At 42.7% G+C, this 144,179-nt stretch overlaps 5 protein-coding genes across 10 annotated transcripts in view; 4 read left to right on the top strand and 1 right to left on the bottom strand.

Moving 5' to 3' along the window:
• The window catches only part of aamp (angio-associated, migratory cell protein), a 4,176-nt gene extending 3,888 nt beyond the window's left edge, over positions 1–288 (top strand). For both annotated transcript variants that reach the window (XM_028954898.1, XM_028954899.1), the window contains exon 11: positions 12–288. In XM_028954898.1, coding sequence (XP_028810731.1) covers positions 12–87 — 76 coding nt within the window. In that variant the 3' untranslated portion in view covers positions 88–288. The remainder of the gene's footprint in view (positions 1–11) is intronic.
• Positions 289–1,370: 1,082 nt separating this feature from the next.
• LOC114765202 (G-protein coupled bile acid receptor 1) lies at positions 1,371–4,413 on the top strand. The gene is made up of 2 exons (XM_028955281.1): positions 1,371–1,486; positions 3,188–4,413. The coding sequence occupies exon 2, from the start codon at positions 3,197–3,199 to the stop codon at positions 4,319–4,321; it is 1,125 nt and encodes a 374-aa protein (XP_028811114.1). The 5' UTR covers positions 1,371–1,486; positions 3,188–3,196; the 3' UTR covers positions 4,322–4,413.
• Positions 4,414–5,390: 977 nt separating this feature from the next.
• LOC114764804 (intermediate filament protein ON3-like) lies at positions 5,391–10,500 on the bottom strand. Its single transcript, XM_028954742.1, has 9 exons — positions 10,309–10,500; positions 9,953–10,161; positions 7,159–7,219; positions 6,908–7,003; positions 6,644–6,808; positions 6,398–6,523; positions 5,929–6,149; positions 5,816–5,844; positions 5,391–5,685 (listed from the first exon to the last, which is right to left on the bottom strand). Exons 1-9 carry the CDS (start codon positions 10,489–10,491, stop codon positions 5,678–5,680), a joined length of 1,098 nt encoding a protein of 365 aa, XP_028810575.1. The 5' UTR covers positions 10,492–10,500; the 3' UTR covers positions 5,391–5,677.
• Positions 10,501–10,585: 85 nt separating this feature from the next.
• LOC114764803 (keratin, type I cytoskeletal 18-like) lies at positions 10,586–13,241 on the top strand. Of its 2 annotated transcripts, XM_028954741.1 has the most exons (8): positions 10,586–10,941; positions 11,019–11,101; positions 11,183–11,339; positions 11,426–11,587; positions 11,848–11,973; positions 12,057–12,277; positions 12,360–12,394; positions 13,057–13,241. In XM_028954741.1, exons 1-8 carry the CDS (start codon positions 10,618–10,620, stop codon positions 13,068–13,070), a joined length of 1,122 nt encoding a protein of 373 aa, XP_028810574.1. In that variant the 5' UTR covers positions 10,586–10,617; the 3' UTR covers positions 13,071–13,241. The 2 variants fall into 2 exon arrangements, with proteins under 2 accessions (XP_028810574.1, XP_028810573.1); XM_028954740.1 differs by lacking the exon at positions 13,057–13,241 and having other exon boundaries at positions 12,360–13,031.
• A 29,625-nt stretch (positions 13,242–42,866) lies between these two features.
• On the top strand, positions 42,867–120,402 carry tns1a (tensin 1a). 4 transcript variants are annotated; one of them, XM_028953841.1, is made up of 35 exons: positions 42,867–43,661; positions 63,207–63,321; positions 71,299–71,336; positions 80,588–80,626; positions 81,250–81,294; positions 83,332–83,381; positions 83,631–83,799; positions 85,121–85,171; positions 85,255–85,377; positions 85,469–85,533; positions 85,644–85,727; positions 86,978–87,090; positions 87,399–87,459; positions 87,650–87,725; positions 87,832–87,961; positions 88,046–88,111; positions 88,570–88,686; positions 95,642–97,243; positions 98,278–98,358; positions 98,623–98,798; positions 99,039–99,114; positions 103,817–103,906; positions 104,099–104,125; positions 110,784–110,904; positions 110,990–111,660; positions 111,927–112,016; positions 112,103–112,231; positions 113,578–113,670; positions 113,847–113,924; positions 114,079–114,150; positions 114,300–114,326; positions 115,651–115,819; positions 117,089–117,157; positions 117,235–117,264; positions 117,820–120,402. In XM_028953841.1, the coding sequence occupies exons 1-35, from the start codon at positions 43,566–43,568 to the stop codon at positions 117,959–117,961; spliced, it is 5,181 nt and encodes a 1,726-aa protein (XP_028809674.1). In that variant the 5' UTR covers positions 42,867–43,565; the 3' UTR covers positions 117,962–120,402. The 4 variants fall into 4 exon arrangements, with proteins under 4 accessions (XP_028809674.1, XP_028809672.1, XP_028809673.1 ...); XM_028953839.1 differs by having other exon boundaries at positions 42,869–43,661; positions 99,039–99,189; XM_028953840.1 differs by lacking the exon at positions 114,300–114,326 and having other exon boundaries at positions 42,870–43,661; positions 99,039–99,189.
• Positions 120,403–144,179: the final 23,777 nt, after the last annotated feature.

The following is a 144,179-nucleotide window of genomic DNA, read 5'->3' as shown; positions in this document are numbered from 1 at the left end:
CTGTCTTACAGAGAAGCTTCTCTGGCAGTAACTGCGGGGGGAGACCACAAGGCCAAAGTGTTCTGCCTGCAGAGACCTGACCGGTAGTCCATGGATTTGGAATTTCAGAAGGACTTTTCTACACTAGCCCACATTATACACTGTCAAATCAGAGTAAGGGTCAGAGATGTTTGGTGTCGGATGTAGCCAGCCTTCCCTCTATATGCCTGTTGGATCCATGAACCAAGATCACATCTCAGACAGATAAGGTTTGGCTTTGAGGTTAATAAAAGTCTTTTATGTGATTGACTGGTTGTCGTGTCTGTCCTATAATCACAATTCATTTCTTTCTTTTCTTCATTTTACAACTGAGAAGTCACAGCAGCTCTGCAAAAATAGGGGTATACATCTGTTCTACATATACACAATGCATCTGTTTCTCAAACTCAACTGTTCAGAGCAGCCCAGGGTTCATAATTTCATAATTTACATTTACAGCATTTACCAGACGCCCTTATCCAGAGCGACTTACAATCAGTAGTTACAGGGACAGTCCCCCTGGAGCCACTCAGGGTTAAGTGTCTTGCTCAGGGACACGATGGGAGTAAGTGAGATTTGAACCTGGGTCTTCTGGTTCATAGGCAAGTGTGTTAACCACTAGGCTACTACCACCCATAATTATTCATGAATTTGGTTAACATTTTCAGCAGCGGTATTGGTCCTTACCAGATGCCCCTCACTACCGTGGACCATCTGTCTCAGAGCTGCAGCAAAACCATAACAGACGGACGGCTGTTTATCCAGCATCCAAGAAGAAGCTACTAAACTTACTCCTTCTCCCTGTTTTAACCAATCACAGTAATACACTGTTCTGCCTTACTCAAATCCTCCGAGTTCTAAACATCTTCCTGACACTTGTAGTGTTATTTTTGGACGGGGATGTGTTTTGCTTTCAGACGGCAGCTCCCTGATCTGCGAACGATGAATTCAAGGGCGAGAATGTGAGGAATGTTGAAGTGTAAGGTTTGTATTGAAGGTCTGAGGTGGTTTGCACCCAGAACGTCTAGAGACTGGCCTCTGAAAAGACCTGCAACCACGATTTTTGAAATACAGCTGTCAAAATTCTCCAAGTATCATCTTAACATGCCAGTGTCATCAATACACTGAAAAATGGCTTGATGAATTTGTCTGCATCTCTTAAAAGATAGTTGAAGATAAGACCTTAAGCATCATACTGAGTTGGATTGAAGATTCCTGAACTTCCTGTTTGAGCTGGAGTCCAGCAGAAGGCGCTTTCCCTTTAAAGTGTACAAACTCCGTGCGGGGAGCGGAGGAGAGCGGAGAGCAGTGCTGCCCTTGCACGCCTTCATTCAATCTGGTTCATCGCAGCGGCCTGGAATGGGCTCCTGCACCAGGGGGAGGTTTCAGGAGTCTCCTGAGTTGAGGAATAAACACTGGCTGTAGGGATGTTGGGACTTCTTGTTGATGGGTCCCTCGGCTAAATAAGGTGAGCATGATTCTTCATATTCACTGTTATCCATTAAACCACGGCGGGAATGTGGTGGTTAAACCCTTTAGATCTGGTCTTCTGGTGCTTTGATGTAAGCACTAAACTATGTGGAAATGTAAAATTATGGGAAGATTTTTTGCAGCTCTCAAACTTAACAACTATTTTTGCAAGATTTTACATCAGTACTTCTCTTTAGAAGATACATTCACACAAAGAGCAATGAAATGGTCTTCCAATAAAAACATAAAGCCATGCGAATCGGCGGTAGAAAAGAAAATTAGCAGCTGATTGGTTTCATCATTGGTTGTTTGCCCACTCTGTACACAGAGCTGATATTAAATTAGTTTACAGTGTTGCAGTCAAGAGCTCATAAACTTATTTTATATATATTTACTGTGTTGATTTCTTATACATATTTTTGGAGTTTGTGTACAGTATACACAGTTCATACAGAGAAAATTCTCAGCAACATTTGCAAGATTTAAACGAACACTTAATGTATATGTTACTAATGCAATCAGGAAAAAAATGATATACTGATTGCGTGCATTAGTAAATTCTTAACTATAAATTTAGAAATAAAAGCATCATCAGATGAAGAGTACTCCAGTACTGGTTAAAGCAGGATACATGTGGGGGACTTTTTCCATGACAGTGGCGTCTTGCTCTTCATGTAAGTTTTTGGGTGCATGTTCAGATGGGGCCAGGATATGGCATTTAACACTGTATAGTGCCATTTTCACAGAATGAACAATAAAGTGTTAGATTTAACTGTGACCACCCAAATAAGAGTTGGTCACTATATAATTTTAAAATTTGCATAATTATTGATTTATGTTACATTTGTTATTCTACAAATGGACCATATTTAGCTTTTTAATACACATTTGCCAGTATAAGTACCTTCAAGCAGTGCTACACCTTTGCCTGAAGTGGGCCAGATCTACAAGCCATATAACTTTTTAGGTATGTAAAATGTGACCCATATCTGTTTTATGAAGTCTGTTTGTTAGTGCCAGAATCTAGGCCAGTAGAATGATATCTGGGTTTGGAACAGTACTTCTTAGTTCAGGCCCTGGAAGTCCACTAACCAGGTGCTTTTCATAATAGTCTCATAATGAATGCAGCAGGAATGGGTTCAAGGGTTCCTCTGGTCATGTCCTGTTGGTCATGTTCACAGTCTCCAAATCTCTGCTCTCAGACACTCCTTCTAGCCCCTTAATGGAGGTCTCAGAAAAGAGACAAGCCAGTGTCCTTTGGTGTGTGTGTATGTGGTGTCTACTGTAGGGGTCCTCCAGGACAATGACTGGAATCGTGGCTTTTTAGGCACACACAGTGATGCAGCTTGAATATTTGATTTGGAAGGATCCAGCTTCCTTGTGCTCATGGACGAGTGGATTGAATAGATGAGCTGTAAATTTGGTTTATGGGGATAAAAGTGAATTAGCACAGAACAATTGGCTTTGTGACTACAATATGAAAGTGAAGTAATTTTGAAGAACAGCACACAGTGACACAGGGAAATAAGTCCTCTCTTTTTAACCACCACCCTTAGTGTGCAGCGGGCAGCCATGAAAGGTGCCTGGGGAGCAGTGGGGATGGTATTTTGATCAAAGCGACCTCAGGCCACCACCGCCACATGCTCCGGTCACCAGTTAACAACCATGTAAACAATGCTGTTCTGTCTTCTGATTTCAGTGTGGTTGAATGAATCTTAACCCAAGTCATGATTGTTTGGCTGTAACAACACATGACTCCAAGATGGCACTCAATGCTACAGAGAGCGCGGTCAGTCAGCGGGAGGCCAGATTAATCTATGCCATCACCATGCCCATGTCCAGCGCCATCATCCTCATCAACCTCCTCATCATCCTGGCCATTGCCAGCAATCGACAGCTGCATAACACACCAAACTACTTCTTTCTCAGCCTACTGGTAGCTGACCTCTGCACCGGGGTCGCCCTCCCTTTCATCCCCTGGATGGGCCTTAATCGACCACTCAGCTTTGGAACCTGTCTCCTGGTCCACATCCTCCCCAACTTCCTCTTCCTGGCCTTCCTCTTCAACCTGGTGATGGTACACTACGAGCGGTACCTGAGCATCGTGAGTCCACTCCACTACAGAACACTCTGGCTCCACCGCCACTTTCTGTTAGCACTGTTTGGACTGTGGGTGCCACCATTGATCTTCGCCCTGCTGCCCGCCTTTGGCTGGAACAATCGGGGACATGGTAAGATGTGGAATGGATGTTGTCTGGCACCCAATATAACCACAGAAGCGAACTGCTCTGGGCCATCGTCCGGGGAGCGCTGCTGTACTTACCAGCACGTTTTCCCAAATGTCTTCATCTACCTGGAGGTGTACGGGATCCTGGCGCCCTCAATAGTTGCTATTGTGGGCATGACTGGGCGGGTGCTGTGGATCACTCGTGCCCAACTCCGAGATATCCAACGTCTGGAGCGCTCTGTTTCCCAGGTAGGAAAGCGCCGGAGACGTGGCCTGGCTCTGAACCTTCGCTACGCCCGCTGCGTTGCTGCAGTATCGCTCACTTTTCTGGCCTGTTGGGTGCCCTATATCATTTATACACATGTGGGCATGGCCTTCCTTCAGCGCCCTGGTGCCCAACCCAACCCAACATCCCACCTGGTGTTGTCGTGTGCAGGTGTGGGGGGCATGGCTGTGGTGCCACTTGTCCTGGGTCTTGCAAACCGTGAATACACCGATCCTGTTCGGAAACTGGTACGCACATTGCGGGACCGCTGGAAGAGGAGGTGGGATTCTGATCTGATTCATTCGGATCCCTCTAGATCTAACAGACTGTGTATAATGTAAAAAAGAAACCTTTAGACTTGTATCAAAACTGCCAAATTTTGCACTAACTTTGTTTTTACGCAGTGGATGTACACTGTCCTGGCGTGCCACATTTCTACTCTTCGGAAGTTGCCCTGCTTAACCGCAGGTGCTGTTACTGTGAAATGAGGCTGTCTACGGGCAGACTGGGAACTTTCCTACAATGGCAAATGTCAGCTGGAGCTGATATTATCACCGCAGCAGTCATGTAGCAATACAGGTTGTGCAGCTTAATCCGTTTGTTGCGATGGAGACCAAACTTTTAACGGACGGTGCACCATGTAAATTCACTTGGGCCATTTATTATCCATAAAGTCTAGAATGGCAAATAAACTATTTATTAAGTATTTTTCTGTTGATATACATTTGCTATGCTTTATTTTCTAAAATAAGCCCGCAAATGAATCATGGGAAGACGAAGAGCAGGGAGAAGAGTCTGGTCTGTCACAAGATCCATTTGTAACACTTATCTGTGCACCAGAACACAATAAATGAACATGTTTGGAGAATACAGACAGACCAAAGATTAAACAGTGTCGTTTTTTTGGTGTTTTCTTGCAACTAGAATCTAGAAGATTTTACAGGGATCCATAAGCAGTGGATCCCTTTACATTGTAAGCTGCATGTAGTAGTAGTATTACTACTAGGATTGTAATATATGCAAAAAGTAATATATACATTTTAAAAACAAAATCGATAGGTCTTTGCAAATTGACCTATTGAAAATAATTTTCTGAGGACATTTCTTTCGGATAGTTCTGGAATTCAGTTTTTTGCTGATGCACATCTGGTCATAATGGACTCTGCACAGAATGACAGAAAGAGAGGATTTCTTCGAAACAGAGGGACACGAAGAGGCAGAAAGAATGTGATGGAGAGTAAACTGTACACAGAGATGTGCTGGAGGACTGGAGAGCATCCCAGATATGTTCTGCAGAGGATCATGTTATCGTCTCCATCAGCTGGAGACTCTGCAGGGTAACTGCTGTCTACCGGCTCTGATGACTTTGACACGCAACAAATATGCCTACATGAATAATCAACAGCTTCACACATTATTGTAAGCATTTATTCCAAGAAATCCAGATCACAAAAACACAAATCTGTGAGCAGAGAGGACATCATCACATTGTTGGGGGTTCCTTGCATTTCCAGCAGTGCTCTCAGGCTTCGGTAACTTCGGAAGAGCTCTCTGAGATCACTCTGCCATCTTTCACCTCAATTTTGATGAGCACGCCTTTTCTGCGAGTGGAGGGAGGGGAAACCTGTGTGGGTTGCTGACATGAGCTCTTCTGGACCTTAACGTCTGCATAAGCAAGGATTTGTTTGGGTTTGTATTTAGAAATCTGAGCAAAAGATGAGACAAGTTTACTTTAGAGGGACAGTGACAAGACAGGAACAGCACGTTACAGTTATATGGAATTCAATTAGTTTTGTTAGTTCTGAAAGACAAATGTAGACATCAAGATCTCTGACCTCGCAGTTGACGTGGGTAACCGTTCAACCTGAGAGAACACAGACAACATAAACTGCATGAGCAAAACTCGCCACCGCGCTACGGGAAAAAAAGCTCTGCGTGTCTGTGCTACCTCTTCTCCTCTCCGTCCAGGAGCTTCTGGTAGGTGGCGATCTCGATATCCAGCGCAAGCTTAAGGTTCATCAGCTCCTGGTAGTCACACACTTGCTGGGCAATCAGCTGTTTGGTGGCGCGCAGGGCCTTCTCCAGCTCGACTATCTGCTCGCGGGTTTGTACCAGCGCTGTCTGGCCATCTTCCTCTCTCTGCAGACCCTCCAGCTCCAAATTCTCTTTCTGTCACAGACGTGGAGAGAGAGACAAGGTGCAGGACATGCATCCTGCTCCGTCAAATATTCCAAGTTCCAACACAAAAAACCATTAGGAATGTTTTATTGGAATTCGCAATGTTAATGTGGCTGTTATTTGTTCAAATGTTATTAATGTACACTTGTTTTATCTATTCACTTCATTTCTTTATCTGCCATTATATCATCCCAATACATGCTGGAATATACGGTGACATTAGGTGAAACATGGCCCACCTTCTTCTTCAGCGCCTCCAGCTCCATCCTGAGCCTCTGGATGTGTCGATTGACATCAGCTATCTCCTTTTTGATGTCACGCACCTCCTGCTCATGCTGTCCAGCCTTCAGAACCATGTTGTCCATCTGAAGGAGCAGAGAGGACATATTTCACATTCAAACAGTCACTGCTGATGGAGTCTCTGCCTGAACTTAAATCAAAAGAAGACATTTCATCGCTTAAATGCATCCTAAAAACATTCAAACCTTCTTCCTGTTCCACTGTTCGGCCTCCTCTCGGCTGCGCTGTGCCATGGATTCATACTGGGCCTTCACTGTTTCCACCATCTCACTCATGTCTAGGTCACTCTTGGTGGTTGGCTTCATCACCACCTTCTCATTGTAGATAAGGGACTGCAGTTCTTTAATCTCCTGTTTTATCCCCAGAAGGTAATGGTGAAAATAAATAGGAGTTACTGCACAGAGAGTTGGAGAACATTAGAGGTGGACACTACTGAAACAAGGACAGACCTCTTGGTATCCATGCTTCAAAAACTCCAGCTCTTCATTCAGGTTCTCCAGTTCCAGCTCGAGCGCCACCTTGTGCAGATAGCCATCATCTACATCCTTTTCATCATAATAATAAAGAAATAGTTTCAGTGGCAGCATACGAAACATCACAGTATCATGTGTACTATTGTAAGGGCACCTTATAAGAAATCATGTCACATGTTCCCTGTCGACGCTACCTGACACACACACACACACACACACACACATACCTTCTTGGCCACCACAAAGTCATTTTCTGCTTCTGCTTTCTTCTGCAGCTCGTCTTCATACCTTTAGAAACACATAGAGCGCATGTGGCAGAGTTACAGCTTGCATGTTTGTGGACGTGACCAAGCATCAGTTTAAGGAAAAAGGCCAGCCGCGAGTATGGAATGGAAACAAGCTCCGAGAGGATGGATGACTGCTCTGTCCTGCTCTGGTTCACTGATGGATACTCTGCCCTGGGCTTCTGCTCTTCAACAGGGGCAGCTGGTGTGTGTAAAGCTCTCTGGACCTTTCCGGCTCTCCTTACTTGGTGGATTATCCGAAAACATCCTACATACTAGACACTGCTAATACCGTACATGGTATACACAGTAACGCTCCAAAATGTTGCCGTACTTCACTGTATAAAACATGGATTTTAGATGGAAAAATACAAAACGAACATTAATCATAAAGGTATCACCATTTCAGGTTGAAATTAAAATAGATTTGAGCATTACACATAATTTGTTTTAAATGAATTAGCCCCATAATGATCTGTGGCAAAAATAGGACAATTCCCTCGTATTCTTCGCTAGTTCCACGTATCTATGCCCAGACATTTTCCAGCGTCTGTGTCTTCCAAATTGGGAAAAAATGGATGTTGGGGAGGTGAAATGGAAGCTAGTCTGTGGCAGTTGTTGAAATTTTCTAGCACTCTGTTCCGCGTTTCATGTATGAAGACCCAGTGTGCTGAGTTTCCCCACCAGACATTTATCCCATCTTATAATTCAAAATGCTTTCAATCAAAGAGAACACACAGAATGACATGTCTTTTTAAAATGCTGAATCTGGTTATCAAAAACAGGTTCTTATCATTATGTGTAAATATTTTTATAGTGTTGCATGTAGTACTTGCCAAGTGTCATCATATCTACCCCAGTACTATAACGTCCAGGACATTACCAGGCTGGGGAGTGACGTCATCTCATTCGGTCATTATCAGATCGTATCCGCGGCCATTACGCGTCTGACGCAAACCAAGCAGCCAATCCGGAGACGCGTAACAAATTTCTCCTACCAATCAGACGCCAGACGTCTCCGCGGCATTTCTGCAATCTGGCGCCAATCCTGCCTTTATTTGCGACGCGATTTTGGTCGATCAGTTTAATTCATCACGATATAACATTCCTGTATCTCCCGATATCATATTTAATGATCGATTATTAGGCTTTTCATCCGTTTTCTCCCATGGATTCTCCTGCAAGAAAACTTTTAACAATAAACGTTTTTTCCTAAAATATCGCCAAGTTGCCAAATGATCTTTATATTGGATCGTTCTGATTTGCGTTTTTACCAAACCGTTATTTAATAAAGAGTTAAAGAGGTGTCTTTCAAACTTATCCATAGAGTTTACCCTGTTAAATGTATGGTAAAAGATTTAAAAAGAGATCTTGAATGGTATTGTCCCCTGACACTTCTGTTCGTTTATTCTGGCACCGTCCGGTTATATTTTGGTCTGATTTTTGTTCAAAACGAATATTGAACCTAATATTACTATTGGCTAAATTTCATATTCATAAATGTACAGTACAGGCCAGTACAGTACAGTGCAGTTCACCTTCTCATTCAACATATTTTCTTTATCTTCATGACCATTTACGTTGGTAGATTCTCACTGAAGGCATCAAAACTATGAATGAACACATGTGGAGTTCTGTACTTAACAAAAAAAGGTGAAATAAGTGAAAACATGTTTTATATTCTAGTTTCTTTGCTCTGATTACTGCTTTACACACTCTTGGCATTCTCTCGATGAGCTTCAAGAGGTCGTCACCTGAAATGCTTCTCCAACAGTCTTGAAGGAGTTCCCAGAGGTGTTTAGCACTTGTTGGTCCAGCTCACCCCAAACCATCTGGATTGGGTTCAGGTCCGGTGACTGTGGAGGTCAGGTCTCCACTTTTTGTTAAGTCCAGAACTCCACATGTGTTCAGTCATAGTTTTGATGCCTTCAGTGAGAATCTACCAACGTAAATGGTCATGAAGATAAAGAAAACACATTGAATGAGAAGGTGTCCAAACTTTTGGCCTGTACTGTAGATTTAGTGGCAGGAAACCGCATTTAAAAAAGGAGGCTGAAATGTACTATTTCTCAATATTTTGTTCTGATAATTCGTAGACTAAAAAAACCTTACTTATTTTTATTTATTTAACATTATTGTATGAATCGTGTTCCTATTTGTATGTTTATTTCTTTATATTTTCTTTACATTTATTTAACATGTTTTTTTCAAACGGATCAACTGGATTCAGACATTTTCCCTTAAAACCAAAGTTGAGCTAAATGTAAATTATTTAAAGTGTATTGGTAATAATTTGCGTTATGAATTGGGATATTAACGTCTGTGATATGTCACCTCTGGCCGCTCTGCTCCACGTCGCTCTGGCCGTTTTGATGAATGTATATTATTGGTAATAATTTGCGTTATGAATTGGGATATTAATGTCAGTGATGGGTCACCTCTGGCGACTCTGGTCGCGCTTCGCGTTTTGATGAATGTATATTATTGGTAATAATTTGCGTTATGAATTGGGATATTAATGTCAGTGATGGGTCACCTCTGGCGACTCTGGTCGCGCTTCGCGTTTTGATGAATGTATATTATTGGTAATAATTTGCGTTATGAATTGGGATATTAATGTCAGTGATGGGTCACCTCTGGCGACTCTGCTCCATGTCGCGCTTCGCGTTTTGATGAATGCATATTATTGGTAATAATTTGCGTTATGAATTGGATATTAATGTCACTGATATGTCACCTCTGGCGACTCTGCTCCACGTCGCTCTGGCCGTGCTGCAGCTCCGTCTCCAGCTTCTGTCTGTCGCGGTCCAGGCCGTCTATCTGCTGCAGCAGCCCGCGTCCCAGCTTGGACACCTCGTCCTCGATGTTGCCTCTGTAACTCTCCTGCTCCTGGAGGATCTTCAGCTTGGTGGTCAGCTTTCTATTTTCCAGCTCGAGGTTTTGCACCTGAGAATGGTGGACAGGTACTGCGTTCAAACCTGCTTCTTACACGATGTCCACTGGCCAGTCAATAAAGTCTGAAGAGCTTTAAATGTCCAATACATCAAATACAAAATGTAATACGTAAAATAAAAAGGCATCTGTGCGCCTCACCTTAGTTATATAGGACACGAACTTGTCATTGAGTCCCACCATCTGGTCCTTCTCATCGTTCTTGGCCTTCTGGTCATGGGGGTCCAGCTTGGCGCTGGCCTGTCCCCTGGGGCTGTACGACTGGCTGCTGAAGCCACCTGCTTTGTGCGCCATGTCGCCGGTGGAGGAAGAGCTGAGATGCATCAGGGCAGCATCAGCTCCTTATGAAGGCGGCCAGCGCTCCTCCCCCTCAAGCCCGTCCACCAATCACAGAGCAGCTCGCGGCATATAAACAGGACTCACCTGGCCGGACAGGTACCAGCGTCCATCATGCAACGCGGCAGCGCCTCCAGCATGTTCGGCGGGGCCGGAGGACGCGATTCCCGCGCCTCGGTGTCCAGCCTACAGGGTCTCCGCAGCGCCATGCAGCGGGACCGCGTCCCCGCGACCAGCGCGTCCCCGGCCAGTGATGACAAGACGACCATGAAGGGGCTGAACGAGCGGCTGAAGAACTACCTGGGCACGGTGGCCCAGCTGGAGAAGAGCAACCAGGACCTGGAGGAGAAGATCAAGGACCTTCTGAAGAAGCGGGAGCTCCTCGGAGAACACAACTGGAAGGAGATCGAGAAGCCGCTGGCTCAACTGAGGCAGCAGGTGACGTCACAAATATATAGCACTGTATATAATAAAAGTTATAGACACAGATATGTCATTATTTGCCTGCTTTCCAGGTCCGGGATAAGACTATGGAGAACGCGCGTCTCCTGCTGTTGATTGACACCTGCAAGCTGACCAACGAAGACCTCAAAAATAAGTAAGAGGTGCTGCCGTTGCATTGACAGCATTGATCCCGGTTTAAAACCAGTCTAACGTGTCCACCTCCTGATGGCTGCAGGATGGAGATCGAGCAGACGTTGCGTCAGAATGTGGAGCATGACCTGAACGATCTGCGCAAGGTCACCGACGACACCTCCCTGGCCAAGCTGCACCTGGAGGGCCAGATCGAGTCAGTAAAAGAAGAGCTTGCCTTTCTCAGGAAGGACCACCGTGAGGTGAGTACCCGTCGCCTCCCCCTTTTTCAACTGCTTCCTGTTCATCTGATCGCCATCATCTCCTCATCTCTCTGATCTCATGTAAGGATGTGGCAACTCTGCGTAAGAGGGTCAAGGAGTCTGATGTGATTGTGGAGATGGACTCTGCAGAATCCGACCTGAAGAATTCGGTCAACAAAATCCGTGTGCAGTATGAGAAGGTCGCCCAGAAAAACCTTGAGGATACTGAGGCCTGGTATAACGATAAGGTATGGTGATGGGTGCGAATGAAAAGTCTAAAACTGATCCTCAGGAAGTCCAGCTAAGAAGAGCTGAGTAATCACAACCAGAATTCTGTGAAGTACCGATGCTGCCATCCTGTAATCATCCTCCATTCAGCAGAACAAATATTTGTGGAATGCTAGGACTTCGTGTAGGAGTGCTACTTACACCACGGTTGATCTAAAATATCTACACAATGACAGAACATGTTCCTGTGTGGACCTTCTCTTATTATCTCTTTCAACAGTTTGACAACATCAAGGTGGAGGTGGCCAAAAACACAGAAACCCTTCAGAGTGGCAGGCTGGAGCTTTCTGAACTACGCAGAACCAAGCAACTCCTGGAAATCGACGTGGAGACCATGAACAAAACGGTAGAGTACAGACAGCTGCCAATTTTTCAAGCCCAAAAATGTAGGCCTGAGTGTCCAACCCCCCAAAAATCCAAATCACACAGATTCAGTCTCTGGAGAAGTCTCTGAAAGACTTAGGCGGCCGCTACGGCCAAGAACTTGCTCGCCTGGCCCAGCTCGTCCATCGGCTTGAATCTGAACTGGCAAACGTACGTGACCAGGTGGAGCACCAGGCTGACGAGTACCAGGCTCTCCTCAACATCAAGATGAAGCTGGAGGCTGAGATTGAAAGCTATCGCACACTCCTTCAGAGCATCGATGACAGGTTTGATACTCTGACGTTTAATTGGGTATTTAGGAATTGGAGCCTTTGTCAGAATCGAAAATCTGAATTTTTGTCTTTGCAGTATGGAGGTTTCCTTAGAACAGGCTGTGGCAAAAGGTAAATGTGACACATTTACATTTACAGCATTTATCAGACACCCTTATCCAGAGCGACCTACAATCAGTATTTACAGGGACAGTCTCCCCATGGAGACACTCAGGGTTAAGTGTCTTGTTCAGGGACACAATGGTAGTAAGTGGGGTTGGAACCTGGGTCTTCTGGTTTATAGGCGAGTGTGGTACCCACTAGGCTACTACTACCCTACTCACACCTATTTAAGTCTTATGGGATTATTTTATGTGTTTCCCTTCAATTTGTGGCCATTTCTCTGAAGGCCAGTCAACTCTCTGCAAGATCATTATTTGCAAGGATTCTTTGACTTAATACACAAAACCCAGAACTGTGTCACTGGGGCAGTGGTGGCCTAGTGGTTAAGGAAGCGGCCCCATAATCAGAAGGTTGCCGGTTCGAATCCCGATCCGTCAAGTTGCCACTGAGGTGCCACTGAGCAAAGCACCGTCCCCACACACTGCTCCCCAGGCACCGGTCATGGCTGCCCACTGCTCACCAAGGGTGATGGTTAAAAGCAGAGGACACATTTCGTTGTGTCACTGTGTGCTGCGCTGCAGTGTTTCATGATGACAGTCACAGCTTTTTCAATTTCACAAATCTATTCAACCACTCTCTGACATTATTCAGATTTTTTTTTTACTTTGCAGCACAGCCAAAATAGCAATCAAACCTTGAAGAGGGCAAGTGGGCGGAGATCCACATTCACAGCAGAGCTGAGCCCAGTGCCTCCCAATATCATGTTTATTTGCATTGCTATTTTTTATTACAGATTAATATAAAAAAACTGTAATTCTGGCAAACAAACCAATAAATAAAAACTATGCAAATTGAATGTGTTTTTTGAATGTTTATTTGACACCAAATACACTCTGACCCTTTCTGCACACAAGGAAAAAGTATTCAGTAGCAAATAATATTACTATTAATCGTAGTATTGTTATAATAAGTAACATTGAGGTCGGGACCAGAGTACCAAGACTGCAAAATCTGATAAGCAGTTGTCATTGTCCTTCAGCTGCTCCAGTATCATTACATTTACATCTACTTGTGGCAGTGGTGGAGACACTCAGAGTAGTAAGTGGGGTTTGAACCTTTTACTTGGTGGTCGTCTGGTTCATAGGCAGGTGTGTTGCCCACTAGGCTTCTACCACCCAGCTAGGGGTCGCCCCTATACACTGATACACATTGTGTGATTAAAATGATCACCGGAACGCTGGTGTAGTCTGATGTAGAAATGAAGAGATGCTGTGCCTGAATTCTGACTGATGGCATTTCATTTAGACATTGTTTCATTTTGTAATTTGTGAAATGATAATCTATGAAACAATACATATGGTATCAATAGGATAATATTGTCTGCCACACTGCAAACATGGTTATAGATTGGTTTGAGCAACACAGGAACGAGTTTAATGTGTTGACTTGACCAAACTCTCCAGATCTCAATGCAAGTGTTGGTAGGATGTGTAGTTGTACAGTTGTGTGAGATGGTGGACATCCCATCATTGATGCCAGGTAGGCTCTTCCATCTCATGAACTTTACTGAAATACTGAAAAAAAAACTCCATGTGACATATTGAACAATTAAGAGGTCTGTATTATAAAACTAGAGAGTATCATATTTCAATAAATTGCAGACATATAAAAAACACCAATGTGGTGAGGATAAATCAAACACAGAAAAGAATGTGTGATGGTTATGTAGTTCAGTGGAACTTCTGTGGAAAGTATTCATTTAAAGACACCTGACACCTTTGTTTGTGAAATACTTTCCTTAGAATGAGATCATATCATTAAAAAACACAAAGACTTTCTTCTGAAAACCAGTCCGTGCATCTGGTTGCAGCAGGGATGGCAGGTTCTGCCCAAGGCACGCCACCTTGTTGCCTGGGTGGCCAATACCATAAGGACGGTGTCCTTTGCTCTGTCCAATTTCACCTACTTACATCTACTTACATCTGGATTTGATATTTGCAGTACTTCATATTTTATCATGAGTTAAAGAGACTGCAAATAATTAACACTTTGTTGAATGGAAGAGGTGGGGCCACAAAATATGGATTTAAAAAAAAGTGTTCAATGTTGGAGGATATCAGAGATGTACTGAAATATCAGGAGGAAAAATATATTTCTATTTAGAGATGCACATGGGCCAATCTGTTGTGCAATTTTGACCACTTCATCGATGCTAACTTGAAAGCATTTTGTAAGTCGCTCTGGATAAGGGCGTCTGCCAAATGCCTTAAATGTAAATGTAAATATACATTTGGTATCATTTTAAATATGCAGTCGTACAATCAGTCCAAATGTACCAGGTGAGAAACAATGCATGAATGATATCAGGGTAAGACACCATGAAGCATGGGTAGAAACGTCACAATGATGCAGATCCTTTAGATAATAGACTTCATAATGGAAAAATGTAAAAAGCACTATGAACTATGAACTACAAATACAATACAAAGTCCCAAAGTGTAGGGTCAGTAGGTTGTAATACTGCTGCAAATGCAAGGGATAAGGAGAATGAAGAGTATGACATTTGCTGTCAAGTAATAGATGACAGGATATGCAGCGTTAGCATCCTGTTCCAAAGAATTAGTTCAGGAAAGATAGAAAGAACAGTAAAGAGGAATACTGGAGGCAACGAGGCAGGGAATCAGATAATAACAGAGTGGACTCTGGTGGCACCTTCACTAAATCCGAGGCCTTGCCTTCACGCGGATAACAAAAATATGTTGATCAGGCATGAATCCTCCCTCATCTCCTCACACACACAGTGTGTGGCTAAACTGGCATCCAATCTTGACTGATAAACATGCAATCCTTTCAAAATGCATCACAGTCATGGAATGAACACAAACACATACCACACCTCTAAATATGTCGACATGCATAACTAAGCCAGCTTGCACACAAACAGTTTTCCGAATAAGAAACGTGAAACCAGAAAAATAATGACTGTTAAGAGGAACTAACAGTCATTAATTATCGGGAACTGCCACTTAAATACCCAACTTCAAAGCACAATTGAAGTGTGTGGTGGAAGGGGAGGGGGATCTGGTTCACCTCATCACCTTATCTGTTCTGTTGTTTCATCACCAGAGTTAAACCCTAAACATATTCCAGATAATGCCAGATGTAAAACAATGTCCATAACCAAAGATGTTGATTAGTTATTCTGTACAATTACAACTGTCTACTGCCGACAAACAGGCCATTTTCAACATGGCAAATATTTCAGAGTGTCATTGTCATCAAAATGACAGGGTACTCCAGTCTACATTTCTTTTAGCTTCTGATGTGCTTTTCGAACAGAGGGACGGTCTGGATTCCAGGATTCTCTGTATAATTAAGTTGAAAGAAGCGACCAGAGTGCAGCCCGCTGTCATTAGCTGTTGGGGGAACAATTGGGGGAAAAAAACCTCCTGATGTACAGCATTTGGCATGAGGTAAATGCTACTGATGAACTGATAGGCGTTGCCAGAAGCTTCACTTAGAAATTGGCCATTGTATTGCATGCATTTTTACTGTACCAGCCACAGTCAGAAAATTATAAAAGAATGTACATTTAAAAGAACTAATAAGTACTGAGTGCAAGTGGGTGGCACTTCTGTCCCCTGACCCCACCACCTCATCAGTACATGTCCTGTCCTGAGGTGCGGCACACACAAAACTGTCATGCTGACTGAGTTCTGTGCATGTTTGTGAGATTTATGACATATTTCAACTATGGAATTTTTTGCATTTACAGAACCCTTTTCAGATTTCAGCTTCACAGAACACAAGGAGAAAAAAGGAGTGAATGAGTGAGTGAGAGAGGGTAGAGTTAGTCCAACATGGTGAATTTTGGAAGGTACTGGACAATGCAGTTGGTTTAAACTAATCCAGTACAATGGTCCACAGTGTATATCTATTATGATGATACTGGTCTAGCTCCAGCTGTGATGGTGTTGGTGCCTGTGGTGGCCCTTTGATACGTCTCGGCCGCAGCTCAGTGAACAGGGATTAAACTCGGGTGGCTGGGACTGGTTCAGGCATGAACAAGACTGAAATTCACATGAATTCCAAATGACTGCTTGTTGACAGAGACTGTATTCCAGTGAAGTGAACACCTGCCTGCCATCTCCAGTAGATCCTGTATTAACAGTAGAACAACAGACACATAGCTGAACAAAACTGCGTTTCTCCAGGCATACAAACCTTGGCCCTCATAAGACAGCACAAACACAGCACAGTGCAAACAATGAATATATAGTGAAACCAAAAGTATAATATGAAATTAAACACTGCTCATCGTTTCAAGGTGATTTGTGGTAATAAAGTGCACAGTGGGTAAGTTTTCACGGAAACTGTCAGTATTAATTAAAGTACACACATTCTTTACTCAAGTAAAGCATAGATACCTGTCATTAAAAGACTCTACTAAAGTATTGACTGAGCTGTTTTACTCAAGTTAAAAGTACAAGTTCTAAAACATACTTAAAGTATAAAGTAACCTTGCGAAGGACATAACCACCATTCTTGGGGAAAAGATAACTGGGCTCCATATCTAAGTGCAAGCAGTAAAAAATAAAGTGAAACTGGCCAATCTTTTCAAAATTTGTTCAAAAAATAAATCTGCTTTATAACATTGAGTGTTCAAAGACTTTAGAGGTATGCAAATAGATATTACACATAAACATTATTAGGCAGCCTAGATAGTAACAGTAAATGCATAACCTTTGACTAACTTCTATTTATCAGCAAGTGTAGGACTTTCAAGAGCTATGTGTCTGTATGTCTGTATGAGTCTTTCTTCCTGCCAGTGATTCCAACATTACTCTGAAGTAAGGCCAGGGGTGTGGGCTGTGTTGCTGGTCTTGACTCGGCTCTCCATCACCCAAGGAATCATCAATAACATTCTCACCAGTTTTATCAGTCATTTCTCTTTGCTATGGTTTTATCACAAATAATATAATTTCCCACCAAATTTTATTTTTTTATTCTCTTACTTGCTTAACATTCATCATACATTCATCATGCAGCAGTAGCTGTGTTTCAGTCGTGTGGCTGTGATGATGTGCAGCGTGTGGGCAGCGTGTGAAAAACGGAGTATCAGTACACGTCTATGGAGCAGGAGCATCAGATTACGTCTACTGAAAATGTAGGGAGTACAAAGTATGGATACTAATGCTAAATGTACAAATTAAATGTCAAAAGCTATTTATGGCTGAAAATTCTACTTAAAGGTCACCAATTATATTTTTACTTTTTATAGGTGTTACTGGTCACCTCCTACCTTATCTGAAGTTGAAATTCAGCCTTGGTGCAGAACACACTGGTTCTTCAGAGTCTTGCATGACGGTTGGTGAAGTTCCATTTGTACCATATGTTGACCATATAAGAAACACCATGCTCTAATGCCACAGTGGGTTGGGAAGGTCATACACCCAACGTTTGATGCTAAAGGTGAGTTTTGATGAAAGACAGCCAGAAGAAGGACTATGCACGGCAACTATGCATAAGGAAACTATGCAGGGCAACATATATGTCCTGCTGGTGCACTCTTGAAAGGAGCCTAATGAGCGATGCCTGTGAGGGACCAGGACCCAACACATGACCCAATGGGTGCCACCTGGGTGAGCCCAGAGGCACTTTCAATGATTACATTCTTGAGGTGATTTGTCACATGGTTTTTGTTTAATGCAAATTTGCCAAAAAAGAAAAGAGAAACGCTGAGAAAAGGTTTAAGAACAAAGCTCATGAGCTCACTACCCAAGTTACAGAGGTATTAATTACAACTCACCCACATCTCAGAGCAGGTCTCAGTGTATACGGCTTCATAATGTTAATGTAAAACTGCTGCACTAATTAGTGTTAAATTCCATCTGTGAAACGTACACTCTACCTCATTAAACACTGTGCAGTAAGAATTTAACTCTGGCATATTTGACATACTTGATAGCAATCCCCATACACTATACACTATAGGACACAACAGGGTTCCAGAGAAAGAAATAAAGCTTACCCTTAGGCAGTGGAACCAGATGTGATGTTGCTCAGGTTTAGGCTGTTTGTTCTCCATCACAGTATAAAACACCACTGCCTCGGGCTCACTCCTGACATTCAGGTCAGTTGAGAATAAACAGTCCTTCAGTTAGAACATTTTCCAAAGAACCATTGCATGTTCTTCCAGCTGGTTTTTCAAGGCAGACCAGGTGAGTAGGAAATGTACCAGAACCAGTTTCAATTTCAATAACTTTTCTCTTTTTCTGATATGAAGTGCACATAGAACACAGCAAATATAACAATGATAAAGCCAATAACATTTACATAAAATGATTACGAGAATGACTGACATTTGTAAATACTATACGGAAAAACTGAAGCAATCATTTTGGAACTTGAAAGAGCCCAGGGCCTGGCACTGAATTCAGTATTAGCTGTGACTGTACTACAGTAGAGCTGGAATTCACAAATCATCACCTCATCCACTGACTCAGTATTGTGTTACGTGCCTGTACAGGCCGGAGCGGATAGTAAACCCTGACAGAGACAGGATGCAGGCATTATCGTCATTGTTGTTGGCTGTCCCCAGGATGAACACAGTACTCACACTCAGGCCACTACAAAGCAACACCACACCACTACATACGAAGGCCAACCATTGGGATTAAGATGAGTCTTGCATTTTAACAGGTGTAAAAACATGCTGCAAACTAAACATTTTTAACAATTTGCTTTATTTGCTCATAAGCAAATAAAATGTATATAAAATTAGCACGGGAGTTGTTTGCTATTATTTTATGTTAACTGCATTGCTGCAATATTTTTAGACCAAATTGCATTTTTGCTATTTTGGGGGATGGGTCATGTTAGTCAATATTTCTATTGCATCCCTCGCAATAACTTTTTTTTTCCATTATTTGGGCCTGTCGGTATGCCTCCAAGCATGCTCCAAGCTTTTCAGCTCCCTGTGACCAGCCGTAAAAGCTAGTGACACAGGAGTTAATCTGACATTTTGGATGTGTCGCTACCCCAAACAGGGGTCAGGAAAATCTCGAAAATGAGGAAAAAAGCAAAAAAGGCCATGTCTTGCATTTTTGGCTGCCACACTAAGACCTTGAAACCCCCAAAAAACGGGCCTTCGGCCTGACACCTCCGCACAAAATTTTGGTTGCTTTGTTGGGGACTACGGGACACCCACAATTCTTGACCAAACTATTAAAAGTCTGAAAAAATTGTTTCTTAGAATTTGTGATGACGCTGTTTAGCACACACACACGATTTTCATGTTAGGTCGTGCAGCTTTTTGTTCTGCACGGTTTGACATATGGCTTGGCTCAGTGGGATTTTCGCTCTGCGCGCATTTCCCAAAAAAGCATTTTCGGAACGTGTTTATTATCCTAGTCCAAAATGTGATATTTTTTTTGACTTTGTGTTCAGATGCTTTGACATACAAAACTGTTTTTGATGTTGTCTCATAGATCTTGCCAAGACCAACGTTTTGACATTTGGTTTGTCTCTCTCTTGTTTGATTTACGGATCACGCACAATTTTGGAAAAACATAAAAGTGTCAATTATTTATTTTTTTTAACCTTTTTTTTATTTCAGACTTTTTTTCAGCACTTAATGCGGGTCGTACTGAAGCAGCAGCAGCGCCAGCACTGTAATTCAATGGAATCTTAAACCAGGAACTTCATTAGGATGCCTCTCGATCAGCCACATTATTAAGACCGCCCAGTCCTTCGGCCACTTTATTAGGGACGCCCGGTCCTTCGGCCACTTTATTAATCTGTCCCTTCCACTTGGTTATAAGTCACAACATGCAAGTCACACTCGAGACTCATCTTGGAACCTAATGGCAGTCAGGCTACCTCTGTCCTGCTGCTGAGTTGTTGCTCTCCTATGGCCTCCTCCAGATCTCTTGATGGTACTGGCCTGTCTCCTAGTAGAGCCTCCATGCTCTGGACAGACACAGTAACAGCTCCCATTGATGTGCCATCCTGTATGAGCTGCACTAACTGAGTCACTTGTGTGTGTTGTAGACTTCGTGTCATGCTACTACTAGAGTGAAAGCACAGCCAGCATTCAAAAGTGACAGAAAAATCATCCAGAAAGCATTGAATTGAGAAGTGTCTTGCTAATTGCCAATAACTTCCACCTGTTGTCTATTCTATTTGCACATCAGCATGTGAATTGTCAGTCAGTGATTTCACAGAAATATAATTGACTTGACAATTCCCTTTATTTTTTCAGCAGTGTATATGTGTCAAAAAGGAAGAGTCACAATTACAAGTGGTTTTGAAGACCATACCAGGTATTGTTCCAGCACTGGACATATATTGTCCCGAGACAATAAAAGCAAAAACCTCACTTAGTCAGATGTTTAACTTGATAGTTGCTGTGTGTGACCAGATCCTCATCCCTACATCCAGTGTTGTCAATGGTACACAATGAATATGTGAGACCGTCTCCACTCAACCAACACCAGACATCCCCTCCCACCAAGAAAAAATCCTGGACCACCTGCAGCATCCCCAACATTCCACAGCAGCACCAAGGCACCATGTTTACAAAAAAAAGGCATTTGATATAAATTGCAACACCACTTCCTTTTTTGTGTGTGCGCGTTATTAGTAATGGATTTAGTCTTCCTAATAACACAACAACGTTAGCATCAGTTCACCTGACCCATCCCATATCCAATCTGGACATTAAGCTCCAAACATTAAGGTGAATGACCCAAACAAGACCTTGAGGCCTTCTCGACTGGAAGATCACAGACAGCCAGGATGGGAACAGCACTTCTAGCACCATTCGGCTGGCTGCTTAGTCCTCTACTGTTCAGAGTGCTGACCCACGACTGTGCAGCAATACATTTACATTTACAGCATTTATCAGACGCCCTTATCCAGAGCGACTTACAAACAGTAGTGACAGGGACAGTCCCCCTGGAGCAACTTAGGGTTAAGTCTCTTGCTCAGGGACACAATGGTAGTACGTGGTTCATAGGTGAGTTAACCACTAGGCTACTACCACTCAATAAACAACTCCAATTATGTCATCAAGATTGCTGATCACTCTAGTATTAATCAGATAATAAGATATTAAGAATATTTAATCAATTGATATCTTCACAGGTCATGTAAAACAATTTGCATTATTATATATTACAGTCTTTTACTGTGGTAACATTTTGTGTTGTGTTTCATTTCAGTATGTACGAGGCAATAAATCCTCCTTGACTTAGATACTCCTTGGCCTAGATACTACATATTGACAACATGCTGAAAACGGTGAAGGGTTGCCAACTCTCCCATATTAGCTAAGATGGCCTGGGTTTGTCACTAAATTGGTTTGTCCCATGTGACTTTTCCCATATATAGACTATAGCTACTTTTCATTAATATGTTTACTTGCAAATAAGGGCAGTATTACAGTCATGAAATATATATTATGGGGCAGTGGTAGCCTAGAGGTTCGATTCCCGATCCGCCAAGGTGCACCTGAGCAAAGCACCGTCCCCACACACTGGCTGCCCACTGCTCACTCAGGGTGATGGGTTAAATGCAGAGGACAAATTTCACTGTGTGCACCGTGTGCTGTGCTTCTGTGTATCACAAGTTTCGAATAAAAAAGAAATGATACTAATAGACAATTCATTTGTGAAGATATTCTCTGATTAATTATGGGTATCTCCATAAAAAAGGGCCCAGGGCTGAACAGGTTAAAACATAATTTTGACAGCAAACTGATCATTTCAAAAAGTTGCTCTTAGTGGAGTTACTAGAGATGAAGCATGGCCAGAAAATGGAACAGAAAACAATTAAAACAAACCCAAAACCACGTGTCTATAACAACTATAGGAAACAATGCACACATAAAGGGAAGTAAAGTCTCTCCATGTAAAAAGCAGCAGGACTGCCTGGGTGCCATCTGACTGCTCTGATATCATACATCTACCCTGGTGTCAATGCACCTGTTTGTGGAGTCCTGATCAATCTAAGTTGAAACCAATTACGCTGGATTGATCAGGACTCCAGAAAACAGGTGCATTGACACCAGGGTAGATGTATGATACAGAAAAAGGCTGATTACATTTTCATTTAGAAAGTAGTGTGACTAAATAATGTATAGATTTTGGGATTTGGAAGATGCTCTAAACCAGACAGACTTACATAAGTGCTTTGAAGCCTCTGTCAGTGACTGCATTTAGAAACTGGTTCACATGAACATGTGTTGGAAGCAGAAAAAAATAGTAAATGTACGGAGCTACTTTGACAAGGACCAAAAAGGGATGGGTAGATGGCTTGGTCATAGAAACTCCAAAAAAAAAATTGTGGTCCTGATGGCCATGCCCTCTATCAACAGGATAATGCACTGTATCACATTGGAAAATGTAATGAATAATCTAATTGCGCATATGGAATGCTCTGAATAAGCAAGTGTGATCAATGGAGTAACCAATTTACAGGATTTAAAGTATGAAATAAAAAATACAATACTAATTCAAGTTCTTCCAAAAAAATAGGTCTCTATTTGTCATTTGAAACACCCAGTGACTGGTTGGATATATAGGAGAAGACCACTCTGCCTTCTAAGAGCCAGACATAGACAAGCCTAGATCTCCCTTGTACTTTGAACCAGTACTTGAGTGAACTGTATTGAGATTAGGGACAAAGTTTAGCAATATGAGACTAATGGTTAGTCCAAAGTTGTACGCTGTAAAATCAGAGAGTTTTTCAGAGAGAGATCAAATTGCAGTAAACAGCAAACAGAGAGGAATGAGAACAATGTCTAGCAATGAGAAGAATCTATTTCATAAGCAGTTCGTTCCAGGAAGAGTGAGTGAGTGAGTGCAGTCAGTCAATCAGTTGACACTCGGAAAGTCTGTAATTGAGACTGAAGGCATCTGTGCAGGCCTGCGGCTTTAGAAATATAATCACTGGTCTCGCAAGGCCTATCCTTTCATTTTTAGAAGCTGAACTGTACACATACCAGAAGGGGCAGATTTCTATCTGGGCAGGATGGCAGGTGTTGAGCATTCTTTTTAATTCTGTAACTAACCGATGAGTGATTAACATCTTGTGCAAACATGCACCATCATTGCAATAATAAAACAAAGTTTGGCTCTCTGTTTCCGTGTATTACTGCTTACATAATATAAGTACAAGCTGAAATAGAGAATTATGACAATACCGATGTTGACTAATTAATATTTATTTATTACTGATAATCTTTATATGACTTTTTGTGATGACAAAATTGATCCAAAATTGATCCAACAAGCAATATTTTTCAGTAGCCACTGGTTAAATGAGGAATTATTAAATTATAGAACTGCATCAAACAAAAAATAACATGATATACTAATAGTGCCCCCATAAAGAAAATAGATTCAAACATCTTGAGAGTTTTGTTCACCATTGTCATCATCAAAATTCGCTTCATGAGATGCTAATCAACATGAGACAAGGGGAGGACCCAGGCAGAGGGATACGCCACTGTGATAAGAAAATGTTCAGTATATACCTTCAGGATTGTTGGACACAAATCTTCAACTTTTTGCCATGTTTTTGTGCATTACTTAACCTCACATGTGTTATTTCTTAATCCTGTGTTCTTTAATGTAAAAAAATGCAAGAATCATGAATGAGTGTGTGCATCCGGACTTTTGACTGGTAGTGTTAATCTTTTCAGGATACTTTCTGCTGGATATTCTAAATTCTTATAATTATCAACTTTCACAATTCCACCCTTAGTAGTAAATTGATACAACTCTGCACCCCTCATATTCTTTGCAAGGAACGTGGCAGGCTGAGAGGTCTCCATAGGACACACCAATGAAGGCAAAGGTACTGACACTTGCTGTCACACAGGTGTGACATTTACTGAACTGCTGCTTCAATCCTGTCTCTTCTTCATTAAAAACAACAATAAAAATGTATATATGGAATATAGAATGAGAAAACAACATACTATAAAATGTATTGTGTGTCCTCCAGCAATTATTCATTCACTTGCTCCCACCTAGTGGTTATGTTGGGGTAGATGACAATGCGCCTTTTGCCATTTGCAGATTGCTGGCAGGAATAGAGCAGCAGCTTCATAATCCCATCATAATACTAATATGGATGCGTTTCTCCTGGTGGGCGTACAGGGTCAGAAGCCCTACTGCTTAGCAGGGAAAACTCTGCCTGAGTGGTCTTTAAGTTGATGGCAAGAAGCACAGGCCACCAACGCAATAAAGCAACCTTACCTAAGGTCACTTAATGGCATTTAATGGATCCATGCTACCACTTCTGCAAGAAAGGTCACCTCAAAAAAAGTCAACATGTTATTATTTTTTCTGAGTGTCCAAAGCCAGTTCAACATTTTTATAGCACATCAGATATATTGTTATGTTATACATGTTCTTTTTTGAAAAGTAATTGTATTCTGAATACTGCAGGAAAACAAGCGTAAGGAACACAAACACGCTAGAATCTAGCCCATCTTTGACAGATTTTTTAATTACCTGTCATATTCCCAGAGTCACATGTACTCCTGATCATGTCTTGTGCTCCCTGGTTGTTTTCATCTGTGATCCCACCCTTGTTCTGTTTTTTTTTTAAACATATGCACTGTTAAAATTGATTAAATTGAATCTTCTCATTAAAGCTGGTTATGCAATGATTGGAATTACATGGGAAGTGAAACTGAAGTGATTGTCATTGTGAAACACTGCAGTACAGCACACGGTGCACACAACGAAAAGTATCCTCTGCATTTAACCATCACCTTTGGTGAGCAGTGGGCAGCCATGACAGGCACCCGGGGAGCAGTGTGTGTTATTTGATTCTCTATGTTAAAACATGAGAACAATAGTATTCATAAGCTTTGAAACAGTACAGTGGTTAAGATGCAGGTCTGTCTGAAATGGAGAACAAATTTTGAATTGCTCCAAGAAGACAACGATGGGCCTGTGACTTGATGCTGGCATTGGTATATGCATATCAATATGCAGGATGAGTTATTTATGCTCAAAAGCCATCTCTTAGTGTTCTGCTCACGTCTTGCAAGTCTGGACTAATTCATTAGCTGGAGTAGCTGCCTGTATGACCTACTTCTGATGAAACACTGCCTCACATTGAACTTTAAAGTATACATGACTGATTTTTTCTTATATAGAATAATCAGTTAGGTTATGTTTAATAATTTATGTGTTATATTGATTAGCTGCTAGGATTGGTATAAATTGGTATTTTTAAACAATGTGCGATTAGTCTTCCTTTTGCTGGTTATATTTGGAAAGTACAGTGTCTTTGCACTTTGAATAAATGAATAAAAACTTGCTACTGTAAAACTGGAGAATAAAAAAAAACTCTCTCTCTACAAAACACGGTGATTCAAACCACTTCAACTTGATGTTACCTCTCAGAAAGAGACATGGCACAATAGAGGTTAAAAGGATGAACAGTTTCTAATTAATTAACACCAGTAAATTATTATTGCAGTTACATGTGGTAGTAGCCTAGTGGGTAACACACTCGCCTATGAACCAGAAGACCCAGGTTCAAATCCCACTTACTACCATTTTGTCCCTGAGCAAGACACTTGTCCCTGAGCAAGACACTAAGTTGCTCCAGGGGGGACTGTCCCTGTCACTACTGATTGTAAGGCGCACTGGATAAGGGCGTCTGATAAATGCCACAAATGTAAATGTATGTGAATATTGTATGTAAAAAGGTACCAATGTTACAGAAAAAAAAATCTAGCACAAGTGAACTTTCTTTATACATTTGACTCACAGGAAGTTGCTACAAACCAATCAGAATTTGTTGTTTCTGTCGTCACGCCCTCAGAGTCTCCCGTCTGGGGCAGACAAAGAGAGCAGGCGATCTCAAAAATCATGGCTGGTGCCTCACACCTATTATTTACCAAATGGTCGCAAGAACAAAGAACAGGAGACCGACCCCCACAGACCATCACCACCAAATGGCCACGAGAACAAAGAGGTGTTTGCCTCTCCACAAAGCAAAGTTGCAGAAGTATCGTGGTCCTGCTGAATGCCCCATCTTACACAAGTCTCTGCGTAAGTTCTGACAATGTAATACTTTTCACATCCTACACAACAGCAGCAGAAAGCAATGAGGCTTGTGCCAGAGAGTGCCAGCTGCAAATAGGGCCCTGTTTTATTTTAATGGGATGTGTCACGAAGGAGGACGCTGTGCATTTATCATCCCTTCCCCTGGCGAGGGAGCAGTTGGCATGCTGCTCTGACTCTGAACCTCAAGCTGCAACCCTTTCCAAGGCCGGCTGTGAGCCACCAGGTGCGAATGTTTCCCCCTACAGCCATTGGTGTACCAACAAGATCCTGTGGTTTTGGGCAAATGAAGTGATAAACATTCACATGGTTTACTGATATCATGGTCAGCTCAGGAAGCAGCAGTAGCCGACTCGTGTTCAGTACTCTCAGGAGATTTGCAGGATTCTCATTGCTGGCCTGAATAAACAGTTTATTTTATAATCGTCTACCTTATTTTTCTACCTCGATTACCCTTTTACATCATTTACTTCTCACAATCATCCAAGAACAATTTGTTGAGGAACAATGCCTTTTCCAGCATGTTTGAACACAGTTCCATAAGGCAAAAGTGACTAAGTGGCTTGAGGGAAAAAAAAGGCCAACACTGCAAATATTGACTCTTTACATAAATTTGATGTAATCGTCAATAAAAGTATTTGAAACTTATAAAATGCTCGTAATTATACTTCAATACACCACAGAAATGATTATACTTCAACACACCACAGAAACAACTGACTAAAAACACTGAATCTAAAATCATGACTGTAAGTAGGTGACAAATGTATTAATAAAATTTTAGGTGTGACCATGATCAGCATTGACTTTAGTTTTTTATTATCTCTATCAATACTATGAATAATTACACTGTACACTCGTGTTGTTTTAATTTGTTGTGTATTGTGAACAAGCAAAGCATTTTTGAGACGTTTTTTCTGACCACTAGATGGGAGTATTGCAGATAGATAGGGCCATAAATACACACTGAGCATGCTTTACCAGAAGGATAGAATCAGCTCAAAGGGGTGACAACTGCTACAACACTCTTCCACAACTGACCACACTGTGCACACCTCACTACAATGCCACCCCTAAAAACATTAAGGATATCAGACGTGGTGCTTCCATCTATTCTCTAGATATGAAAATAAATACACAAATCCTCACTGATGCTGTTTTTCTGACAATCAAGTGAATGTTTGAATGTTTGAAATAATGCCTTAAAATGAAACAGTATGAGTTTCTGTATTTTCTCATTATAAGTTCCTTGTCCAGGCAAAGACAAATGAAGGTTTGAGGGGAGCAACAGGAAACTTGTCAGTGAAAACATCAAACACAGTAATTACATGCTGAAACTAAGTAGCTTTCATCTAATGATCTAATTATGATTTAATAACCATCTGAAGCAATTATTCAACAATGATTAATAAGGATTTGTGGGTTGTTGTCTCTGTAACATCACACTGTTAGTGTGTCTGTGTGTAAAAAGTGAGAAAGCACAAACACAAAAATTCAAACGTACACAGTCATACAATGTATTATTTGCAGTGAAATGCTTTTGCGACTGCTATTGACCTCAATAAAAAAAGGGTTGCTGAAACTTAACTCAAAGAGACAACAACAACACAAACAAGGTCAGAGTAATCGCAATGGCAGCCGACGAGCCGGAGTTGCTCATCAGGTAGGGAGTTGCTGTGTAGATGGTGAAGAGGAACTGCACCAGAACTGCAGATGACCCTGTCTGACACACAGCCCTGAGTTCAACATCCTCAGCAGGAAACTTTTGGAAATCATTTTGATGGCACACCATAAGGGTTCTGAGGGTTTTTAATGCAGAATGATTCAGATTCTGCATTCAACCCAGATTCCGATGTGGCTAAAGTGACCCCAAGAAAATTAAAATTAGGCAGAAAGCAGAATTAGTCAAAAATCTCAGTGCTCTCTGAGTAATGTGTAATGGCATCAATAACTAACATAGTCTGTTTTACTGTATTTTCTGGCTTTAGAGGCCATTCTTCACAGACCAACAATACAAAAAATAAAAACCACACACATCTGTGCCATGTGGCTTCATACAAAAACTACTTTTAAACACAAAAGAATGTCAGGGTTATGCGCTGACCTTTGGTCAAAGTTTACAAAAACCTTGGAAACTACTGAAGTGCTGAAATAAATAAATAATACTTTAAATGCATAGTTTGTAGAATCTTGTTTTTTTTTCAGAGAGCAACATATTCATGAGTACTATAGCAAATTATTGACTTATATAACCACAAATGGTGACGTAATATGGTCAATATGGTCAGACAGTTCACCCTGCAGAGAATAATGAATGGAGTCAGATGCCCAGTGATCAAACTTATTGCTGGAATGTCCAAGCATCAGATAGTGGTGGTGTGGTGGTGGTCAAGGGATGGATGAAGGTCATGAATAAAAACTCCTAAAGACAGTTTATTAAAATGAATAAGAAGGAACCACTTTTTCTGAATGATTTAGACTTCTTGAACTTAGTCTCGAATGGACAGATTGCTTTTAATATTGTTGTCACGTCATCAAATTTGCAGATGATACAACTGTGCTGGCACTGATAAGCAGGGATGACGAGTCGGCGTACACTGTGCGCTGTGCCACAACGACAATCTGTCTCTGAATGTCAATAAGACAAAGGAGACCATTGTGAACTTCAGGAAATCACATCCTGCCCACAGCCCACTCATCATAAATTCAGCGGTGGAGATTGTAAAGAGCACCAAGTTCCTGGGTGTGCACATCACTGAGGAACCTATGTGGACAGTCAATACCACTTCATTGATCAAAATAGCTCAACAGAGAATAAAATGAACGATCCTCATCTGCCTGGTTTGTCTAGTTTGTCTTGACCTGCACTATTTTATGGGTCAGTGAACAATGTCCTTTGTCATGTTTTTGTGTTGTGTGTTATTCCATTTGTCTTTTTTGCATACTGTGAAACTCCAAAACCTCACAATCTCGTCACTCTGTGTACTTGTATATAGTGAGATGACAATAAAGTGGACTTTGACTTTGATGTCCGCTCCGGCTTGGCCCCACATGACACGCTCTCCCTCTCGAGAGTGGACAGCTCACAGTCCCAAGAGGGGAGACTGCAGGTGGCATGCAGAAGCCGGAGGCAGCCCGTCAGACGCAGAGATTGTGTAAATAATAAATTTATATATAAATAAATACATTATTTTTCTTTCTCAACCATCTGCATCCATCCACCCTCACTCCACTCCACTCGTGACAATTATGTAGTAATTGGAAAGATGTCTGCAGGGAGTCCTCTGGGCAATTTTTTTTTTTTTACCAAAATACAGTCGAATATGTCTCAGATCATGACACAATACAATATTATAAATACAAAGAATTACAATTGCATTGTGGCCCCAAGACAATGAATGTATCTTCCCATCCCAGGTGGTTAAATCCATTAAAGTCGTGTGTTCTGCAGTGGCGGGTGATCAGGTGTATATTTTCAGGAGGTTGTGTTTGAGAGCAGAGTGTGTTCAGTAACCAAACAGACTGAGGCTCACATGTTCAGGAGGTCGGTGTCAACACAGCTTCATTAATCTCCCCTGCTCCTCTGAGACTGAGCTAAACGAGGGCATGGAGGACAAGTTCTCCCACGGGATCCCTGCCACTTACCTTGCACAACGGACAGTTGAAAGTCAAACACCGCTTGTACCTGTGCATGTGGGTGTGTTGGAGGACATGGGGTGAAGAATGATTCCACTTACTTTACTGTAATAGTGTGTGTCTCATAAAACACTGTTCCTCTAAGACTGATTGTGTTGGTGTAAATCATTTGTGTTATGGATTAGAACAGGACTGGGCAAACTACAGCCCAATGGTCTTTTTAATTAAAGATTGGTACAGAATTGTCCAAATTAAACCCTAATTTTGATAGCTTTCATTTGACCTTGTCCTGTAATGCCAGGCGTTGTATTAGATGCAGATAGAGCTGAAGATATTCACCCAAACCCATCGAGTTTTTACACGTGCTTGTGTGGTAAATGAGCGGTCAGGTGATGTGTATCAATTAGCGTAAAAATATGAAAAAATGTTGAAGAAGTGTGGATTTTAAATGGACACTAGCCGCTGGCGATTACGTTTTAGTTGCACCGACAAAAAAAGCAACGTCTGGGGTGTGGGACAACTTTGACCATGATGTAAGTAAGTAAATGTATATGTTTGTGTATGACCCATTCTTGACATAAAGCTAAAAAATGAATGAATAATTGGTGGGAATACGAAACGCTCCGCACTCATTCTGGCTGGAATAAAAGCTTCTTATTTGTACAAGCTGGTAGGCGAGTCAGGAGTACAACGCCAACTTTTTGAAAGTGAAGTGATTGTCATTGTGAAACACAGCTCAACACACGGTGAAATGTGTCCTCTGCTCTTAACCCATCACCCTTGGTGTGCAGTGGGCAGCCATGACAGTCGACTGGGGAGCAGCGTGTGGGGACAGCACTTTGTTCAGTGGTACCTTGGCGGATCGGCATTCGAACATCCGGCAACCTTCTGATTACAAGTCCGGTCCACTTTGCTTAGTGACTAACGAGAAGATGTTTGTTCTTATTCTCCATGGTGCCTAACCTCCCACCAAGACTTTACTGTGTTTAGCTACCATCTCAACTTGCCACATTCAACAGTTTACCCCCAACACACTCAGTTTAAATGTCAATGTGGTCCTGAGCCCACCCCTGGATTAGCATGTGCTCCTGTCTTTACATGTATTACGGAGGAATATTTAATGGGCAATGGTGACTTTTACCAATACTGGACTCCTTGTCCCAAAATGGCAAAAAACTGGTAAACTGGAGTATGAACTGGAGTATGTGGAAGGAGTGAAAAGCTTACACTTCCCAAATACTTTAGTAACGTGTTGATGATGCTTTACTAAAATAATTCAGTGAGAGGACTCAGAGAGAGCTCTTTCAGTGAGAAAAATCTGTTCAATTTCTGTGTTGGTGTTTTAGTCGGAAAAGCCTCTGCATTCTGCTGCTGAAAACAAAGAAGCTGTGTCTTAGACAGATCTACATCTCAACCTTTACTGAGATCCAGAGTGCCAACGCCAGGCGAGAAAAACTGCAAAACAGCACCACAGCCACCAGACACCATGATATGCCTGCCCCGTTTGGCACAGGCCCTAGATTAAGCTCACAGAGGTGTGTTTGTGTGTCTCATGTCCTCAGGGCAATGATTCCAGCCGGTTCTGAGCTAGCGGGAGAGCATTTATGTCTGTCTGACATAATCTCTGCGTACACCTGAAGGAGCTCTGGATTTAGGACACACCCAGGACTCGGTCATGTTGCCTCACTTGGTAAGTGGCTGACATCTTACTGGGCTCTCTGTATGTTCTGTAATGGAATTATAATTACAGAGTGACAGATTATTTGTTTGCTAACTGTGATGTGTGCTGATGTCCATCTTCTGTCTGTTCTGCTGCAACCGTGCAGCTCCTCACAATGACGATCAGATGATTTACACAATATACACTGACCTGGTTTGGGATTTATACTTTACCTCTCAAAGAATCAGAGAATTAGGATCAATATATGAATTGCTTTGGACCTATTTGTACTATTTTTGTTACATGACTTATCACAGAACATCCCGCAGTACACACAAAGCTTAATTTTAACATTTTCTTGATGCTTGTTGGTCTTGGGCGTGTTGATGTGTCTTATCATATATTTATAATATCTATAACAATAGAATCTTAATAATTGTGTAGAAGTGATTTTCAGATAGAAAAAATGAATTGAAAGAGCCCTGTTTTAGTGATCAAATGAGTTTTTTTTGTTCCGCACTTTGCCCTAGTGCTTTTGTGTTGCTCATTTTTGCCATACACTCATAGCAATGGTGTTATTTCAATTGAGTCTGTGACATGATGATCAGCCATGACGGCATGTGCTTTTTGTTAACAAAAAAAAAAACACGTGATACACCCAAAAACACAGCTCTAAATATTAGAAGAAACTTTTTAAAACTTTAGCTAGTCTTTTTCAGCTGGTCCAAAATTACTAAATGGATTTGGGACACACTCATAAATGTGTGATGCCCAGGGCACATTGGGCAATCACAGCAGGTGCTCCTACACCTGATTATGGAGTCCTGGTCCATCTCAGCTGAAACCAAATGGGCTTGATAGAACAGGACTCCATAAGAACCGTTAGGCAGCTGTTACCCAGTAGGTGCGCCACATTGATGTGGACCTTAGCTTACCTGATGAGTTCCTGGCCTTATGCCACATGACTTCAGGTGTCTTTAAGTTCTTTACTTTCTGTTCCTTTTGGGCCTCATGCTGTTTTGTTTGTTTAATAATCCTTTTTATTTAATCCAAAAATTTCCTGCCTCCTTCACAGCCCTGAAACGTGACAAAATGGCAGTTACATTAGATTCACTTAGTTGTGAAGATGGTAGTTCAGTGTACCCACTAGGCTACTACCACCCAACATGAATATTAGTTCAACATTAATCTGAAAATAATTTATATCTATTAATATCTTACATCAAGAAAAGCTCGCACATACACTACCTTTCCTCATGCATCTACATAAAAACCTCGCACATACACCACATATTCCTCACAAATCCACATACAAACCTCACGCATACACCATATGTTCCTCCGTCATTTACATATAAACCTTGCACATACACCATATATTCCTCACGCATCTACATACAAACCTCACACATACACCATATATTCCTCACGCATCTACATACAAACCTCAAACATACACCATATATTCCTCACGCATCTACATACAAACCTCACACATACACCATATATTCCTCACATATCTACATACAAACCTCACACATACACCATATATTCCTCACACCTCTACATACAAACCTCACACATACACCATATATTCCTCACACATCTACATACAAACTTCACACATACACCATATATTCCTCACTCATCTACATACATACTCACACATACACCATATATTCCTCACACATCTACATACAAACCTCACACATACACCATATATTCCTCACGCATCTACATACAAACCTCAAACATACACCATATATTCCTCACACCTCTACATACAAACTTCACACATACACCATATATTCCTCACTCATCTACATACATACTCACACATACACTATATTTTCCTCACGCATCTACATACAAAACTCGCACATACACCATACATTCCTCACTCAATTACATATAAACCTTGCACATGCACTTTTTTCCCTCACAAATCTACATACAAACCTCGCACATACACCATATATTCCTCACAAATCAACATATAAAGTTCGCACATACACCATATTTTGCTCACACATCTACATACAAACCTCACACATACACCATATATTCCTCCTTCATTTACATACAAACCTCGCACATGCACTTTTTTTCCTCACAAATGTACATACAAACCTCGCACATACACCATATATTCCTCACAAATCAACATATAAAGTTCGCACATACACCATATTTTCCTCACACATCTACATACAAACCTCACACATACACCATATATTCCTCCTTCATTTACATACAAACCTCGCACATACACCATATATTCTTCTCGCATCTACATACAAACCCCGCACATACACCATATATTCCTCCCTCATTTACATACAAACACCATATATTCTTCAAAAATGTCATGTGTGATGTGCACGAAAAACTGTATGAATGCATGTGTGCCAGAAGTAGTATGTGTGCGAGGAAAAAGTGGTGAATTGAATGTAGATGCGTGAGCAATAGTGTGTATGTGTGAGGTTTGGTATGTAGACGCAGGAGGAATGTATAGTGTACACGTGAGGTTTGTGTGATATATGGCCAAAGTGGCACTTCTGCATGTTGTTAAGGTTGATGTTTGAAATCTAGCAACAAATTAAGCTCAGAGGAAAATTGTTTTCAATCACCATCTCTTAATCAGCAAATCTCAGCATATGGTTGGCTTGTCCTTGGGTGTGAGTTAATAATACACAGCCATGCAATAAGGTAATATTTTGCTTTGATCAGATTTAGTTTTGACGACAGTATGCTTTCACAGAAAATATATTCAACCCTTCAATTCAAACTCTGATGCACTAATTTTTTGATTACTCCAATCTATGACTGGAGAACTGTGAACTTTGCCAATTTTGCAATGAATAAATGAACAAACAAACAAACAAACAAATAAATATTTATGATGGGTTAAAAGAAGAGGACACATTTAATTGTGTGCACAATGTGCTCTGCTTGCTTTACAATGACAATCACTTCATTTTCACTTCACTTTATGCTCTCATTAGAATAGAAAAATGTGTGTAGCCATGTTTATGTAGTCAGCCTACACAGTCCTGCTCTGCCTTTTCTATTGTTGTTGCTGAAATTAGCAAACAGCTTTAAATTAATAGCTTGAGCCATTGGGCCATGTCGTCTTTAGCCTAGACAGATCAACCATTTTTATGTGACACCCATTCTCATTGTTATATGTGTAAGGGCTGTTAATGTGCTGTTGAGCTGGTAGGGTGGGGTTGACCTTGTGAGAGACTGCAGAGCGCAAAGATTCAGAGCCAGAAGAAAGTAATAACGCAAATGGAAGGTAATGGTGGTGTGTGTGTGTGTGTGTGTGTGTGTGTGTGCGCGTGCAAATAAAGCACTTACAAATATTTTTATATTTTTTTCATTTTTGCCCTTCGCTATTCAGTCTCGGACTGACACAGATTCCATAGAGATCTGATCAGCATTTGGCCTCTTGACCTTCAATACAGATAGGAACAAAAAATTCTCAAAGACATAACTGAATAACAGACAGATGTGTGTATATGGTAAGTGCCTGCACACACACACTGCTTTTTTTGTCTGTCCATGTCTGTCCTCATTTAATGGATACCATAATGGGTGTTAATAAAGGTAATGGGACTGGCCATATCTTGCTCAAACTGCACTTTACTCTACTCTAACTGTTTTTGTCCTTGAAGAGGACAAGTGTTGGACACTGAAAATAAACACAGAGAAAAAAAGTTAAAAGTATAGTAAGTAAGAAATTAATTAACTTCTGGGTTTCTGTTGTAAGAATGTTACACTTCCCCCTGCAGACTGCATAACAGATGTCTGCAGGGGGAAGTGTAACATTCTTACACTGTGATTTCGGTATTTGTGTTGCTTGTGTGGTGTGGGGCTGAAACTGACTGCCTTTAGAGTGAGGCGTAGGTGTCTGCAGACATAGGCCCATAATAAAGATGTATTACACATACTCACTATTGCTAAAGGCATGGGAACATGCAGTTGCCTATGAAAAATACAAATATATTTTCATGAGGGACATGGACAATGCCATTTTACAGCTATAGTTTGCTCTATGGCAGTATTTTATCTGCTCTCACACAAACACCATAAATATCTGACTGGATCGAGAAAATGTAAACTATGACATGTACATTTTACGTTCAATAGCACATTTTCTCATTATGTGTTGCTATGGATAAATCATGGAATCAAAGACTCCACTGCATTTTTGCAATTATTTATTAACTTTAACAAATGAACCTATTTAATTTCCATTCTACACACGGTCAGATCCTCCTCCTTGATCAGAGTACCCACCCTTTTTGGAGTCCCTGGGACGAGTGCTAGATAGTGCTCCGACTGGGGCAATGACAGCATGACATAGAGGGGTGTGACTGGGAGGAATCTGAACTCGAATCAGATCTGAACTCGAGTGGTTTCATTATTGGACTTCTGTGCAAGATGCAATTTGGCCATAACGAACACCATGTTCGAACATAAGGATGCCCATTGGTACACTTGGTACCAGGGCCGTCTAGGTAGCAGGTCGATCATTGACTATGTAGTGGTAACATCTGACCTGCGGCCATATGTATTGAACACTTGTGTGAAGAGAGGAGTGGAGCTTTCAACTGATCACCACCTGGTGGTGAGTTGGATGAGATTGCAGAGGAACCTGTCAAGATGGTCTTCAATTTCCACCTCCGGCACAGCTTTGACCGTGGAACTGTGGACCAGCTCTTTACCCTTCCTAGGGTGATGGAGGGGGCATGGGAGTTTTCCCAACCAATCCACATGTGTTTTGTTCACAAGTGAGGGAAAAAGGAAGCAGGAGATCGACAGGCGGATTGGGGCAGTGATGAGGATGCTGAACCGATCTGTCATGGTGAAGAGGGAGCTGAGCCAGAAAGCAAGGCTCTCAATTTACCAGTCTATCTACGTCCCAATCCTCACCTGTAGTCATGAGCTTTGGGTAGCCTGAAAGGGCCTCCCTGGGGAGATGTTTCAGGCATGTCGACCTGGGTCGACTCAGTCGACATGCTGGAGAAATTATATCTCCAATTTCTTCTGGGAACGCCTTGGGAGCTGTTGGAGGTGGCTTGGGAGAGGGCTACTTGGGATGCTGCCCCCGCGACCCGGACCCAAATTAGCGGAGGAAGACCAAGAAGACAAAGACCCTGTCAGATCATTCTGAAGCACAGGAGTATGGGGTAGTGCAGCATATCGTATCGGTGTAGGGTCAGGTTGGCGAAGTGATTTTCTGGTGGCGGTATAAAAATTCTTATTAAAAAGTAGTGCTGGTAGTGACTGGCTGCCTGATGTGAGAACAACGCCACTCCGGGTAGGAGTTTGGAGTTGCACAATGTGTCACTTGGCGGCCCTTGGCATGCACATCTCATTTATTCACTAATTTGTTTGACCACTGTGCACCTTGATGTATTGTTGCGCAACCAATAGCATTGAAGCGGTCTGCCCCTTTGAAACACACACACACGCTTATTTTTGCACTGAGCCCCACAAGCGTGACACATTAAGAACATTTTTTTAAAAACAAAAAGCACAAAAAAAGAGTGCAGTGCATGCAGCTGTTGGTCTGAACCAAGCTTTTTTCTGGCATTTGTGGTGTCATTGGAGCATATCAAGGTGACCACATAAGTGAATGAGACCTTAATTTGAACATGACATGGATTTCAGAACATTATGTGAAGAAATCAATTCCATGATAATCAAGGAATTAATAATCGTAATCAAATCCTGAGACCAGTGAATATTATTGTCCAGGTGGGTGAGGGTCAGATGCAAAGTGGTGGCATTGGAATCGTCCGTGGAGCGGTTCAATGTTTCATATGTTTCATGACCAGCCTCTCAAAGCAGTTCAACATGATGGGTGTAAGTGCAACGGGACAGTAGTCATTGAGACATGACACTGAAGACGTCTTCAGCACAGGCACAATGGTGGTGGCTTTGGAAGACATTGGAACAACAGCGGTGATCAGTGAGATGTTAAAAATGTCGGTGAGAACATCTGCCAGTTTGTCTGAACATCTTCCAAGGATTTTCTCTGGTCCAGCAGCCTTTCCTCACGTCCGCTGTGGTTAGACACAGTTTCTGATCACTGGAGGAGGGTTGGATTTCCTTGCAGTCACATTGTTCTGTGTGTTGAATCATGCATAGAAGTCATCCAGTAGTGTGGTAGGGAGGGGTAACTGTCACAGACTGTCACAGAGGTTTTAGTAGTTTGTGACTGCGTCGATCGCCTGCCACATTAGCTGTGTGTCATCGCTGTCCAGGAAGTGGCTTTGGATTACAGTTACATTTAAATTAAGTCATTTGGCAGACGCCCTTATCCAGAGGGACGTGCTTCCATGTTACAATCAATGAAGTGATCAATGCTGGTTCACTAGGACCCCCAAATATGAATACAATCTTTTAGTGACTATGTTGTACATTCAACACAGAAGTCAGACAATGAGAAGGTTACGAGTTAATCTAAATATTCTCTAAAGAGGAAGGTCTGCCGTGTGCTCAGTGACTGTGCTGTTCTGACCTCAAGGGGAAATTCATTCCACCACCGAGGGGCCAAGACTAGATGAGCGTCTTCCTTTTACCTTCAGAGATGGAGGGACCAGGTGAGCAGTACTGGAGGCTCGGAGTATACAAGGTGATGTGCGAGGTGTAATAAGGGCTGTGAGGTAGGACGGTGCTACTCCATGTTTGGCTTTGTAGACCAGCATCAGTATTTTGAATCTAATGCCTGCAGCTACTGGGAGCCAGTGGAGGGAACGTAGTAGAGGGGCGGTGTGGGAGAATTTGGGAAGGTTGAAGATCAGTTGTGCTGCTGCATTTTCTATTAGTTGTAGAGGTCAGATGGTACATAGTGGTCGACCAGCTAGAAGGGAGTTACAGTAGTCCAGTCGTCAGATTACTTAGGACTGAACCAGTAGTTGGGTGACCTGTGTTGACAGATAAGGGCGGATTCGTCTGATATTGTAGAGAAGGAATCTACATGAGCGGGAAAGATTGCTGATGTGAGTCAAGAGCTGTGGGCTGTTGTAGGAGAAGAGAGCTGTGAGTTGTCCAGGTAAATAGCAAGACCCTGATGTGGTGAAGAACCTGCTGTAATGAATGTTTGTTCAGTTTTGGTGGGATTGAGTTTGAGGTAATGGGCTGCCTTCCAAGATGAGATGTCGGTTTGGCAGGCAGAGATTTTGGAAGCATGTAGATCTGAGGGAGGGCAAGAGAAGACAAGTTTTGTGTTGTTGGTATAGCAGTGATAGGATAATCCATGTGAGGAAATGACCTCACCAAATGATCTCGTGTAGAAGGAGAAAAGGAGAGGACCTAGTTCTGAGCCTTGAGGGACACCATTGGAGAGTCCACGTGAGGCAGAGGTGGATCCTTTCCAAGTCACTTGGAAAGGATCATCAAGGTAGGAAGCAAACCACTGCCATGATGAGTCCTGAATTCCAAGCCTCTTCAGGATAGACAAGAGAGTCTTGTGGTTAACTGTGTCTAATGCTGCAGAGAGGTTAAGTGCAATATATACAGATGACAGTTTTGCCAATCTGGCCACATGCAGCTTCTCAGAAGAATGAGTTGTTCTGAAGCCAGACTAGTTAGGATCCAGGAGGTTGTTCTGTGACAGATGAATTGATAGCTGATTGTAGACACAAGGATTTTAGAAAGAAATGAGAGGAGAGAAACTGGTCAGTAATTGTTGATATCTGTAGAATCAGTGGTGGGTTTCTTTAGGTTTGGAAGAACCCTGGTTTTAAAGGCAGATGGTACATGGCCAGATGTAATTGAGCTGTTTATGATATAAGAAATGAAAGGGATGAGGTAAGAAGAGATGGTTTGGAGCATTGCGGAAGGGATTGGATCTAGTGGACAGGTGTTTTATTTGATGTGATCTTAGAAAACTGATTTAGAGCAGTAGTAGAATCTACCATGGATGGTAGAGTAGAATTTGGGGTGGAGAATGTCTTACAGATTTGTTCAATCTTCCTGGTGAAGAAGAAGAAAATCAGCAGTTAGGGAAGATGGGGCAGGGGGAGTCGGAGGGTTGAGTAGGGATAAGAATATGTTGTGGAGTTTTTGAGTGTTGTGGGCAGAGGCTTCCTTTGCCTTGTAAAAAGCAGTTTTAGCAGCAGTGAGGTTAGTGGAAAATTTGCGCAGAAGATTCTGGTGATACAGTAGGTCTCAGTTGTGATTTCTTGTATTTTCTCTCCGTTGCTCTAAGTACTCTTCAATTGCTGTGCAATGTATCTGAGACCCAGGGCGCAGGGCGGGAAGTCCATTGAGGACAGAGTTGATCCATAGAAAGGGAAAGTGAGGTGAGGAAAGAGTTAGTGGCTGTCTCTAGTGGTAAGGAGTAAAATGAGTCAGAGGTTGGGAGATGTGAAAGAATGCAGGAAGATACAGATGAAAGTGAGACAGTGTGACGGTTGTGTCGAATGAAGGATGGATGGGGGATAGTCCTGGATCCTGTAGGTAAAGTGAGTGTGAAGGTCAGGAAGTGGTCAGAGATGTGAAGTGGAGCGGAAGATAGGTCGGAAGTTGGAGAAGGACGACTGAAGATCAGGTCCAGGACATTCCTTTGTGTGTGGGAACGATGTTGCTGTTGGTCAAGGAAAAAGAGTGCAGAAGGGGAAGAATGCAAGATGATTGGAGTTTGGCTAGTGGAAGGTTGAAGTCACAGAGGAGAGTTAGGGTAGTGTCTAAGGAGAAAATGCTGAGCAGAGTGTCCAATTCATAAATAAAGGTCCCAAGTGACCCTGGAGGGCAATATATGACAATGAGAAGGACTTTCACAGGAGAAGAAACTGAGACTGCGTGGAATTCAAAGGAAGAGATGTTAAGATGTGGGAGAAGCAGTGGTGTGAAGGACCAAATTTGCGATATTAAAAGGCCAATACCCCCTTCTCTCCCAGTTTTTCTAGAAATGTGGGAGAAAGTGTAGGCAGAAGTGAGGGCAGCAGGTCTAGCTGTATTCTGAGGGGATATCCAGGTCTCTGTTAGTGCCAGGAAGTCTAGGGAGTGGAGAGTAGTGAGATGAAGTCAGCTTTTTTAACAGCAGGTTGACAGTTTCAGAGACCACCTACCACACTTGTTTGAGAAGTAGATGACAGGGAGGGCCTCTGCAGCGTGAGTATATTGTCTTAAGCCTGTAAGAGATTGATCAGCAACAGAATTATCTGCCTGTGTGCAGGCTTTGCTGCTCTAATTGCTCGAGACAGTTTGGTCCTGACTGATCTTAGGGCCACCTTGTCACCCTTCCTGAAGGCAGAGTTTCGAGCTTTGAGCAGCTCACATACCTCTGCAGTTATCCACAGCTTCTTGCTTGATCATGCGGTAATGGACTTGAAGACTATTATGTCATCAATGCATTTGCTGCTGTAGCTGTTGACTAATGTCGTGTACTCCTCCAAGTTGATGGTCTTCTAGAGCAGAAATGGCTCCTGTTGGCCACGTTCTCACCTGCTTCAGAACCGGTTTCAGAGCCGGGCGACTAGGATTAGCCCTTAGCCTAGCATGCACCCATCTTCCTGCGCTTCCAGTTTTTCGTGCACTGCTTGCACCAGCATTTCCCATGGGCACTGGCATCAAGCGACACCGTGGCCTGGACGCCTGCAGTCCACAAGAGTCTGAGTGCATGCAGATGTTCTCGTAAATGAGCAGGATTACAAAGCTGTTTTTGTCTGATTTTGTAGGCACTATTTTCACTGTGTTAAATAGAATTGCATTTCTTAAAAAAGAGACTAAAATACAATTTTCATTTATTTAAACTAGGCTAGAAGGTCATTGATGTGAAAAGGTACAGGTGCACACGCACGAAATCTATCAATCCAAGATGAGTTTTAATAAACTAAACAAAAAGGCACGATGGCAAGCTTCCAAAGACCCCATCGTAGCACGTAGACAACTTCTAAAAAAAAAAAAACTTATAAAGGGTTCTAATCAGCCATGCCAAATAAGCATCAGTCAGTGGGGATTAGAACCCTTGTTTACGTTTAAGTGTATTGATTGTCATTGTGAAACACTTCAGCAAAGCGCACGGTGCACACTGTTTTTTTTTGTGTGCTCTGTTTTTAACCATAACCCTTGGTGAGCAGTGGGCAGCCATGACAGTATGTGGAGACCACCATTCACCATTCTCCATGATTCTCAGATTCACATATAGTAACTTGCCACGCCCATGACATTAACTTCTGCTTCCTCGCTCAACTCTCCCAGTACTTTCCAACTGACTATAGAAATTCAAATACATACAAATTAAAAAATCTCTATGCTGGCAGATGGTCATCAAGACGCACCCATACAGTCAGTAACTAGGACACGTACTGAATCAAGTTCAACCTGCTCTATATATTTTTGACATGGAAATATTCTAGAATGCTCAGTCTTTGTTTGGTTTTAACCTTCTTGTAAGTTAAAGTATGGCACCTGCATTCTGTCCCTTAGCCTGAAATAATGCCAAAAGCAGTTAGATATTTTATCACTGATCACACATTGACCCCCATGAACATGTTGTCCCATTTTTTCTGATCACCTGCTGTGCATGTTTATCAACTTGCATAACTGTAAAATATTTACGCCGCTGGATCAATACCATGGTATACCATGGTACCAGCGGCTGCTCATTTACATTCCAGAAGTGTGCAGCTTTCTCGCTAAGAGCTATTTTCTCTATCAACGCACAGCCAGAGATTTACTGCTTTGGCACACATGTTTGGTAGGTCTTGCAATGGTGCAACACACAATGTGTGTAACACACACACACGCAGCCAGTAAGTGTCGATATGTGTCTGCAGTGATTATCGGAGTGTGTTGCTGGTTAATGCAGCCGTCAGTGGCGGGCTGAGATCACCCAGCTAATTTATTCACTTCATCGTGCTGATTTGCTGAATGTGGATTTTGGAGAAACGATGACTGCCGGTTTTAGCCTTGCACCGTATTTGCATGCGTGGACTAAAATCCATGCAGTAACACAAACATGGCTTCTATCCGTATGCTCGGGAGAGTGGGCAGCGGCTGGCTGGTGGCGTGGCGATGATGCGGATTGAGGGGGTGTTTCAGCACCAGAGAGGTGTAGTCATTATGCAGTCTCTTCCCTTCCCTTCCTCTCCTCTCCTCTCCTCCCTCGTTCTCCATGTTCTCAGTGAAGCGTGGAGACTCTGCAGTGGTGAGACGCACCTGCGCTTGGCGGCGTTTCCCTCGTCTCGCTCCCTCTCTCCCGCCTTTTCACTCAGTCACATTGTCTCTTTTCATCCTTGCAGCAACCCACTTTACACACACACACACACACACACACACACAAACCTCACTCCCAGCATAAGCTCATAATCCATTCCTTTTCTCACTCTGATTGTGTTCTCTTGCTTTTTTCCTGCCTCTCCCTCCCTCCTGCCGTTCACTGCTCGTTTCTCTCATTGCCTACATCCTCATCTCTCACTTCATCTCTTTTCTTCTCCTTCATCTCTGCATCACTGGTGCTGTGAATGGCTCACTACTGTTCTGTTTCTCACCCCCGAGCCTCTCTCTCGCTCTCTCTCTCTCGCTCTCCTCTTCCTCCGCTTTCTGTCCTCGGGTTGAGCAAGTGCTGCAGCATCCTCGTAACGCGGTGTGGAGCGCCGGGCTGCTCTGAGTGAGACGTTGAGGGTCCTGCTCCCTCCCTCAGCAGCGTGGATGAACAGCGAGACGGCGGCGCAGGCGGCTGTCCTGTGCGCAGGGGGACAGCTGTGGGATTTGTCACCTGGATTTTTCGGAGGGGAGGAAATTGTGCAGTAACGGACGGAGAGGGGGGGTCATGGCTCGTCTGAACTGGTGTCTGGCTGCGGTGATCAGCTGGGGGAAGTTCCTCTTCTCCTGCTTATTCCCTCTCCGAACAGCCAGGAAAGACAAGGTAAGCCGGCATCCTGCCAACCTTCACCAACCTGCAGCCACACTGTTACCTGTGCACCCGAGTGCCATCGGGGGTCACCTTGTGCCGTCTTGGACAGAGAGTGAGACACGAGCTTCAATCGTTTCATTCATTTGTGTATTAATTACCGAATACGGCAGTTCCAACCTGAAATGCTCACAGAATCATCTCACTACGGGTTGTTCATGCCGCCACCGCGTCGCTTCCACTACTTGTTCTTTCGTATGAATAAACGTTGTTCCAACGAAGCAGTGGCGTGTGTGAAGAGCGAAGCCGCTGGCATACACTGAGGGCTGTAATCAATCATTCTCACCCGAAAAGCACCCGCTCTCCCTTGACAGAGCACAGCCTTTATACGACCGGAGCTGCAGGACTGTGATAAAGGCTGATGGACAGCTACCGTATAACCAAGACGACTTCCTCCCCTTGACATTGTCTTTGTCACTCTGTGAATGTAGGTTTGCTGGATGTATGAGTGTGTGTGTGTGTGTGTGTGTAATTCATAATTCTCTCCTTGGTACCATGCTGCAGAACTGTACCCCTCATCCCCCCCTCCCCCAACATGCCGCAGAAGCCCCCCCCAAACACCTAGCTATCTCTCCTCACTCACGTATTTCCTTATACTTCGCCCACCCTCTCACTGCAGCTCTGATCTTACACGCTCCTCTCGCTTCTCCATGTTCTAAAGACGTCTTCATGCCTGTATCACAAACACACACACACACACACACACACACGCGGTAGAGCCAGCAGCTCTCTGCATACTGTGAGATTTTAACAGCCATATAAAATCACCCTGTGTGACATGGATCTGCTTGGATGTGACAGGTATGTAGACTTTACAATGATGACAAGTCAAGCAGCTATTAAACAACAAAACGTCATCAGCATATGCTAGTGGTAAATGTCACTAGCATGAAAAAAAAAAAATATATATATATATATATAAATCTTGCTCGGACACATAATTTTTTTATGTTAACAAAGATAAATGCAAAGTAGAGGTGCCAAAACTCCACAAGCATTTCTAAACAAATTAATGTCATTTTCAATTTGATATTCAGAAAAAGTAGGACATAGCGGCACGCATCCTGTAGTACTTAATATTCAAACAGTCAGAAAAATAAGACTAACAACAATGTCACCATTGCTTTTCTTTTCTCTGGGACTGTTCAAATTACAACAACCTGGCTGAGGGTGGAGACAACGTGGATGGGGAGACCACACTGAAGTATTCAAGTATAAGTGCCAAAGATTTTTTTTAAATGCTAATCAACCTTTAACAAACAGGGCAAAGAGGAAATTGGGGGGTGCTACAGCTGTGAAAGCAGAGAGCTGAGAATTTCAGCTACAGGCTGCTTCTATACAGTCCCCTTCATTGGAAACACCTGGCAACCGCTGCCCATGGATCCTCGCCCTCTGCTGGCCATCTAGGGAACTGCCAGAAAAAAAACAGGGCAGACCACAGACGCCCCAACAGGGAATGTAATAATAATAATAATAAAGTGAAGTGATTGTCACATGTGATACACAGCAGCACAGCACACGGTGCACACAGTGAAATTTGTCCTCTGCATTTAACCCATCACCCTGATTGAACATTGGGCAGCCATGACAAGCGCCGGGGAGCAGTGTGTGGGGACGGTGCTTTGCTCAGTGGCACCTCAGTGGCACCTTGGCGGATCGGGATTCCTTCTGATTACGGGGCCGTTTCCTTAACCGCTAGGCCACCACTGCCCCATGCATATTTGTATGGGGCAGAATACATATTTCTCAGACACCTTTACTATTTCCATTGGCAGCCTAAACCCCTCACTGAAAAGCTTAATTAGAAAGCTTGCTGCCTGTATACGTGTGTTTGAGAGAGATCGCAGTAGCCGTTTAACCCTGGAATTAATCTCCCCCCGTTGGCACAGTGATGTCTCCCAGCATGCGGATCTCCTTGGCAGCAGCTCTGCTAGAGGACCGACCTTCGTCCTCTCATTTAACTAATGTCCTCACAGCTCGTAAATTAGCCGCGAGGCCTGCAGGCCGCCAAGGAGAGATGCACGATTTTACCACGTATATGGTCATGTGTCACCTCAGTACACTTTTTTTGAGTCTGGAAATGCCAACATGTGATAAATGCATGCATATCCATAGCAAGTTGTGGATATGCATGCATTTCTGCTCCATGCTGCTGTAGAGTGATAAAATGAACTGTTGTGATTACATTAATGCTGAAATCTGATTTATTCTCCCCTGATGGACTCTTTAAAAAGATGGATTTGATGGTCCTGCAGTCAAAGAAAATTGAGTCATAAGACAGACTTTCTTTAAAATCGATCCTTTAATGTTTCACATGATAATTTGGAATCAGGTAAAAAAAAAGAATGTTAAAGATATGATAGTTAATGCTTTTTTTTAAACAAAATAAAATCCTAATTAATCAACCATCCATTCATCCTCCCATCTACCCACAATTGTAGGGTCACAAGGCAGGAACATCTCCCAAATAGGGAGGAATCAGGGCACAAGTTTGTTATGAGTGCAGATCTTAGGGTGGCAGATGGGCCACTGGGTGGCAACGCAGAGGCTGCCAAGCATGAGCAGATGATCAATGTGGGGAAAAGCAGAAACATCTAAAGAATTTTAATTCAGCACCTAGTAGGCTTGTTGTGACACATACCGCATACATACACACACTCACACACTATTTATAATGCCTGCGGCTCATTTTGCTGTAGGTCTCATGTGTAAATGACACAAACCAACACACACACATACACAAAGCTTTTATGTGTGTAATATATGCTGTACTTTTTGCTGGTGTGTTATATTAATTCAATACACACAATTCATTGAGGTCACAACTCAACTTGATCCCAGCACCTCTACATGTGCTCTTATGACCTGTGTGACCTCTAACCTCCTCTCTGCTAGTGTGCTTTGTCCCTTCTGATGTATTTCACGCTCAAAGATGGTTTGAAAGGAAGTTTCCAGATCTCTGTTCCTGTGTCTTGACTGAATCATGCAGGGTGTGTATTCTTACACTTATAAAAAAATAGGTCATGTTATGTCTGCATTCAGTAGGATGCACCATGCAAATGATCCTTAGTGGAGTGATGATCAGAGTAACACACCGTTTGTCAGAAGTTTACTACAGTCTGAAATGACACAACACAACACTGCAAATGAGACTGAATATTTTACAATCTCTCACAGCTGCTTTAAGCGCAGCCAACATTCTTTCCCCTGCTTCCTGATGATGGGAGGAACATAAATGACATTTTAGAGCACCTTGTCTTCACTTTTAATCTTTAACTCTACAGATGCTACAAATAAAAAATGGAAGCGAATTGTTTGCCTCATTTGAATGAGGGTGCAGAAGTAGCGCACTGTATTTGGAGCAAACCTCTATATTGTCAAGCACAGAGAGGAAGAAAAAGGCTAGAGCAATATGATGAAAAATTTAAGCAATGTTAGCACAGACATGAACGAGCAGAGAGGGAGAGAGGCGAGGTCTGGAAAAAGGATGAGGGGGTGTGGTGAGGAAGGAAGGGAGGGTGTTGACTGGCCTGGGAGAGTCCTGCTGCTCTGGAGAAACGGCTAGATGCTGTGCTGAGTGGCTGTGCAGATTATGGGCATGCCTGTGGACACGTTTTCATATGAATTTTGCAAATGAATAATAGGTAATGTTAATGAATGAACCTTGGATGACTAAACATGATCATCATTATCATCATGGGCCAAAATAATAGTGGGAATTATTTTGGCAGGATTATGCAGTCTCTGTTTTTGTAAAGGTTGTGTGTGTGTGTGTGTGTGTGTGTGTGTGTGTGCGTGTGTGTGTGTGTGACTCACTGCTCCCTGTGCTGCCTGGCTGGTCCATCTCAAAGCGACTCAGAGCTCTCTTGGTCTCTCTATTTCCGTCTCTCTTGTATAATTAAATCACCATCGTTGCTTTTGCATGACACACAGTGATCCCAGCCTGAAAATCATGACCTCCATGGGCTGTACAAGGTCAGAGGTCAGACACATATGACTCTCATAACTATGTGCTTTTACGGAGCCAATTAGCACGTCAAGATTGCAGCTCATCTGGGAGCAGATGTAAATGAAGACACTAGCTCCTTACTAGACAGATAAATGGCAGGGATTCTGTTGGTCTGGTTATTAGTAGGGTGGTAGTGGTGGTAGTAGCCTAGTGGGTAACACAGATAACACAGATATGGGGTATTTTCTGAGCAGGAACATAAGACAGGAAGGTTAAACTTTTCACTCTTTGTTATATTGGAGCCATTTGCTAAAATATTTTATTTCCTCATTAATGTACACACAACACCCCATATTGACAGAAAAACACAGAATCGTTCACATTTTTGCAGAAGAGGGAATGGCAGAAGATCCAAAAATCCAGGTGTTTGTTGCAAAAAGACTCATGGCTGTATTAGATCAAAAAGGTCTTCTACTAAATACTGTGCAAAGGGTGTGAATACTTAGGACCATTTGATATTTCAGTGTTTCTTTGTTAATAAAGCTGCACAAATGTGAAGTTAAGTTTCAATGCCTTTGGATACTTGATACTTTGGATACTTTTTCTTTCGATAGCTGAAATAAAAAAATGCCATTGGACTATTCAGCCGCTCAGCAACTACAAAGATGATGAAGGTCATGGTATTGGCGACAATAATGAAATTATCCTGATTCTCCAGTTATACTAAGATGTCAGACATCCCACAAGATGTCTTGCCCTGTAACTTTCAATACTGGCCTGTTTATCGCACATATCACTCTTTCTATCCACTTTCTCCACGAGTGCCACTTGTGTGTTTTCCCTTGAGATGCTGCAGCTTTGAAGTGCCTCAAGGCTGGGGAGGGGTGGCCGTGAAGTGACAGGTGAAAAGAGCTCTCCTGAGGGAGCTGAGACACTAAGTAAAAAAAACAGTGAATGGGTGCCCCCCATGTCTGTCCTCCTCAATCATTTGAGAGCATGTCTTGTCCTATTTTTTCTAGAAGCCAATTATGGTAAATACCAGATTTCTCATAGAGGACAAACGTACATACCTTAATAAATAAGAGAAATGCAATTTCCCATTTGTGGCACTAATAAAGGTTGATCTTATCTTATCTTATCTTATCTTATCTTATCTTATCTTATCTTATCTAAATAAATGTCTGATCAAGACCATGACCGAACACAGACTAAGGCAAGAATCAACATCACGTTACTCAGATCAACTCTAAAGAAAAAAGGCGTTGCAGTGAAAGTGAAGTGAGTGTCTTTGTGAAGCACTGCAGTAGAGCACACGGTGCACACGGTGCACACAACGAAATGTGTCCTCTGCTTTTAACCCATCACCTTTGGTGAGCAGTGGGCACCATGACAGGCGCCCAGGGAGCAGTGTGTGAGGACGGTGCTTTGCTCAGTGGCACTTCAGTGGCACCTTGGCGACTCTGGATCCGAACCGGCAACCTTCTGATTACGGGGCCGATTCTGCCCCATCAGTGTAATACTTGTTAAATCAAAATCATGTTATCGTTTCAATTAAATTGTTCATATATCTCTCATTAAAAACCTCCCAGATTTGTCATAGTTACAAGGCCAGATGGAAAGTAATCCTCTACCATAACCATTTTATCAGACCTTGTCAAGGGAAAGCGATGGGATGCACCAGAAAGATGTTCATATCAAGTCTCTTATACCCAACAGAGGTAAGATATGAATATGGCTATGTAATGATCCCTTGCTTTGAATTGAAGACCATAAACGCTTGGCTCTCAAATGTTCACTGACTCCCTTAAATACATTTTCGTCTAGCAAATTTGTCAAACATTAGCAATAACAGGGATGAGTCTAACTACAGAAGCGAGGTGAGCCGCCTGGCCAAGTGGTGCGGAGACAACAATCTCTCCCTGAATGTGGAGAAGATGAAAGGGATTGTTGTTGACTTCAGGAGAGGAAACACTCAGCATGCTCCTCTGACCATCAACGGTGCATCTGTGGAGAGAGTGAGCAGCACCAAGTTCCTGGGTGTGCACATTACCGAGGATCTCTCCTGGACAAAAAACACCACTGCACTGGCCAAGAAAGCACAGCAGCGTCTTTACTTCCTCCGCAAACTAAGAAGAGCAAGAGCACCAGCCCCCATCATGCACACATTCTACCGAGGAACCATCGAGAGCATCCTGTCCAGCTGCATCACTGTGTGGTTTGGAGCCTGCAATGCGTCCTGTCAAAAAACTCTCCAACGCATAGTCAGAGCAGCTGAGAGAATCATCGGTGTCCCTCTCCCCTCCCTCCAAGACATCTACAGTACACGCCTCACCAAGAAAGCCCTCTGCATAGCAGCTGATCCCACCCACCCAATGCAAACCTTCTTCAGCCTGCTGCCATCAGGGAGGAGACTGCGGAGTCTCCAGGCCAGGACCAGCAGACTGAAGGACAGCTTCACCCATCAGGCGGTCAGGAAACTCAACTCTCTCCCGGCTCTGCCCCCACTCCCCTCACTCCCCTCTTCTGCTCCACAAACTTTCTGAACTCTAAATCACACAAACTGACCATGCACCAGTCACTCTGTGCAGCTCTGGTCTGCCATCTACCTCACTTTCACTTCGTCACTTTAAACTAAAAACTCTGTTGCACTATTGGTTTTTGCACTCTCCTGATGTTGCACTCTCCACCATGTGCCCTTATTTGTACATGGTGTTTTTAAAATTGTATATTGTGCCTTTCTTTTTAAATTGTATTTATACTCTGTATTCGTTACTGTTACTGTTTTTGTATTTAATGTTATTCTTATGGGTCAGAGAGTAACGTAATTTCAATTCTCTGCATGTCCTGTACATGTGGCAGAATTGACAATAAAGTTGACTTGACTTGACTTGACTTGACTTGAAGACAGTGCTGGTTCACTGATCTATGGAGTATGTATGGAACCCCTAAAGTACCAAAAATATTTACTGTAAATTCATTAACTTCATGATGGAGAGGACTCAGCTAATCAAGTTTTCATACAATGAAATACTTGCTGCTCTGGCACATAGACAATGCACATTTTTTGTGCATACTGAAAGGTAACAGTCTCAGCCGATGAAATGAATTATGTTGCGTTATTGACTTCATCCAGGAACAATTACAAGGTCCAGGGAAAATGCATGGTTATAGATGTGTGGAGAAAATGGCCTTAAAGCAAAGAAAAAAAAAGATCATATTAGCCGAGTAAAATTCTGAAGGGTCAGCATTCAGGCGTAAACGGAGACTTCAGAAGGGACAGACCATGGTACAAAAACACAGGGGCTCCGTAGTAGGGAGCTAGCTGCTTGCAAAAAAACTAAATTTCTCCCCCTGAACAAATGACTCTACTATGTAAACATCAAGACAAGCCCGAGACCAAATAGGCTCAAGACAAGACTGAGACCACAAAAACTCGAGACAGGAACCCTTCTGGAGAGCTATAGCACTACCACCAACTGCTGAAGCCCTTAATGCTAGTCATGATAATAGGTGTGAAACTTGTACTGTACAGCATTTTTGATGCACAACTTTTTTAGCTACATGAATTTATTATTACAGCCACAGGCACAACAACACTAACCAGTCTCAGTCTCGAGACTTGGCATGGATATGGCCCTCAAAGAGTTGAGACTGGACCTAGAAAACTCACTTGTATATTGACATATTCACATCCCTCAAAATTGGATCAAAATGGATTTTAACTGTGATACACTGGATAGCAGATCACTCAACAAGTGTTACGTAGCTCCGCTCAGGCGACCTGGGAAACATGGAAGCGAGTGACGCATCCCGACATTTAATGAGCTAAACTCCTGCCATCACTGATCAGTCATTGTTTGGATGCGTACCTCTAATCCAAGTAAGACCAATCCTTTTCCCACTCATCTCATCCTAATTCCGCTTCCCTGTGTGTTTCATTGCGCGACTGTGGTTGCTGCGGCTTCGGACAGTTATCGCTCATAGAATAGACAGGTGGTGATTCACTTGCCCTTTTTGCATCACTCCACAATTGGGTTTTTCGTCTGTCCTTCCCTCATTCGTGCCAATAAGCACATCACACAAGTTCTCCCACCCAACTCCTGCCTCATGTCATGGTTTTACAAAAGGAGTAAATGCTGCTCTATAGAAATACTGTTTATTTCTATAAATTCATGAAATGTCATTGAATCAGGTGTCTCAACCACAGCATGTCAAAACTAAAAAAGCTATTTCAAATTGCTTTAAGCAAGGTATCAAATAAAAAAATAATAATCCTCATGCATCCCTTATGATTCTCTAAATTATTCAAATTTACTGCTCCCATGCTTCCTCGGTCGCATGTTACTTATCATGTGTACATAGTCCAGGTATGTATGTTAATTGCTATTCCCAATCAGAAAAGACCTCGCCTGAGGTCATTCAGCAAACCAAAATGTGTTGTTTTTCCTGTCCCTGTGTTTGGCCCTTTCATTCATTTCTGACTCAAAAAATGTATATTATACAAGACTTTTCGCTTCAATTCGTGATTTGCCAGCAGGATCTCTCCTTTCTTTGTTGAAGGACAGCAATTTTGCAGGTGGAGGCAACAGACAATTTTCCATCATCGTCTTTCTTGACTTTCATTTTGTTACTTATAGCCCACCATCGCATCAGTTTTTCAGCAAAATATTTTCAGTTTAAAACTGAACATTTATCAAAACATCTGATTGATTTGATATAACTGTAATTACTGTGTTTAATATATTTAAATAACTCAATTAAAAGTCAAGGGCTTATTTTAAATGAATTTGTCATAAATCCTTCCCCCCAAAAATCACAAATAAGTAATTGAGTAATATGTGTGCAATATTTTATGAATAATTAATATTTTCTTATGCTATGATTAATAATAATAATTAAACACATTGATATTTTTTGTTTGCTGAATTTATGAAACAATATGATCATCATTGTATGAGTTTAAATCAGCTGTCACACTTGAGGTCGGAGGGACAGGAACGATGGACGCTCAATTGATCCACTCCTCCTTGTGCTGAAAAAAGGGAAGGGTCTTTCGCTGTCTTGGTGTGAAAAAGTGCAGTCACCTGCAGTTAAACGGTCCTTAGGTCCAATACATCGGGAAGTCCATGTGACTATGCACGGTCCTGTATGACAGCACAGCACATCTAGGACACTCATACCTGAAGCTTGTTACATCAATGCTGATCCCTATTTCTGCCCTGGTTTTGCAAGAAAAGTAACGCAAGTGCACATGACTGGATTGGGACTTACCAGGGAGTCCGCGGCTGCAAACGACATGACACACAGACACTGTTCCTAATATTCAGGGAGGAGGAGCGTGTTGTGGGGGGCGAAGCCGGTGTGGACATGACATGCTGTCAGAAGGCAACGCTGTCTGATCTCTGCCAGCTTCAGGATCCAAAGCAATGCCAAAGCGATCCAACAGTAATCACCAATCCTGACTGTTTCCCTGGGCAGGAATTAAGTGGAAGTGAGCTGTAACACAGCAAAATTAGATTAATTTAGCCCAGCTCCTCATTTCTACACTGACAGAACGGGACAGACAGGGACTACTGTAAGACTGACTGTCAGAGAGTACAATTATTTGTCATAAACGTCAACCATTCTACACTTCTCTGTCGATTCCTATTGTTCATAAATATTAAACAAGGTTTATCACATGTTCTCCAGGTGAGTTGGGAGTCTGTTCATCTGCTGAACATTCCACAAACAACTTTAATGGTCTATAAGAATGTTTCTGTGTGTGTGTGTGTGTGTTCACATTGATTCCTGATGGTTCCTGGATGATGATGATTCAGGTAGAGTCAGCAAGAAATTTGCAGCCATTTGCTATAATATTTTAAGTTCATTTTTTCTCATTAATGTACACACAGCACCCCATATTGACAGAAAAACACAGAACTGAAATATCACATGGTCCTAAGTATTGACACCCTTTGCTCAGTATTTAGTAGACTCACCCTTTTGATCTAATACAGCCATGAGTCTTTTGGGGGAAAAGGCAGTTTGGATGCTAAATGTTGGTGGACAGGCATTTTTTGGGTCTCCTCAGCGATGCTCAATTGGGTTTATGTCATGGCTCTGGCTGGGCCATTCAAGAACAGTAAAGCCACTCCTTCATGATTTTAGCTGTGTGCATAGGTCATTATCTTGTTGTAAGGTAAACGACCCAGTCTGCTATCCTGAGAAGGTTTTCATCTAGGATATCCCTGTACTTGTCCACATTCACATTTCTCTAAATTGCAACCAGTCATCCTGTCCCTGCAGCTCCAAAATACCCCCACAGCATGATGCTGCCACCACCATGCTTCACCGTTGTGACTGTATTGGACAGGTGATGAACCGTGATTGGTTTTCTCCATACATATCGCTTACTATTAAGGCCAAAATGTTCTATGGTGGTCTCATCAGACCAGAGAGTCTTTTTTTCAGGCTTTCATGTGTCTTGCACTACCTTGTATCATTTTGACAGGATATATATTTTTATGGAGAGTAAAATATATAGATTTATTTAAAGTTTAAGTTTATTTATTTTTAAATTGTCTTGTCTCTTTTTACTAATATTTATGTTCAAATAACATTTAGTTTCACTGTGTTCAATAAATGTTTATCCTGTTCTTTGAGATTTGGCCTCTAGTTTGACATGTACAGTACAGGACAAATGTTTGGACACACCTTCTCATTCAATGCGTTTTCTTTATTTTCATGACCATTTACGTTGGTAGATTCTCACTGAAGGCATCAAAACTATGAAGGAACACATGTGGAGTTATGGACTTAACAAAAAGTGGAGACCTGACCTCCACAGTCACCGGACCTGAACCCAGTCCAGATGGTTTGGGGTGAGCTGGACCGCAGAGTGAAGGCAAAGGAGCCAACAAGTGCTGAACACCTCTGGGAACTCCTTTAAGACTGTTGGAGAAGCATTTCAGGTGACAACCTCTTGAAGCTCATCGAGAGAATGCCAAGAGTGTGCAAAGCAGTAATCAGAGCAAATAAACTAGAATAGATAACATTTACATTTACGGCATTTGGCAGACGCCCTTATCCAGGATGAAGAGATCAATTCCGGTTCACTAGGACCCCAACTATGAATACATCTATTTTATTCACTCTGTTGTAGATTCTGTACACAAGTTCGACAACAAGAAAATTACAATTTAATCTAAATATTCTTTAAAGAGGAAGGTCTTGAGGTGTCGTTTGAAGGTGCTCAGTGACTGAGCTGTTCTGACCTCGAGGGGAAGTTCATTCCACCACCGAGGGGCCAAGACGGAGAAGAGTCTAGATGAGCGTCTTCCTTTTACCTTCAGAGATGGAGGGACCAGGCGAGCAGTACTGGAGGCTCGGAGTATACCAGGTGCAGTGCGAGGTGTAATGAGGGCTGTGAGGTAGGATGGTGCTGCTCCATGTTTGGCTTTGTAGGCCAGCATCAGTATTTTGAACCTGATGCGTGCAGCTACTGGGAGCCAGTGAAGGGAACGTAGCAGTGGTGTGGTGTGGGAGAATTTGGGAAGGTTGAAGATCAGTCGTAAAAGTAATATATAACATGTTTTCAGTTATTTCACCTTTTTTTGTTAAGTACATAACTCCACATGTGTTCATTCATAGTTTTGATGTCTTCAGTGAGAATCTAGAAGGTGTGAGAAGGTGTGTCCAAACTTTTGCCCTGTACTGTCTGACCTGGAGACCACTGTTAATGACTTAATACAGCTCACTTCAATGCTCTGTCTTCATCCCTGTGTATGCATATATATGTGTTTGTTGCACGTTGTGAAGTTGAGTAACTGTGACAGTGCATCCCAGTGGAGGACACCTTCACCTCAGATTATGGCAACTCTAATGCTGGAGACCATGTCACTCATACTCTAGCAGCTGGCAGCAGGACAACAGACACCACTGGAGTTGAACCTGCTCCACTCAATGATTATTGACTGGATCAAAATAACTGCAGCACTACAGCAGTTCAATAAACCAGATTTGAATTTCAGATCTGAATGCTAAAATGCTAGATTGATACAGAGAGAGACAAGAACATTCTTATGTGACAGCTGATCTTCTATAATGCCGTACAAGGGATTTATAATCGCAATGCTCAGAGCTGACAAAAACTTTATACTTCAAAAAAGATAAGAAGATAAGAATGACAACAAGAAAACATCAACACAACACCTCATGTTTATGCTGACCATGCACCTTAAGTAGACAAACCTTGAAATGACCTTATGTAGTCATAAAAATATTACATGTAGATCTGAAAAACTTTAGTGCAAATAATATTTGTGGTATGGATGTGTTGTGTGGCACTACGTCTGGCACAGTAAAACATCTGCATCCTTGTTCAGAAATCGTCTGTGGTTTGGAGCCCTAGTTACAGGCTGTATTTTTCTGCCATTTGGTGCAAAGCCAGACTGCATGAGTTGTTTTTTCTGTGCTGCAGCAATTTTACTAATAAATGGGGCACAGGCAAACATGTGAATGATGCTATGGGCAATGTTTCCATGGCAACTGTGTTACTGGACACACTCCAGTGGTAGCGCTACACACTTGTGATGGCCTTGTGAGAATGTTGCGTTAAAGGTTTGATGACTGTTCCATTCCTGATGCACCACTGTGCACTGTGTTTCTGGTTTTTTACCCCAACATAAACATTAAGCTATCACTGCAAGGTATTCAAGGCATCCCTGATTTCAGAACCGCAGCTCACTTTCTGCATTGTATTAGAGTTTCTAGTTGCTAACATACATTTTTTATACCATTAGCACATTTCATGTAGTATTCACACAATATGCAATCAGTGAATGCCTATATTTTCTTAACATAGCCAAATTATGGATTGGTTTAGCTTGATTTACAGAATACACAACGAGTATACCAGACATGTTACATCCAACATTTGGTTTTGTCTTATTTACCTACATAGAAAACCCAGTATACAAAACCATCTACTTCAGCAATATCAGCTCAAAAACAATACTAAAACAATTTATAATAAACTGATCACTGAATAAAGTGAGATTGACGTGACAAGCAAAAGGAAACCTTGGCTGAGAGAAAGTAAGGGTTCTGGGGAGTGGACAAAGATGAGGTGTAAGAATGCATGATGGTTGTATTCAAAAGTTTATTATGAAATCCATGTCACTAACAGATGAGAGAGCCCAGTCCAATCTCTGGTGTTCGACTGTTACCTCCACTACACATATGTTTTATCAATTCAACAGGTAAGTAATGTATTTTCTATGGTCTGTTTCCATTCTCAGTTGCCATCTTACAAATAACTTGCCGTTAACTCTTATATAACATGTAAGTATCCCTCAGTGTTCCTTCAGAAGGGCTTATTTTTAAAAATCCCAATTTTATTCCTCTTCAAGATCTTAATGAGGTTGAGTGTTCTGATACATGTGATGATTGGTCTATTTCATCTTTTCCTCTGCATCTGACTCCGTCCCTCTGTCCCTACACCCACTTCTTACTCATGTGCCACATCCAGTTCAATTTCTGTGTTGAAAAGCGAACACTGCATTTTCCTGTCTACTATCTCCCTAAATCTTAATGGCTTTTGTCACTCTTTGACAACCCAGTTAAGCTGGGGGGAGATGTGTGAACCGACGTGTGACCTTGGCAGAGCACAGATCGGCATGATGGGGCAACCATTGTGAGTGGAACACTGCAGTGCCTTCATCGCACCAGACATTGCAGACACAAAAATTGAGAATTGTATGTGATTGTGGGTTGGAAGTAAGGTCAACACTTACTGCAGAAAATCTGGTTAATGCTCGGTTGAGAGAGATCTTCTAAGAAGACTTGGTTGGTGATGGTTGCTTCAGCTTACTTTTTATATTATTCAGATATGTACTATGTTGTGGTATGGCAGTTATTATGTCCTGTCTATTGTGGAGTGTTTCTGTCTATGGGGCTGTCATGTGCTATAATGTGTCCTTTCTGGATTGACCTATGGCATCCAGACAGGGTAAATGACATGAGGTTAGCTGTCAAAACTCCCTGCCTGCATGGGGCCAGCTGCCCAGCCATGTCATCATAAGGGAAAGGTTACTTCCTGTTTCTCATGCTTTTTCTACGCAGATATAAAACAATATCTCCAATGACGGTCATGGCTTCCAAAGATACGAAGCTTTGCAGTAGCTTGGTGATTGGATGTAAAAATTAGCACAAATGTATTTTTTAGTTCAGTCACGTGAGACTCTGAAGAACCAATGGGTATTTTTTTTTTTTTTGGAAAAACACAGACACGATTTCCTGTCTGCACTAAACATTGTGGTCAGTGAATGGTGTTGATGACGTTGTTGATGACGTTTACGTTGATGTTTTTTTGCCCCTCAACTTCTATAGGCCGCTCTCCTCCTCATTAGCATTTAAAGCTACAGACACCAAAAACATCTCATCCTGGAGAAATCTTACAGTGGGACTGGATCAAAGTGGCTGTAATTCTGCACCAAACCTGAATTTCAGCCATCATATATAGTCTTAGGGGACCACCAAGAAAAAATATAATGTCAAAATTCAAACATTGAAATAAACTAGAGTACTCTTTCATATTAGTTGACTTTTGTTGATGATGTCTATCATAATAGTGTACAGTAGACTAAAGTAGCCTAGTTAATGCACTCCACTCTAACTGCTAACTACACTGTAAAAAGTGAACATTTGCTAAACTTAAAAAATTTAAGTAATCTGTAAGAATTGTAAGAATGGTGGATTTCTTACACATTTGTACAAAAGAATTTCAAAGACTTTCATTATACCAAGACAAATTTTCATGACTATATATTCCCTGAAATTTCTGTGCAAATATGAAAAAAAAATCAAGTTTATTGGTCTTTTGTTGCTGGTCTCTGGCCCTCGTGCCATTTTTGTTGTCTTTTGTAATAAAACCTTTATCCCAGATGTCCCATTCATGCGCTTCCTTCCCCCGTCAGCTGTCAATTGTGACAAATTTACTGACCATAAGAACCCTGATTATCACATCCCTTTACGTTTTTGAAGTAAAATTTAGTGAACATTCTGAGAGCTCTGTTTGGCGGGTCAGGCATTGCATAATGACGTTGTTGCCGTGTATGCAACAAGAATATAAAGTGTTCTCTGAGTCAAGGATTTGCTTCGGATTACGATCCATCTGTATCTTGGTAATTCAATGTAATTCTTCTTGGTTCTTTGCAATTGTCAACCTCCTCCATCACCTCTACCTCCTGCTTGGCACTATCTTCCAGGAAGAAAACATGGGAATGCTACGAGTGAATGCATCCCCAACTTTCTTTTCACTTCAGGTGGATTTTTTTTCCCTTCTGTATTTAATTTTTTCACTCAGTAACAAGGGGGCTTTCCAATGTAGTGAAGTAAAATACTTGGGTAGAAATGTATTTGAGAAAGTAAAATCATTTGTAAAATGTTTGAGTAAAATTATTGGACCAGTGCTTTTATATAGTATTTTTAAAGTAATTGAAAGTAAGTAACTAACTTATTAACTTTTTCTTTTTTTGTTGTAACTGCATTTATGTTAAGGATTGTGGCAGAAACAAATGACAGCAACAGACGTTTTTATCTAACGTCTGTTCCCTGGACAATAAACTGGACTACATCAAACTTCAGCAGACTATCCTGTGGGAATATAGAGACTGCTTTGTTTTTGCTAAGAAGTGTCTCAGCATCAGAATTCCAGAGTTTACTGCTTTTTGTACCGACAGGAATGCAGTGCTGTGCGGTAAGACCTGTGTGACCAGTCTCACCTGTGTGTTTACATCACCATGGAATGGTGCCAGAACTCTATGATAGTCTCTAGCTACCATTCATCACTGGTTGAGTTTGTGACTGGGAGAATTCTGCGAGCATTTCCGTTATTGGTGTGTAGATCCCACCCAGTGCTAATGCGAAAGAGGCGTTCTGTGTGCTGTACGGAGCTATTAGCAATCTGCAGAATGTACACTGTTCATTGTCACCGGAGACTTCAGTCATGCAAATCTCAAGACAGTTTTCCCTAAATTCAATCAGCATGTGAACTTTGTAATGAGAGGTGATAACGCACTGGATTTTATTTACTGTGCATAGCCCCGTCCCCATCTCGGCCAATCAGACCTAGCCAGCAGGCACATTTTAGTGAGGCTGCAACCAACAACGATAACACCATCAACTTGGTGGAGTACACGACATCAGTGAACTGCTACATCAGCAAATGCACTGATGATGTTACAGTCTTCAAGTCCATCACTACACGATCAAATAAGAGGTTGTGGATGACTGCAGAGGTACATGAGCTGCTCAGACATCCAGACTCTACCTTCAGGAAGGGTGACAAGGTGGCCCTAAGATCAGCGAGGGCCAAACTGTCTCGAGCCATTGGAACAGCAAAGGCCTGCGCACAGGCAGATAATCCACAGCCACTTCCAGGACTGAGGTGATACATGGAGCATGTGGCGGGTCATTCAGGCCGTCACAAACTACAGGACTTAAACCTCTGCCTGTGACAGTGACCCCTCCCTACCAGATGCACTGAATGACTTCTACGCACGATTCAACACACAGAACAATGTGACTGTAAGGAAATTCAACCCTCCTTCTAGTAATCAGGTGCTGTGTCTAACCACGGTCGGATGTGAGGAAAACTCTTTGCAGAGTTAACTCACTAAAGGCTGCTGGACCAGACAACATCCCTGGAAGATGCTCAGAGAATGTGCAGACCAGCTGGCAGATGTTCTCACCGACATCTTTATCATCTCACTGAGCAATGCCACCACCTTCAGTGTCATGTCTCAATGACTACCGTGCCATTGCACTTACACCCATCATGATGAAGTGCTTCGAGAGGCTGGTCATGAAGCATATGAAGACCCTGCTGTGCTCCACCCTGGACCCAGTGCAATTTGCCTGAACCGCTCCATAGACAATGCCATCGCCACCACCCTGCATCTTACCCTCACCCACCTGGACAATAAGGACACATACGCACGAATGCTGTTCATAGACTTCACTTCAGCATTCAACACCATCATTCCTCAGAACCTGGTCAAGACGCTAAGCTGCTGGACCTGAACACCTCCCTCTGCAACTGGATCTAGGACTTCCTGACTGAGAGACCTCATTCTGTCCGGATCAGAAAGAATGATGAGTCAGCGTACAGAGAGGAGGCGCAACGACTGAAAGTTAACAATCTATTACTGAATGTGGACAACTGAAGAGATGATTGTTGAGTTCAGAAGACAACAGAGGGACCACTCACCACTGAACATCGACAGATCTTGTGTGAAGATAGTCAAGAACAGAAGGTTCCTCTGTGTTCATCTAGAACACAAGAACCTGTCCTGGACTCTTAACACCGGCTCGACAGCCAAGAAAGCTCAGCAGTGTCCGGCGGAGGTTGAGGAAAGCCCATCTCCCAGTTTGCCTGTCAGTCGTGCACTTTATGTCAGTATGTAACTTTGTTTAAATGTTGGAGAAACGTTGTTTCGTTTCACAATGTACTGTCTAACATGTATGTAGCTGAAATGACAACTTCATCTTCAATGACAACATCTCAACTTCAACTATAGCTGTGTACAAAGATTATTTATTATTTCATTTATACATTTTCCTAACTGCAATAAATAAACTTTAAATAATTAGTTTGTGTCATTTATATGTTAATACAATTGTGAAATCAATTTACGTAAGATAATCTAGATAATTGTGAACCAGGATTATTTCCCTGACTACAAGCGTAGCATAATTTGTCATGAAGTAGACAAGGGGCGTATTACCACTTATATTTCCACGCTGGCACCCGACTTTACTATTATGTATTTCAGTGTTGTTGCTGTCACTTGATCAGCATTTACAATGCATCGACTTTCCATCATGTCATAAAAATTTGTTGATGAAAACAACACTAAATACACACACAATGAAAGTGATGAAAGTGAAGTGATTGTCACACGTGATACACAGCAGCGCAGCACACAGTGCACACAGTGAAATTTGTCCTCTGCATTTAACCCATCACCCTGAGTGAGCAGTGGGCAGCCATGACAGGCGCCCGGGGAGCAGTGTGTGGGGACGGTGCTTTGCTCAGTGGCACCTCAGTGGCACCTTGGCAGATTGGGATTCGAACCAGCAACCTTCTGATTATGGGGCCGCTTCCTTAACCGCTAGGCCACCACTGCCCGCAATGGAATTAACTGCAATGCTAGGGGGCGCCACCTAAACTCTTGCCTAGGTTTCCAAATTTGTTAGGACTGGGCCTAGCTGAGCAAGTTTCAGCTTGCCCTTTGGAAAAAAAAAAAAAAAAAAAAAAAAAAAAAATATATATATATATATATATTCCATTGTGTGTGTATTTAGTGTTGTTTTCATCAACAAATTTTTATCTCTCTCTCACTAAAGTGGTTGGTTTTAACATCACTGTTTTATCAGCAGTGTTGCCGACTTAGTGAATGGGCTATTTGTAAATGATTTTCAGACCCCTTAACAACTTTTTTTGAAAAGCACCTACCAACAATTCTAGCAACATTTTTGACTTTATGGTCAATATTTTCTGCAGATTTCCTGCAGATTTGCTGTTTACACAGCCTGCAAGATATCAGGAGTGGTTTCAGGACAAGGGTGGTAGTAGCCTAGTGGTTAACACACTCGCCTATGAACCAGAAGACCCAGGTTCAAATCCCACTTACTACCATTGTGTCCCTGAGCAAGGCACTTAACCCTAAGTTGCTCCATGGGGGACTGTCCCTGTAACCACTGATTGTAAGTCGCTCTGGATAAGGGCGTCTGATAAATGCTGTAAATGTAAATGTAAATGTAAATGTAAACTCCTGAATATCCTTGAGTGGTCCAGCCAAACATCTCTGGAGATCTTAAAACGCTTCCAATCCAACCTGGTGGAGCTTGAGATGTTCTGCACAGAGGAATGAGTGAACCTGGCCAGGGATAGGTGTGTCAAGCTTGTGGCATGTGCGTGAAAGGATTGAGACAAATAAATAAATGTGATCTCAGTTTTATAGTTTTTAATACATTTGCCAAAACCTCAAGTAAATGAGGTGTTGTGTGTAGGATGTTGTGTGTAAGAAAAAAAATATATTCATTTTGGAATAGAACTATAGCATTAAAAATGTAAAAGTGATGTACCGTGAATACTTGTACGGATGCACTGTATCTAGACTTAGCTCCCTGTCCAATCCACAAACACACACACACACAGAGGATGAGCTTTTCTGCAGGCACCTCTAATCAGACTTAATTAGCAATTTAACGAGGAGTCTTCTAGGTGGTGGCATCCTCTGGAGTATGTGATCTCACAACAGTGTCACTGATCACCTTGCATATTATTGCTCTCCTACATGATGCAGACCTGTGGCTGTGTGTATCCCCAAGATTTATTCTACTTCCTGCTAATTATTCTAATGGGCAAACCATGCACAATTACACAGGTGTAATCATGCCAGACTTTGACTAATCTCAAAACCTTTATTCCTGTGGATTTAAAATGGCTCGCCCCATGTTTCGCTTGGCATGAGAACTGAATTCTCTCTCTGTGTTTCTCCCAGCCAGAGGAGTTTGAGGCTGTCCACTCTCACACCTTCCGTGTGAAGACATTCAAAAAGGCAAAGAGCTGTGGGGTGTGTAAACAGGCCGTCACTAAAGAAGGGCTTGTCTGCAAAGGTGAGTTTTACATCTTCTAGCACTGTCATAATTTCCATCACGTTCTCCCACATTAGCATCATAGCTTAATATAACTTTATATATATTAAAATAATATTATAATAATAAAAAAGTACTACGTGATCCAGCACTTATTTATTGATCTATAGTAAAATATGGTAGACATTTGGGGATGATTAATTAAAGTGATAAAATTAATGTAGCCCACATTTGCTGATGCAGCAGATACTCAGCTAGCCTGAAGAAGGCAAGTTTTGTTGCTTCTTTAACTGTATCTACAACAATAATTAAAAGGGGTTTTCCAATATATAAATAAATCTTTTAAAGTAGAATTATTCTTATTCTTATAATTCTTATAATAACATAATAAGTGACAGACTTGCATTGTTCAGCACAACATTCCACTGGAACTTTCTGATAATGGGCAGATATTCCATTCCATTCATTGAGAGCCATCTCCAGTTTGTCATAGCCATTTACAATATTAACAATGTCTGCACAGCATAGTGAGACTAAGTGAAATTAATTGATTGACATTGTGATACACAACAAGCACAGCACACAATGAAATGTGTCCTCTGTACTTAACCCTGCATCAACCGTAGTGAGCAGTGGGCAGCCATGACAGGCTCCTGGGGAGCAGTGTGTGGGTACGGTACTTTGCTCAGTGGCACCTTGGGATTCGAACGGCAAGAAGTATTTGCCTTCAAATGTACCTAAGTATCAAAAGTAAAAGTACTTTGATTTATAGGGGGTCTAATGTCTAATTTTAATTTAGTGGTTAAATAAATTATTTTTAGGTACATTTTTACATCATTATGTTACATCATTACTCTGCTGCTGATAACTATTAAAATTAGTCTATGTGCACTTTTTACAACAATTACGACATTACCAGAACAACTTACAGTGACATGGACAATCATCCTGGAGACACGCAGGGTTAAGTGTCTTGCTCAGAGACCGTGGCTTCAGATCACTTTTATATTTTTAGACTGTAGTGGAGACCATAGTAGTGGAGTAATGATTTTTGAGATTAAAATGTACTGGAGTAAAAGTAAAAAGTCTCCACAAATGTAAATACTTCAGTAAAGTACAGATACACTAGTAACAAGTACAGTAACAAATTAGATTTACTTCATTACTACCCACCACTGCATGCAGAGAGGCAAAACTGTCCAGATACAAAGTAACTGATATAAAGGGTCGTTTTAAGATCGGTTTGTCATCAGAATCCTTCTTTGAAAAAAGTTGCCTAACATTTGAAGGGCCATGATAAACAGTCTGTGCAAGAATACTTAACTTCTAATCATTCCCACCACACACACCGCATTTCTGATGAATGGATGTTGGTTTCAGCACACACATTATACTAAAGGCTCTAATATACTAAAAGTGTATAGGTTCCCACTCAGACATACTCACACACATGGCCTGGGCGACATGTACTGCCAAAATTAGATATATTAGCCCAGATATCTCTGCCCCAAACAAATAAGAGCAAAGTAGGGCAACAGACCAGACCCAAGAGACCCTGCTGGACACAAGCCTTTCTTTCTTTCTGTTTCTCTCACTCTCTCACATTACTCTTGACTCATATCTCTGTTCTCAGGTTGGTAGGGTGCACAGCGCTGTCTTGGCTCATTATCTTGAGTGGATCAGTGCTTCAAAAGCAGTGGTGTAAGAATCTGTGGGCCATATTTCACACAGTTTCCCTTTGGAAATTCGAGGTATCCTGCTAGTCTGAAATACCGTAATCAGAAGGTTGCTGGTTTGAATCCTGATCCGCCAAGGTGCCACTGAGGTGCCACTGAGCAAAGCACCGTCCCCACACACTGCTCCCCGGGTGCCTGTCATGGCTGCCCACTGCTCACTCAGGGTGATGGGTTAAATGCAGAGGACAAATTTCACTGTGTGCACCGTGTGCTGTGCTGCTGTGTATCACAAGTGACAATCACTTCACTTCAGCTTCAACTTGTTTGCACAACCCGTCATTGCTGTCATTACAGCGCACTCTGCTGGTTATAAGAGGGTATCACTTGTTTCAGAGTGAGGTCATCCTGAAGAATAAATCTGGAATGTGGAATGTCTTTTTTGCTAATGTTTATGGTTGGCATAATAGGTAAGGAAAGGTTGCTGGTTCGAATCTCACACCGCCAAGGTGCCACTGAGCAAAGCACCGTCCCCACACACTGCTCCCTGGACACCTTTCATGGCTGCACACCGCTTACTCAGGGTGATGATTAAATGCAGAAGACACATTTTGTTGAGTCACTATTTTCTGTGCTGCAGTCACAATATGCTCCAGTCACTTCACTTTCATCTAAAAGTTTTATTTTACTTACATATGGGCTATTTGATAAATGGAAATCCTTATTAAAGTCTTTCAATCATTCCTGAATTTAGTTTGATACACCAACATGTACTCTGTAACTCTGTAACAGAAAGTGCTGTTACACACTTCACTTCAATTAATCTAGAAACTGCAATTTTTGCCCTTCTTTAGCCAAACAGCTACAGTTGGGAGAAAAGCATCGGCAAACATTTTTACCAATTTTACCTTCTGCCACGTGATATATTTTCTTGCCTTTCTTTTAAGAATGGCTTTAAACAAATGATTCTTTCATCCATAAAAAGTCATTTTTTTGGAGGATGACTGTGAACAGATTGTCCCACTTGAGCCAAGGATCTGACAAGGTCCACCAGAGTTTCCATGGGCATGTTTGCTGCTTCTCTGAACACTCTTTACTTTTTAAATGGATTCCATGATGTGGTAGGTTTGCTGCAGGTTTGCTGCCCTGCTTTAAACTTCACAAATCTTCTGGTGTGTCCTTAGACCTTCATGAATCTATCACAGAATAGACATATTTTAGGACAATGCAACACACAAGCTATTAGCACTATCTCATCTAACATGAAACATGTCCAGGACAAACCAGCACAAAAGGTTAAAACATTTTTGGGTGTATTTGGCATAAGTTGATTCTCACAAAAAGACTGTATTTTCACTAATAGGACAATGAATACAAAGAAAAAAAAATCCTCGTCTCAAAACATGTAAAAAAAAAGGACACAAATATTGTCAAATGAGAAAACTTTTACACTCTTCCCGATCAGGATTAAATAGAATCACCTCTGTTGATACATTTACATAGATTTAGCTGACACAAATATAACATTTACATTTACATTTATCAGACGTCCTTATCCAGAGCAACTTACAATCAGTAGTTACAGGGACAGTCCCCCCTGGAGCAACTTAGGGTTAAGTGTCTTGCTCAAGGACACAATGGTAGTAAGTGGGATTTGAACCTGGGTCTTCTGGTTCATAGGCGAGTGTGTTACCCACTAGACTACTACCACCCTTATATAACTCCCATGATTCTCACTACACCACAATGTTAAGATGTAACTAAAATTGTTATCATGAATCTTTTAATAAGTAACTATAATCTAATTTGTCGTGTGCATGGCCCTGGTGGTGGAGTGGCAGCCGTGACAGGACACCCCCTATGAGGTTGATATGCCATCGGACCCAGAATGGACCAATGTAGCGAGGCCCCAGGTTCTTGTGTTCAGAGGGCAGGGGCAGCCCCCTGATCGAGATCCAGACCTGGTTCTCCAGATGGTCGAGCCGGGCTGACGGGCGCCAGGGTTCTGACAGTTTCATGGACCCTGCAGTGCATTTTAGGGCACGATGGACCAGGTTCCAGGTGTCTCGCAGTTGTTTCACTTGCAGGTTGACTACTGGCATGGCTCCCTTGGCCTTGTCTGTGGGGAATCACGTGGGCTGGTGACAGCCCTTGGGATGGGGGCAGCATTGTGACAAAGTTGAGCGACACATGGGATAATGGCCTATGCAGTCTTTTGACCAGTGCAGTCTTTCAGTCTTATGACCAGCACAGGTGTGGCAGGCCGCTACATACTCAGTAACATCTCTGGGAAGGCCTGGCCACCAAAAAGTGTGCTGGATTAGCTCCTGCATGCAATGTCATCCGGACTCTGAGGGCCTTGGAAAACTATGTTTGGTCGGGAGGGAGTTGGGAGAAGGCGGCTCTTTGGTACCTGCTGGAGGAGAGTCCATTGGATTGTGGCCAGGATGTAGGTTGCAGGGACAATGGGGTCGGAAACATGGTACTCCTCGTCTCAGGTATACTGCGAGACAGGGCGTCTGTCTTGGTGTTGTGGAAGCCCGGTCGATATAACAGTGTGTAATCAAACTGGCCTAAAAACTGGCTGGGAGGAGGTTCAGCCAAGAGGTCTCAGGAATGTAATCCAGGTTCTTGTGATTGATGATGACTAGGAACGGGTCTGCAGCTCCCTCTAGTCAGTGGTGCCATTCCTCCAGCACCAGCTTGACTGCTAGCAGTTCGCTACTACCCACGTTGTAGTTCTTCACAGATGGGCTGAGACACCCCGAGAAGACAGCAAACAGATGCATTTTCTGGTTTGCAGGGATCTATTGGGACAGGATGGCTCCCATCCCCTGATCGGAGATGTCGACCTCCACAATGAATAGCAGGTGATGATTGGGGTGGAGGAGTACTGGAGCTGTGGTGAGGCCGTCAAAAGTGTGGTGGGTTTAGGACTCCATTACACTGTTATAATCCCTGCTCTTGGTTTCTCGCGTTGGGTGACAGGGAGCTGCGGCCAAGTGCTAGATCAATGTCAATCAGATTCATGGCCGTCCCTGAATCCACCAGGGATTAGCCAGGGGATGATGTTGTCCAGTTGATGGCGACAGGTAATGTGGACCGGGTGGTGAAGCACAAGGGGGTGTTTCTTTCCTTGGGCATAGACTCCTCAGGGGCTTGAGGAGGTGTGGCTTTTGGGGTCTTGTACACACGCGGTGGATCTGGCCTGTGGAACGGAGTGTGCTGCCAGCATTCTTGGTATAGTGAAATGTGAAAGTGAAGTGATTGTCACTTGTGATACACAGCAGCACATCACACGGTGAACACAGTGAAATTCGTCCTCTGCATTTAACCCATCAACCTGAGTGAGCAGTGGGCAGCCATGACAGGTGCCCGGGGAGCAGTGTGTGGAGATGTTGCTTTGCTCAATGGCACCTCAGTGGCACCTTGGCAGATCGGGATTCGAACCGGCAACCTTCTGATTTTGGGGCGCTTCCTTAACCGCTAGGCCACCACTGCCCCCAGTGCGGTGACACTGTCCAGTGTGGGTCCCTAATCCCGGTTCACCAGTTCGTCCTTCATGGAATCTCATAGCCCTTGGTAAATGTTGGTGGTGAGAGCAGAGTTGTTAAACTGGCTGTCATTCGCGATAATCCGCCATGCTTCATGTCCCCTGTGGTGATTGGTTTGTTGTAAAGCAGCAGCAATGGAAGGGGAGCGTGAGCAGACGCACGGTTTAGGTTAGAGGTTTCCTCAGCAATGGGAAGAAGAGAAACAGGATCTACCATGGCGTAATTGTGGAGAATCGACAGTCCGAAGCGGTTGATACTAGAAGGGCTCGGCGTGTCAGAGGCAGAAGAGTAGACATTTCACGTGAGCATGAAAAAGCTGTTAGGAGGCCACAATGGTCTGTGATTTAAAATAAGTATGCACATAGCACAATTGGTTGAACTGGATTTCATTGTTATCAGCAATATGGGTCGAATACAAAACTTTTCGGATTTAAAGTATTTTGAACATGATTTTTGTTCTGCTTCACAATATACCCTTTTTGTGTTGGTCTATCACATACAGTCCCAATAAAATACATTAAAGTTAGTGGTTCTCACCTGGCAAAGAAGGAAAAAGAGGTTTGTACTTATTACTGTACCTACACTCACATGCACGATGTCTATTGTCTAAAAAATTATGTCTAAAAAATTATGAAGTGTGTCACTAATTGTTTTGTAGGAATTCAGACAAATAATGTTTTATGAGAAGTCATTGATAAACCCATTAATACACACGACAAAATGTTTTAACTTGTCATATGAATCAATGTGCCAAATATAATTAGGTCCCTTTGGGAAGTGCTGTCTCTGTTTACACCTGTATGCTGATCCTTCAGAATAATATGGTTATTTTTATGCTTTAAGGCTATATTCTCTGCACTTTGTCAGCATCCATCTATAACCATGCATTTACCTGGATGAAGTCAATAACACAACCTAAGTCTAACCTGTAGTCCATTGGCTCCGCCTGTTATCTTTCAGTATGCACAGAAAATGAGTCCGGCAGATTACAAACCACAAGAGCGGCAATAATGTCATAGTATGAAATTCCAAAATGAAAATTCAACTTAATTAGCTGAGTCCTATCCATCATGAGCATAAAATTTTTAAGTGAACATTTGAGAGACAAATGTCCAATTCATAATTTCAGTTAAAATATCTTACCCAAGGCCTCTGTCTCTGGTAAAACAGACTAAATATGAACGTCTTTCTGGTACATCCCATCTCTTTCCCTTGACAAGGTCTGATAAAATGGTTAGGAGAGGATTGCTGAGAATTATTTTTCTCATAACTATGACAAAATTGAGAAATTTTAAATGGAGGCCTTATGGGCACAGCAGCCACCAGGGGGAGCCAACAGACGGAGACATGGTCAACAGTCTTTTTTCAGTCTTGGTCTCAACCAGCTTAGGTCTCTGTTTTTTATTAGTGTGTCTTGGTCAAGTCTTGGCAGTGTCTTGGTCTTGGTCTTGACTACAAAACTACTAATTAGGGACTAAATAGTGATATTGTTCCACCTGTTGGGACAGGGGCACCATGAAGATGGTAGATATGATTCAATTGTGCTTTAAGTTGCATCGCTGCTATCCTTCACTGTTGTAATTATTGACTATTGTAGTTTGTTGCTGTTACGTCCTGGTCCTGGTCAAGAACAATCAGAAAGACGGAGGGAAATGGCACAAACGTTAAGCGGGGTCATTTTAATAAATCGAAACAGTCACGCCTTGAAACAAACTACAGTCAGGCCACGACAAAGCACCGGGTAGACTACTGTGGACAGGGCATATGTCTGGAGTATTGCCCCCCTTCTCCCTTTCCTCTTGTCGCAGCAGACCCACGGCAAATCAGACTCAGGTAAATTACAGGCTCCTCCTCCAAAATGACCACGGGACGTAACACTAGTGGTTAAGGAAGCGGCCCCGTAATCAGAAGTTTGCCGGTTCGAATCCCGATCCGCCAAGGTACCACTGAGCAAAGCATCGTCTCCACACACTGCTCCCCGGGCGCCTGTCATGGCTGCCCACTGCTCACTAAGGGTGATGGGTTAAATGCAGAAGACAAATTTCACTGTGTGCACCATGTGCTGTGCTGCTGTGTATCACATGTGACAATCACTTCACTTCAATTCACTTAACTTGCACTCTTTGTTGTCCTGTTCTTACTGTAGTTTGTGTTGTTTTTTTGGGATGCAGAATAGTCCTGAAAGAATTGCTTTGACTTATTTTGATCTTTACAAATTTGGTGAAGAGTTCAGTGGAAAAAGCTTTACTCCATCCCGCAAACTGCTGTAGAGTCTGTATAAACTCTTGTAGCCTGACAGCAGTGGGTCTACAGTGCAACTGCAGGTGGGAGATGCTGGGAAGGATATTGATTGCTGTCCTGGTGAACGATGGGACTGTAAACTACTGTGCTGTGGGAGATGGTGTCAGGGAAGCACCAGCAAGTGTATGTGTGTGTGGGTGTGTGTGGGGGGGGGCACTTTGTTTGAACCTCTTACATCTCTGTCTCGCTCTGGTGAAAACTGAACAATGGTTTTCATTTATCAAACCTCTGAAAACCCTGCTGGCCTTAAAGCTGTCAGGAAAACATAAGGTGTATGTGTGTGAACAGTGCCTGCATCTGAACAGCATCTGAACAGATATTTAGACAATTGTTCTCTTACTGGTCAATAAGTACATCCGTCCATCCATCTCACCGGTCAGTTTTCCTGTCAAACATCCTAATGAAATTCCTCTCCAGTGTGTGTGTTACAAAGCTGAAGTAATAATATCTGTTGTGCTTATTTTCTCTAGTATGCCGGCTATCATGCCACAAGAAGTGTGAAGTGAAGGTAAGGACTTTTCTGTGTACCATTCCTTACTTGTGTAACTGGGAGCTAGATACCTGACCTCCATACTGAACAGCCCAGTTACATAATCTATCTTTCTCACTGTCACACTCTCTGTTTCCTTAGACCTGTGTGGCGTGTTCACTAGTTTTAGGTCAAAGGCACACTCATGATTTACATCAATAAAAGACAAAATCAACATGATTTTTAATGATGTCTGTGCATGTGACATTGATGGGTATGAATAAAGGGCATTAGCAGGAAAAACAGCTTTTGCTGCAGGAGAGATGCAGCAGGCAGGGAGTGCAGGGTGTGCATATGGGTGCTCGCGGGTGCTCTTGATGCAGTTCGGCAGAAAGCTCCGCAGCGGGAGGTGCAGCATGTGAGGAGACAGAAGGAGACTATTTGTAGAGACATAGAGCCACTTGTGTTGTAAAATGAGACATTTCTCTTATTTCCTGTCTGCCATGGGGACCAGGCCAGCATGGACTATTTCGCTGAAATTTTATGGTATAAGATTTTTGTTATTTACCCGGGTTGTGAGGTTTCAGTTCTCTGTGTGTAGGAACTCGCTAATAAAACTGACATGTAGCCAACCTACTACTGGTGTGTGTGGAGATGGATTAAAAGCAGAGGATACATTTCATTGTATGCACAGTGTGCTGTGCTACAGTGTTTCACAATGACAATCACTTCACTTTTCCCCCTTCAACATCATTCAGAAGATTCAGAAAATGCCTTTTGTATATTTGCTTTTTGACACATTAAAGGCTGAACCAACTCCCAGCATAATCCAACTTTAATATCCTTAAAACAATACAAAATGAGTCTCAGTTGTGTGTGCTGTAGAGTCTGTACGTGCCTGTATGACCTCCCTACAACACCTGGGCATGCTCCTGAAGCGGTGGTGGATGGTGTCCTGAGGGATCTCCTCCCAGACCTGGATCAAAGCATCCGCCAACTCCTGGACAGTATATGATACAATGTGGCATTGGTGGATGGAGCGAGACATGTCCCAGATCGGATTCAATTAGATTCAGGTCTAGGGAACGGGTGGGCCAGTCCAAAGCATCAATGCCTTCCTCTTGCAGGAACTGCTGACTCTCCAGCCACATGAGGTCTAGCATTGTCTTGCATTAGGAGGAACCCAGGACCAATTGCACCATCATACGGTCTCATTAGGCGTCTGAGGACGTCATCTCGGTACCCTAATGGTAGTCAGGCTACCTCTGGCAAGCACATAGAGGGCTGTGCAGCCCCCAAATGAAAGGTTGCAGACTCCGTTTCATGCGATCACAAGAGCGAAAGCACTGGCAACATTAAAAGCGACCAAAACATCAGCCTGAAAACCTAGAAACTGAGAAGTGGTCTGTGATCACCACTGCAGGACCACGCCTTTATTGGAGACGTCTTGCTAATTGCCTATAAATTCCACCTGTTGTCTATTCCATTTGCACAACAGCATGTGAAATTGCTTGACAATCAGTGTTGCTTCAGTAATGGACTTGTGTTGTTACATTGTGTTGTTATGGTTCAAACTACCCAGGTTCAAACTCCACTTACTACCATTGTTTCCCTGAGCAAGACATTTAACCCTGAGGGACTGACTCCGGGAGTGGGAACTCCTGTTACTCTGAATGTCTGCAGCTGTTCTAGTCTGTATATATAGCCTGTCCTCGTCGGGCCCTTAACATGTCTGATGTTTATTGCTGTGTGCTCCTGTTACTTGTAATAAGCCCCTGTTTGCTGTATGGCTTGTAAATGAGTTTATCTATTCGCTATGATGCCATGACAAAAGGACCCGACTGTACCATGGACACAGCCGACTTGACCCCATCAACGGCTGATATCCTGGCTTCTTGGCTCACCAGGAGGCACTGCCAGTCCCTTAGCCAAGGAATGGCTTCATGTCCAACAGGGTCCCAATGGGCTATCATGTTCGCTAGGCAGTCAAGGCGGTCTAGGCGGTCACCGTGTCCCCTTCATGGCAGTGTCCAAAGGTGAGGAGAAGCAGCTCATCTTGGCGGTTTTCTGGACAAGAACGAGAGTGGGGCAGACTGTGGAGGATCAATGCCAAAGGGTTCAGTCAGCCATGGGGCGCAGAATCTGCATGGACCTGTGGCCACTGGCCTATGAGCCGCCCAGGTGCCTAATGGGAGGGACACCAGGAGTCGTGCCAAGGACCGGGAGATCTTTCAGGGACCTGAATCCAGAGGGGGTACTCCGGCTGCACGATTCAGGCTGGAGTTTTGTTGTGTTCCCTAATATCCTCATTGTCTTCTAGCCTGTTTAAATGTTTACCTTTTGTGCTTTGTCCTTGTGGGTTCCTTGAAAGACGCTCTGGTTAAGGGCTTCTCTGATAAGGGCTGTCTGCCTGTCTATAGACCAGTGGTTCTCAACCTGCGGCCCGCATGCGGCCCGTCACAAATGCAAATGCGGCCCGCGATGCAGACCACGTAAAAATAAATAAATAAATAAATTAAATATACATAGAATAATAATAAATGGTTTTACAATTCATTTTTAAAAATGTATTAAAAAAATGAATGTATTAAACAAACTTTGAACAATATTTTTGTCACATAAATTCATTTTGGTCATCATGTTTTCATATATGCACTTTCCCTGTGGAAAAAATCAAGGACTTGACTGCAAGTTTCGGTTTGCCTCATCGCGTGCTCGAAGATGAACTGATGGATGTTCAGGCAAGAGGACACAGCCAAACCGCGCAGCAGTCATCCTCAGTTGCAGAAATGTGGCGAAACATCTCTGGACAAAACCTCAGATTATTAAATTCAAAAGTGCTTTCCAAATTTGGATCCACATACATTTGCAAATGCACATTTTCTGCAATGACGCGCATCAAGTCACGTTTCCGTGCGCGTCTTACAGACTACAACTTACAGTCACAACTTCATTGTGCTGTTACTCCTTTTGAGCCGAATTTCACCAAATTGGTCGGCTCCCGACAACATCAGGTGTCCCATTAATGGTAAGTAGAATTATACTATTTAATGATAATAATACATCAAATTATAATAATTTTAGATGCGTTGAGGACGTCAAATGTAAATAATATGCGGCCCGTGAGACTTGAACTTGGACATAGTGCGGCCCACTGCAAAAAAAGGTTGAGAACCGCTGCTATAGACCCAGCTGTTGTTAGGTCACCTAGAGTGCCTCAGAAGTGTTGGAGGAACTCTTTAATCGCTTGATGTGGGGACTGGACCCTTTTTCATATGTAGATTGCAGCTTTAGAGTGTATTGCAGCTGACCTGCAGACAGAGTCAAAGCTTTAAACAACTTGGACACCTAATTATTCATTAACTGTTTCATAAACTCAGAGTTAAAACCGATACTCAGGGTTGAGTAACCATGAGCTGTCCAACTCTGAGTATTTGCTTTCAGAATGACTAATACCAATTAGTTCAATCAACGCGGAGTTGCTTTAACCCCAACTTCCATTTACAGCATTCATCAGACGCCCTTATCCAGAGCAACTTACAATAAGTAGTTACTGGGACAGTCCCTACGGAGCAGCTTTGATTGTCTTGCTTAGGAACACAATGGTAGTAAGTGGGATTTGAACCTTGAACCTAGATGAAGGGAAAGAGTGCTTGATTTCTATCTAGGTTAGAAATTATAATGGCAGCATTTGCCAATTACAAGCACATTTTGAAAAGAAAAAAAGCATGTTCAGCGTCATTAATATTATATAGAAAATGCAACGCAAAATAATCTGTACAGAACTGAGAGCATGTCCGTGATATATCACATGAGCAACATAAGAGCTGAGGTATGACATTCACAAATTTTTTTTAGATAATCTAAAAAAATTTACATTAAAACAGAAATCACCACGAATTATAAAATGTCCAAACGTGATCTAATCACTCTCTCCCGCTCTGCAGAGAGCTCAGGCTTTAATGTATACTGGCTCTTCAAGAATGCCATGCCTGACACTTCCTACTGTCAGGTTTCCAATAAAAGAAGCGAAAGTGAAAGTGAAGTGATTGTAATGCAGAGAAAGAGTTAGTTAAAGGGTTAGTTATTAGTTCATTTAAACTGACTTTATGAAACCGATGACCCAGAATTTACGTTAACGCAGGGTATACTGACTTTTCACAAAATCTGCTTTCTGGAACATGATCTTGTGAAATCATGCCAACGTGTCCATGCCCATTCACTGCACTATGACAGAAGGGCATTTAGTAGGGCAAATGCATGTAGCACAGGGATCACTCTGTCTGGCTGATACCAACACAAGCACTTCAAAGACACTGTTGCAGCTTGTCTCCATGAAAACATGTAGAACGTTGACAGAGAACGCTTGCATGGGCATCACATGACTATTTGAGTGGTGTGTGTTGAGCTCACCACAGCATCTTCCAGCAGACTCAATATAACTGTTTCTGCAGGGTCATGGAGAATTTTTCTTCTTGGAAGGTTCTTATTCCAGTTTCTTTCTTACTGCCCTGCTCTTGCCTGAATCTTTCTTGGATCCTTAATACATTGCTTATAGTTCATTGATTCACTCATTTTGTGTGTTGCCAAGTCGATTCCCTTCCTTTACAATCCTGGTTTTCTTTGTCTGAACAGCTGTATGATTACACATCATCAGAAATCCTCTTTTATGTTTGTTCTGTATTGTATCTCATTCCCTGAGGCTGTGTGATTTAAGATCAGCCCGGACACTGCAGTCCAGCAGGTCCTTCTCCACTTAATTTCCAATTTCTGGCTGCTGAATTGATATGTTGGGGGAAATCTGTGACTTCTACTTCTTTCCAAATCCTCTTGAGCAGTCTGAATCAGCCTGTCCGACATGATTATTGTCAACATCTTATGTTACAGTAGGGCACCTCAGGTTTTAACAAACTGTGGATTTAAACCATACTCGCCTCATCAGTGGCAGAATCTTCAATTAGTAATTTAGCAAATCAGAATCTCTAATCAGGTGACTTCCCGTCATCGTTTTATCCCAGCTCTCTCTGACAGTAGCTGGTTTTGGATCAGAAATGTCTGTTTATATTTAGATTTTTAATAAACGAAGTAATGTATATTCTCTGTCAAGTCTGAAATGAAATTTGAGCAGATAGTACATAGAGGCAAGGAATGGAGAAAACAAGGGAGCATATATAAGTGGAAATTCTTAGAGTTGAGACAACGAGGATGTGGTGCCACTTGGTGGGTCAGACGTACAAGGACATTACTTTACCTGAATTTTTTTTAACCTTGTCATACTGTTGAATGTACAGAGCCCCTAAAGCACCATTAACTGAAAAAAAAAGATTTATTTTTATTTAAAATAATTTATTCTAATTTAATTTTCAAAATTTTTTTTTTCCAATTCATGGTACATTTGGGGTTTTGTAGTTTTGTAGTAAGCAAGGACTGCAGTAGTAAAATATAGAATGAGAGGGACGTCATGTTAGTACTCTTATTGTTGAAAATCTGATTTAAAATTTCAGCTTTAACAGTCAAATTAGGACTCATGTGACTTTAACGTCCCTTAAATTCACTTTTTGGCACTGGAATTAGCCTCTCTGTGAAAAAAAATTTAGATGAAACCTTGTATAGGGAAGCCAAAACTGACATTGTTAGGTCTGGCTCCTCATCCACATAAGCCCCTGTAGAAATCACAGCCAGCTCTCCGTAACAAAGATCGTGATTATAATTTGCTTATGAAATTCATTGCACATTAAAATGTCAATTTCCCTAAATTGAATCTGATAAAGGTCATGTCCGGCCCCCCTTTTTTTCCTGCAGTGCTGGGGCAGTGGTGGCATAGCGGGTAAGGAAGTTTTGCTGGTTTGAATCCCAATGATGGGTTAAATGTAGAAAACACATTTAGTTGTGTGCACCGTGTACTGTGCTGCATTCTTTCACAATGACAATCACTTCACTTTCACTTTCAATGGCTTCGGTCGCAGCACTGTTGTGCATCATGTGTTCAACTAGGGCCCAAGCTGAAGTTCTGTTCTTTTTGGCAATGGAAGACTTTGTCTCCTCCACAGTAGCTGTCTGGAACATTAGTAGCCTGGTACACGCACTCTCTTGACAAACTCTTTAAAGTTTTCTGGGCAGGCTAGTCCCTGTAAAAGGAAACTTGCTGCATGGAGCTGATATGGCAGCTAATATTAATTTGCAACAAAATCCTTTTTCTATGTCTGAGAAAAAGCTACAGCTTTTTAAACGAGACCCTGAAATGAAACCACCACCTGGTGAATCATTTGATCTTTAACAGAACAGATATAAAACCAAATAAATGACTAAGCTGAGGAATATACAGTGCATCCGGAAATTCCAAAATATAATGAATAAAGATTTTTCCTCAGAATTCTACACACAGCACCCCATAAGGTCCCATAACTAACAGTTCATGCCAAGCATAAAGTCAAAGGGAATGTCTGCAGACCTCCGAGACAGGATTGCCTCAAGGCACCAATCTGGGGAAGGTTACAGAAAAATTTCTGCTGCTTTGTAGGTCCCAATGAGCAACGAAGTTCAAAAGAAGAAGTTCAAAACCATCAGGATTCTTCCTAGAGCTGGCCAGCCACCTAAACTGAAGTGCTCAGGGGAGAAGGGCCTTAGTCAGGGAGGTGTCCAAGAACCTAATGGTTACTCTGTCAGCGCTTTGGAGGTCCTTTATGGACAGAGGAGAACCTTCTAGAAGGACAACCATCTCTAAAGCAATCCACCTATCACGCCTGCTTGCGTCCGTTGGGACAAGCAGGCCCTCTTCCTGCCTGTCCCAGCTGGAGGCGGACGTAGGCCCATTCCTGGCCCGCCCTCCGTACCGGCTACCGGAGGATCCAGCTATGTCGCTTCTACACCTACCCTGGACCTCCTCAGGGGGCACAGCCAGGATCTCGGGAGGAGCGACCTTCTCGTCACCTGCCAGTGCTGGGTCTTCTTGCCCCGGATCCTGACTGGCGCTGGATGTGGTGGAGGGGCAGAGTTCGATCCCTGGCTCAGGCTCTGGCCGATCAATCTCCACCCTCAGTCTCAGCAGGAAGTCCCAAAAACTCCTGTCTGTCTCTCCCTGCTGCCAGAGGGCTGCGCCCCAGCCCCATGCTGACCCAGACAGACACACAAGGATGGTGGTGATCTCATCCGTGTTTGCTGCCCCACTGAAGGGTCCCGGGGCCATTAGGCTGTCCCACATGGGACTGGGCTCGTCATTGGAGATGGTGGTGGGTGTGTGGTGTGGAGGGTGGTGGACGTCTTCTCCAGCAGGCGGGGGCGCTGGTGCTGCCGTTCAGCTGGGGCACGTCCGGGCAGAGGGAAGGCGGGTCAGCGACCGGAGCTGGGAAGGCGTACTCCCCGCGAGGCAGTCCCGGCAGTGCAGCTGCTGTTCAACCAGCTGTCCTCACACTGCTGGGAGGGACGTGGGTCTCCACGGACCTTGTGACGATCTGGGACGGGCACACTGCCTTCGTCACTCTCGTCATCGTCCGTGTCTCCCTCATCTTCCTCATACCCCCGGAAGTCACGTGGGTCATCACGGATGTGATAAATAAATAATGGCCTGGTGGCTGAAAAGGGAAATAAAGGGTATCAAATTAAACTTGCTCGCAATGTTATGGGAAACTCCTGTCTCTGTCTTCCCATTCCCATCATGTGACATTGATGCAGAGCGTCATGTGACACCATGGCAGCATCATGATATGGGGATGTTTTTCAGCTACAAGTACTAGAAGACTAGTCAAAATAGAGTGAAAGATGACTGCAGCAATGTACAGAGACATCCTGGATGAAAATATGCTCAAGAGAGCTCTTGAACACAGACTGAGGTGACAGTTCATCTTTCAGCCAGTCACTATCAAAGGAGTGACTTCAGGACAACTCAGTGAATGTCCTTGAGTGGCCCAGCCGGAGCCCAGACTTGAATATCTCTAGAGAGATCTTAAAATGTCTGTACACCGACTCTTCCCATCCATCCTGGTGGAGCTTGAGAGGTGCTGCAAAGAGGACTGGCCGAAACTGGCCAAGGATAGGTGCACTAAGCTTGTGGCATCATATTCAAAAAGCTGGAAGTGCTGCCAAAGGGGCATTGCCCAAAGTACTGAGTAAAACTCTGAATACTTATGTTTATGTGATTTTTCCAAAACCTCAAGTTTCACAATTTCATGATGGGGTGTTGAGTGTAGAATTCTGAGAAAAAAACACATGATTTCTCATACTATTTTCATTAGTATTACATTTATAGCACATCTTAATTTATTCAAATACTAGTTCATATTATAGTAAATCTGACTTTGCCAATTTTATGTTTATGCAAAGAGACATGCAGATGCAATGATTTTAAACTAAAAGTTTGCCTGTTCAAGAACCCTGTAGTTGCATAGTCATTCTCCTAACGGAAACTGTAGCTTAAATTTGACCTTGTCTGTCTCAAATTCTGTCACATTTCCATTTTTCTTTTGCATTTTAAAAATGTACAGCTGCAAAAATTATATCAGTTTGAGCACTCCTTGGCTTTTTTTTAACTTTCACCGTGTTATATCACTTGCTTTTATCACTGTTTACTCTGCCATTCAGCTACTAATCTCTTTCTGCCAGTGTGCTGTGCATTTTATTCACTTGGTTGTCAGTCTGCATATTTAAAAGATTCTGAGCCTGAGACCATGGTTGCATTAACTTCCTTTTAAAATACTAAATGTAGCAAAATGTAATTCTTTATTTTGTTCAGAATTTAATAGTTTCTGACAACAGGTTTACAATTCATACAGAGAAAAGAAAGTGATAAAATATGTGCACTTTATGATTTTAATGAAAACAAAAAGAAAAACATTGTGTACCAATAGTAAAGTCCAGGATGTTCTATACCAAACAATATTTTAATATCTTTTTAAAGCTACTAACACAGGCACTTTTGTATCAGTATATGTATAAAATACAGGGCAGCAATATATACTTATTAAGTCATTATTTCTTATACTGAATAATCAAGAAATCCAGGAGTATCTTATGGACACTTGTATCCTAATTTTCTCTCTGAACTCTCCCTTCACAGAGGTTTACTGGGCAGAGACTGCTTTTATGATGATGTTTCATATAAAGACTTTTTAAAGACTTCAGTTCCAGTCTGTTCCTCTTATCTCTCCATCCTTCCTTTCAGTTTATTTCTACATGTCTTTATTGATGTTTTTTATCCCTGTTCTCTCTACACCTGATCAGCAGGAAATGTGTGTGAGAGCAGATGTAGGTTAATGGGGCAATGTAGATCTGATTTCTCTTCTCTGTGTATGCAGGTCCCTACTGCTTGCGCCACCTCAGCCAACTACCAGTTGGTAAGATACTCCTCTCAGCCCACATCCTGTTCTTCTCCTTTCCCCTCCTATCCTCTAATCTGTACATGCCCCATAAGGCCTAGTTTGACCTTAAATCAAGTGATTTGATTTAAAATCTACAGATAGTAAGGCACTCAGGCATATTCTCAGGGTCAGATGCATAATGAAACATAAAACTGTGGTTGCAATCCATGTTGAAGCAAACTGAATAAACATGAATTGACTTTCAAGTTATGTTAATAAGACAAAAAAAATAAAACCCCTACTGTAGCACCAGCGTTCTTTCTAATTACGAATTAAATTTGTTTCTGATAGCACAATTATAAATAAACATTTGTTTCATTTGTCTTAGAATTCCTTTTTATGCAGTCTGATTTAATTAATTTCTGGCCTGCATCAAATCATGTGTAAAGTGGGATAGGCGGTGCTGAAAAATAGGTCTTGTTGAGCCTGCAATAGCTGCAATTACTATGATCTGCCATTCATACTTTATTATGTACTGTCTTCCTGAATGTGGCCTGCATGGTATCAGAATTAGTTGTAATGAAGAGAACATCTGGAATATCTGGAATATGGAACTGGGGATCCAGAAAGGTCAGCTAAAAATGCTTTTTCTATTCCAGCCTCATCCCATAACTGAGCTTCCCCTGAAACATGTAGAGACGCCGGTAAGTGTCTCCTTTATTACTTCACCATAAAATATAGATATTGTTTGTTCCTCACTTTTTTTCTTATGACCCAAGTCGCTTGATTCAGGAAAGGGGATATACATTGTGTGCTGCTGTAATGTCATGACGTGGCACTCCAATACATTAAAACAAGCACTAATACAATATTCTACCTTTATATTCCGTCTGAAACAACATTTAACGTTGTTTTTTTGTTATATTTTATTAATCCTGTCGGAAATTAACCATCACCCTTGGTGAGCAGTGGCCAGACAGGCAGCCGGGGAGCAGTGTGTGGGGACTGTGCTTTGCTCAGTGGTACCTCAGTGGCATCTTGCCGGATCGGGATTTGAATCGGCAACATTCTGATTACGGGGCCGCTTCCACCGCCAAGGTGCCACTGAGCACACATTGCTTCCCTTTCATGGCTGCTCACCGACGGAATTCGTTAAATGCAGAGGACTCATTCCATGCGTTGACTATTGTAGCATCTCTTCCGAATGATGCTCAAGACATCAAATGATGGTTTTCTTGTTTTATTAAAATTCACGTCACCAACGTAACAGCTTGTGCTGCTTCGGAGGGTACAACTAATTAAATTCCGTCTTATATTAAAACAACAATCTTTTCCCTTTCTGTTTTACTTCACTTCCCTTCTACCATGAGACTCAAAATAAAAACAAAGCAAATTAAAGTCACCACAAGTCCACAAACGTAAATGTAAACTCAACAGCCCATACCCATTTAACAATGGAATATCCTCGCCATAAAAACAAAGCTAGAAACTGGGTCCTTTAAAACAATCACTTCACTTTCAATTACATGTGTGTCTATTAGCTTGGGGAAGGTTATGAGGGCCGTTTAGGAAATATTTCGGATTTTTGTTAAAACACACACACACATTCACATAAGAAACGGACAAGCATGCATTTATAGTATTGAATACTCGCACACACATGTGAAATGGACATGGACACAAACACACACACACACACACACACACACATATGAAACGCTCACACAGATACAGGTGAAATAGACTTATGTAACAAACAAAAATGAAATTAAATGGTGTGTTAACTTTTCACTATAACCGGAAGGCGGTTTTATGGATTCTTGTGTGGCACGCTAGCCACAGCACGCTATTGTGAATCTAATTTTTTTTCATTTGTTTTTTACTTCGCTTATTACTGTGAGTTTGGGCCAATGAAGACATAATACAGTTCTTCAGGATACACTGCAATGTATTGAGATGATACAGAGAGAAAGAGAAGGGAGAGCGGTGTCGCTACCCGGTTAGAACTGTGGATGCGCAAAATACGTTACCGCTTTGAATCGGGTATACTGAAAAGCTTCAATAATGCTATATGTGCATCTAACACATTTTTGATACATTTTTGTTTGTTACATAAGAGTCTATTTCACCCGTATCTGTGTGAGCATTTCATATGTGTGTGTGTGTATGTGTGTGTGTGTGTGTGTGTGTGTGTTTGTGTCCATGTCAATTTCACTTGGATCTGTGTGAGCGTTTCATATGTGTGTGAGCTTTTTCAGTTGTATAAATGTATGCTTGTCAGTTTCATATGTGAATGTGTATGTGTTTCACATGTTTTTGTGTAACAAAAGTCTGAAATATTTCCTAAACGGCCACACACTGGTCCCCGGGCTCCTGTCATGGCTGCCCACTGCACACTAAGGGTGATGGGTTAAATACAGAGGACAAATTTCACTGTGTGCTATGCTGCTGTGTATCACAAGTGATAATCACTTCACTTTCACTCTAATTACTTAAAAAAAGTGAGTGAATTACAGTAAATATATTGTAGCATAAGTTATTATTATCCTGCCCCAGCTAGCAAGCGCAGATAACAAGCCAACAGCTTGCTGTAAGATTCAAATCCTAATCCTAGTGTATATATTAAAACATGAGGAAATAAGAACAAAATAGATTTCCATTTTATTACACTTTTAACACCTACTGTCACTTTTTTAAAGTTATCATAGTTCATTTATTAAAGCTTTGACGTCATCTTCCAGGGCTCCACAAAGTCATCCAAGAGCATGGACTCTCGCCGAAGAGCATCCCGGTGAGCCTTTTTATGTCTGTTTGGCATTAATTTGACACACTACAACACAAGATCTCCTCTTTTAGTTTGAACCTGTTCATGTTCAACAGTAACACCAACAGCATTACCTCTCAAGGCTTTGACTGAATGCATTAGTGATGACAGAATCCAAAGCGAGAGAGAGGCAGAGAGAATAGCATGAAGACTAACTGAGCAGTCCGAGTGATGGGAAAACAGCCAAAGCTGCAGTGGTGTTTCATGTTCCTCCAGGAGTTTAAGTCTGATCCAGGCCCTGGACGATAGTGAGGTGGACCTGGTCTACATCACTGAACGGATCATCTCCTTGTCCTTCACTGGCTGCTCTGACGACCACAGCTACACGTCTCACCTGAAGGATGTAGTCAGCATGTTGAGGAACAAACATGGGGAGCACTACCTGGTGAGAGCTCCTCAAGCATTCTGCACCTTGCACCCAACAATTGAAGCAAGAGTACTGATGTGTCGTTGGTCTCTGCAGCAATTGCCATTTTACTTGAATTCTTCATCTTTTTTTATACTTGAAGGCAGATAACTTTACACATTTAATTTGGGAAGAAAACCTTGTCAGTTCCTAAGTGGTTATTTAGTTATGAGCCTCAGAAAGGAATGACAAAGAGGATGGACATGCAAATAATCATTTATTAAATAAAGAGAATTAAGAGGGGTCTAGGGCGAGTAAGAAAGCGGCCCCGTAATCATAAGGTTGCGGTTTGAATCCCGAGCCGCCAAGGTGGCATTGAAATGCCACTGAGCAAAAAACCTTCCCCATACACTGCTCCACTGTCATGCACACTGCACACTGTCATGGCTGCCCACTGCTCACCAAGGGTGATGGTTAAATACAGAGGACACATTTCGTTGTGTGCACCATGTGCTTTGATGTGTTTCACAATGACAATCACTTCACTTTCAGAATTTCACATGAACAAGCAGACAGAAGACTGGCGATGTTAGCCACTTGTCTCAACCATGGCACAAATACCCCAAACTCTCATGTCTTAGGCACCTGTCTGTCCACCTGTCTGCAGGCTCCACTCCGTGCATCAGTCCCCTAACAAGAACAAACACACACGCACACAAAAATGGTATATTATCATTTATGGCATTTTACCAGACAATCTTTTCCAGAGCTCCTTAAAATCAGTAGTGACAGGGACAGTCCCCCTTGAGACACTCACTTGTCTTGCTCAGGGACACAATGGTTGTACGTGCAGAGATGTTGCAAACGTGGAAATCAGTGCTGTTGGAATCCTGAGCTTTTTATGTGCGTAGCAAAAAATTTTAATTGAATTCTAAGAACTGAATTTATATTGGGAGAAGCAAATTTGCATTACATTTTTAGGGATGTAAAATGCAGTTTTAATTTCCTTGCAATTCAGATGCATTTAGATTCAGTTTGTAAAATTCAATTTCAGTTTGTACAATTCAGATTAAAAGATATTCAATTCAATTTCAGTTTACACTGACCCAAATTTCTGCCTATACAATCTCTTGTTCCACTTAAACACACAGTCACACACAGAAAAACACTTAATATTTCAGGCCAAAAGTTGTGTCATTTAGAACATGTCCAGAAAGTTAAGGTTGATGGCTCCTCCATCAGAGGGTACAAATGCTGGCACACATAAAAATGAGCACAATGGGGGAATGAGGAAGCAACATGTGTCAACCAGGCTCTTTAACCTCTATTTTAATTCCACACAATGTTGTTCATATTTCAGCTGCTAAACCTGAGTGAACGGAGGAATGACCTCACTAAGCTCAACCCAAAGGTGAGACAAAGACAGTTAGAATCATACATCGTAACAAGTTCTTCTTTGAGTTTAATTAACTCCTCCCTCTTGTTTTTACACAGGTGCTGGACTTTGGCTGGTCTGACCACCATGCGCCTGCACTGGACAAAATCTGTGCAATCTGTAAGGCCATGGACACCTGGCTGAACACTGAGCCACACAATGTGGTGGTATTACACAACAAGGTAAGACACCCGCCATTCACATTCACAGACACCTTCTCTGTGACCTTCTCTTCATCACTTCTCTTCCCTCTCCTTATGCTTCTGTCTGTAGGGGAATCGTGGCCGGACAGGTGTAGTGGTTGCGTCCTATATGCATTACAGCAACATATCTGGCAGGTAACAGAATGGTGTCCCCACATTCTGAAACTACAACAGCATTTTTAAGGTGAAAAAGAATATTATTTGAATTATTTGCATTGGCTGCTGTGTGCTTGTTTGGTTTGTAGTGCTGATCAGGCCCTGGACCGTTTCGCCATGAGACGCTTTTATGAAGACAAAGCCCTTCCAATGAGTCAGCCTTCACAGAGGAGGTGAGAGAACAGGAGGATGAGGAAATGTGTGTGTTTGTTTAAAGTATTTACGTGTTTTGATTGGTAAAAATTAGTGATTATGTATTTATTAATGAATAAAACAGACAAAGAAATGGACTTCCGAACCAGAGGCCACGTTGTAAAATACTCATTATGGGACATCCTAATGAACTGTCTCCTTGAGAATTTTTTTGTGGTTCCTCTATACACCTGCAGAGGTCACTGTAGGTCAGACATAGAAAAAAAAGGCTTATATAGATTTATATATAATTGTATGAAGGGATAAACAGTGGTGAACTGTGTGTGCTCTTGATGCAAACGCCCACCCCAAAGTGGAGGTTTGATGTGACGTTGTGAACAATTAACTCAAATAAACCAGCTATTGGACAGCCTTGCGGCTTTTTCCATGGAAAGGGGTACCAGGATATTTGGTCTGAACTGAACAAGAATTCTGCTGTTGCCATCGTCTTCTGGTTGTTATTAAAGTTATTTTTTTTTTAGTTTCTCTGATGAATTTATTTTGCAGTTAGTTGGTTTGGCTGGCTGTAAACCATTTTTGCCTTAATCTGTGAAACTGGTTTGCACAATTTGTTCAAGAGCCAAATAAAGATTTAAACTTTGGTTGTTGTTGTCATACAGGGTGAAAGTGAAGTGATTGTCATTGTGAAACACAGCACAGCACACAATGAAATGTGTCCCCCAGCGTGTGGGCATGGTGCTTTGCTCAGTGGCACCTCAGTGGCACCTTGGCAGTTCAGGATTCTAACTGGCAACCTTCTGGTTACAGGTCTGCTTCCTTTCCCGCTAGGCCCAAAGTTAATAAAGGGACAGCCTTTACCCACATCTAACCCTGAAAAGTCAGTCTCATTGCACAGCAGTCTCTCTGACATTTTGTGCAATGCAGTTCTACGCTAACTACTAAATGTGACATTTTTGGGGTCTGTGTGTTTGGAGTGAGGAGTGGAAAAGTGGTTTGGCTTTGCGCTTGGTGAGGTTTCACCTCAATCATACAGTCTGTCAGTGTTCAGATTTGGCCGCACTTCTTGCATGCGCACTGGGAGCCAGCTTGGACTAGTTTCAGTTGCTGCGTAGTAAATGCACGTATTGCATTTACTGTATTCACCAAAAGAAAACCTCCACTCAGTTCTTTCATAATTTTATACAGTATTTAAAAATGTGTGAATTTTAGGTGCCATGCCTTGGAAAGTTCACATAAAAGCTGAATGTTATTCTGGTTGTCTTTTCTTAAGGTATGTTCAATACTTTAGTGGCCTCCTGTCAGGTCAGATCAAAATCAACAATAAGCCACTATTTCTTCACCACGTCATCATGTACGGCATCCCCAACTTTGAGGCCAAAGGAGGTATGGCTATAGGCATGTTTATACACACTGCTACACACCGCTCACACTCTGCTTCCTCTTCTCCACACATTTGCGCTATCTTTACACGAACTATGCCCTCCTGATGTGCCCTCATGCCTTGTTAAGTCAAACTAGATTTAATTTTTCCTCTTTGGAAAAACTGTCTGAATAGGTTGTTTGTCCTGTTTGTATGTTCTGTAACACCCATTTGGTCCAGGAGTACATTTTGTCTTTAGTGTGTGTTTTAATGCATATGGCTGAAATGACGCTAATTACTTGACCAATAACACTGATTTTCTTTGCTGTAGGTTGCAGGCCATTTCTGAAGATCTACCAGGCAATGCAGCCAGTTTACACTTCTGGTATCTAGTAAGTGAACTACATTCTCTGTGTTTGTGCCTGAATGCATGAGCTTGACTGTGTATGTTAGTGTGTGTGTGTCTGTGAATCCTTGAGAACATGAGTGACATGGCAGAACAGCAATAGTTTACAGAAAAACTCACCCCCCTGGAATCCAATGAGGTTGCCCCAGACTTACTACCATTGCTCTTCTCCACAGCAATGTCCAGGGTGACAGCTCCACAAGTATCTGTATCACCATAGAGCCAGGCCTGCTTTTGAAGGGAGACATACTGGTGAGTCAACTTCTCACTCACATGCAGCCCACTACAGAATAGTGCAGTGGTATCAGCACAGAAATACCAAATATGGGCACAACTCCTGTCTTGTCCTCTCCATCAGTTGAAGTGTTACCACAAGCGTTTTCGGAACCCCAGCAGGGATGTGATCTTCAGGGTACAGTTCCACACATGTGCTGTACATGACCTGGGTGTAGTCTTCACCAAGAGCCAGCTGGATGAGACATTTAAAGGTGATCAGACAGCCTGTAATGGTCAGTGTATACATTTAATGTATGCTAAGGTGGACTCATGGTACCTTCTGTGTTCTTTTACAGATGATAGATTTCCAGAGTATGGGAAAGTAGAGTTTATTTTTTCCTTTGGACCAGAGAAGATTCGAGGTAAGATTTTTAATCTCTTACTTTCAGTTTCAGCATCCAGGCTGCATAGACGACAAACAGGCTTGCATCTTTCATGTCATTGTTACTGTGACCTACCTAAAATATCTAAAATATGTTGTAAAAACCCAGTCCTTCATGGTAATGATATTCACCTGAGCACCCAGAGTTGGTGCACTTTTTACAATTAAAAAAATTTGCATTGTCACACAATAGCACTTAATAATGAATATCATGCTATTGTCTCAGTTATAGTCAGTCTCCTGTTCCAGACCATCATGATTGTATCTCTACTGCCACTTGTTTTGTTTAAGTATATTCTGGAACTCCAGCTTTCAGGTTGCTTGAGCCCATGGGATTAAAGTCATCAGTCTGTTACTAAGACGTGTAAAGGATGAGCTCTTAACCATGCTCTGCTGAAGTTCAGGGCAGAACTCCTGAGCTTTCTGTGTTCCCCTCAGGCCTGGACCACCTGGAGAATGGCCCCAGTGTGTCTGTAGACTACAACACCCAGGACCCTCTGATCCGCTGGGACTCATATGAGAACTTTAACAAGCGCTGCGAGGATGCCACGGACGGTCAGTAGCTCCATCTAATTTAAAGTCTGTGGGATTAGTCTCATAATCTTTGGATTTGGATTGTTCAATTAACCAACTAATCACTTAGTATAATGTCATTTCGAAGGCTTTTGAGTAAACACACACAGAGGTTAGCAGAGGTAGTCTTGAACAGTGTTCTGCGTTGATGTTGTGTGATGTGTTCCATGGGTGTTTGGGGAAGTCGACAATGGCAGACTGGGGCCACGACTTCAGCACTGTAGGATGAGTTGTCTCCAGAAAATTAAGGTCTCTAGGAGGACATTATTGTTTCACAAAAGCAACTGTCTGGTCAGATCTAAAGTTTGTTGAACATGTTTAGAATATACAATTAAAATATACATGTTTAGAATAGTCAATTCTGAGAGACATTAAATTTTTGTCCTATGTTATCTAACCACAGACTGTTTATCTGTAAGCGTTTATATTGTTTAGGGATTGGCTGCCATGCTGTTCTATCTGCTACTAAGAAGACAAAATGTAGGAGCTAGAAGCTCCATCTGGAGCATCAGCTAACTGATGATGATAATGTCAACTTCTATGTGCTAGTGCATTTAAACCCAAAGACTTAACGAAGATTTAAAAGTTTATGACCATAATAAATATGGAAAATTGGGGGCAGGTGGCATATTCAGCATGCACATCAAGAGGTTCCTTGGTGTACTTAGGGCAGATTAGATGCACAGTGAAGTAAAAAGAGCAGATGAAGACAAGATGAACTGCATGGGGAGCATTCTCAGATTCACTAATTTGATAATAATCTGTTTTGACAATATCATGTTTTGAGGCCTGCAGATGCTCCCATGCAAGGAGTGTAGGGAACAAAGGGAAACATGGGAGAATGAGAGGAGATGGATACATTTTGGTTTCAGGAATAATTACACGCCAGTTAAAGGTCAGTGTGGCTCGTCTCCTCAGCAGGGTAAAGATAAAAAGCAAGCAGTTCCTTTTTGATTATAACTGTTAATTTCTGTAAATACACAAAACATGCTGGATTAGCATTAGTAAAAACTTAGCATCCTGAGAAAAGACACACACACATGCAATTTTGTCGAATATGCTACTGTTCTGACAAAGAACATGACTGAATTAGCAGAATTCAACTATGACCATTTTGATCCAAGTCAGAGCTCTATAGTGCCACGGTGGTGAAATGTTGGGCACATAGTAACCCTCTCAGAACACCCCAGCCTCCCCCCAAAGCGGGTATGTCCTATAAACAGAATGGCCTCCTGCCAATCACGATTTAAATAGCAGGGGCAGAAATAGGTGGGCGTCAGGGTGCGTCGTCCGAAAACTGATCCTTCTCTCCAGTGTCCTGCAGCAGGGGGAGTTGGAGCCTGCTCATACACAAATACACACACACACACACAACACAAACATTCTGTTAGGAAACAATGTTTCATCAGAATTGACCGAGCTCAAAATATACACATTAATCATTATCTGATAAATAATGATAAATAATGTAAATGAATATTGTGTTAAAAATGACATGACTATAACTGGCCACCTGGATTTAAATGAGCAAATGTCTATCCATCTATCTTGCCTTGGAAAACAATATCATTCTTTCTCAGATGGGTCAAATTGTTCACCAGCATCAAGCTGATAAAACAAATAAGGATATCACTTAAATGACCAGACATGGCTGATTTTTGTCCTATGATTTCATCTTGAAAGTGAAGTGATTTTGAAACACAAACACGGTTCACACAATGAAATGTGTCCTCTGCATTTAATCCATCACCCCCGCAGACCTTCCAATTATGGGTCAGTTTCCTTACCCACTAGGCAACCTCTGCCCGGTTGGAAGGATGGTGGAGAAACATTATTTAAACAGACAAAATGTGCTCAGAAAACAATCATGAATGTTCAAAGACTGTCACGACTGAGGGTCAGTGAGGGAAGCAAGCACAGAGGCGGGACATCAGAATAACAAAAAGGGGATTTATTAAACAGAAACAAAACCAGGCACGATGGCCAAAAACAGGGAATAAGCCCAAAGTGACCCGAAGGCATGTAGTTTAAAGCAGGACGGAAACAAAGCAAGCATAAGGTAAGGCTGTGTGCCAAGCAGTGACCAGCTGTGACAGAGATTCAAACTAGAAATTAGAAATAGTAAAAAGTCAAACAAACTTGATTAACCACTCTAACATTAACGTGGTTAATCAAGAAAAATGCTTCAGTTTGATGTGATCATATGGTCCAGATTTATTTAACAAGGGTTTCCCGGTACAAAAATGGGTGTTTATATACCAAAAGTGGCCCAAAAACGTATATGGTCATGGGCAGTAGGCTAGTGACCATGCTGACCCATGGAAAAATGGATCAAGGAACAAGCACCAGGCTGCATAGAAAACAAAGAGGCAAAAAGCTCGGATCATGTCACTGTTACTCTGACCTAGCTCAAATATCTAACATATGTTGTAAAAGCACAATCCTTCATAGTAAAGCTATTCCCCGATCTCAATTCTATCAAGGATATGTTGGAAAAGGAGGTGGGATCCTCGTAGGCCTACTAACATCTTGGAAGTATTGGTTTTAGTAGCCTGTTTCACACTGTAGCCTGTTTCACACTGAAACAGACAACCACAAAGTTACAGGTTGAAACCCCACTTACTACCATTGTGTCCCTGAGCAAGACACTGAGTGTCTCCAAGGGGACTGTCCCTCTAACTACTGATTGTAAGGTGCTCTGGAGAAGGCTCACTGGTAACTACATTTCACAGGACGCCTTCAGAGGTCTAATGGAGTAAATATGTTAACAAGTGGCGTGCCATTATTAGGTAGGTGGTGTTCTGCTCTGACTGATTAGTGTACACGAGGAAGCAATTTCTAGGTCTATATGAAGTGTCAGGGCTGTAACAGGGCTTTGTACAGAGTGCTGTGGAATGAGCCTCTGTATGAAGATGTTAATTCTAGCAGTGTGGTTCCTCCAGCACTTCCAGTCCAACCACCTACCCAGAGCTGCAGCCGGAGATATTTGGGATTGTGGTGGCAGAGAATTAGAGAGCGAGAGGCAAGAACTGCTGCTGCATGCAGTCTCTGCATAATTAGACCTGCTTGCTAGTGGCTCCAGCACACGTGTCAGCAAAAATGTCTCACCAGTTCTCACAATTAATTACAAAGTCAGCATCCAACATGAGAGAGAGGCCTGAGGCATTTGAAGTGTCCACCATGACCCTGGCCTCAGGGGTGAGAGTGCAGGAGAAGGTTGTGGTGAGGGATTAGGCTAATGTTATGGATGGGTGACGTAATGTGTGTGGGATTAGACACGGCGCTGGATGGGATCCCGATTGGACTGACACACGCACAAGTACAAAAACCCTGATGTAGCCTAAGTGGCTTTAGTGGTGTCAGTTTCACGCATGCACACTATGTGAAATGATTGTGAATAACTGTATGTCTGTTATAAATGTGTGTGTGTGTGTGTGTGTGTGTGTGCATATAAGTATGTGTGTGTGCATATAAGTGTGTGTCAGTGTGTGTGCACAGAGGGGCTTGTTTACCACTGGTCTCCCATATTTGGTTGCTGCATGGCATGGGCATTTCTGGAATAGTCAGGAGGGGAAGCGTGGTAGAGGGAGGGAGGGAAAGAGACATTCAACAAGCTGAGAGAGAGCGAGCGAGAGACACTTAGAGAAACGGGAGGAAGTGGGAGCACACAGAACATACACACACACACACACACACACAGTATGACAGAGACGTATTAGCACAGAGCAGCTTGGACCTACTCACATACAGAGTCTGCATTCTAGAGAGGACAGCAGGAGTCTAAGCAGGCAAAGATACAACTCATCTACCCTAGTTGGTGAGTGCATGTGTATTTATTAGCTACACCAGTTTGTGATTGTAGGAGTACCTGCAATTTCAGTTTCTTTGTATTTGATTTGTAATTAAAACTTTTTGGAGCTGATCTGGTGTACAAAAAACATGTCCACTTGAAGATGTTTGGTTTCCATGGTGACACTCTGCAGTTATTAGCAGTGATACGCTGAACCCATCATCTTTGAAGCAATTTATTGTCTTTATGAGCTGGCTGGTGTCTCTCTGTGCAGTTGGCAGCCAGTGGGTGAGAAGGGTTTCTTTCTAGATTGTCATGTGTGCTTCATAAGGCTAGGCGGCTGTTGCTAGTTGTATATTGTGTGTTTTTTACCGCATAGTCTGTGTGTGTGCCTGTGTGACCAGCTTTTAAAAGAGTAGTAGAATGAAACCAGTTTGTACGGCAGGATGGTTGTGTGAGTGCTGATGATCTGGTTGGAGCTCCTCTGAGAACATGCAGAAGAAAAATATCTCCAGCCCATTCAGGCCACTGTCCCTCTTGACCAAAGCTGCTTTTTCTTTTTTGTCCCTTTCTCCATATGCTGTCTGGAGTGGTATTGTACTAAACTGTGTTGCGTGTGTGAGTGTCAGTTTGTACTGAGGTGTGTGTTTGTGCATCTACATTTCCCTCCTGGAACGTTTCTCTCCTGCCTCTGGCATCCTCCTGCATGACATCATGGCCTGGCACTGGGATGGTGCCAGAGCTGTTGCTGGTCAGACTGGGTCAGTGTTGACTATCATACTCTTGCCAACTGCACTGTAGCATCCACTTTGAGGTCAGATGAAATTTCACAGGTCAAATTTGAATTCTGTTTGAGGTTGACTGAAGTAAGTGTAGACAGGGATCAACTGACATGCAGACAGCCAGCTTCAAGAATAATCTTCTGCTTGCTTATTCACAAAATTCCAAAATGTGACAGTCAGAACACAATCCGTCCTTCTTAGCATCTCTTGTTCTCTGTCTTTTTGCATGTCCCATTTTTGGAGCAGCGACAGACCAGCTAGACAGTTCTGTCCCGCTGCTGGAGTGGTGTGTCTAGCTAGAACATGTGATATGGCTGCATGTCTGGCTCACTTCACAGTAAGGGGATGAGATAATCTCCATCTAGCAGTGGGTTGTAAAGCAGAAATAATCAAAATACACCAGCAGGCTCAAATTAAGGCCACCATATCTGACAGTTGGACTGAACCATTGATCAAGGTACTTTAATGGGAGGGAGCTGGAGGTCTACTCAGAGTCATACTGTTGAAAGTAAATGAGTCTATAAATGGCCGTTTGAATCTAATGTTCCTTGGTTGCATTGCATGATTGCATTGCACTATTTGAACTAATATTTAGAGCTGAACAGTTGAATATATATGGTCTCATAATGTCTCAGTTAGTATTTAGTAAAGGTTCTTGCAGTCTAACTTTAAAATGTATTTACATTGTTTCTGTCTTTTTGCCGAACACAGGGCCATTCTTCAAGACACTGTACACCTAATGTTTATTCAGTGGAGCAGAACAACTGTTAATGACTGAGAGGCAAAGCCATAAGGCGTGGGTCACCTTGACGGATGTGTCCTTATGTACAGCTTGTTTTGGATTTCCTAAATAGATCTCCTGGGTCATTAAAAGATTCTTTCTTCATCATTAGCATAGTGCACCCACAACTGCTGTTGTTAGGGATACAGAAGGGTCTGAATCTTTTGGAATTAAGAATTCTTTTTAATAGCTGATTTGACTCCATCCACTCATGTGAATATGGAAAGATGATGATGACATGAAGCTCAACCTTCTTCCTCTCTCATTTCTCCATCTGCATGGCATGATGTAAGAGCCAGGTGGCCGGTTTTCAAACGACAGCAGCAGCCATTACAGACACCATGGCTCTGCAGTGAGGTGTTTATGGGCTGAGGAGCAAAGACGCTTTCTCAGTGCTTTCACACCCCAACACCAGATGCTTGCTGACTTCCATACACACACTGCTGTTTCTGAATGAGCGTACTGCATCTCTGATCATGGGTGTCTTCACATTTTATAGTCTTCAGCTGTAGAAACAAAACAATGATGAATTCATTCTCTTTAACCGTCTGAACAGTCTAAACCAATTAGTGAGTGCCTATGGTGCTGTATAGGTACCCTGCCAATGTGTGATGTGTGAAAGGGTTTTATTCTGGATTACAACGCTAAGGCTGACTCTAAAAATACCTTGGGCTCCTGGCATCACCTCATGACAGGGCCAATCTATAAAAGACCTTCAGGCTGAATACTTGGAACATCCAGAACTCCGCGTGTGTGTGTGTGTGAGCATGTGTATTTCTTTGTATTTATTACCATCAAACAGTGCAAATACATAAGAGGACAGCACCAAAGTCACACACTTGAAATATCAGTGTTTTCATTGGTGAATATTTTTTTATGACTTCAGAACTGTGAAGAAGGGAGACATATTTCACCATATACAAACTCTCAGAACATGTCTATGTTATGATTAAATTAGTAATATAGAAGTAGAAACATTAGCATTTGTTCCATTATTCTATGACTAGATAAGGTCATTTTCATTACCAGTTATCCTACACACACAACACTAAAGACAAGTATCTTTTCTGGAGAACCTGTGGCCAGCAGCTAAAATAAGCAGTAGCTGGGTGCTTGGCATCTGACTTGGATTTTCATCACTTTAGGGCCCATTTGGATGGAGTTTGGATGGTAGATCTAATAAGCAGATGGTTTGGGGGTAGGCTTGTAGGTGTTGCTTTTTTAAGATTAGTGCAATTTATGACCAATGATTGAACAAAATGATTAAATCAGCAGATTCCTCTCTACCCAGTTAACATGGTCCAGAGCTATAGTTGGCTTTTTTTGTTAATTTTTTAATAGATATTAATAAGCACAACTTTCAGACATGGCTGCGACAAAAATATCTGCGACATAATCTGAGTCATTTGCAGTTGTTATGATAGCTCCAGAAGCTACCTGAGAGAGAACATTCTCTGGTTTTGTGTGTACAACGTAACTGTATATATTTGAAGACTGTCAGTGTTTACATAGTAATGCATGCTACTTTACTCTATGGAATGTACTCTATATATATTTACATGCTCTTTCCTGGGTCTTTTTCAGAAGTCGCACACACCCAAGGCCCACTTGACGGTAGTCTCTATGCCAAGGTTCGTAAAAAAGACTCTGTTGAAGGACTTGTAACTGTCAGCGGACTTCCCATCACTGACCACAACCATCAATCACGTGAGGAAGCTGTGCCTGCAGTAAATCACGCCCTTCCTCTCCCTGTTGCTAACCACGCCCTCCCGGTTGCTGACCACGCCCTGTCTGTCAGCAGCGATTCTGGCAACTCTACGGCTTCTGTCAAGACTGATCGCACCGATGACCCACAGCTGCATCATGGAGGAGGAGGTGGGGGGTGTGTGAACCAGTCGGGTAGCGATGCTCCCCTGAGCCCACAGGAGAAACGAGAACTTGAACAACTGTTTAGTGGTCTGGAAGGTTCTCCTAGTGCACTTCAGCGACAGGTGTACCAGCCATCCAGGGTCAGCCCCGCCAACAGTGGAGCTGGGGTGCTGCACCTTGTACCTGCCCAGGTCCATGTCAACAGTAGTGGAAGTGCCACGGAACGTGAGACTGACATCCTTGACGACGACCTGCCGGAAAACGACAACAGTGCTGACAGCCTTGGCACACTCTCCTCCTTTGAAGGCCGCGATACACCAGCAGCTGACAGTCAGAGCCAGAGTCTGTATCAAACCACTGAGCAGCAGGAGCAGTACATTTCCGAATCAAGCACCATAGACATTGAGGGGCCACAACTGACAGAACACAAGGGTGGAATTCAAGAAATGCCAGTACATCAAGTTCACGGTTCAGCCTCAGCTCAGGAGCACCTGATTGACTACAGTGATCAGAATGGGGCCATTTATCGTTCACAGTCTTATGGAGCAGCACCCACCATGAACATAGGTGGTGGTGGCCCTCGACTTCTTCCTCAGGCCCCTGAGAGGAGCACCAGTAGCCGTGAGGCAGTTCAGCGTGGACTCAACGCCTGGCACCAGTATGGTCTGGCTGAAGACCCCTTCTTTGGACCGCTTGGGCGGTTTACAACTTCGAAGAGCGCCACATCACAGCAGGACATGGAACAGTCCATTGATGCCCTAAACATGCTTATGCTTGACCTGGAGCCCAGTCATTCACCCGTTCCAAAGTCTCAGAGTGCCCCCCCAGGAGATAATCCTGCTGTTTACCAGTCCCCCCTCTTCCAGACCCAGCCTCGACCCTCCTATGAGGCAGACCAGGTCATCCACAGCTATGCCAGGGGTTACATACCCTCAACATGTGCCAGCTTTGGCCAGTCCTCTCAAAGGTCCTCTCCAGCCTACCCACCCATGTCACCAACTACAGACATGAACTTGAGAGGGTACCAACCACACCAGGCGCCTTCACCCACATACCCAGAGACGTTTGTCCAGATTGGCTCTGGCACAACTCCTCCTCCCACTTTGCCCAAGACGCTCCCATTAAAGGCCCAGAGCATGTACTCAGCAGGAGGAAATGCAGTGTACTATTCCCCTGAGGTCCAGGGTCCTTCTCCATACCCTGTTAACCAACAGAGTTCCTCCTCCTCACCACTGCCCCCAATACCTCCTGCCAAGGAGCCTGGACCTGAAGAGGAGACTCTAAACTTGGAAGGGCTGGTGGCTCACCGTGTGGCTGGTAAGTTGTATTTGCAATTATATGTACTAACACTTTTCAGAAGCAACTTGCTCCACTGTTAATTAAAAATCTCAAAGCCCACATGGCCCTTGTAATTTTTGGGGTTTGTTGGTTCCTGAAATGATAGACAGGCCTCTTTCAGTTACTGGAATAATGCAGGGTTTTTGTGAATATTAGAATATAATATCCTTTTTAGCTAGATATAGAAATAAATTATATGTGGAACATACCCAATGAATTGCTTACCTTTTTATTTAATACTTCTAGATATTTGGGTATATGGCATATAAACAAAAAATAAGCCATGGTCTCCTCAGCAAATCTGCCCATTTATGGCTGACAAAGCACAAGGAAATTTCAAAGGCAGGGCTGGTGTTAGAACTAAAGCCTTACTTGGGATGGATATGTACCCTGGAGTGCTGGCCTAGTTACTGGAGCATAGATCTGTAATGAGTGTACAGAGAGGCTCGTGCCAGAGAGGATGAGCCAGTGGCAAACATGCCAGCCTCCCCCTTGCATCAACATCATGGGATCCTAGCTAGTAGAAACATTACCAGGTCATTGCATAATTTGCCTTAAAAGTTCATGGAAGGTACTGCTGGTAATACTGCTGGTAAGTATTCTTGGAAATTGTAAAAGTGGGGGTCTGTGCAGAGCCTTTTTGTATATTGATTGCACCAATTATTTGAGTGTTGAATGTTTAAGTCACGGGCACCATCTAGTGCCTGAATTAAGAACTTAAAACCACTGTTCTAAACCAAGTTAAATACATGCAATAAAAAATATCTAAAAATCAAGAATTTTACTGAACCAGACAACCATTATTTTATTTTAAGAAGTTACAGTCATTTGGTTCCAAACGATGGTCTTCAATCTGGTTCAGACAGAACTGACAGTAATTTGTCTTCCTTTTTTCCCCCCTTCTTCTTATTGCTTTGTGGACTTCACTTCACGCCATTGCACCTACTTCTGCACCACTTCACTCCTCCTCCTCTCCTCCTCCATACCTGCTCTCATCCTTCCATCCTGGGCAGAGTACAATGCTCGTCTTCGAGGCATTTCAGAGAGCATGATCCCGCACCACCCTGAACGCCATCGTTCCTATTCCTTCTCTGGTTCGTCCTGTAACATCCCCATTCCTATCACTCCATTCCTCCACTTCCCTGTAACATCTTTCTATCCCATTTTTCCTTTTCTCTCTGTTTTTACATTTAAGTTTATTAGTCAAACAATATAGAAACACTATGCAACCATGGCCTATGGCTCATTTTGATTCTGTATCATTCAGCTATCTTTTATGATCAGTTAAACCATACAACAGCTCATTCTTGGATCAGGCAGGAATTGCATATGTCAAAAACTCTTACTCTGCATTCCAGGATCCCAGTCCCACACAGCCACCCCAGACGAAGCCATGACCACTATGCGCCGCCGCACTGCCAGTGAAGGCCACTACCATAATGGCAGAGAGGAGCACCGCACCCACAACACTGTCCACTCTGCCGTCTCCCCTGAGTTCACTTTGCCGCTTAACTCCGGAAGCAAAGTGAACGAGGTACCACCAACAATCCAAAACGTCCTCCCTCAGCTTCTCCCATTAGGGGTCACCACAGTGGATCAACCGGTCTGGTTGTATGCAGATCTGACCTTACAAATGTTTTACATCAGATGCCCTGCTCACTGATGCCCTGTGTCTGGGTTACCAACAATCCAAAACAATCATATGGCATAAATCATCAAATGATCAGTGTGTCTATTTTGTCTGAGTTTCTTACTCCTCTGGTTTCCCCGACAGGAATTTCTGCACCATTACAGGGAGAACTTTGATGAGATGGATGGCTCCCCCGTGAGTCCGACACTCAGTGGTGGTGGTGAGCCTGCGCCCACAACCCCTGCCTTCCCTGTGTATCCTCTCACGTCGCCACAGACCCCCTACTTCAACCTGTGTAAGTCTGACCTTCCTACAGTGTGGGGGCCAGAGTTACATCACCTGTTCACTCTCTTCAATTCATTCTGTGTAGGCAGACATATCATACATGTCATGCAGTTAATAGTGCTGCTGTAATCTGCGCTTCAGCAGAAGTTACTAATGACTATTTCATGAATAACTGTTGTAGTCTGCAGCAGAAATGTTCTCATAACCTCTCTTTGGAACGTCATATCTGCTGTCCTTTAGTCCTTCAACACTCTCATAAGAAAGACCCTATACTGCTACTTTTCTATTTTATCACAAACTCACATGCATAATCAACCTGTTAATCATTTAGATAACTACAGTACACATATGCAACAAACATAGTCAGAGGAAAGTGTGCAGTGGGTTCTAATCTGAGTAGATGTGTTGAGTGGCCTTTCATTCTCACTTTTCAAAGTGATTATATGTCCATAGCTCCCCCTCCTGCTGCAGGTGTACTAAAGAGCCAATCACAGGCCAGATAAGCCCAAATGCCCCTCCTCTTCCCCTTTTCTTTTGCCTCTTACTGGTCATTTGGGCTGCCACTCAAAGAATTGATTGGGATTCTTTGGTAAGTGTAGGATGCATGCCCATATTTTGCAGAAGTTCAGTGGTGGGACATACGCATCATCCACCATCATGATAGACCATGGATGGCATGCCATATAATCATCCACAGCTCATGTTCTTATAAAGAATTCTGTTCAAGACTTCCTTGACCATAAGAAGTTCTAGTTTTTAAGGCGATAGGTGAATGTGGCGTGGTTTATTTCTTCACCAACCAGTGTTCATTGCCTAGGTCAGAGGTTTTCAAACTTATTTCCCACTTATCAAGAATAATATTTTCACGTCCCACTGTGAAAGCATGATGTCATGTGCTAACAATATATATCATACTGTAGCAGATAGTTCTGATGGTTGCATTTATAGCAACAACATAAAAATGATAAAAGTAAAGCTGCCAGGAAAAGTACTTAAATGCTATACTTAAAGCATTAAACTATTCAATTAAGACTTATGCATTAAATATATAAGAAAAAAATTAACAAAAGACAAAATAAATCAATTTGAACAAAAGTTCATTTCAAAAGTAAATACACTTTGAACAACTAATAATAAGACAAATTAAAGACTGTATAAGAAGCCGAAGCAAGGCATGGATCTGATCGGCATGCATATTAAACAAAGAGGAAGGTGACCACTCAGAACACCTGGCAGCAACGAATGGTTGCTGCCACATATGAGCGAAGATGTATTCAGACCGAACATGGCAAGCACTGTGCTCAAGCCCACTCTTTTCTATTACATGCACATGCAACAAATAATAATATGTGTTTCTGGCCGCTGCAGCCCACTACACTTGTTTCCTGTTGAGGCAGGATGATTGCACACCAACGCAATGTAAACGCACCGTTAGTGATGGCGAAGAGGCTGTCAGAGCCGAATCCGGACAACTTGCCCGGTCGGTTCTGCTCAAACTCCAAACAGTTCAGCAGACTCTTGGTCATGCAAACAAATCAGCGGATTCAAAACGTGATTTTATTATCATGGTGCACTTCATTATTCAGATGGGCACAGCTATTTTTTTGGTCTCACCAATGTGCATTTATTTGCTACATTTTTTTAATGTTGAGGTCAAAGGTGAAGCACTTATTTTACAAACACAGTTTTTATGTGAATAAATGTGTTTAAAAAGGAAAACATGGAATTCAGAAGAATTAAAACTGAAAAAACAGAATTTAGGAAAAAATAAAATGGATTTCATAGCCAAATGCTAAGGGCGCCATCCATGGTGGGGCAGTGGTGGCCTAGCGGTTAAGGAAGCGGCCCCGTAATCAGAAGGTTGCCGGTTCGAATCCCGATCTGCCAAGGTGCCACTGAGGTGTCACTGAGCAAAGCACCGTCCCCACACACTGCTCCCCGGGCGCCTGTCATGGCTGCCCACTGCTCACTCAGGGTGATGGGTTAAATGCAGAGGACAAATTTCACTGTGTGCACCGTGTGCTGTGCAGCTGTGTATCACATGTGACAATCACTTCACTTTGTATCTTTGTATCCAGGCAGCACCACAAACGAAGGAAGAATCATCTTACCAGAAGGAATCTTCTGGTAAGATGGCGGTGAGACAGTAGCTTGTGGCGGCCTCTCTGGTTCCACAATGGTGCTTTTCTGTATTTCATGCCGGTGCCCGAGGGAGATGCTGCCACAAGCGGTGCACAAAAATCCTGGAATTGCGGGAAATGGGCAAGGGTCCGTTCTAGGACCTAATCCTAGCCGGCTGGCTCTCCCGTCCATCCTATTATCCAAGTCTGTTCCTTGGACCATAATTTGGAATACATCAAGCTTCAGTGGAAATATGTGTGCTGTACGTAGCTATTAACGATCAGCAGAATGTACACCATGACGGAGAGTTCATTGTGCCCGGAGATTTCAACCATGCAAATCTCAAATCAGTTCTCCCTAAATTCCACGACTGGAAATATCGCAGACGCATACTAGGTGGAGCCCCGCCCTCATCTCGGCCAATCAGACCACATCAATGTTCTGCTAATTCCAGCAGACCACAGGTGGCAACCTGGCCGGCAGGAGCCATTTCTGCTCTTTAAGATTGTTTTGAGGGCACTGACTGGCAAATGTATAGTGAGGCTGCAACCAACGGTGACAACACCATGAACTTGGAAAAGTACACAACATCAGTGAACATTAGCAAATGCACCAATGACGTTACAGTCTTCAAGTCCATTACCACAAAACCAAACAAAAAACTGTGCATGACTGCAGAGGTACGTTAACTGCTCAAAGATTGAGACTTTGCCCTCAGGAGGAGTGACAAGGTGGCCCTAAGATCAGCGAGGGCCAAACTGTTTTGAGGCATTAGAGCAGCAAAGCAAGCACATGGGCCGAAAATCCACATGCAATCCACAGGGCATCCAGCCTGTCACAAACTACAGGACTAAAATCTCTGCCTGTAACAGTGAGCCCTCCCTACAGCATGCTCTGAATGACTTCTACACACGGTTCGACACACAGAACAATGTGACTGAGAGGAAATTCAAGCCTCTTGCCAGTGATCAGGTGTTGTGTTTAACCACGGCGTATGTGAGGAAAAGTCTTCTAGTTAACTCACAAAAGGCTGCTGGCCCAGACAACATTCCTTGAAGAGTCCTCAGAGAATGTGCAGACAAGCTGGCAGATGTTCTCACCGACATCTTTAACATCTAACTGAGCACCGCTGTTGTTCCAACGAGTTTCAAGGCCACAATCATCGTGCCTGTGCCAAAGAAGTCTTCAGTGTCGTGTCTCAATGACTACCGTCCCATTGCACTTACACCCATCATGATGAAGTGCTTCGACAGGCTGGTCATGAAACATATGAAGACCCTGCTGCCCTCAACCCTGGACCCACTGCAACACAAAGTTCATCTGTGTTCATCTAGAGGAGAACCTCTCCTGGAATCTCAACACCAGCTCAAAAGCCAATAAAACCCAACAGCATTGCTACATCCTGCGGAGACTGAGAAAATCTCCCACCACCCATCTTCATCACCTTCTATAGAGGGACTATTGACCAGCTGCATCACTGTCTGGTTTGGGAACAAGGAGCAAGGAAGCAACGCGGCAGAAACCTCAGGTAACCAGTGAGGAGGATGGGCCAGGCATCTCAAGAGTCCCCAGGTAGGCAAGATGTTCCAGCCGGGACAGGCAGGAAGAGGGCCTACTCGTCCCAATGGACAAAAGAGGGGCTGAGCCAGGAGGGGTCCGGTGAAGCCCTCACACCAAGAATGGGGCGTGCAGTGACAGGGGCTGCATGTGGACATGCAGTGACATGTCACCTGATGGCACAGCCCTGCAAATAGTTTATCGGTCCGTGTGTGGTCTGGGACCACCTTCCCTGTACGACACAGAGAGGAGAGCTGGAGACACCAGCAGAGACACCATGGGCTTTGTCATTAGCAAAAAATATGTCTGATAAACCATAAAATTCCCCATCCCCCCTGATTTGATTTTTACAACTCGACTACTGAGTGCAAGCCCTGCATTCGGTCTGAAAGCAGCTTTGACTGAGTGACTGCAGTGAAGGAGCAGGTCGCTAACGTAACCAATGTGAATTATAATGACTCTCACGTTAAACATTAGCACATCCCAGGGCCAGGTCACTTATGCTCTACCTTTCATGGCCTACGGATGACAATCACTGGTGTAGGGAAAAAATTACAAGTTGAAATACCTGCGAAGTTGAAATACAAAACAATTATTAATACATGAAACTAACAGAAATGTTTCCACAAAAAACATGAAAAATCATGCCCTAGATAAAATGTCTGAAGAGACTTATTCAATGCATATCTACATTTCTGTCATTCTTGACAATGTAATGCCTGTGCATGATTTTGTCATCACACTTATGTTCATGCATGAAGCTTCATGAACAGAGAAAGTTATATTGTGTTTGTGTCAGCATGATAGCCACATTCAACATTCCTCAAGTTGAATTTTATTTCATTCTATGAATTTATAATCCTGTTTTATCTTTGCCATTTTTCTCATACACCTTGTGTAGACATTGTGTGAGGCCTGTCTCTGATTTCCTATGGACTGTCTGTCTGTCTATGTTGCAGGTCGCTCTCCTCCTGGTTTAGCTCCTTTTTCTGCTTTAGGAATGAAGAACCAGAACCCCACTGATCTGCTACTGAAGCATAGCAGCTCAGGTTAGAAATTTTAAACTAATGCCCACTGATGCTGGATAGTTTTTATTTCCACCTATCTTTGCAAGCAATGCTTATGTTGATTCTTGTTTAGAACCTCTGTCCAACTCTCTTTTTTACCTCCCTCATAAAAATCGCTTTGCCTCTCATGCTCTGGTTATCTCTCTCTCTCATTATCTCTGTTTGTGCTGTCAGACTCAGACTCTAGCGATGAAATGGAAGGTAAGAACGTTTAATGAAAACAATCATATTTTTAACCTCTGAGAGCATCTTTGACATGGCCCACCTGAAGGGCTTGCTGTGTGAGGCAAACATACCAAAAATCTATTTCAAAACCCATATCACTGTATGTTGAAGAGTACTAAATGTAACAACAACAACAATTATTTCTTATATGTCTCAATGGGCTTTGTCAGGTCCTACAATTGATACCCCCCATACTTGACTCCACACAAAAAAAAACTCTAGGAGAGAGAAAAAAAGAAAGGAAGAAACCTTGGGAAGGAGTGATACAGAGAGGGACCCCCTTCCAGGGTAGAGTGAGCCTGCAAGTGGTGTCAGTGCCGGGTTTGTGATTGTCCAATAAGAGAAAAAGGCCTATAGTTGTAGAGGTGGAGAAGTCCAGAGTGTAGTCCAGTGTCATAGTGTACATTACGTGTCCATTATAATTCTATTGGTCCATTTGAAGATCCCTGAAGCTGTAGTTGTAACGGTGGTGGTGGCTGTGGTGACCCTCTGGTTCGTTTCATGCTGTCCTCGTTTAGCAGTTGCCAGTAACCAGGATTTATCTGCTCTCTTCACTGGAGTCTGCCAGTAGTCTGTGCACTTAATTCAGTATCTGTGACAAAACAAACAGAAGCAGCGGCAGACGGTGATAGTGAAATATGTGGTTATAGTGGTATATTGTGCTACAGTGGCCCGGTACCCTAACTAGGACAGCCTGACTAAGGTGAATTTAACACTGTCTGTGTTTAACAGGGGGACTGTGTGGGGGTCATAAATAACTAAGAGTTCACTCAGGTACTGCAGGGCGAGACCATTTACAGCTTTATAGGTCAAGAGTAGGATTTTGTAGTCAATCCTAAATTTGATGGGTAGCCAGTGCAGTGATTGTACGACTTGGGTGATGTCAAATTTCCTAGTTCTAGTTAGAACTCTGGCTGCAGCATTCTGAACTAGCTCATTTACCTACTAGAGCATCCAGACAGTAATGCATTGCAGTAATCTAACCTTGATGTAATAAATGCATGGACCAACTTTTCTGCATCATGCATTGAAATTATATTTCTTATTTTCGCAATATTTCTAAGGTGAAAGAATGTTTTCCTAGTGATATTATCTACGTGCAAATTGAATGAGAGACCTGCATCAATGAGGACACCTAGAAACCTTTACTTCAGTACTTGGTGAGATAGAAAGCCTATCCAGAGTTATGATGTAGTCAGCCATCTGGCTACTTGAGACCCAAGTACGAGAGCTTCTGTCTTGTCAGGGTTTAACAGAAGAAAGTTGGTGAGCCTCCACTGTCTTATGTGCTTCAGACAATTCTCTATTCTGTTCAGCTGCTGCCTCTGATCTGGCATTGCTGATAGATACAAATGTTTGTCATCAGCGTAGCAAGGAAAGCTAAAACCGTGTTTGCGAATGACGTCACCTAAAGGTAACATGTATAAGGAAAATACTAATGGACCAAGGACAGAACCTTGTGGAACCAAACTCTACTTTACTATATGAAAACGAATCACCATTGATGTCCACAAACTGATACTGATCAATCATATGATCTGAACCATACAAGGGCTATTCCCTTAATCCCAACAACATTCACTAACCTGATCAATAGTGTCAAATGCTGCACTCAGGTCAAGCAGGATTCATGGATATTGATGCTGTCTAGGTATGCGCTCAGCTGCTGGGCTACGACTTTTCTATATATAAATAGAAGGTTGGATATTGGTCTATAATTTGAAAGATGACTGCGGTCTGATGACTGCTACCTTGAACGACTTGGTACCACAACTTGCCACCAGTGATAACGCGCTTTAAGAAGGTTGAACAGGAATCTGGGATTATTTTTGTTCTTGTCTATTAACGAGGAGAGATACGTTGATCGAGCTGTGCTAAGAGCCTTCTTATAGTTAAGGAGGCTCGCCTTCCATGCTACGTTCAATTTACTTTGACGGCATTAACACTGCGATCATTATACCAAGGAATTAAATGTTTAGCTCTTACTATCTTCCTTTTAAGGGGAGCGACATTATGTAATGTACTACGCAGTGTTAAGTCTAGATATTTGGTCGCTTGGTCGAGTTCAGCGGGGTCTGTCGGTGAGTAGATCAGCGTTGATAAATCTGGTAGGATATTAATAAACCTCTGAACTGTACTTGATGTAATTATCTGTTTGTCTCTATAGGTCCTATTATATTTTGTTTAACTCCAACTGAGTCTGGTATAGATAGGAATGCTGTTCTTGGCGAGTCTTCTAATTTATCATAGTGGATGTTAAAGACAATTAGGGCTTTATCCACAGATATACAACCAGGTCGGAAACAAAATCTGTAAATTCACTAAGAAACTCGGAGTAAGGTCCAGGGGGTCTATAAATAATAATCAATGGAATGAACTTAAAACATTTTTTTTGCAAGACTACATGGGTTATATTGGTATAAAGAATCTAAAAAGAGTTGAGTCCATGTCCAGGTTTATGTGTATAACCGATGTTATTATTGTAAATTACTGCCACGATAATGCTATTATATCGGGGGTGCTGGTGGTACGTTCAGTAGGAATGATGGTGACGGTTAATAAACAGACACCCCGTCCAGCCCGGGGAACAGACACAGTGTCAGCATATTTATAATTTTTTATAATTAATGTTTCTTTTAGAATCTCTTGTTTTAATAGAGCGAGGTAAAGACACAGTGTCAATACTGTACATGCTGGGTTGCTACAGGTCTCGTCGCTACGCCGAAACTGCGGTAATGGGCCAGAGCAGATTACTTTATCCGACATCGTTTTAGCCAGTTCAAGCATCTCTATAAAGTTATCTTTAGTTATTTCCGACTGCGGTAGTTATTTCCGGACGTCGTTAGCGCCGACGTGAATCGCTATACTAGCGTATCTACGGTTCTTTTGAAATTTGCGCGGATGTCGGGCGCTCTGGCTCCAGGAAAACTCAGGGTTTTATTCGCTGGTGCCGGTATCCTCACGTTTCGAACTATAGAGTCGCCAATGACTAGAGCCGGTGGACTGTAGGACCCAGCGGATGCCTCGCTGAGGGGGGAGAAGCGGTTCTGAACGCGGACCGGGGAGTGGTGCCCAGGTGGTGGGGGAGCTTGGCGGGTCGTCACCCAACTGCCCTGCTGTCCGGAGGGCGCTACTGGTACCGGCGCCGGGGTAGACACACTCACCGGCTGACTGGACTAGAAAAGAGTCTATTCAATTTTCCGAATCCCTAATTAAATATACATTTCTTCTAGCTCGGTTATTTTCTCCGTCATTTCAGCTATTCTCCTACACTTTCTGCAGGTAAATTTCTCACTACTGACTGTGTTCGACAAACTGTACATTTCACACACTGCACAGGGGATTAGTGAGGGAGCCATAATTTACCTTTTTTGTTGAATTTAGGTTATTCTTAATTCAGAGGAAATTCAGGAAGTAACCAGATGACGCCAAACATACAATTAAATGTCTTTCAATATTAAAAAGTGGGTAAATATTCCTGCACTCACAGTAAAAGTGATTCATGGATTAAGATTAAACATGAGTGTAGATAAATGGAAATGAAAATAATGTTTAATGGTAAATGATAATGTAAAGGGGTCTTCAATGTCAAGGTGAACTTTGAACTTAAACTTTGCAGGCACATCCTGTTTAGTACTTACAAGTTGTAACAGGCCTAGAAGTTGTGGTCTTGAAAGTGGAAGTCCCCAAACCTTTCAAAATAAGAAATACAAACAGGTCTTTAAAAAGTGCCACAACAGAGAAGACAACTCTGCTGGGCCCAATATTTGTGACAGAAAACCTGACAGAAAAATTTACAGCGTGGCACCATGCACATTTACTATATCTATCACAACCCTATCTACTGTGCCATTTAATAATCTGGGATTAAATATTGCTCAAAGAAATCACTAGGGAAGCGTAACACAATTTGATACAACCTATCCATAGGTGCACCAGCAGGCTTTATGGCTAATGAGGTTAATCAGGTTAATCGATATGGAAGACGTGAGCAAAACAAGTTCATTTGTCTGGAAAAGGGAACAGCATAAAATTACACTGAACTCATCTCCATTGTTACAAACATGTACAACAACACCTCACCAAAAATAACCAGAAAAAAGGAACATAATCTAATTAAACTAAAAAAAAAGAATTGCCTTTCTTCACTGCGTTTTTGTATCACATCACAAACCAATCCTGGGGGAGCTGTCTGCAAAAACCTGCATTTGCACCCTTACCAGGATGTTCATGCCACATGACACAGCTAATTGTAAGTTGATATTTAATGTATATCAGATCAATTGCACACAGCTTGTATTTTTTTCAAGAAGGTCATGCATTAAATACATTTCCTTTAGGAATACAAAATTTGACACTTTTTTTTTTTTTTTCATTCATAATGTATGACAGGCGTGAACAATATCCATTCCAGGGACATTGCAACAAACCTGGGACAAGCAGCCACCAACAGTGCACCATAATTAGAATAGATAACACTGACGATCGATTTCTACAGTCCCCAACCTGGATCTTTATGTCGGTACAATGGAATTTCACAACATAACTGTATATAGTGTGCATTCATACTCATAATACTGATAAATAAAGAATTTCTACTGATAAATAAAGCATTACTACTACATTAGAATTTGCACAACAGTAACAAACCAGGTTCAAATTCAATGAGCTATATTATAGTTATAACAACCAAATAAAAAAAATGTAGTATAAATGAAAAACACCCACACTGGTAAATGTAATTTTTGTAAAAGAAGCAATGCATACAGTGAGATACAGTTATATACAATAATATTTGTATGAAATTATGGAAGCACATGGTCAAAGGTATGTTCAGATGTTAGCTATATTAATACACTGTAATACACTTACTATGATCTTTATGCAAAAGTTGAACCTGAAATAAACCCCCAGATGTATTCTGGTACAGTTGATCTGGCCCCTAAAGGTACCTTACTTAATGTTTTTAACGTAATAATCACTTTAGCACACCTTTTGTTGTGTTGAAGACATCATCTGCATACAAATGTATTCCTTAATATAGTGAGAAAAAAGAACAGATGCGACTTTGTTGCACAAAAGATGAGTTACGAAACCACTGGCCCATGTTACTTTACAGGGTGAAATATGAGAAAAAAAAGAGCGAAAAGGAGAGGAATTTACAATGTTCTACCAGCAACTCGGTTTATAATCATGGTTACAAGCAGCTGTTACAACTGTGAGAGCGTGATGTCCTATTTAATGAGAGGGGGTCTATAAATAATAATCAATGGAATGAACTTAAAAACTTTTTTTTGCAAGACTACATGGGTTATGTTGGTATAAAGAATCTCAAAAGAGTTAAATCAGCTGTTACAACTGTGAGAGCGTGATGTCCTATTTAATGAGAGGGGGTCTATAAATAATCAGATTCTTCAGTTGATGTTGTTCGCCGCATAAACACCCTCATGTCATTTTAAAGGCTCCGCTTGGGCTTACGCAGCGTAAAATTATTGGGCATAGGGACAAATGTGCAAAAATAATTTACAGTACATTGTGCACCGACCCATAATATAGTGAGAAAAGAAATGTGTTTAAGCTGATATTGGAACCCAGGTCCCTCGCACCAAAGACCCGCAATGCTTGGCTACTTCACCAAGTAGGGTCCTTGTGATTCAGATTATCCATGTACTTGGACACTAACACACAATAATGTATTTGTATTTTTACATAACCAGGACAGCGTTACTCATGTTGCACAGCACATAGACTCTGATTAGCATTGTCGTCTTGTCAACTGTTAAGAGAGAGATGCTGGTTGAAACGTGGATCTGCAGCAGAAGGGAAGGGGACCTTATGTCTGTGCTTTTAATCTCAGGGGAAGATTATGCCTTTTGCAGATTCACCTGGCATTGTTTCTGGGACAGTCTTTTGGGACAGTGGTGGCCTAGCGGTGGCCTAGTGGTTAAGAAAGTGGCCCCGTAATCAGAAGGTTGCCGAATCCCGATCTGCCAAGGTGCCACTGAGCAAAGCACCGTCCCCACACACTGCTCCCGGGTGCCTGTCATGGCTGCCCACTGATCACTAAGGGTGATGGGTTAAATGCAGAGAACAAATTTCACTCTGTGCACCGTGTGCTGTGCTGCTGTGTATCACAAGTGACAATCACTTCACTTTCACTTTGTGTGGCGGCCTTGAACGCACAAGTGAAGAAATCTGTGATGATGAATGATGTGCTTTGAACATATTCTTGGGATTATTTAAACATTTTTTTCATTTGTTCTTCATCAAAAAAGGTACAAGCTCTAATAAAGCAGGGAATGTTGTGTGTGTAGCATGTGGACAGCGTTGGCATGTTGAGATGCTCTGTAGATCCTTTTCTGGACTCTAAATTATTTGACCCCTAACCCCTCAAAACTCTTAGTTCAGTGTGCCGTCAGAGTCTATTTTCTTTCCTGCTTCCTTTATCTCATTTCTCCATTAAAGTTAGTGTTATTATGTTTGATTACATTTTTTTATTTAATTAATTTATTCTGGAACAGTCAGTTTTTTTTCAACATTTAGACTCTGCGCAATGGCTATAAAAAAGTGTGTTCCACTGACAAAAAAAATGTGAGGATAAAGCAACTGTGATGCTTGTATTATGTTTGTTTAGAGCCTCGAGGCTACATGGGACCAGTAGCTCATATAGGTGGGCGGAGTCCTCTGATTTCCCCTGTGCAGGTCATGCTCAGACCTGGACTGTCCCCTGTCAGCCCTGTCTACAGCCCTCACGGGTGAGTACCACCTGATATGTCTGTTTGTGATTTTGTCTTCTGTGCACATGCATGTCCTATTTTGACAATATTCTGTCTGTTCCAGGCACTTCCCCTCTCACAGCAGTCCCCCTCACTCTGCCCCTGACTCAGATTACCCCTCTTACCCACCTGAATTTGCTCATCCCCACTTGTACCCAGACCCCCTGGGCTTCCTTGACCCAGACGAGGCCACTGTGAATGTTATGGGTGTCCATAGAGTCCCAGGTAGCCCCAACACTCTCCACAGGACTGTTGCAACAAACACAGCCCCCAGCCCTGTGCTCCAGCGTAGACTGGCCAATCAGAGTAGCCCTGTTACTGGGTGCCGAACGACACCAGCCAATGGTAGTAGAGACCTTATATCCCCTAATAGTCCTATGCCCAGCCAACATTCAGGTGCCACCAAAGTGGTTCCTGACAGTCCAGTGTTCAGTCGTCACACTATGGGTTCCAGCAGCTCAAGCCCTGAATGCAGACCTGTGCACAGTGGACAGACTGTCCCAGATGACAAGTGGGTCAGTCTGAGTCAACAGAGTAGCTTGTGTATGGAAGTCCCTCCCGCCACTCCTCCCTTCTCTCCATCAGCGACTGCAGTGCCAAGCCAGGAGAGACCCAGTATAACGCCATCAAGCAGCACATTGAACAAGAAACTGTCTTCACCCGCGCCCAGTGGTGCCAGCTCTCCTACCACCACTCCCAATGCCCAGCTTGATTCTTCCATCATTTCTATCTATGGTAAGATTTTGCTATGTAATAAAATGGGTCTGGGCCACATGGTGCTGCAGCATGTAGCACTGTTGCCTCAGACCTTCAAGGTTTTGAGTTCGAGTCCCAGCTACAATTTTATTTCTGTGGTCTTTGCATGCTCTCCCCATGTTGGTGCGGGTTTCCTCTGGGTTCTCCTTTTTTCTCCAGAGCAAACATGAACAGAATTTTACGTCAGGTAAAACCTGTAGTGGGGAGCCCATGTGCTCACTAAACTTCTCTCTTTCCCCTTTCAGCCGATGGGCCTCCTGATATTCATCTGAATGTGAAGTTTGTTCAGGACACCTCCAGGTTCTGGTACAAACCTGACATCTCCAGAGAACAAGGTGAGACTGTACACCAGTTTAATGTCTTTATATCAGCATGATGCATGTTTTTGTATTTTAGTCCTCACATGCCTATTTCTCTCCAGCAATCTGTCTGCTGAAGGATCGGGAGCCAGGGGCGTTCGTCATCCGGGACAGTCATTCTTTCAGAGGGGCATATGGTTTGGCTATGAAGGTGGCCTGTCCACCTCCAACTGTGCAGCAGAATAAGAAAGGTGCTGTACTGTGCATCATCAGTTCATAGAATTGTTTTTAGTCTCACAAATCAAAAGCAAATCAGAATCTTGAGGTTATTCTTTTATCCTAATTTCATTTTTTTCTCAGTTTAGTTTCATAACTTTTTATTATCTTAATTATGCAGTTAAAGTTTTGCAATTAGTTTAACATTTCCAATTATTCTGACCAGACTTGAATCTTATTATAGTATCATTTGTTTTCTTATTACTTATTTTAATTAACAGTAGTTTTTCTACATAAATCTTTTTTTTCTTATGTTTGAAATGCAGTCTTGATTGCTTAAAAACAACAACTCATAAATGCAAATTGTGACAGTACAGGAAGGGGAGGACGAAGGCGCAGATTATTTCCACAGATTTATTTACACACTTGAAATCAACTCAAAATCACACACCAACACACATCCAGGGCTCATCTTAGGAACAGGGGTGCAAAGAGGGACACGAAAGGTACTCTCACACAAGGACACTCCACCACCATCTGGAAAAAGAAACACAAAATGGTCACATAAAAATAAAAAATAAAAATGGACTACAATGTTCATACCATTATAAAATGCACATCAAGAATGCACTTGATAGTCTGGCATAGTTACACAAAGAGACCCCCTGTTTTAAGACAGTTTTCAGATTGTGCTGCAAAAGAAAAGCATACGTGTCAGAATGCAGGTCCTTAGATGCAAGTGTGTTGGCGTGGGAATCCACACGAGATGAGCTGGGGTTGGCTGCACGGCGCTGCACGGTGGCTGTGCTCGGGAACATGGTGGAAGTCAGCTGAGTGCTCCACCGTGGGAGAGCAGTGGAGGCAGTAAAGGGGAGTAGTCAGGCGGAAACGGTCGGCACCAGAAGGACGTGGGCTTTTCGGAAGCGATGGGTAATCAGGAGCAAATGGGGACAGACGAGAGTAATCCAGGAGACAGTCGGTGGGTGAGGTGAGGATAATACAGGAAAGACTTACAGCACACGTGACAATGTCGGCATATGAGGTCGCGACGACCATCCTGGCCGTTGCGTATTTCTGTTGCATGCTGACCTTCCTCTTCAGTGGTCACGCGCCCCCTGGAGGTTGGGTACAGTGAAATGGCCAATTTGTGGCAACTTCATTTAAATGTCCACTCCCCCCTTGCAAGCTCATTTATTTAAACATTGCTTGCACATGCTGCTTTTGGTCAATCATGGCTCAGAATGTGGCTCAGAATATGTTTGCTCATTTCAAAATGTGCTTGTGCCATGTGCTGCTCCTAGAGCCAGGGTGAAAATATCTTTTGAAAGTGCCACTCTGAACTGAAACTTCAGTTTCTTTATTTTCCTGATCTCTACCATAGTTGGTGACACAAATGAGTTAGTGCGGCACTTCCTGATTGAGACCAGCCCAAAAGGTGTACGACTGAAGGGCTGTCCCAATGAGCCCTACTTTGGTGAGTTCCTGCTATCCCCAAATACTACTGCCCACATGGATGTGTGCAAGTATATGTCTGTTTTTATTTTAAACTCATGTGTATGTGCTTATCTTTGTATAAAAATTGAATAAACAACACCAATTGTATGTGTGGGTGTGTGTGTGTGTGTGTGTGTGTGTGTGTGTGTGAGACAGGCTGCCTGTCTGCACTGGTGTACCAACACTCCATGACACCCCTGGCTCTTCCATGCAAGTTGATGATCCCAACTAGAGGTAAAGCAACTGTGTCACACCACCAAGTTTTATTCAGACTTGAAATCTCTGAAGTCCTGAATTATCAAGCTCTGCTTAAATATAGACAGAGCTGATGAAGTTTATTTTGTTAAATATAATGTTCACTTATTGGAGAATGATGCTGTTTCCTTAGACCCTAATGAAGAGGCAATGGAACTGGCAACTCCAACCAGCTCTGCATTGGATCTGCTGAAACAGGGAGCAGGTAAGACTGAACACTACATGTGCTGAATCCTGAGCCCTGAGTGCACTGGAGCATCTTCTGTTGGTCTTCACGCTGCTCTCTTACTGCAGCTGCAGTGTGAAAGCTAAGCCCCGTCCCCCTCATTATGTGTTCCTTTTGTGCCACTATAGGACAGAAGGTCCCTGATGAGTCCAATGGTAACTACATGCTGACCCCTCCTTGACCCCACGAAAACTGTGCATTGCTTTGCTGCAGACAAATCCCTGTGCTCAGCCTGACTTTGCCATTGCAAATGTATCTTACTTATGTCAAAGAGCATATCTCTTTCCTTACAAGACATGAGACGCATGTTGAAATTACAGCCTATTCATGTAGTAATGTTCACTAATATCTGACAACAGCATTACTGAGAACATACTAACCTGAATTTACAGTGTGTAGAACTACTGTGTGCATTTGTATTTGTATTAAGATAAGATTCCTAGGAGTTTATAATCCAACTTTTATCTGATACTAATGAAACTAAACTCAATATTTTTTTTTGACGTGATGAGGACAGGACGAGATGAGAAATGATGGTCATGTGACGATAACTTTTGTAATTATGTAATATTGTTGATGAATAAAAACGGCACTAAATATGGTTTACAAGATAAAGGCTAGACTAAAATGTCTTAATTTTCTTTGCCAAGACGAGACATTATTTCCTCTTGTTTAAATGCGTTATTATATTGTGGTTTCTGTTTCCTGTATCTTCCTTCCAGTAGCACAGATTACGTACTTACGTACTTTCCACACTTATGTAATCGCTGCATAAATTAGATTTCATGATAATTTTCATCGGTATGTCATCCAGGACAGTTATTCTTTTAGAGGGGCATATGGTTTGACTGTAAAGGTGGCCTGTCCACCTCCAACTATGTAGCAGAATAAGAAAGGTGCCGTACTGTCATCAGTTCATAGAATTGTTACTATCAAAGTTAATAATGTGATCGCCCTTGTTGATTAACATATTTTTATTATCATTTATTCTTTTAGTAGCACAAATCAAAAACAAATCAAGAGATTTAATCTTGAGTTTAGATCATTTATTTTAATCACATTATTATATTGCGTTATTATATTCTGTTTCTTGTGTCTCCCTTCCGGTCGGACAGATTACGTCACGTCCCAAATCGCGTCATTAGTTAGATTTCAGGATCCCTCTGATGGGTGAGCAGATGGCTGGGAGAGAATGACAAAGTGATCTTCTTTACAATAAAGTGGAAAAGAAAACAGAATGTGTGGTCAAAAAACACAGTGTCTTCCGTGTCCGGAATGGGTGTAGAGTATTCTTGAGTCTATAAGGTAACAGTAAAATAATAATAAGATAACGTTGTTTTAAGTATGAAAAGAAAATGTTGTTTTTGCTTGTGGCTAAAGATGCTGCTCACAAAACCGCCTGAATTTGTGGGGCCATGTTCTGATGCTTATCCAAATGAGCTGATGTTGACCATATGTTATATTTCTGACTCTCCCCAGCATGCAATGTTTTATACATAAGCTCAGTGGAGATGGAGTCTCTAACCGGCCCTCAGGCCATTGCCAAAGCCATCACAGAGATGCTGGCTGCACAGCCCCCTCCCAGTGCATCCACTGTCCACTTCAAAGTGTCCAGCCAGGGCATCACCCTCACGGACAATCAGAGGAAGTAAGTTGGACCAATCCAAGTAAGCCCTAGCCAATTCAATACAAATACAAATGTATTAATGATGTATTTATGTATAATGTATACTGAAACTATTGACTTACATTACATTAACATTACAATGGTTAACTGCCCACGGATCAACACTCCAATGAAATGATTTAAACACCCACTAAAAATTAGCTACATTATACAAATCGCATAAATATTGTATAAATAAGTGTGAACTTTCATTGGAATCACAATTCGATTTGAATACTATTATCAATGCCTCAGTTATTTAGAAGCAATGTGGCATTACATTTTACAGCATTTATCAGACACCCTTATCCAGAGCGCCTTACAACCAGTATTTACAGTGACAGTTCCCCCTGGAGCAACTTAGGGTTAAGTGTCTTGCTCAGGCACACAATGGTAGTAAGTGGGATTTGAACCTGGGTCTTCTGGTTCATAGGCAAATGTGTTACCCGCTAGGCTACTACCTCACAGTTATCGATGCATCATGCATTCCATCAATTTTTGTACATTACTTCACATGATGTTTTGATTTGCTACAATGAGCAGAACAAGCAGGTCAGGAACAAGAGCAGGATACACATTAGAATAGAGGAGGAGGATTAGAAAAAAGACAACCCCCAGATTGTACTCTAATGGGGAGGAGTACATTGTGGGAATCGAAAAAAAAAACACCTCAAGAGCATAAGCACATAGACTCTACACAACGTATAAAGTAAAGGGGGAGGGGGAAAAGGTCTTTCATCCACTTCCACAGCTGTTCTATTGTCTCTGGTCTGCTCCATCCAAATTCCTGTGCAAAGCCGCTAGGTTCTCCACAAAGTTGTCCAGTTTCCGATCAATAGTCCCAGTGATGGTATCGAATTTGCACTCTGTGCGCTCATGGCTCTGCCATTTCTATCAGTCAGTCCGGCCAACCTGGTGGGGCTTTCGCCTTGTCTTCAATTTCTGAAACACCAGGGCAATGCCTAATCCAATCAGCAAAAGTCCTGTCCACAGTTTCGAATATGTAGATGTTTACAATATTTTAAATGCAGATTTTTTAAATGTTACCCTGTGTACTTGCCAGTAATAGTGGAGGGTACTGAACATTATGCTTGAGAACATACAGAAAAGTTAGAAGTATTCTTGGGAGTGAAAACTTAAATGTTACTGAGACTGTTTGGCTTTTTGTAATGGTAACAGAACAGTGGTAAAGATGGGCAGGCCAAAGTCTTCTTCAGTCTAATTACTTTATCTTCTCCATTTGCTCTTCAGGATTTTTTTCCGCCGCCATTATCCCATCACCACTGTGACATACTGCAACTTGGATCCACAGGACAGGAAGTGAGTATAAAGGCACTGCTAGTGTTACAGCTCACCATCAGAAGTCTTTTCTTCTCTGACTTCCTGTGTCCTTACAGGTGGAATAAAGCAGAGGGCGGGGCAGCCAAGTGAGTTCAGATTTCTTCTACTAACTCCAGCTGGAGCTCTTTAAAAGAAAATTCTTATTAATGAAATCTGCACAGGCATAATAAAATAATATTCTACCTAAATTTCACACCAAATATGCACAGATTGATAGGCCTTTTTTTTAAAGTTACTACATCAATATCAATAAAGTGTCACATTAATAATGTACTTGCACTTATAGTAATGTACGTATTTTTAAAACTATTATACAAAACTGTATTTGACTAGACTCTACTTGCCATTGATACATGTTGCTGAAACTGACTAATGCAACAGTCAAAACCAATTTAAGTCCTGTATCTTCAACAATATATGTTTAAAATGTTTAAACAAGTGTTTGTTTAAATCAGGAGGAACACTTATTTAATAAAAAAGATTCATGGACTGGTGTATGCTTTTGAACACATGCATTTTAACGCCTTTTGATTTAATTTCACATCAGTATGACAGATTGATACTTCACACCCCTGTCCTCTTTAGTCAATGACTAGGTGTGTGCTGTGGCCTGGTCACATGACCCTTTGTTCTACCTCCAGGTTGTTTGGTTTTGTGGCTCGGAAACAAGGAAGCACAACAGACAACGTCAGCCACCTGTTCGCTGAGTTGGACCCTGATCAGCCAGCCGCTGCCATAGTCAGCTTCATCTCCAAAGTGATGCTCAATAACCAGAAGCAGTGAAACCTGCCCGCTTCTGACCACTCTGTGTGCTTTTACTTTTTGTCATAAGGACTCACTTTCTTTTCAGTGTGGATGTAATTCTTCATGTTTTTGTCTCTGTTGGACTAAAGACAGCAAAGAAGAAAAAGCATTATCATTTTTGATAAAGGACTCAGAGAATAACAACAGTTTGAAGAGATGCAGTGGAACATCAGCTATCCCAGAGATACAGTGGTGAATAGATTTGAGAAAAATAGAAAAACAGTTGGAAAAACTGAACAACCAAAGGTAGCATTCAGAACAAGTGTTCCATTCTTGGACAATTAACTCCATTTATTTTTGTACAGGAGTGTTGAAAGCAGACTGTCAAAAAGAACATATTCTCCTTCTCCGTACAGTAGACTTTGTCTGTCTCTGTGACTTCTTGTTTAAAGAATAGAAAAAATTGTTCTGTGGCATTTTGCATGTTGGCTTGCAACGACCTTTAGCCTCCCTACTGTAGGTCATGAGTGGACTGGGTGCTCCTAGACCCAGAACATGTCCAACACGGCAAAAATACATATCAGGAAATCACACTGTGGTCCATCATTAGCAATAATCTCACCAAGCCCAGGCCTGGACAGGTTGTTGACTGAACTGTGGATCTACAGTAGCAAGTACACAGATCTGTGGGTTGGACTAGACAAGTAAAGGGACAGCCTCGAGGACTAAGACCAAGAGAGGCCTTGTGGAAGCCACTGATACACAACCACACACAAATACAGTGACCAACTAGTCAGAGCCTGGTCCACTGCAATGTCCTGCATGCTGAACCTTGACCTCTGTTCCCCCAACCGTTTGTCCTGCCTCTAGCAGCCACATTCTGCTCTTGGCAAGTATTCTTGTTCCCTTAGCAACTACCCGTAGCCCTTAGTCACCTCTATGCTAACTTCCCAATGCCCTTGCTGTATTAAAAAAGAAGAAGAAACTGTCATGGCGATGCAGATCACCAGAGACTCTGCATGTATTCTTTCTTAAGGTCTCCTCAAAGGGTCTGACTTCTGTTGAAGTAACAACTCAGTGCTAAGTGTTGCTAAGATTTACGTTTTTTTAAACACAAATTTAACACAATATAAGGGAGTGAACATTGTTTTTTAAACACTAAATGTATTTTATTTTTATTCACTAGTCATGGCCACACCTGCTCACTGTGTCAAACTTGGTCTAAAAACATAAAAGCCCACTATCTGTATGACTCGAAATATGTGTGTGTGTGTGTGTGTGTGTGTGTGTGCGTGTGTGTATACACACATTTCAGAAAGGTGACTAATGAAATATTTATTTTTGTCGCTTTATGGTATATTATAGTACATAAAATGTTGTATAGAATTATGGGTGGATATCAGGAGATCTGGTGAGCAGATCAGATATGGAGTGTGCTTGAGTGTGTGTTCACAAAACAGAGCTTAAATCTTCTGTAAGCGACTTCAGCGACTTTTGCTGACATCTCCAGACCAGCAAAGATATAGAGATTAGTGGTTCAGTTTGGTTATATTCACTGCCCAAACACCAAAAACTGGCCACCAGGGAATAAGACTTACCACTTTAGAACATTGGCGTTATTGGTTAACGCAAGATGTACCACAATCAGTTTCAAAGCTTCACATATGAGTAGCCCACTGCTAACAAGATAAACTTATACATGTCAGCTTTGTTTTTAGTATCATTTTCTTAAACCCATGTACTGTTATTAAGCACTTACTGACTGCCAAATTTAAAAGAGAACAAAGCTTCATTATAGGGAAGTCTGAAGACACAATGGTCACAGTAGGCCTTTAGCTGAGTACATGGGATGGGGTTCTGGGTCCTATAGCCCGTACGAGGAGCTCCTAATACAGCTTGTGTCTTTATTGAGCAGTCAGCAGCAGCTACATCAAGATCTCATTCATGTCACATTAAGGTCATCAGTAAAGCCAAGGGTCTGTTCATTTCTGGCTTGATATCTGTGTTTTAATAATAGGTCTTCCCCATACTAAATGACATTGTTTTGGTTCTAAATGGTCTAGATGGCTGGATATGAAATGCATGATTGCAGCTTGTTGCTGTGGCAACATGATGCAAGATGAGTTGCAGTTTTATTGTGTGAATGTATAACTAAAGCTGTAAGGAGATTTGTTTCTCTTGTAGTGTCATGGCTTCTTTATTCTTGAGGGGGAAAACATTAAAGCAATACAGAACTATTCAAATAAGCTGTTCTCTCACTTCCTCCCCATTGAGAATTTGTGTTATTCCATAAATGTTATCACCATTGTGCCAAACTGAAGCGAGCTGCTGGTTCTGAACAACTGACTCACATGCCAGTGTTGTTGTTTTAATGTGGTTCTGTTCACCCTATTCTTCCTATTCCACAACAGCAGAGATAATGGAGCTGTACTTTTTAAAGCTGCCTAAATAAAATGAACAGTGGTGCATGGACCAGTCAATTTGTGGATTAAATCCTTTAGCCTGACCATTGTGCTCCTCATGAAGTATTGAAGACTAGCAGCACTGTACCAGGCAGATCCAGACAAGAATGATGTGTGGTTACAGTGTCCACTAGGTGGCAGTGTCCAGCCAGTGTTCGCTGTGATGTTTGATGTGTTTAGTGATTCTAGATCACTATTCTGTACCGTACTGTCACAGGTTGAGTGCTTCTGCTGTCCTCTTAAACATGATCTGAGTGACATGCATTGCATTGGGGGTAGATACATCAGTGAACATCTTGTAAACGTGAATATGGGGCCATACAGTCAATATGGGGCAGTGGTGGCCTTGAAAGTTAGGGAAACAGACTCATAATCAAAGGGTTGTGGGTTTGAACTGTCAAGGTGCCACTGTAGTCCCCTTGATCAAGGTATCGTCCCCACACACTGCTTCCTGGGTACCTTTCATGATTGCCCACTACTTGCGAAGGGTGATGGTTAAATGCAGAGGACCATTTAACAAAAAGTGTACAAACGCTAAAAGGGTCTATATGAAAGACGGGGATTCTGTATTTTTTCTGTAACCTTTGGTTTTTGCACTGGAGACAGTCACATTTGCCATTTCTCATTCTGTCTCTGTGTGATGAATTTTGTGCCACTATGCCGCCATGGTTTGTGTGTGATCATGAGACTGCACGACTATGTCCGATTAGTGAAACGATGTCATGTAATATTGTTGCTATGTCTGAATGGTGAAACATAGTCATGTGTTCTATCTACTGGCAGCATCTGTCTGGCTAAATAAAGCCTATCTAATGTATGGAATAAATGTTTAAAAAAGTAATGAGTTGAGTGTTGCCCATTGTAGTGCGGGGCCGGCGCTATGCTGGGGTGAGAGGGGGCAAACGTCCTTCCCTCTTAAATCAAACTTTTAGGAGTTGAGAAAAAAAAAATTAGCTTACCCACAAACTGAATATGGACAAGATTTACTACAGTAGCTGAAAAATCCACTGGAAAAATTAGGTTCCTTCCCTCTGTGCAATGTTCTCTTATTTTTGTTCAGATCCCCACACCCCCTCCCCCCAGCAAACCATCGATTGCTGTTAGTAAGCAAATGAGCCAGGTTACTCGTTCAATAATTCCATCATACTGTGCACCATACAGTGATGTACGATCACCGATTCACCGCTCCTGACCAGGTCACGACCCACAATCGGTTCAAAAGAATATCAAATATACGTAAAATGTGTCACCTGTCGTGAGGTTTGTCTTTACCGTGGATGCGCAAACACAGAACTAAGGTTAAAGTAGCAGCACATGGAACCTTTTTAATGGGCTCTTGCCTACTTATCATGACTGAACAACAGGGAAACCACATATATTTTTGTGATTCATGTTTCGCTTTGTTCACTCAGTCACTCTGATGTGGATTTTTCTTCTGATTTTTCATATTGCTTGTGTAGTGTGAGCAACCATTTGACGGTACAGTGTGCGCACATTGGATGCTGAGGGTTGAGCATAAAGGTAAAAAAAATTATAATGTTGCCTGCCAATGCCCATGATGCCACCCTGGGCAATGGCCCATGTTTACATTTACAGCATTTATCAGACCATGTCGCCCACATCGTTCTAGGATGTTTCGCAAATGTACTCATTGTGCTCTCTAATGCCAAAATGTGGTTGCTGTTTCACCGCCGGTCCACAAGAGCAGCAGAGGGGAATGACAACCTAGACGTATAAAAGTCTGGCGGCCATGTTGAACCTCACCTTTACCTTGTTTGATCTTTGTGGATTACAACTGCCTGTACATTGACTTCTTGCTTGGAACATCCCCTTGAACTGCCTGACTGATAATGATGATACTTAACCTCGGTTCTTGACCACCGCCTCTGCGCCTGTGCGTGACCCACACTTGTTGACAATTATCAAGCCTGCAGTCTTCAGCTACGCCTATGCAACGGTAACCCACCTCTCCTGCTTTTTTATTTTTGTTATAGGCAATGGTGAGAAGTTTTATTGTTGGGTTTGTATGTATTTAATATAGACTAACCAGTTACGGTAAATGTTATGTTTTTAGATATAAGAATATGAGGAATATTCTCTTTCTTGGTTTTCACCCTGAAGGAGTCCCACCTTGTCATGGTCAGGGGGCATGAAGCTCAGCCTTCAGTGGGGACACCCAAAGTTGGACAGGTCTTAGGGTAGAGGACTGACAGTTACAATGCAGTTTCATGACAAAAGCTGTTATCGCCGGAGCACCCTACTCCACCTACTTCCAGCTCTCTATATTGTTGCAACAATATACACTTCACACTTCTGTCTGCCCCCTCATTTACAGTTCCTTGTCACTTATCTATTTTGTAGAAATGCCTGCTATTAACCTGACTTTTACTTAATCAATTTGTGTTAGAAAGAGCTGATATGAAAAGCTAAATCCCTACCAAATGATGTTCAATGAAATGAAATGAATTAGTTTCACTGGAAAAAGATTTATCATTTAATCAAAACAGAGAGGTCAAATTTTGGCAAGACAAAAGTTTGGTTGCCTATACAGAAATTGAACACATTTTCTGCAAATACAAAAATACGTCAGCAAATTAAGTAGTGATGCAGTGAGATTCAAATGTAATATATTGTATGACTTCAATGAAGGACAGTATCCTTGCAGTTTGGCAAGGATTCAGGAATAGCAAAGAAAGCAGTCTTGCTACCCTCCACATGCGCAATGATGTTCATGTCTGGTGACTGGGCTGGCCAATCCTAGAGCATCTGTCAAAACTGTGAAGAAGTGGACCAATGCAGAAAAGCAGGAACTTCAAGACTGTTTTGACTGCACTGATTGGTCTGTTTTGAAGCTTACATTTACAGCATTTATCAGACGCCCTTATCCAGAGCGACTTACAATCAGTATTTACAGGGACAGTCCCCCTGGAGCAATTTAGGGTTAAGTGTCTTGCTCAGGGACACAATGGTAGTAAGTGGGATTCGAACCCGGGTCTTCTGGTTCATAGGCGAGTGTGTTACCCACTAGGCTACTACCACCCACAGCTGAAGCTGCATCTAAAAATCTGTCTGAGGTGACAGACACTGTGACATCATACATCAGTTTCTGTGAAGATGTGTGTGTACCAACCAAAACCTTCTGCACATACAACAATAAACTTTGGGATAGTAGCCTAGTGGGTAACACACTATGAACCAGAAGACCAAGGTTGAAATCCCACTTACTACCATTGTGTCTCTGAGCAAGACACTTAACCCTGAATGTCTCCAGGGGGGGACTGTACCTGTAACTACTGATTCTAAATCGCTCTGGATAAGGCCGTCTGATAAATGCTGTAAATGAAGAACTTAACACCTTCTACTGCAGGTTTGAGAGGGACAGATTCACACCCACCCCACCCCAGAGACAATGACCCCCATCACATCTCTCTCCCCTCCACCCTCTTCCCTCACCCTCCCCTGCCCAGAGTCAACGACCCCCATCACAACTCTCTCCCCCCTACCCTCCCCCCTGGAAGAGCCGAAGATGTGCATCGGCTGTTCCAGAAACAGAAGACCAGGAAAGCCATGGGTCCAGACAGTGTCTCCCCCTCCTGTCTCAAAGCCTGTGCTGAGCAGCTGGCTCCCATCTTCACCCACATCTTCAACAGATCCCTGGAGCTGTGTGAAGTTCCCACCTGCTTCAAATGCTCCACCATTATTCCGGTCCTCAAGAAACCCACCATCACTGGTCTGAATGACTACAGACCTGTCGCCTTGACATCTGTGGTCATGAAATCCTTTGAACGCCTGGTTTTAGCCCATCTGAAGAACATCATGGGACACCAGCTGGACCCCCTGCAATTTGCCTACCGGGCAAACAGGTCGGTGGATGATGTAGTGAATATGGGGCTGCATTACATCCTGCAACATCTCGACCAGGATCGGCGTTCAACACCATTGTGCCTGAACTCCTCACCTCCAAACTCTCCCAGCTCAGCCTGTCACCTGCTACCTGCCAGTGGATCACCAGCTTCCTGACAAACAGGAAGCAGCAAGTGAGGCTGGGGGAGATCACTTCTGGAACACGGTCCCTCAGTATTGGGGCTCCTCAAGGATGTCCTCTCCCCACTGCTCTTCTCCCTGTACACCAACGACTGCACCTCCTGAAGTGGGAGACCAACATCTCCTCCATCCTCAAAAAGACCCAGCAGAGGATGTACTTCCTGAGGCAACTGGGGTACAGTCTTTCACAGGAGCTGCTGATCCAGTTCTACACTGCGGTCATTGAGTCTGTCCTGTGCTCCTCCATCACCGCCTGGTATGGAGCAGCCACTAAACAGGACAGGATCAGACTGCAGCGGACTGTATGGACAGCAGAAAGGATCACCGGTACCCCCCTGCCCTCCATCCAGGACCTATACCTCTCAAGATCCAGGAAAAGGGCAGGAAAAATCATCATCTCAGATCCCTCACACCCTGGACACAGACTTTTTGACCTGTTGCCCTCTGGCAGACGTTATAGAAGCCTGCAGACCAGGACCAGCCGACACAGGAACAGTTTCTTCCCCCTGGCCATCTCCCTCCTAAACAGCTGAAACTGTCTCACTGCGAATCACCTTCAACATTGTACTGCACTTTATGTTCACTCTGTATATAGGATTTAGTTGTTTGCTTATTTATTCATAGACCTATGTACATTCTTAAATATGTTTATTTATACTCAGTAGATATAGTTATTTTAAACAGTACAAACAAATTCCACAACTTGTACAATAACACTTATGCTCATCCTTGCACATTGTTGTTGTTTTGTTGTTGTTTTTCTTCTTCTCTGTACTTGAGAGACCCCATCTACCGGAATCAAATTCCTTGTATGTGCTTGCACTTACTTGGCCAATAAATAGGATTCTGATTCTGATATTGATCATCTTCGCCTTGAGGAACTTTGATGAGGAGATGGAAGTATGTGATAGAGCACCATCCTGCTGCAGAATTTGGCCTCTTTTATGGTTGGGAATATAAAAGGTGGCTAAGATTTCTTGGTATTTCAGACTATTGATGTTGCCTTCCACCCTGCAGATCTCTCACACACCCCCAAACTGGATGTAACCCCAGACCATGATTTTTCCGCCAACTTCACTGTTTTTTGGGTGAATCTCGGATCCATGCGGGCTTCAGCAGTGACTGTGGTGAAATTCAACAAAAGATTAATCTGAAAAAATCCACCTTCTGCCACTTTTCCAGCATCCATCCTTATAGCAGGCTGTGGGCCTTGGCAAATGCCACATGGTTTTTCAATTGTCTTTGTTTAGTGCTGGCTTCTGGGCACTGATTTGACCATGGAGGCCATTTCGAGACAGAATCCGACAAACTGTTCTGGTTGACACAGGGACTTCAGGTGACCAGGTCTAGTGGAGCTCTGCTTCAGTGGAAAATGGGCTGGCCTTGGATTTTTGAGCCATCAAACGGTCCTCTTGAGCAGTTGTCTTGGGGGGTCTGCCTGACCTGGGCATGTTAAAAACATCTCCAGTCCCTTCAAATCTTTTTTTTATGCTCTGTACTTGACGCTGAGACACATTGAAGGTGTCTGCCATATCATCAGTGGATCTGGTCTTCAGCCTCTTGATAATCAACACTTTATTCTCAGGGTGAATCATAGGCATGTTTGCAGAGGTCTAGTTGCAGTTGGTGTGAAGGTCTAGTGTACTGGGGTTCTTTTTATACACACCTGAGACCTAATTGATCCATTATTAATCACAGGTGAAGCTCATATGACCAGGACACAACACTTATGTCTTTTCAAAAATGGACTCAATGGGCTTTACCAAGCTTTAAATATTAGAATACTTTTGACAGTTTCGTTTTGCACTGAAACATTATTACAAAAGCTGTTGGGAATAAAATGAGCCATTTCTTGTAAAAAAAAAATCTTGATTAGAAATATATTTCAGCGGCACTTGAGGTCAATTTGTACACAAGCAACAATCATTTTGTCAGGGACTGTATGCCTGTCTAGAAACGGACCTGAAGTAGCAAAGTAAGAGTAGCACTTCTTATTCACAAATGTACTCAACTAAATGTCGAAACATGGCTTCTTACAGCTTTGCTGACTTTTTTTTACCTTCACCACTTTTCCCTTGACTTGGATCTACAGGTCACTGCAGTGCAGATGCAAACAATTACAATGAATCGATTAACCATTTTCTTTCAAAAGTAATGGTTCACACTGGGAACTATGGAAGATTTTAAGCATAAATATTAAAATTAAAATTAATTTGGCAATTGGCAATGCAATATTAAATGAGAGCATGTAATTTGATGCTACATTTTGCAATTGGCAATTCAGTGTGCAAAGTGCTGATGCAATCCCTGATAAATGAAGCAGAATTGACATTGCTAGTGAAGGCCTGCTTTGATGAGTGGTCAGACAGTTTGCATAACGGTTTGCAATTTTTTTTTTCACAAATTGTTATGCAACTGTCAGACCACTTATCAAAGCGGGCATTCACTAGCAACATCACTTCCTTGTTCATGGCCTCACCACCAGAATCCATTCCAAGTCACCTGTTCATTCATTGTTGTCAGAGCTGTAGAGCAGTGGAACCTTTTCTCCTTGAAGCCCCCCATCCTTTTAGATTTTCCGAAAAACACATTTAGATTTTGTATAAAGTATCAGTATCGGATCAGTATCACCGATATTTTACTCTGTATTGGATAGAAAAGGAAATCAGCGGGTATCGCACATCCCTAACAGCCAGGCGAATGCGCAACCATTGAGCAATACCGGCATAAAACCAACTCCCGCCGGTTCATTGTTCGTGCAACACGGCAGCGTTATGATCGAGTGTTCCATAATTCTACACGAACAAATCACTCAATTTCACTCAGTTATATGTATTCTAGTGAGGCCCTCATCAACGAAGCGTGAAACGTGGTCTCTGCATTTAACCCATCCCCTGAGGGAGCAGTTGGCAGCCATGATGGGTGCCCGGGGAGCAGTGTGTGGGGACGGTGCTTTGCTCAGTGGCACCTCAGTGGCATCTTGGCGGATTGGGATTCAAACCAGCAACCTTGATTACGGGTCTGTTTCCTTACCCGCTAGGCCACCACTGCCCCAGTGACATTGTTACTGAAGGCACGCCTTGATGAGCAGTTTGCAAAGTGATTTTTAAAATGAAATACAAAAAGATTTGCAAAAAAATTTGATAAACGATTTGCAATTCAGTGATTTGTATTCTATTTATTATTTCATCAGCACTTTGAACATTGAGTTTCCATTTGCAAAATGAATTTCCATTTGAATAAATGTGCAGAAAACCCATGGCAAAACGGAATGCAATTCAGTGAGTTGTTATTCTATTTTTTACTCAAAATACTTTGAAATACTTCCATTTTAATTACATACAGACTCTTCTTGGAATAGCACCAAGAAATACATTTGGTGCATACGTGTATCCAGACTCTAAATTAATTAAAGTCTGTTTTGCATTGAAATCATGGCAGTGCGGTGTCACTTCTTTCAATTGCTGCTGTAATCCTACATAAGTAAAAACATACTCACACTGTAAAAGCCTCACTAAGCCATATTAGCCATATTCAGCCATATTTAGCCATATTCAGGGCTAATTGGTGGAGGCCTCGGGAAAGTGTTTTAAACTAGGCTGGTTTAAAGGGGGGTGAAAGATGCTACTTCTTCTTGTCAAATAGAACTGTTTTTCTATTGTTTTCTACAGTTTTTCTGTTTTTCTACAATGCTTTCTTTCACAGAAGAGTTTTCTCAGAAATGTTTCCTTGTATAATGCCACCTTAACCTTCCAGACAGCTTGTTGTGGACACTATGGATGACTGAAAGCAAGGTCAGCACTTTCCACCACTGTGTGATTTGTTATCTGTATACATTATCAGTTCCCTCATATGACGGAACTTCATCAGTTCCCTCATATGATGGACTCCCTGAAGGGGTGATGCAGGCCTAGTTTGTACAGAAACCAGATGATGGCTCCATTATCTCTGATTTGTTGCTTATCACAAGGAATGGTGACTTCCTTCAACTGGAGTGATGTATTATTAAAAAAGCACTTGCAGTACCTGTCTATAAAAAATGCCCTGTATCTTCTATAGGCCACTCTCTTCATCATCCAGCCTCCTGTTCATTTGCATTTAAAGCTACAGGCACAGAAATGGTGAATACTGGGGAAATCTCATTGTGGGACTGGCTCAAAGTGGCTGTAATACTGTACCAAGGGTGAAAGAGACTTCAGACACAGTATTAGGGTACCAGCAAGACCGAAATAAAAGCTTACAAAATCAGCATGTCATGGGACCTGTAAGAAATCAGTGTTCAGCAGTATGTCATGAATATATTCTGATCAAATTATTATAAGTTTTTGGATAGATATTTCTGCATGAGAATGAGCTCTTTAATCTACAATGTAAAATGTATGCAGCCATCAGCAATGCCTTTTATTTTAGCTGTCCTGAGGCTGTCAATCCTCACTGTATTAAGTCAACCACACATATTCCCCACAGGTGTCATTACCCCCACCCCCCAACATATCCCCAAGTGTTCCAGGGCATACGATGAATAATTACCATTAAATTTTTCTTATGATTTATTTTGTGGAAAATTCAAATTTTTAAAAATTATTTTATTATTTCTTGAGAAGATGGTGGTGGATTTCAGCAAGAGACAGCAATGGGACTACAAGTGCCCAACATTAGTTGGACTCCAGTGGAGAGGGTGTGCAGCTTCAAATACCCACATCTCCATCTCTGCAGGACATTTACACCAAGAGATGCAGGACCCAGGCTATTAAGGCTATGAAGGACAAATCACACTCAAACAGTCGGTTTCAATACTTAAAATCAGGCAAAAGTCTCTCATGGCCAGGACTAAGAGACTCAGGAGGAGTTATTGTCCTCAGGCCATAAGGATGCTGAACCACACCTCACACCCTGACCATCTGAATGTTCTCTGAAATTTGTTACTCTGGTAGTAGCACAATGCACTTTAGTAGAATCCATAGCCACTTGCATTATTGCTTGCTCACCTTTTTTAGCAGGCTTATTATTTCTATTTCATTTTAAAATACATAAAATCCACATAGGATTCCATTGTATTTATGTATGTATATAAGTTGCTCTGGATAAATGCTTTAACTACCTGGCTGATGGCAAGTGTAACTTGAAAGGTAGACTACTCTTGCAATCAGCCAGGTATACTGTTCAAGTCTGGGATCCATGACTTGGTACAGTAAGTAATTGTTTAATGCATTTGCTATTGGTGGCATTTCCTGTCTTGAGCCTGTTTTGGATAAGTGCAGGGCAGTAGTGTTAATATGCAGAGGAGAAGTTATCAAAGAAAACCGCAGGCCAACTGATTTTGCCTCCCTAATAATATGCACAACGTCACGCCACTGATGCCAATGACAAGCTCACTTGCAGCCTTTGGTATCAAATATGTTTATAAGGCATTCACACAGGCAGCTAACAAGCAAACAGCCACGCAAAAATGCAGTAAAGCATTATTATCTGATGAGAGAATGTTAGTTTCAAACATTTTAGACTTGAGACTTGACTTTGGACAACAGACTTGAGACTCGACTTGACATTGTCACTAAAATACTTGAGACTTACAGCATTTATGAGACGCCCTTATCCAGAGTGACTTACAATCAGTAGTTACAGGTACAGTCCCCCCCGGAGCAATTTAGGGTTAAGTGTCTTGCTCAGGGACACAATGGTAGTAAGTGGGATTTGAACCTGGGTCTTCTGGTTCATAGGCGAGTGTGTTAACCACTAGGCTACTACCACCCTGGCTTGACTTGGACTTGAGCACATAGACTTGAAACTTAACTTGGGAAAAATTCCTTGTGAATATCTTTAATCTGTTTAACCATTTTCTGAGGAATCCAGTATGATAAGCAGTATTTTAGTCAGGACTCCTGGTTCTTACTGTCACTCTGCACTGGGAGGTGTTGCAATCTGACTTAGTTTCAGCACAATGTTGCAATTTGTCCTTCCTTGCCTGATGAAGGAGTTTTAAGAAACAATCTTGCAGGAGATTGGGTGTGGCTAGATGTTGCGCCACTTGTAGGTGTTACCCATGCTCCTCAGGTTTTATTACAGTCTCATGTGAACCTGTCTGATGTGAGAAGTGAGAAGTGAAGTGATTGTCACATGTGATACACAGCAGCACAGCACACGGTGCACACAGTGAAATTTGTCCTCTGCATTTAACCCATCACCCTGAGTGAGCAGTGGGCAGCCATGACCGGCGCCCGGGGAGCAGTGTGTGGGGACGGTGCTTTGCTCTGTGGCACCTCAGTGGTACCTTGGCGGATCGGGATTCGAACCGGCAATCTTCTGATTACAGGGCCGCTTCCTTAACCGCTAGGCCACCACTGCATGCATGGTTGCCTGTGCTAGGAGTAGAAAGAGAAAGTGAAGTGATTGTCACATGTGATACACAGCAGCACAGCACACGATGCACACAGTGAAATTTGTCCTCTGCATTTAACCCATCACCCTGAGTGGGCAGCCATGACAGACAAGCAGTGTGTGGGGACGGTGCTTTTCTCAGTGATATTGTGGGTCATTGTCTTGTTGAAATAAATGTCCCTGAGTGCTTAGCTCCTTGGGAGTGTGTTAGTGAGGGGTACCTCTGCTTGTCTGTGTGTGTGTTTTCCTTTTTAGGTCTGACGGGGAGGAGTTCTGATTGCTGGCTCCGCCCATGGTCTGGTGACAAATCTTCAGCTGCCAGCACTAGAGGAGGCCTGAAACAGGAAAACAGTGGCCAGGAAATTAAAGTGGAATTGTTTGGCATAGAGAAAGAGAGTGTTGGAGTTGTTGTTTATTATGCTTTGTTCTTGTCTCCAGTGTTGGTTCTCCCTCCTATGTGTACCCTCTGGATTCCCCTTGTATAGTGTGTTTGGCTCTGTGCCAGTGTTGTATATGGTTTGTGTGTGTTTGGTTGAGGGTGTAGCGTCTGCGTAGGATCACAGATGGTTGATCTTCAAAGAACCTTTTAACCTTTGACATTTACATACCAATTACAACCCTGGACCCTCACTCTGATCGTCCCGTCTTCCCCCACTGTCACAAATGTAGCGTCTGCGTAGGATCATAGATGGTTGATCTTCAAAGAACCTTTTAACCTTTGACATTTACATACAAATTACAACCTGGACCCTCAGCCTGATTGTCCCGTCTGCCCCCACTGTCACCAAGACGATGCGAAGCAGACGGGGTCTGCAAACTGCTCATCGGGGCTCCAAGCTTCAAAGCATTCCAAAGACCTCCTGTCTGGCCCCACCTTCGCAATACACAATCACGCACACACTTAAAACATATTGTCTGTATCTTGTGCTAGGAATATGTGATTATAAGTGGATCCCGTATATGCACGCGTTGTGTGTACGTTCCCTTGTATGAATTATACTAGTTACAACTTTCTATTGTGCATTAGGTAAACTCTAATTACCTATAATTAAGTGTATAAGTGTATCTCTACTTTCCTACCTCCTAAAGGTCCCTTTCTTGGTGTCAGAAGGAACTTCTCTTTACTACTGGAACAGTGATGCATACCATGTGATCACAAAATACATCATACAATTTCTATAAGGTAGAAATTGTAACTGCAACAAACTACAGTCTCTCTCTGGACCAGCCCTAAAAAATTCCGGTCAGTTGTAAACCCAGACAAAGGGAACTTCTCCCGCCAAAATGTCACACTTGTGATTGGCTATTCAGGCCACATGATGGGCGTGCCAGAAAGCATTCAAAAAAGAGCGTCACACAGGCACGAATGCTCAGAACTTCTCTTCTTCCTTCCGAGACACCTCTTTCAACACTTTGACTCTTTGGCAAAATTTACCTTCAAGAAGAACTTCCAGCGCCAGACCTAAGGATCGAGGATCGTGACCCTACCGCATCAGGACTCCCTTACATGAAACAAGGACCAATGCAAGTAACTATTTAGATGCACGTGTAAACCCCTTTTTAAGGTGAACTTAAGAATTCTCTGACGATTCTCATTAGGCTGTGGTTAATTGATGTGTAATACTGCCATTCTCTTTTCATCACTTTCCTTTACCCTGTATGTATATGTTTGTCTAATTGTTGTATGTTACCTATAGCCGTGTTTATTAAATTCCTTAAATTCACAATCGTTTGTTTCTGTGTGCTGCTCACATCTGGAGTCACTGAACGTTTGACCCTTTAAGTTTACATGCTAAATTTACTGCTAGTACGCAGAGTGGGAAAGCTACCTTTCCTGACAAGAGGGGGAATAATCATTCCCAGAATTGATAAATAATTATATTATCTGCTCCGTGGACGGACAGATCAAGTAATTGTAACATTAATTCTGCTACAGCTTATTCCCAAATCTAGTCTAAATGTTTATTATTAATTATAACCAGTTATAATTAATTCTAGATATTTCCTCTTGAGCTAATTCGTTACATTTAATGGTGGAGAATGCGGGCACGTTCAAACTTATTTTGTGAGCAAACTCAGTAACAATCTTTTTGTGTTTTTATGCAAGCTTAAAGTGAGGCAAGACTCACTCTCGTGATTGGTTGGTTCAAGACCACCTCCATATGTGTATTTCAACAGCCATTGTCCGTTAAAGTACACAGCCATTAGTTCATAATATTAAAATTGTGCTGTAAAGACGAAGAAATCTCTTTGCTGTACATTTTAATATTATCAGATCGCCTGTTGGAACGAAGAAATCTTCCTTCATCGCGATAAAGATTGATTTGAGCGACGTTCCTCTTGTCATCTTTTTTTTATAGGCCTTATTCGTAAATGAGAGCCCTAAATGCATATGTGTAAAAACGGCGAAGAAATCCTGTTTTAATTTTTAGTGTGTAACGGCAGCGAAGAAATCCTGCCACACACCCCTTTTGGTGCAGCTAAATTGCATTTGTTTTAAAGCAGCGAAGAAGTCCTGCCACACCCTGTCTAACACTCCTAAATTCCAACTCCATCCCCTCTGTTCTAACCCTTGGGGCTCACCCACGCCACCTTGTGGCCGGTCTCAGTAGGTGGGTTTTCTTGGTTGGTTGGCCTAAGCCTGCCAGTTTATCTGAAGGGCTTAGTCTGACTCTTTGCCTCTTAACTTGATTATTGTTATTACTGAGTCAAGCCTCTCCCTCTCCTGTTTAGATTTATTTAAATTTAGTCTAAACAGTGTTTGAATTTAAATTTAGAATCGATTTCTATATTCTACACCTGTGTGTTTACTCATAGGTAGTGCTCCCCCTCAATCCTATACCTCTCCTCTGTGTTTGGCGTATTTGTTTGTTTGTCTTCACCTGGTTTCTGTTTGTTTACCAAACCTTTGAGAATCATCAGGGAAGGCTGAGTAATAGATTGACGACCCAAGCTGTCAAAGTCTTAAGACTGTCACGCGGTCAAATCTAAGTACTATAGGCACAGTCGCTAACACTGGTAGGACTTGCATTGGTTTTGTTTTGTGCTGTCCCCCCCCCTTTTCTCTCTCTCTCTCACCCCTTTTTAAGCAAGCCAACATGTCTCGACCATCCAGCCCTGAGGCCCACTGGGATCGTCTAGAAGTCTGGCTGAATGCCCTGACTAGCAATCTTCTTCATGAACCCACCGGGGACCTGCAGAACCTGAGCCAAGAGCAGATTGATGACAACCTGAGCATCTTGATGGCCCACGATCCGACGCAGGACTACAGCCACAAGGAGCTGGCCAAGATCACCGCGTCACTGGCTCACAACCTCCTCGGCCAGGCAAAGCTGAGCGAAGCAACGATCCACCACCAGGAACGACAGACTGCAGCACTAAAGCTTCAGGATGAGAGATCACAGAGGAATCTGACGCTCGTTCGGAGACAACTGGAGCAACTAACGCTGGAGACTCAGGACAGGACAGCACACAAACAGCACCCAGAGCTACAGGAGGAATTGGAGAGACTCCAGAACACCTTGACTGATCTCCGCGTGGACACAGCACACCGGGAAGAGCAGGAAAAGGACGCCAGAGAGGAGCTGAGTGAAAATCTCAACGAGGCTAAGACCCTCCTGATGAGAGCAGTGACTGAACTTAAAGAAAGAGAAGCCTGGGCAAGGGCCTGTGAGGGCCACCTGCAAACTGCCCGGGCCGAGGTCAGTACTCTGTCCCAACAAAGAAACTACCTGAAAGATGAACTTGACACAGTTCGCAGAGAGCTCAAGCACTCATATAGACTGCACGATGACCCTAGAAGAGAGATGCACCCCGCAGAGTTTCCCCTAACCAGCAGCAAAAGGGAGGAGAGCCCAGTGCTCAGGACATCACCTGCCAGCATCCCAAACCCCCCGCCAGCAGCAAGGGGGTGGGAACCCTCTCAAAGACTACATTCCAGTCATGGCGTGTCAACCAAAGAACTGGATAAGCTGGCGAGGAACATTCCTATTTTCACTCCCAACCCTGCAGGAGGCCATGATGTCCACTCATACCTCGATGATGTGGACTTCCACTTGCAAACTGTTGCTAACGTTACCACACGCGACAGGCTTTATCTGCTCAGAATCACTGCTAGCCGTGAGGTGCGCAGTTTCCTGGACCGACAGCCAGAGAGCGTCAAAATGGATCATCAGCAACTGCAGCAAGCGCTAATCAGGGAGTTCTCTGACCCAGAGTCAGAGCATGGACTGATCACTGCCATGGACCTTAAACAGGGCAGACAGGAAACCACGCAAGCCTACTACAACAGACTCCGACAGGCCTACTTCGGAGCACGCAACGAGCCAGGAATGGAGGACGATTTCAATTTCAGATCCCTGTTCCTCCGGAACCTGCACCCCACAGTAAGTCACTATCTGGGGGTTCTGGCATGCCCACGGACGATGTCCACCCAACAGCTGAGAGACTTGGCCCACAAGGCCTTCGCCAAACAAAGAGCTGTTTCGGAAAAGACAGCGAAAACCCACACCATCTATCCTGTCTCCACTCAGAGTGCAGAACTCACTCTAGAGGGCGCCGAGCAAAGCCACCATGACAACAGATGGTCACGAACCTTTCCAGCCAACAGGGGGCAGCGTGGACATGACGGGGCCCGACACAAACACCAAACTGGTCATTCCGGAAGATCCTGGGACAGGTCACAACCACCCTCCAACCCAAGGGATGAAGCCACATGGGAAGGAAAGAGACGACCCAGAAGGAGCCAATTTTCAGCAACACAAGCGTCAAGATCAGATTGGCAGCAGCCGAACCCTTCTCAACACTCTCTGGATCAGTCCAGATTTAAATCACCAGCAGGACCAAACTGGGAAGCCACATCTGAAGCAGCAGAGATCATGAGAGTTTTGAAGGAACTCCTCCAGGAAAGGCACCAGAGGGGGGGCAAAAAGGATGAGTCAGATCAGGCATGACTAAGCGTGCAGTCTGACCCTATCACCCAATCAAAGTCCCCTCAACATAATCCTCCTAACCAACTCAAACATAATCCTCTGCTGACCACAGAACGAGAGGTCCCACCACCAAGTGATATCACGCAACCACAGCAGATTACTATGGAACCATCAGAACCAGCCAACTCCCAGCATCACACCTCAAGCCAGGACCTTGATGTACCTGAGAGTGCTGTCTTGGTGGTCTGTCTGCCGGAAGAGTCACGGGAGACTGGTCCTGACTGCTTACCGATTACCACACAAGCCCCAATGCCAAGAAACTGTACCTGACCACCACTTTGGAGAATGAGGTAAGGCTAGAGGCCCTGGTGGACACGGGAGCAGACCTGACTCTGATGTCAGCCCAGCTTTTCGACAGACTTCAGATTGCTGCCAAGAGACAGAATCGAACTCTCGAATATAAGAACTGTGTGCTGAACGTACAATCATACAGCCAAAATGATGTACAACTAGAACAACTAGCTCCCATTCACCTAACCATCGGCCCTATGACCTTAGTACACCCTGTGTACATCTCTCCATTTGACACATACCCGCTCCTTATTGGAAAAGACCTGCTAGACCGCTTTGAGCCCCTATTGGACTTCAAACATCTAAAAATTTGGGCTCAAGTGCGAGAACCTCTGCCTCCTCAGTCACCAAGATCACGCCAGACAGACCGCCAGGTCACAAAGGCCACAGAAGGTCTCGCCAACAACTGCGGGAACACACCGACCCAAGAGCAAGGTTCAAGGTCATCACTATGCACTTTCCAGCTAGCTACAGCAGGTGCACTACACGGCGAGTTATGGTATCCACCTGCCCACCCACCCACCCTTAATGTGGCTGCCATAACCCGCAGCAAACAGACTCAGCCCACTTCAATGACCACCTCACAGCCGCTTACGCTGGCTCCTCAAATCACCACCATGGACATTGCTGACATGCAGGCCTCTGACCCAGCTATACACACTATCCCTCACCACCTCTCTGACCCCTCCAACCGCCCTATCACAGCTGCACAAATGGCCAATATGCCAACCCTCAAAGCACTACTCAACGTGAAACCTATGATGTGTGTGATGCACAATATTCTTGGGTACTGCCCTGATGACATCACTGCGCCAAGGCTTGTGGTGCCACAGTGCCTAAGGGGGGTCATGCTAATATATGCTCACGACACACCAAGCGCGAGACACCATGGCACAAGTACCACGTATGAGACACTAGAACAAGCGGCATACTGGCCCAGCATGCAGCAAGATTTGGCAGAGTATGTGAAAGAATTCTTTTCTTGTTACCAATTCCAACCAACAAAAACAAACCACAGAGCCTCACTGCAGCGCAGAGGAGTCACATCTCCTTGGTCAGACCTCCAAAGTGACTGGGTTGGACCCCTGCCTAGGTCAACTAGAGGCTACAAGTATTTCCTCACAGTCGTATTCCAGTTCACAAAGTTCGGGCTGCCACTGAGAGTCAACTCAGACAAGGGCACCAACTTCACAGCTGAGATTATACAGCAAACCTGGAAACTTCTGGGAATACAAGTACACCTGCTATACCAGCCAGGAGACACCAACTACACCACTCACCAGTACCTTGAGGAACCGCACCGGCATTTGAGAACCGCATTTGCTTTTGCCCAACAACGACTCCAAAAGAGTGCAGACGGCCGGAAAGCATATTACAACTGGAAGGCATCACACCAAGAACTGGACGTGGGTGACAAGGTCTGTTATTACTGCAACATACAACCGCCTCAGACATCCTCTCATCGGCTGTCAAAGGAATTTCCTCCACACTGGACTGGACCGCATGAGATCATGGACAAACTCTTTCCTGTCGCATACCAGATCAAGCAAAGCCGTGGACAGAAAGAACCAGCGTTCAAATGGTTCCATCGTAACCAGATCAAGAGACATGTGGCTTCTGGCAGGGAAAGACAAAGGGGGGTGCTGCTGTGGCTGTCCTTGCTATGCCTCCAGCTAACCAGAGGACAACCACAACCTGAGATCACATCCCCAGGTCCAGCATCCGGCATTGCACTGAGGGACCAACATGGACTTCTCATCACCAACGACCGTAACCCTCAAGTATACCTGGCGTTGTACCACCTTCCGAGCGATGAGTACCAGTCCGAGGTGGAACTTCCATCTTTCGTCAAGGATCACAGCCTCACCCTGGAGCCCGAACTGGAACAGAGCATTGAGGAAGGGGGGTCTCAGATAATTGATATCACCCCAATCGACACAGCCCTCCAAGCATTGTCTAGGCAACCTGTCCAGACCAACTTTCCTGTTGCCCGATCCTGGACTGCGGCCGACACAGCTCTTTGCCTCGCCACAGCGATCAGTTGCACCCTAACTCTCGGCCTTGCCTCTGTCCTGTTTAACAGAGTAAATTTGGTGCAAAGGTCCATGAACCGGTGCACGGCTGCATTTCCCCGGACCTTTCAAGAAAAACCGCCGTAGGAGAGTACCCCAGGCGGAGGCAGTGCTGAACTTGACCAAGGGGAACACCCGGATGGAAGACCCAAAGGCTTGCTGATCCACCTGCTATCTGACTTACAGGATCCATCTGTCATCCCACCTTCATGATCCAATGTGTCTGATAAGGTTTCTAGTTGAACACTTTTCAGCCACAAGGGGGGATTTGTAGCGTCTGCGTAGGATCACAGATGGTTGATCTTCAAAGAACCTTTTAACCTTTGACATTTACATACCAATTACAACCCTGGACCCTCACTCTGATCGTCCCGTCTTCCCCCACTGTCACAAATGTAGCGTCTGCGTAGGATCATAGATGGTTGATCTTCAAAGAACCTTTTAACCTTTGACATTTACATACAAATTACAACCTGGACCCTCAGCCTGATTGTCCCGTCTGCCCCCACTGTCACCAAGACGATGCGAAGCAGACGGGGTCTGCAAACTGCTCATCGGGGCTCCAAGCTTCAAAGCATTCCAAAGACCTCCTGTCTGGCCCCACCTTCGCAATACACAATCACGCACACACTTAAAACATATTGTCTGTATCTTGTGCTAGGAATATGTGATTATAAGTGGATCCCGTATATGCACGCGTTGTGTGTACGTTCCCTTGTATGAATTATACTAGTTACAACTTTCTATTGTGCATTAGGTAAACTCTAATTACCTATAATTAAGTGTATAAGTGTATCTCTACTTTCCTACCTCCTAAAGGTCCCTTTCTTGGTGTCAGAAGGAACTTCTCTTTACTACTGGAACAGTGATGCATACCATGTGATCACAAAATACATCATACAATTTCTATAAGGTAGAAATTGTAACTGCAACAAACTACAGTCTCTCTCTGGACCAGCCCTAAAAAATTCCGGTCAGTTGTAAACCCAGACAAAGGGAACTTCTCCCGCCAAAATGTCACACTTGTGATTGGCTATTCAGGCCACATGATGGGCGTGCCAGAAAGCATTCAAAAAAGAGCGTCACACAGGCACGAATGCTCAGAACTTCTCTTCTTCCTTCCGAGACACCTCTTTCAACACTTTGACTCTTTGGCAAAATTTACCTTCAAGAAGAACTTCCAGCGCCAGACCTAAGGATCGAGGATCGTGACCCTACCGCATCAGGACTCCCTTACATGAAACAAGGACCAATGCAAGTAACTATTTAGATGCACGTGTAAACCCCTTTTAAGGTGAACTTAAGAATTCTCTGACGATTCTCATTAGGCTGTGGTTAATTGATGTGTAATACTGCCATTCTCTTTTCATCACTTTCCTTTACCCTGTATGTATATGTTTGTCTAATTGTTGTATGTTACCTATAGCCGTGTTTATTAAATTCCTTAAATTCACAATCGTTTGTTTCTGTGTGCTGCTCACATCTGGAGTCACTGAACGTTTGACCCTTTAAGTTTACATGCTAAATTTACTGCTAGTACGCAGAGTGGGAAAGCTACCTTTCCTGACAAGAGGGGGAATAATCATTCCCAGAATTGATAAATAATTATATTATCTGCTCCGTGGACGGACAGATCAAGTAATTGTAACATTAATTCTGCTACAGCTTATTCCCAAATCTAGTCTAAATGTTTATTATTAATTATAACCAGTTATAATTAATTCTAGATATTTCCTCTTGAGCTAATTCGTTACAAGGGTTTTATGGTGGTATATACAGAACAAGTTGCTTTGGTTGTATATATCTTCCCGCACTGTAAATAAATATACTGTTATTGCCCTTTGGTTTGTCACCATCCACCTAATTCACATAGTCCAGGTGATTGTCATTGTGCACACAACAAAATGTGTTCTATGCATTTAATCCATCACTCTTAGTGAGCAGTGCAGAGCCATTAAAGGCACCCAGGGAGAAGAGTGTGGGGAAGGTACCTTGCTCAGTGGCACCTTGGTTGTTTGTGGCACCATTCCGCCACACATCATACTGCAGGCCAATACCATCAGCTTACAAGCTGACCCAATGCTTCATCGGCCCGTACCGGCTCAACCCTGTCACCGCCTTCAGCTCCCTTCTCCATCTATGTACATCCCGTGTTTCATGTCAGTCGCCTCATGCCATTAATCACATCACCTCTTCACCCACCTGCTCATCGATGGGGGTCCCTCTTTCAAATATATGATACAACAGAACAATAGTCCAATTGCTTTATCGCTTATAACTCCATAACCTCAATGTATCTTAAAGTGTACCTTTCATGGAAAATATTAAAAAGAGTGTAAAACTCCTGCGCTCACAAATAAAATGATTAATGGATTATGATTATAAATGAGTGGAGGTAAATGGAAATGCAAATAATGTTTAAAAGTAAATGATAATGTAAAGGGGTCTTCAATGTCAAAACCACCAGTTTATACCAAATTTGAATGCTCTTTTGGAAGCTCACCTAATATAGAATAAATGTGAAGGGACAGTTTACCTGATTTGCCTTATTGTCTTTCTTCGATGAAGTGACTGAAGATTTCAGAGGAAGTTAGTCTAAGGAGATATCTGCTGGGGTTTTGTCCATAGAGGAACATTTAGTTATTGATTGTGTTGGACCACTCCAACCTTTTAAATCTGGTTGTGCATAACTTTTCACTGTTATGTGCTGAGCCACCCTTCTTGTGGAGGTTCGTGGTCTTCTAAAGGTGTTACAGGATGCATTGAACTGTCCCCTGAACTCCTGTAAATCTGATTGTTTATGTTAATGGTTTTCATTAGGCCTGCAACTAACAATTATTTTAATAACTTTGCTCAGTGGCAAACTTTCTGATTACAGGTCTGAAAACTCTCCTAGCATCACTCCTGTGCCAGAGTTCCTCTTCAGTCCGTCAGTTCACCTCCAAGTTCCGAACCCTGGACACCCACTTTCTCAGGATGATATATTATGAAGGTCTGGCACCACGGAATCAGAGCAAGATGGTCAGCCGGGAGATGCCAGCAACGTACAAAGCTCTCATCCAGCTGGTGCTCTGGATAGACTGCTACCCACTTCAGTGTGTGGGGACGGTACTTTGCTCAGTGGCACCTGAGTGACACCTTGGCGGCTCAGATTCAAATGGGAACATTCGGATTATGGGGCGCGTTCCTTACCTGCTGTGCCACCACTGCCCCAGAAAGCTGAAAAAACATCTAGAAGAGAAGAGTATGCACCTGTTGGTGTGTAGATAATAACCAGAATCAATCTTCATAATCTGTAATTCAAATAAATTATATACAAACTCACATGCCTCCAAAAACACTGATATCAGTGTCATACTGTATATGGCTGCCACTCTACCACCATGGCAACTAATGCATGGGTTTGCCTATAGCGATAATCAGGAAGTTACTAAATTCATAATAATGTAGTCAGCCAGCCAGGTCTCAATATTTTTTGTGGTCACTACTCAGTCTGCCATCTATTCAGAGCTAAAAGTTGGCTATACATTTCAATGCCAGGTTGGCTTGAAATAGGACCAGAGCATATTACTGACCTTGACATTTTTAGCCCACAGACCTATTGAAAATGATCATTTTTTATTTCTAATTGATTAATTTGAACATTATTATTGCGACATGAATAACATGATTTGATGTCAGTCACCCTAGCCCCAGAAAGGCAGTTAACAGTGATAGTTGGTGATGCTATTTTCATGTTTCTTAAATAAAATCGACAATTATGTGGACCTCAGTGGCACTTTGGTGATCCGGGATTTGAACCCACCACCCTCTGATTAAGGGTCTGCTTCTTTAACTTGTAGGCCACTACTGCCCCGGGAGAAGTGATTAGAAACATGAATATGTGTGCGCTGTCTGTGTCATGATCCCAACATTACCTAACAATCCAGACCAGGTTTTCCTGGTGTCCCATAGTCACCTGTAGTATGCTATAAATGTTCCTGTAAGTTTCTGGTCTGCAGCCAATACATCCCTCCAAAGGACCTCCAAGGACCTCGCCACAGTTCAAGAGCACTCTGGAATAGGTTTTCATCCAGGATGTTTCTGTACACTGAGGCAGTCATCTCTCCCTTCTCCCTCATCCAGTTTTGGTGGCAGGCCAGATCTAGGTAAAGTCTAGGTGGTTTTGAACTTATTCCACATGGATGATGCAGGCTGTGCTCATTGAGCCCTTTAAATTTTTCTTTAACCTTCCCCAGATTTGTGCCTGGAGGCAATTCTGTCTCAGAGGTCTACAGACAATTCCATTGACTTCTTACTTGGTTTGTGCTCTGACATTAACTGTCAGCTGTGGGACCTTATATAGGAAGGTGTGTGCCTTTCCAAATCATGTAAAATCAAATGTTTTCTCAACAGGTGGACCCCAGTTTAGTTGCAGAAACATGTAAATGCTGTAAATGTAAATGTAAATGTAAATGAGTATGGTCCCCCTTCCTAAAAATATTACACTTTTACGTCTTTAACATAAAACATGTGGGGCAGTGGTGGCCTAGCGGTTAAGGAAGCGGCCCCGCAATCTGAAGGTTGCCGGTTCAAATCCCGACCCACCAAGGTACCACTGAGGTGCCACTGAGCAAAGCACCATCCCCACACACTGCTCCCCGGGCGCCGGTCATTGAGCCCAGCCCATTGAGCCCAGTGAGCCCACTGCTCACTCAGGGTGATGGGATAAATGCAGAGGACATATTTCACTCTGTGCACCGTGTGCTGTGCTGCTGTGTATCACATGTGACAATCACTTCACTTTTAAACATCAGCAGCTCTCCATCCCCACTGTAAACAGTGTGAGCGAGTTGCTGCCTTTCTCTCCTGAGGATTCGGATGGGTAGTCTTTCTCCATGGCCTCACCAATCTCCTCCCACACCCAAGATTTTGGTGCCTGGCTCCAGGGTGGGACCCCGGTAACCTTCCGGGTCGGGTACACTGGCTCTTTGTTCCTCCTTCCATGAAAGGTCTTCTAAACTGTTCTTTGCCTCACCCTTTACGCAAGACCAATTTGTCATGGGAGACCCTACCAGGGGCACCAAGTGCCCCAAACAACACAATTCTTAGGTTCATTACACTGTAAAAAAAAAATTAAGTAACCCAGTAAATATGACACAAATATATAAGTGTGCATGCTTAATAAAAATGTTGAATGTTGAGGTGGCGTCGCAGTAATTTATAAGGATAACCTCAGTATTTAACTCTTTTGAGACTCTACATACCAATATAACTCATGTAGTCTCTAAAAATCCTAAATTCATTCCATTGATTATTATTTATAGACCCCCTGGACCCTATTCTGAGTTTCTTAGTGAATTTACAGGTTTTGTCTCCAACTTAGTTGTATCTGTGGATAAAGCCCTAACTTTAACATCCACTGTGATAAATTAGAAGACTCACTAAGAACAGCATTCCTGTCTTTATTAGACTCAGTTGGAGTTAACCAACATGTAACAGGACCTACTCACGAAGGTGGTCACACGCTCGATCGTGTTGACCTTCGGTTTAAATATAGAAAATATAGTTACTCTTCCGCAATCTGAAATGGTCTCAGATCATTTCCTCATCGCTTTTAAAATATGTCTCAGACACAACAAACTCAATCCCCCTCGTTATAGAGACAAACGGACAATTACATCAAGTACGGCACAGAGGTTTATTAATACCTTACCAGATTTATCAACGCTGATAAACTCACCGTCAGACCCCGCTGAACTTGACCAAGCGACCAAATGTCTAGAATTAACACTGCGTAGTATGTTAGATATAGTCACTCCCCTCAAAAGGAAGATAGTAAGAGATAAAAACTATAATGATCACACGCGCTCGCTTAAGAAGACCGCCAGGAAATTAGAACGCAAATGGCGTCAAAGTAAATTAAACATATTCCGAATAGCTTGGAAGGAGAGCCTACTTAACTATAAGAAGGCTCTTAGCGCAGCTCGATCAACGTATCTGTCCTCGTTAATAGACAAGAACAAAAATAATCCCGGAT

The sequence above is a fragment of the Denticeps clupeoides genome, chromosome 15 (genome assembly GCF_900700375.1).
Source record: "Denticeps clupeoides chromosome 15, fDenClu1.1, whole genome shotgun sequence".
Classification (NCBI taxonomy): Eukaryota; Metazoa; Chordata; class Actinopteri; order Clupeiformes; family Denticipitidae; genus Denticeps; species Denticeps clupeoides.
Note: the sequence above shows the minus strand (reverse complement) of the source record. Positions and strands in the feature narration are given on the sequence as shown.

Excerpts from the sequence above, each read along its gene's own strand:
- LOC114765202 (XM_028955281.1), top strand. The coding sequence starts at position 3,197 with ATGAATCTTAACCCAAGTCATGATTGTTTGGCTGTAACAACACATGAC.
- LOC114764804 (XM_028954742.1), bottom strand. The coding sequence starts at position 10,491 with ATGCATCTCAGCTCTTCCTCCACCGGCGACATGGCGCACAAAGCAGGT. Across the intron at positions 10,162-10,308 it reads TCGTGTCCTATATAACTAAG|GTGCAAAACCTCGAGCTGGA; the intron begins GTGAGGCGCACA and ends CACCATTCTCAG. Across the intron at positions 7,220-9,952 it reads GTGGAGCAGAGTCGCCAGAG|GTATGAAGACGAGCTGCAGA; the intron begins GTGACATATCAG and ends GTGTTTCTAAAG.
- LOC114764803 (XM_028954740.1), top strand. The coding sequence starts at position 10,618 with ATGCAACGCGGCAGCGCCTCCAGCATGTTCGGCGGGGCCGGAGGACGC. Across the intron at positions 10,942-11,018 it reads TGGCTCAACTGAGGCAGCAG|GTCCGGGATAAGACTATGGA; the intron begins GTGACGTCACAA and ends CCTGCTTTCCAG. Across the intron at positions 12,278-12,359 it reads CTTCAGAGCATCGATGACAG|TATGGAGGTTTCCTTAGAAC; the intron begins GTTTGATACTCT and ends TTGTCTTTGCAG.
- tns1a (XM_028953839.1), top strand. The coding sequence starts at position 43,566 with ATGGCTCGTCTGAACTGGTGTCTGGCTGCGGTGATCAGCTGGGGGAAG. Across the intron at positions 85,378-85,468 it reads TGGTGGTATTACACAACAAG|GGGAATCGTGGCCGGACAGG; the intron begins GTAAGACACCCG and ends TTCTGTCTGTAG. Across the intron at positions 87,460-87,649 it reads GTTTACACTTCTGGTATCTA|CAATGTCCAGGGTGACAGCT; the intron begins GTAAGTGAACTA and ends TCTTCTCCACAG.